At 43.4% G+C, this 134,588-nt stretch overlaps 2 protein-coding genes and 1 long non-coding RNA gene across 4 annotated transcripts; 1 reads left to right on the top strand and 2 right to left on the bottom strand.

Annotated features, from left to right (window-relative positions):
- Positions 1-31,519: 31,519 nt before the first annotated feature.
- hdhd3 (haloacid dehalogenase-like hydrolase domain containing 3) lies at positions 31,520-37,422 on the bottom strand. Of its 2 annotated transcripts, none has more exons than XM_043719856.2 (2): positions 37,382-37,422; positions 31,520-32,698 (listed from the first exon to the last, which is right to left on the bottom strand). In XM_043719856.2, the coding sequence occupies exon 2, from the start codon at positions 32,658-32,660 to the stop codon at positions 31,944-31,946; it is 717 nt and encodes a 238-aa protein (XP_043575791.1). In that variant the 5' UTR covers positions 32,661-32,698; positions 37,382-37,422; the 3' UTR covers positions 31,520-31,943. The 2 variants fall into 2 exon arrangements, with proteins under 2 accessions (XP_043575791.1, XP_087854678.1); XM_087998552.1 differs by lacking the exon at positions 37,382-37,422 and adding an exon at positions 32,859-34,134.
- A 16,069-nt stretch (positions 37,423-53,491) lies between these two features.
- On the bottom strand, positions 53,492-91,668 carry LOC122564726 (B box and SPRY domain-containing protein). Its single transcript, XM_043719857.2, has 6 exons — positions 91,235-91,668; positions 63,746-63,844; positions 60,040-60,270; positions 59,928-59,953; positions 57,113-57,237; positions 53,492-54,629 (listed from the first exon to the last, which is right to left on the bottom strand). The coding sequence occupies exons 1-6, from the start codon at positions 91,535-91,537 to the stop codon at positions 54,103-54,105; spliced, it is 1,311 nt and encodes a 436-aa protein (XP_043575792.2). The 5' UTR covers positions 91,538-91,668; the 3' UTR covers positions 53,492-54,102.
- LOC148146142 (uncharacterized) lies at positions 91,474-121,856 on the top strand. The gene is made up of 3 exons (XR_015760742.1): positions 91,474-91,568; positions 102,605-102,756; positions 121,697-121,856. It is a non-coding gene; the product is annotated as an uncharacterized LOC148146142 (long non-coding RNA).
- Positions 121,857-134,588: the final 12,732 nt, after the last annotated feature.

Below are 134,588 nucleotides of genomic sequence, written 5' to 3'. Positions count from 1 at the left end.
CACTCATATTTTAATAGATTATGAGGCGATGTGAGCTTTTCTGTGTGTTTGGATTAATTAACAGAGGGGTTCACCACTGTGTCGTAACAGTTTAGGGGCTTGGGTCCATTATTTGGACAGGTTTAGACAGATCCAATCTGAGATTTGGACAGATTTAAACAGATTTGGGGTACAAAAGATCCCAGCAGATTTAAAAACTTGCTGGTTAGTGTCCTAGATCATCAAATAAGACGTAGGTGAGACAATTTGTTTAATTTTGGTTATTTGTGATAGATTAAATTAAAATTGCTAAAGGTTCTGGGGTTTGAAGATGATTCTCAAATTTGCTAAGAAAGTTTAGAAGGACAGAAAAAGACCATGTTTTACAATTAGCAAAGAGGTTTAGAATTGAGTTTAACCAAGAACAAAAGTAAAACTAAAATTGTTGCGGAGTTAGTCACGAACTTAGGTTTGTCAGAGAAATAGACAAGTGCAGTAGAGTTTAAACTTAAATTACAATTGAGGAAAATGGAGTTAGAAGATAAACAAAACGAGAGGGAGGAAAACGAAAGAGAGAGAAGATTCTTAGTTGAGCAAAGAGAGAGAGAAGAAAGGGAGAGAGAAAAGAAAGAGAAAAAGATTTGAACTTCAGAAGTTGTGACTTAGCCAGGGAAGTCAAGTTAACGGGATGGAGATGGAGAGAGAAGGTAGTGAAGTTCACAAGTATGTTAAAACACCTGCATTTTGATGAGAAAGATGTCAAAGGCTTCTTTATTTCATTTGAAAAATTGGCAAGGCAGATGGAGTCGTCAGAGAACTTGTGGGTAATGCTAACCCAGACTAATCTGGTAGGACGAGCTAATGAAGTATTTGCAGCGCTGTCAGATGAGTGGTCAAGAGATTATTAAGAGTCAAACAGACTGTTTTGAGTGCTTATGAAGTGGTACCAGAAGTGGATAGACAGTGGTTCAGAAACATTGAGGAGGAACCAGGTCAGACTTATGTTGAGTTCAAAAGAATTAAATATAGTCATTTTGATAGATGGGTGCAGGTCTTTAAAAATAGATAAGACCTATGAGGCTCTAAGAGAAATTATTCTGCTGGAGGATTTAAAGCTCACTTCCAGAGATGATCAGAATACACATGGATGTACAGAAAGTTCAAGAAGTGAGAAGAGCAGCAGAGATGACAGATGCATTTTGTGGGCGGCACGGTGGCACAGTGGGCGGCACGGTGGCACAGTGGTTAGCACTGCTGCCTCGCAGCGCCAGAGACCCGGGTTCAATTCCCGACTCAGGCGACTGACTGTGTGGAGTTTGCACGTTCTCCCCGTGTCTGCGTGGGTTTCCTCCGGGTGCTCCGGTTTCCTCCCACAGTCCAAAGATGTGCAGGTTAGGTGAATTGGCCATACTAAATTGCCCGTAGTGTTAGGTAAGGGGTAAATGTAGGGGTATGGGTGGGTTTCGCTTCGGCGGATCGGTGTGGACTTGTTGGGCCGAAGGGCCTGTTTCCACACTGTAAGATAATCTAATCTAATCTAGACATTGGTGCATCAGGCAAAGTTGAGCTTCCAACAAGAATTTCAACCTGTGAAGGATAGAAATTGGGAGAAGGGGAGATCCTACACTACAAAATGAAGAATAGAGAACACTGGTAATTGTTTATCACAATTTAAAAAAGAAGTCCTAGAGAGTGAAAAGGAGGTGAAAGGCCTCAGGTGTTTCCTCTGTGGTAAAGTGGGACACGTAAAGTCACAGTGCTGGTTGTTAAAGAAAGACACTGTGGGAAAAGATGTGGGAAAAGAAGCTAAGCCAGTGGCATTAGTGAAAATAATGAAGGAAACCCCAAGAAAAGTCAAGCTGCAGGAGAATGCACAGCCTAGGCAAGGGCTGGGTATGGAGTTAATGCGTGATCTTTATAAAGAATTTGCATCTGTGGGTAAAGTTTACTCGGAAAGAACTGAGGGAGAAGGGAAAGAAGTTATAATTTTGAGAGATACAGGATCTAACTAGTCTCTAATAGTAAGAGTTGAACATATTTTCACTCTTTCTAACCTGTTACCTGAGAGAGTGGTAACTTTGGGATAGATGGACAGAAATTTAACACTCCCCTATATAAGATCAGGTCGGAGTACCAATTCAAGACTGGGGAAGTAACAGTGGGAGTGATTGACAGAATGTGAGTTCAAAGAATACAGTTTCTTCTTGGGAAATATTTAACAGGATCCAAGGTGGGGGTGACACTCTTTGTTGTGGACAAGCCCAAGGAAGACCAGGGAACTAAGGAGTTAAAAGAAAAATACCCTGGAATTACCCTGTTTAGTAACAAAATCCCACTATCATAAGTCACAGAACGAAGCAAAAACTGAGGAGAAAGATGGAGGAGTTGAGGTTCAATTAACAGACACTCTGTTTGACGTAATGGTGCAGGAAAGACCTGAACAGGCAGAGGGTCAGGCAGAAGTGTAATCCTGAAAGGCATTAGCAGATTTACAACAGAAAGATGAGACAATAAAATATCTATATGTTGATGCATACTCAGAAAAAGAGGCAGAGAATATTCCTGAGGGTTATTATCTTAAAGATAGAATCCTAAGATGAAAATGGAGACCACGGCAGGTTAGTGCAGAGGAGAAATGGGCAGAGGTGCACCAGATTGTGTTGCTGGTAGCATACAGACTGTAATGTTACGGGTAGCACATGAATTACCAATAGGAGGTCACCTAGGTGTGAGGAAGACTCAGACTAAGGTACAAAAACATTTCTGTTGGCCTGGAATGCACAAGGATTTGGTTAAATTTTGCTGTATATCATAACATGCCAAATGGTAGGTAAGCCCCAGGCAGTAATAAAACCAGCACCAATTCCTGCAAAGAATCTTTCATGCGGGTTATGATTGATTGTGTAGGTTCCCCTCCTGAGAACTAAAAGTGGGATCCAGTACTTGCTAACCATACTGGATGTGTCTACCAGATTTCTGGAGGCAATTCCATTACGAAGTATTAAGGCAAACAGGGTGGTAGAGGAGTTATAGCTTTCTTCACGCGGTATGGGCTACCCAGAAAGATTCAATCAGACCAAGGGTCTAATTTTACAGCTAGGCTGTTTAAGGAAGTTATGGATAGCTTAGGAATACAGCACTTTAAATCAAGTGTGTATCATCCTGAATCCTAGGGAACTTTAAAAAGGTGGCATCAGACCCTGAAGACAATGTTAAGACGGTACTGTCAGGATTACCAGAATGACTGGAATGAAGGTATACCATTTGTATTGTTAGCCATTAGAGATGCCCCAAATGAATCTACTTAGTTTTGAGTTAACATTTGGTCATGAAGTGAGAGACCTGTTGAAATTAATTTCAGAAACATTGACAGGACCAAAGCCTGAGATCTCACACTTGGATTGTGTATCTGAGGTGAGAGAGAGATTAAATTGGGTAAGTGAGTTAGCTAAATAGCACCTGAAGAGGGCACATCATAGACTGAAGCAGATGGCAGATAAAAACTCTGAAATTCAGACGTTTTCCTATGGGGATGACATATTAGTATTGTTACCAGTGATTGGAGATCCCTTCAAAGCCAGGTTTAGTGGTCCCTATCAAATTGAGAAAACGTTGAGTCAGGTAAGCTATCCGGTAAAGATGCCGGATAGAAAATAAATCAGGCATGTCATGTGAATATGTTGAAACCTTATTATAATAGAGTGAAGGAACTGGAGAAACAGGTGTTAGTTTCTGCTCTGCGGAGTGAGGAATCAAATCCAGGTGTTGTGGAGTTTGACGTGCCTCAAATTACATTAAACAATGAGGAGGTCTTTGAGGAGTGGGATGGGTTAGTAAACTGTACGTCTCAAAAGCAAAGAATGCAGTTGAAAGGTTTGTTGCAGTAGTATGAGGACATATGCAGAAATAAGATGGGGAGGGCTAATGCGATTGTGCGTGAGGTAGAAGTAAGAAATGCTGTTCCAATAAAACAACACCCCTACAGGTTCAATCCTTTAAATGCCACACAGGTCCAGAAGGAAGTGGATGTGATGCTCAACAAAGATATCATCGAACTGAGTCAGAATGAGTGGAGTTTTCCGATTATGTTAGTTCCCAAACCTGATGAGACTCAACAGTTTTGTGTGGACTATCAGAAGGTCAATACCATAACAAAATCAGACTCATACCCAGTCCCAAGATTGGAGGACTCTAGAGAGAAAGTTGGACTTACTGCATGGTTATTGGCAGGTATCTTTATCAGAGAAAGTGAAAGAAATTTCTGCATTTGTAACTCCAAATAGGCTATATCAATTCAGAGTGATGCCCTTTGGAACGAAGAATGTACCGGCCACATTCCAAAGACTCATGAACAGAGTTGTGGCTGGGTTAACAAACTCTGCAGTCTATCTGGATGATGTAGTGATCTTTAGTGAGTCATGGAAAGATCAGATGGTAGTTGGCAAAGCTCTTTGAATGATTAAGAGAGGCAAAACTGGGAATAAACTTAAGAAAGAGAGTTCACGAAGATGGAGGTGGCGTTCTTGGGATATAAAATTGGTCATGGAAGGTTGACCCCAAGGAATACAAGACGAAGGTCATCGAGGAATTTCCATGACCAACCTCTAAGGAAGAGGTGCTTCCATTCTTGGGACTAAGCAGTTTCGACCAGAAGTTTGTTCCAAATTTCAGCAGCATAGTGGTATCATTAATAGATTTGCTGAAGAAGAACACAAAATTTTATGGACAGACAATGTCAGGAGGCATTTAACAATTTTAAAGTAGTATTAGCCACCACATCAGTTTTAGTTACTCCAAACATTTTGAAACCCTTCAAAGTTGCAATCGATGCTGGCGACATAGGAGTTGGAGCTTTACTGCTACAGGAAGATGATGATAGAATTGAACAGCGAGTTGGTTACTTTTAAAAGAAACTCAACACCCACCAGAGAAAATACTCTACCAGCAAAAAGGAATTATTGAGTTTGGTACTGGCCTTACAGCATTTTAATGTTTATGTGATGAACAATGTGTCGGAGACAGTTGTGTACACGGATCACAATCCTCTTACGTTCTTGGAACGATTTAAAGACAATATGAGACTATTTCATTGGAGTCATATGTTACCGATTTTTAATTTACAAATTGTGTATGTTGCAGGTCATAAGAATGTGATAGCAGATGCGTTATCGTTGATTTAGTGGACAAAGTATAGATAAGGTTGAACAAATGCCGATGTTATGTATGTATTTCATTGTAATGGGGTTAAGAATTAGGGGAACAAAATGAAGCCATCTTTTCATTGTGATGGTTCATTTTTTTTTCTTAAGGGGATAGGTGTTGTATAGTTGAAGACATATACTGTACCTTTAAGAAAGGGTGAAGGCTGTTTTGGCAGAGAGAGTTTGCAGGCACTTGTCATGTGACTGCCTTCGCAACAGGTAAAATTTAACCAATCAGTTTAAATTATGTCCCGGATACTAAAACCCAATCAAATTTGAATTTTACTGTTTTGACAACGTTGAACCAAATGAGACAATCCCATGTTTGTGGTTTTAAAAAAGCAGAAATTTTTGAAGTTAAACAGTAAATTGCCATCTAGAGCGAGAGACTGCCATTCAAAACATTCTTTATCAAAGGTACCTTTTCATAAGAAACATCTTTGCAGCAAAAGACTAAAGACCCAGAGAGATCTACATCCAGAAGAAGATAAATGCTGATGACGAAAGCCACTATTTGGTTTTGAAAACTAAGTTGATGTAACTTTAATATGGGCTTTTTATTGGATCTGTGTACTGTTACAGAGTTGGAGGTAGAATACAGACCTTTAAGAGCAAGGAAGTTTAGAATTGTAAATAGTTGCTGTTTAATGTTCATATTTAGAGTTTAAAAAATTGATATTTTTCTTTAAATAATGGAATTTGGGGAGTTCTCGGTTACTCATACTTTAATTGATTATGAGGCGAGGTGAGCTTTTCTAAGTGGAGAAAGTGAGGACTGCAGATGCTGGAGATCAGAGCTGAAAATGTGTTGCTGGAAAAGCGCAGCAGGTCAGGCAGCATCCAAGGAACAGGGGAATTCACGTTTCTCCTGTTCCTTGGATGCTGCCTGACCTGCTGCATTTTTCCAGCAGAGCTTTTCTAAGTGTTTGGTTTAATTAACAGAGGGGTTCACCGCCGTGTCATAACAGTTAACCTATTTATATAACTTTACAGTTTCTTCATGTCTTCTTCACAACTTACATTCCTCTGCCACCATAGTTTCCTAGTCACCATAATTTCAGTACTTACAATTTATGTAAAAAAATTTGATGCAAGAAGTTGAGGTACCATCATTGATTAAAGTGGCTCATCACCTGTTACGTCTTGCGAGCCAAAAACAGATTCATTTATGCCTACTCTTTTCTGTTCGCCAGTCAAACGTCTATCCATGCCAATATGTTGCCTAGTATATTCTGCAGGAACATTTGTGACTTCTTATGAAATACCTGATCGAAATTTAATTACAGCACATCCACTGGTTCCCCTTTATCCACAGCACATGTTAGTTCCTCACATAATCCATAAATTAGTTAAACATAGCCTAATTTCACAAAACCATATGAACTTCTCCTAATTACCTTGGACTTAAAGTGTTCAACGAATTACATCTGCCCTATGACATATGTTAAGCTAGCTGGCCTGTACTTTGCTGTTTTATGTCTTTTTGATTAAAGGAGTTACATTCCCTACTTTTCAAATCAAGGGAATTTTGGAAAACTAAAACAATGCATAAACTATCTCACAACTTACTTAATACTGCAAGATGAAGTTACTGAGGACCCTGGGAATTGTCAGCCTACAACTCCAATTTTTTGGGTACTCCCTAGTGTTTGTAATTTTAAAAAAAATTTCCTTTCTTACTTCCATATCCTGAATTACGGCTAATTCTGGGATATTACTTGCATTTTCCACAGTGAAGATTGAAGCAAAATTTTATTCATCTTCCATCTCTTTATCTTTTATGATTAATTCTCCAATCACTTTCTATAGGTTGAATGTTTGTTTATTTTTAACCACTGCTGTGATGTGGTCACCATTGATTGCTAATTTCTCTGGCGAAAGTAGTGGTGAGCTTCCTTTTGGAACTGTTACAGTCATATAGGTTTACCACATAGAAATGGGTCCTTCGTCCTAACTTGTCCATGCCACCTAATTTTCATTGTTTATCTAGTCCTTTTTACCTGTGTTTGGTCCATATCCCTCCATACCTATTCCATTCACATACCTGTCCAAATTAGTGAGTTTTGAGAAGATTTGTAGCTCATGTTGAGGATCTGGATGTAGGCTTGTTCGCTGAGCTGGAAGATTCATTTTCAGACGTTCCATCACCATACTAGGTAACATCTTCAGTGAGCCTCTGAATGAAGTATTGGTGGTACAGCCAACTTTCTAATTATGTGGTTGTTTCCTTAGGTCGATGATGTCATTTCCTGTGGAGATATTATTTCCTATGGTGATGTCAGTTCCTGTTTTTTTTCCTCAGGGGTAGTAAATGGGATCCAAGTCAATGTGTTTGTTGATAGAGTTTCGGTTGGAATGCCATGCTTCTAGGAATTCCCGCGCATGTCTCTGTTTGGCTTTTCCTAGGATGGATGTGTTGTCCCAGTTGAAGTGGTGTCCTTCCTCATCTTTATGTAGGGATACTAGAGAGAGCGGGTCATGTCTTTTTGTGGCTAGTTGATGTTCGTATGTCTTGTGGCTTGTTTTCTGCCTGTTTCCAGTGTCCAAATACAGCAGCTAATGAACTTGAAAGACTCTATATAAGCAAGCAAAACTAGTGTCATTTACAAAATACCTTGCAATAACTGTAACAAAAACTACATTGGACAAACAGGCAGAAAGCTAGCCACCAGGATACATGAACATCACTAGTATCCTTAGATACGAATGAGGAAGGACACCATTTTGACGGGGACAACACATCTATCCTAGGACAAGCCAGACAGAGATTTGCGCGAGAATTCCTAAAAGCATGGCATTTGAATTGGAACTCTATAAACAAACACATTGACTTGGATCCCATTTACCACCCCATGAGAAAAAGAACAGGAAGTAACATCACCATAGGAAATGATATCACCACAAATAAATGATTTGGATGTGAGCTTAAGAGGTATGATTAGTAAGTTTGCAGATGACACCAAAATTGGAGGTGTGGTAGACACAGAAGAAGGTTACCTTGGATTACAATGGGATCTTGATCAGATGGGCCATGGGCTGAGAAGTGGCAAATGGAGTTTAATTTAGATAAATGTGAGGTACTGCATTTTGGGAAAGCAAATCTTAGCAGATCTTATACACTTAATGGTAAGGTCCTGGGGAGTGTTGCTGAACAAAGATACCTTGGAGTGCAGGTTCATAGCTCCTTGAAAGTGGTGTCACAGGTAGATAGGATAGTGAAGAAGGTGTTTGGTATGCTTTCCTTTATTGGTCAGAGTATTGAGTACAGGAGTTGGGAGGTCACTTTGCGGCTGTACAGGACATTGGTTAGGCAACTGTTGGAATATTGCATGCACTTCTGGTCTCCTTCCTATCGGAAAGATGTTGTGAAACTTGAAAGGGTTCAGAAAAGATTTTCAAGAATGTTGCCAGGGTTGGAGGATTTGAGCTATAGGGAGAGGTTGAATAGGCTGGGGCTGTTTCCCCTGGAGCATCGGAGGCTGAGGGGTGACCTCATAGAGGTTTATAAAATCATGAGGGGCATGGATAGGATAAATAGACAAAACTATTTTCCCTGGGGTGGGGGAGTCCAAAACTAGAGGGCATAGTTTAGGGTGAGAAGGGAAAAGGTATAAAAGAGACCTAAGGGGCAACGTTTTCACACAAGAGGGTGGTACGGGTATGGAATGAGCTGCCAGAGGAAGTGGTGGAGGCTGGTACAATTGCAACATTTAAAAGGCATCTGGATGGGTATATGAATAGGAAGGGTTTGGAGAGATATGGGCCAGGTGCTGGCAGGTGGGACTATATTGGGTTGGGATACCTGGTCGACATGGAAGAGTTGAACCGAAGGGTCAGTTTCTATGCTGTATATTTCTATGACTCTAAACGTCACAGACATGACTGCTGGATGACATACATTGGAACCTAAATATTGAAAAGTACACGATATTTAGGAAGGACAGAAACCTCAGGGGGTGGCTCTGTTAGTTAATGATGGGATTAGCATCCAATGGTGACCCCCGTTCAGGAAACCATGATGTGGAAGCTGTTGGGTAGAGATGATAAAGACATGAAGTTACACCAATACTGTATACATACTCCAGATATGGTCTCACCAGTGTCCTGTATAAATGAAGCATGATAGTCAATTTTGATTTTGTTAATAGAACAATGCAGCACAGTGCAGGCTCTTTGGCCCACAATGTTGTGCTGAGCATTTATCTTAATCTAAGATTAACCTAACCTACTCACCCCTCAATTTACTGCCATCCATGTGCTTGTCCAGCAGTTGCTTAAATGTCCCTAATATCTGACTCTACTACCAATGCTGGCAATGCATTCCACACACCCACCACTCTCTGTGTAAAGAACCTACCTCTGACATCTCCCCTATACCTTCCTCCAGTCACCTTAAAATCATGACCCTTCTGCCTAGCGAAATGTCTCTGGCTATCTACTCTCTCTATGACTCTCATTACCTTGTACACCTCTATCAAGTCACCTCTCTTCCTTCTCCTCTCCAGTGTGAAAGCCCAAGCTCACTCAAACTCTCTTCATAAGACAAGCCCGCCAATCCATGCAATATCCTGGTAAATCTCATCTGCACCTTCTAAAGCATCTACATCCTTCCTATAATGAGGCGACCAGAACTGGACACAATATTCCAAGTGTAGTCTAACCAGGGTTTTATACAGCTGCAGCAAAACCTCACAGCTCTTAAACTCAATCCCCCAGTCAATGAAAGCCAAAACTCCATTAGCCTTCTTAAAAACCCTATCAACTTTCGTGGCAACTTTGAGGGATCTTTGTATGTGGACCCCAAGATCCCACTGTCCCTCCACACTGCCAAGAATCCTGTCTTTAATCCTGTATTCAGCATTCAAATTCGACTTTCCAAAATGAATCACTTCACATTTGGCCAGGTTGAACTCCGTCTGCTACTTCTCAGCCCAGTTCTGCATTCTATCAATGTCATGTTGTAGCCTGCAACAGCCCTCGACACTATCTACACCACCGACCTTTGTGTCATCACTAATCCACCTTCCACTTCATCCAAATCATTTATAAAAACTACAAAGAGCAGAGGCCCAAGAGCAGATTCCTTAGAGACACCACTGGTCACAGACCTCCAGAGAATATTTTCCATCCAGTACCACTCGCTGTAGTCTTTTGGCCAGCCAAATTTCCCTGTATCCCATTCCTCCTAACTTTCTGAATGAGCGCACCATAGGGGAAACCTTATCAAATGCCTTACTGAAATCCATATATACCACATCCACTGCTCAGCCTTCGTCAACTTGACTCATCATGTCCTCAAAGAACTGAAGGAGGCTTGTGAGGCATGACCTGCCCCTCACAAAGCCATGCTAACTACTTTTAATCAAACAGTCATAAGTCCTATCTCAGAATCCTTTCCAGTACCTCGGTTACCACAGATGTAACACTGACTGGTCTGTAATTCCCAGGGATTTCGCTATTCCCTTTCTTGGACAGAGGAACAACATTCACCTCCTTCCACTCAGCTGGTACTACTCCTGTGGAGAGTGAGGATGCAAAGATCATAGCCAGAGACGCAGCAATCTCATTCCTCATTCCCTTAGTAACCTTGGGTATATCTGGTCTGGCCCTGGAGACTTATCTATCTTGATGCTTCCCAGAATTTCCAGCACATCCACTTCCTTAATATCGATCTGTTCAAGCCTATTAGCCTGGTCCATGGTGTTCTCACTGTCAACAAGGTACGTCTCTCTAATGAATACTGAAGCAAAGAACTCATTTAGGGCCTCCCCCACCTCTTCAGACACCAGGCCTCCCCCACCTCTTCAGCCCTACCCTCTCTCTGATCATTCTCTTATTTCTCACATATGTGTAGAATGCCTTTGGATTTTCCCTAATCCTTCCCACCAAGGCTTTTTCGTGCCCCCTCCCAGCTCTCTTCAGTCAATGTTTGAGTTCTTTCCTACCCACCCTGTAATCCTCTAAAGCTATAACTGATCCTTGCTTCTTCAGCCTTAAGTAAGCTTCCATCTTCCTTTTGATGAGAACCTCCTCTGCTCTTGTCATCCAAGGCTCCTTCACCTTACCATTCCTTTGCCTGTCTCAGTGGTACAAAGTTATCCAACACTCATAAGTGCTCCTTAAACAGCCTCCACATTTCTGATGTGTCTTTCCCGTAGAACAATTGTTCCCAATTTATACTTCACAGCTCCTGTCTCATGACAGTATTATTTCCCCTCCCCAATTGAAAACCTTCCCATACTGTCTGTTCCTATGGCTATGGTTAAGGTGAGGCAGTTGTGGTCACTGTCACTGAAATGCTCTCTCACCAAGAGATCTGACACCTGGCCTGGCTCGTTGCCTTGCACCAAATCTAGTATGGCCTCTCCCCTAGTCAGCCTATCTACATATTGAGTCAGGAATCCTTCCTGGACACACCTGACAAAATCTGCTCCATCCAGACCATCTGCACTGAGGAGGTTCCAATCAATATTGGGGAAGTTGAAGTCACCCATAACAACTCTGTTACATCTGCACCTTTCCAAGATCTACTGTCCAATCTGTTCTTCCATCTCTCTGCTGCTATTGGAGGGGGGGGGGGGGGGGGGGTCTATAGAAAACACCCAATAAAGTGACTGCTTATTTCCTGTTAGTGATTTCCATCCATACTAACTCAGTAGACAAACACTCGTCAACAATCCTCTTTTCTGCAAATGCGCTCTCTAATTAACAATGCTACACCCCGCCCCGCTCTTTTTAAAAGATCTAAACCCTGGAACACCCAGCAACCATTCCTGCCCCTGTGAAATCCATGTCTCCATTATGGTCACAACATCGTAGCTCCAAGTACTGATCCATGCTTTAAGTTCATGACTCTTATTCCTTGCATTGAATCAGACACACTTTAATCCAGCCCTTTGCCTTATTAACTGTGTTGATACATTCCATTTCTGTCCGTTCAACAACTACCCTCTGATCTGTAGCTCTGGTTCCCATCCCCTTGCCAAACTAGTTTAAACTTCCTGAAGTTCACTAGCAAATCTCCCACCCAGGACATTGGTGCCCCTCCAGTTTAAGTGCAACTGGTCCTTCATGTGCAGGTCCTTCTGAACTGCCATCTGTCTGCTCAATTACGTGCTTTTTGTTTAAATTTGATATCTTGAATTTATCATTTAATGCAGAGTTGGATTTTCTCTTCCCCTCCCTCCTTGGAGTGTTTCATTCTCACCAGAATGTGTCTATTCTCTGTATTTTGAAATATCCCTTTGATGCCTGCCATGGTTTTCTAATAATACATCCCAGTTCTTCTGTACATTGCTAAGTTTTTTAAAAGGTCACACCATTTGACCAACCATTGGTTCCATTGTTGACAGGTTAGAGACAAGTTAACTGCACGCCGAGTGATAATTTGCCTGAAAAGTTTTCCCCCAGTTTGCTGATCTTGCACCCCTGAACAAAACACACCAAACTCCCTCCCACAATCCACCACTGATGCTCAGTGGCAGCAATGCCTACCATCTACAAAATACACTGCACAAATTCACCAAGGCTCCTTAGACAGTAACCAAAAGAACTGCAGATGCTGGAAATCGGAAACTAAAACAGAAATTGTTGGATAACTCAGCTAGTCTGGCAGCATCTGTTCTGAAGAAGGATCACTGGAATCGAAATGTTAACTCTGCTTTCTCTCCACACTTGCTGCTAGACCTGCTGAGTTTTTCCAGCAATTTCTGTTCTTGATCCTAAGATAGCACCTTACAAATACATGATTACTTCCATCCAGAAAGACAAAAGCAGCAGATACGTGTGAACTCCCACACTTGCAAGATCCCCTCCAAGCTAGTCACTGTCCTGACTTGGAAATGTTGTTCTTACAGTATCACTGGGTCAAAATCCTGTCCCTCTCTCCCCAGCAACATTGTGGGTCTGTTTACAACAAATGAACTACAGTGGTTCAAGGAAGCAGCTCGCTACCTTCTCAGGGCAATTAGGAATGGGCAATAAACGCTTGCACAGTGCTCAACCCCCAAATTAATATAACGATGGTTGATGGAAAAAAACTAAGGTCCAGTCACCAAAAGTCTAGTATGATGCACTGTACAATGTAATAGCCAGTGGGATGAAAGCATCCTGTTTCTATAGTGCCAGTTGAATGTGTGTCGTAGATGAAAAGAAAATGACATGTAACACAAGATATAAGCATATAGATGACCTAAAGATCATGAAACTGGGATTCATTATTCCACCAGTATCTGGTCTTTACAAAAATGAAGGAAAATTATTGTTAAACTAGGAAAACAGTGTTTAGCCTACAGTTCAGATCCGATTGAGGAAAACCCTTCATTGTTATTCCTAAAGACACCCTTTTCTCCAGAGATGATACATTCAACTGCTTGAGCTCCTCTACGTATCCCCCTCTCCTGCTACTGAAAGCTCCATTACAGAATGAAGCTGTCATTTCAGAAACGTACTTAAAGGTTTTTTAAGTCACCTTATCGTTAATTGTATTTATGAAAATACAATAAAACAAGTACAATTTGCCATAATCTAGCATCATTTTAATTACATAAGTTATAAAAATAAATAATTCGCACAAGATTAGGACAAATTATATTTTTTGTTCCCTCCGTGGCTTCTTGATTTCATAAGTGGCTACAGGATCAGCCTTGCTCCATAGCCACCAAAGCTGTTTCTGAGACCAACACAAAGCAGGAAGCATGCTGAAGCAGCTCCTGTTGCCGCGGACCGGACTCAGAACACTGCCTCTGCCAAAGCCATCTCATCACCGCCACCAGAACCAAGAGGACTTGGGCTCCATCTCAACGTCTGAGGATAGAGAGACGTCCAAATTAACTCCTGAGGACTGAGACATTATTCAGACTCTGCCAATACGCCAGAGGAAAAGTACTGACACCAATTCATCAACTGGGGCTCAAGCCATGACAGCCATTACCATGAGGAATGGACTGGAACAGCTCCCTGAAACCTCTCTCCAGAAACGCGACCACAGAGGGAAGAAAAGGTGCATTTGGTTGAAAAGTAAATGAAGAAAATAAAACATAAGGATGCGGACGGCCACAAGAGGGAGTGGACGGGCCTGGTGTTAGGTTCTTTTCCCAAGGTTTCACACACGAGATGCAATTCGCACACACCAAACTTCTGCAAATAGTTAAATTTATTAAAGCCTGTACAAGTTAGGTGACCCCTTTGACCCTCTTCGCAGGCATGCAAAATCGAGTCAAAAGAGGCCCTGAACAAAGAAAACACATCCACTTTACACAGGTAAGTTGGTAATGTTTACAGGTACCCTGGCCATTCCCCCTACATAACCACATGTTACCCCAGGTACAATGGTAGGATGAGGTTCATCCTCAGAGATAATGTAAATGCCAGAATCCTGGGGAATTGTTTTGAAAATGATTTCCTGACTCCGTGATTCCCCAAGACAATGTAGGTGTGATATGTTTTAGCTTCAGGGGATGGCTATAAAAGTATTTCTGAATGGAAGGGACTGAATGAGAGTTTAATTTGATAATAGCAGGAGAGTAGTAGTAAATGGCTGGCCAAATGAAGTGTGAGTCATCCACATTCCTGTATGAATGTCATCCCCACATTCTTCCAGAATGTTCAGCTTCTGGAGAAAGACAGTACAGTTTAAACCTTTAATATTACATTAATGTCCGGAGTGATAGTACAATTTAATCTTTTAACACCACACTGAGAGTCCAAATACTTCCTACTCTACTTCCTCCACTATCTTGTAAACTCCTATCAGGGAGAAAGGATTTATAAAGTTGTGTTAACGGGGCTAAATGCAAAGAGTGTATATGAGAACAGTTGAATAGATGAAGGATTAAAAATCTTGCGTTATGGTGTGTACTTCACATCCATAAATCTTGCTTTTTGTTCACATTCTTTGTCAGTTACTTTTGTATCAACTAAAATCTCCTATTAATAGACATTATGACACGTTTAGGGGTGCACAGTGGCTCAGTAGTTAGAACTGCAGCCTCACAGCGCCAGGGACCCGGGTTTGATTCCCGCCTCAGGTGACTGTCTGTGTGGAGTTTGTACATTCTTCCCGTGTCTGCGTGGGTTTCCTCCGGTGCTCCAGTTTCCTCCCACAATCAAAATATGTGCAGGTTAGGTGAATTGGCCGTGCTAAATTGTCCATAGTGTTCAGGGTAAATGTAGGGGAATGGGTCTGGCTGGGTTACTCTTCGGAGGGTCAGTGTGGACTTGTTGGGCCGAAGGACCTATTTCCACACTGTAGGTAATCTAAAAAAGTCTAATTTGGTTGTGAGTTCAGTTTTCAGTGGAGATAAGTCCTGGAGTTCTTGTACAGCCTCTGTTGCCTCTCCATCTCCACCAAATAAATAATCTTCTTGAGCACCATTTTGGCACACAAACCAATTTTTTTTTAAAGTTCAATATTTGGTAGTAGTGAGTTTGATTGGTGCAAAGTAGGACATGGTATTTTGGATGGCCTCAGAATTACAAAGCTGCAAGTGGGAGGAATACATTGGAATTTCAAGTCAAGAGGTAACAAAGGAACAAATGAAGTTTTAGCATCAGATGACCTGAGACTCAAGGACAAAATTGGCTGATATTGAGGTAGAAATAGGTGGCCACTGTGATGGAGTTAATGTGGTCCTAGATGTAGCTTTTCCCATTCCTATTTTTGGTTCCATGTTTTCATGATATTGGCTATAAAATAACTGTTGGCTAGAACACTGGAAGAACACAACTGTTCTCAGATAGCATCTTGTGACTTTTTTTAACTCATCTGAGGGAAAATGGAATCTCTGTTTAATGCCTCATGTGGAAGATTGGTGAAACATTCTTTTCCTATGAGAGTCACTTTTTGCAATGATGTTTAATGAATTTCCAGGACATACAATGCAGTACATTGTGTTAGTATCTGGTAGACTATATTTTCTGAGCAGTTGCAAACTCGCATAGATTGCCACTCCATACTTCTTTTTAATGAAAGAAAGGAGTTCCACCTTTGTGAGAGGAGACTTCACTGTCAGAAATGCACAACTCTACTTCGATTCTCAAATGTATTCCATAGTACAAAACTGTCAGAGGAAGGGAAACCTTTTCACAACAGTGAGCTGCCGTATTTGGAAATTCAAAATGTTCAGACAGCCATTTTGAAAGATGCTGTTGAAGGCTAAGTACACATGATAAGTGTGATGTTAAGGTGCCAGGTAAATCTGGTGCCGGCTAGGTAGAGGGTAAGGTCAGGTATTTAGTATGCCAAGTGGGAAGAGGGTAGGGTGCTAGGTGATTGGGTGGCAAGGGGTCCAAGTAGGTGATGCTATCTTTAGGTTAGGTAGAGGTGGGTGGATGTAGGGATCGGTGTCGGGTCCATTGGTGGTGATAGGGTTGAGTTCAGGATCAGGTTGAATCTGGTGATGGGCATCTGTCTGGATTTGAGGTGTGAGGGGAAGATTCCAGGTGAAAGGGCCATTGATGTTGAGTCCAAGGGGTTTTGTTGGGTCCCATGTCAGGTGTATTGGGTCTGGTGGAAGTGGTCTGGGGTAGGTGTAGGGGGGTGGGTGTGTTAAGTATGAAATTTGTTACTTAGGAGTTAATAGATGTATTTAATGCTCTATAATACGTGAACAACTGTCTCGTCAGCATAAAATCTGAACCCTGTTAGTTGAAGATAACAAGGTAAAGGGTTGCTGGGATTGATTATTTACTTATACTGAAATACATTCAGAAGGGTCGCTGGACTGAAAATGTAAACTGCTTTCTCTTCGCTTGGCTGCCAGTTCTGAATTTCTCCAGCAATCTGTTTTTTTTTCAGATTTTCAGCATCTGCAGTACTTAGTTTTATTTTAGATTTTAACTTACTGCTGCATCTCTTCCAGATACACCCACCTTGCACAGGTTCTGCTCCTCTCATTGATGGGATTTCCACACTAATCTTTCTTTTTGTTTACCATCATTATTTCTGTTGTCACTCCTAGTGTTTGACAATATATTTGCCAAAAATTGCTTCCATAGCCACATCTCGTGCCTCAGTGACTGCCTCCAGCTCAGACTTATTCCACGTGGGTTCCAACTAAAGTTTCATTCTTTGTATTTCAAATCCACCCAGGATTACAGATATTTCACTGTTGTGTAATGATCCTCAGATAGCTGTTCTTCCCACATCCTGAGATCCACACTCAGTGCTAGATGTTGCCATATGCACACTCCTGACCCCTGCCTCCAGCAGCACTGCCTTACGCTATCTCAGAGCTGCCCTGCTCCCACAGTTCCACTTTATTCTCCAGCTTGTTTGACACCCTCACAAGAAACCTTTCCTCTTCCTTTCAGGCATTAAGGAACAGAAGCTTCAACAACTCAGAAGTACCCCCATGCCCCTCTGGAACCATCCTCCTTCCCCCTCTGTCTCCATCCCTTTTCCTAACCCCTCTTTAAAAAGAAAAGCAGATCATGGGGTGGCACAGTGCTTAACACTGCTCACAGCGCCAGAGACCCAGGTTTGATTCCATCCTTGCGTGACTGTCTATATGGAGTTTGCACCTTTCCCTGTGTCTCTGTGGGATGCTATGATTCACTGTTACAGTCAAGGCTAGACAGTAATTCAAACAAACTATAATATTGGGCCCTCTTGTGGTAGTGTTCTTACCCCTGACCAGGTGGCCTAGGTTCAAGTCCCACCTGTTCTAGAGCTCTGTAATTACACCTCTGAATTGGTTGATTAAAAAATTATTAATCTATTTTTCTAAAAATTCAATCAAGCAGACCCAGAGGGTTCTTGTGGCACGATGGTAGTATCCATACCATTGAACAAGGAGGCCCGTGTTCAAGTCCCCCCCTGTTCCAGTGGTGTGCAATAACATCTCTGAATAGGTTGATTCAAAAAATAGATTTAGGAAAAAGCAGATCCAGGGATGGGTCTGCATTACTGTCTGACCCAAGCTGGGACTAGCCAATGTATGCCATGAGTAGTGGCTCTATTCTGGGGTTCAACAATAAATGATTTCCTTTACACTCAGGATTTGTGAGTTATTACAGGGGTAATACACATTCAGTCCCTTGCAATGCCCACCAGCCAGAAAAACTTTAGTGTTGCAGGACGCACAACATTCTTCTTCTCAAAAGACACACAGGCCTGTGTTTCACTCTGTGATGCTGAACATTCTGTACTCAGCTAAGGTCTTAATTTTATCCTCTGCAGCCACTTCAATTAATTTTGGGCATGATGTGATGATGAACTCTTCTTTAACTCCATGCCCATTTTTTTGGATAAGAATCCTTTCCCCATCCCACAGACCCTTTCACCACCTTCAACACTGTCTCCATCTGGACTTCTTCCTCTGGCCTCTTACTTGCACTTGATCTATCCACTGTCAACATAACACAGTAGCCTGAATTTCTTGGATCCCCTCACTTATTCAAATCTCTCTCTCTCTGTGGACTGACTGCACTCCATGCTCTTGAATTCAAAAAAGAACTGTGAAGACCATTAACTTTGCTTTCTCTCCACTGATGCTGCTGGTTTCTCCAGCAATGTCTGTTTTTTTTTAAATATGCATATGCATATGTAGGCTCCCAGTCCACCTATATTTTCTGTGGTGTTATGGAGTCTGTGGACTGTGCACACATTGGCTGCACTTCAGCCTCATGCTCTTGATTTTGGGCAGCAGTTGTGGAGGGTGAAAGACAAGTTGGAGGATCCCCTTGTGGTTTGTTCCTAGTCAAGGTGGCTATCAGTAGGCCCAGACATCAAGCAATGGAGGGGATCATAATTCTCAAATGTCTGCCCTTCTATTGTAGTTATGTCCATATGCCAGCGCTCCCTTTGAGTGGAAGCCCATGGTGTCCCCGCCACACTCAAAAGATTATCATGGCCGGTGAGCACCACAGTGGTCTTAATGTGTTATTACCCTTTCCCATATGCATTTGGTTACATCTGGCCAAGTTTACTTTCCTAAGAAAAAGTACTGAGCTGTGTTTACAAAGAAGAGCTATTAGATATTGTTTAGAGTGGTGCAGCAAGCAATAAATGGTTGTCACCAAAACAGTGTTGGTGAATACTACATAAATCAGCTTAGAAGTCCTTTATTACATTGGACACTACCTACAGACTGCTTTCTGCTGCAGTGTTTTGTATGTATTCACATGACTGTCTATCTCTATTGGATGGACATAGTGGGGATCAAGATTTATGGACATGAAGTACACACCATACACAAGATTTTTAGTCCCTCATCATTCTATAAAGTATGTTTTTCATTCTTCGAATCAAATGCTAACATTGGGAACTTCTGTGTCATCATGAAAGTTTGCTTTTGCTTCCTCACATTTCTTCACTACAGTTTTGCAGAGAGCTGAAATGCAGAAATGGTTAAGGCTGCAAAGTTTCACCTGACTAATTTAGACACAGATTTGGTTGCTGAATATTTGGCACTGATTTATTCTTCCATATGCTGTTGAAGAAGGACCAGGGACATGCAGCAGGCAAGACTTTAAATTTGCAGATGTGGATGCAAAAGCTGCAGATCAGGCATCCAGGTTTTCAAATGCCACTCTGGTCCAGTGGCTAGAAGGAAGCTGAAGCTGAGTTCCCAAGGCAAGACAATGAGCTCAACAAGTCTCTGCTCAGATCTGAAGTTACATTGCTCCAATACACGCTTATCCTGCATTCTTCTCTCTTCTAAAATCACAACCCACACCTCTCTCTCCCTTACTTACACAGCCGCACCTCCTACTTTTAATACTATTAATGCAATGTCCACGTACTCACACTTCATAACTTGTACACAACATTAGCACAATTTTCCTATGATAGGCACATCTTCTAAACAAGGCTAACTTTCTGTTTAAGAATATAGGAACAGGAACAGGCCATTTAGCTTCTTCCACCATTCAATGGAATCATGGCTGATCTGGGACTAACTGCATGTAATCACTTTTATCAATATCACTTAAAGATTTTTATTTCCAGATTTTTGCCCACTCATTCAACCGTTCTTTTTAAAATCAGCCTGCAACCTCGTTTCCTCTTCATAACACATTTCTGTTATTATATGCAAATTTAGCTAGCAAGCCTTTGTTTCCCTCATCTAAATCATTAATATAAATTATAAAGTGCTGAGACCCTAGTACAGAACCCTATGAGACTCATCATAACCTGCCAATTAGAAGAAGCCCCTTTTATGAATATTCTGTTTTCTGCCTGCCAGCTAATCTTCTATCAGTGCGATAATGTTATCTCCTACACTACGTCCTTCTGCTTGGAGCAGTAATCCTTTATGGATTCTTGTCAAATGCCTTCTGAAAATCCAAGTACAGAATGTGAATGAGCTCCCCCTAACCCATAGCACTTGTTATTTCTTTGATTGCTTTGCTTGTCCTGCAGTTATCAACATACATTGTTCACTTTGTCAAACCTTTTGTTGTTTCTATGAAACAAACAACTGCGGTTGCTGGAGATATGAGGCGAAGGCAGAGGTTGATGGCGGGACTCAGTGGGTCTGGTGGCGCCTGTGGGGTGGGCGGAGTTGATGTTTCAAGTCTGGTGACTCTTCATCGAAATAGTTCTGATGGTTCACCAGACTAGCGTGTTGGTTCTGCTTTCTTCTCATGGATGTTGCCAGATTTGGAGTTTCTTGGTTTTCGACAAAAAAACCCTGCAGAACCCAAAATAGACAGGCAGGGGGCTGGAAGAACACAGCAAGCAAGGCAGCAACAAGAGGTGGAGAAGTCGACATTTCGGGTGTAACCCTTCTTCAGGACCAGTGATAGTCTGCAGATGGAATCTCCGGTAACAGTCTTCAGACAGATGCCCCAACTCTTCCACTGTTACATCGATGACTGCATCAGTGCAGCGTCCTGCACCCAGGCTGAACTGGAGCAGTTCATCGAATTCGCCCACAACTTCCACCCCGCCCTCAAATTCATTCGGTCCATCTTGGACACCTCCCTCCCCTTTCTTGACCTCACCATTACCATCTCCGGCAACAGTCTCCAGACGGAAGTTTACTACAAACCCACAGACTCCCATAACTACCTGGATTACACCTCGTCCCACCCAGTATCCTGCAAGAACTCCATCCCACTCTCCCCAATTCCTCCGCCACTGCCACATCTGCTTGGACAAGGAGACATTCCACTCGCAAGCATCCCAAGTGTCCACCTATTTCAAACAATGTGCTTTTCCTCCCTCTGTCCTACAGACAGTCCTCCACCACACCACCTCCATTCCCCAATTACACTGCTCTAAACCCAGCCACCTCCCAAACACAATAAAGACAGAGTCCCCCTTGTCCTCACCTACCACCCCAAGTCTCCACATCCAACGCATCATCCTTAAACACTTCCTCCAACTAGACCCCACCACCAAGAACACCTTTTCCTCCCCACCCCTCTCTGCCTTCCGCAAGGACCATTTCCTTCAACAGTCCTTGATTTGCGCCACTCTGCCCATTGACCCCGCCCCCCCAAACATACCAGTACCTTCCCCTGCATCCACAGAGTATAGAGTGGTAAGGGCGCCCAAGGATGTTTTACCACAGCCCACTCCTTGTATTCGTCCAAACAATCTGTCCCTTACCCAGTGGAACTGGTACCTTGAAGAGAATGAACCACCTGGACCCAGCTTGTAAGGTAAGGAAGTTTTTGGACAATTGCTCTAGGTGGCTGCAGGATGACATTGGCTACTCTGTATTGTTCCTGTAGTGAAAGGTCAGGACCAGGGACCCTGGGCAGGGAAGTGATCATCACTACCTGACGGATTCGGTTTAGGGAGCTGCCTCTTTCAGATATGGTTGGTGGAAATTAATATATATTGAGGAAGGAGGGCACGCTCAGTAAATTTCTCACCCCGCAGTATTGATATGGCCGGTGGAAACTGTCTATAGCAGAGCAATAACTCATAAGGTAAAATGGGACAGTCCCTCTATGTTGGAATGGGGACAATCTGTGAGAAAATACCTGATCAGAAAAATGGTTAGAGGAGTTGGAGGCCCCTCTGAGAGATTGGTCATTTTGATAAATTCTTTCTGTGAATTGGGCAACTTCGTAAATTGTTATATACAAATTAAAGGATATCCAGTTTGAATTTTAGAGTGATTGTAATGGTATGTGTGGTGAAAGCTTTCATTTCAATGGAGAACTGATTCCAAAAGTACGACTTAGCACTTTTAATTGTGATTGCATAGAACAATTGACTAGGGTGCCAGTGTTTGGTCTTGCCTGTGAGGGTTTGTGTTGTTGTTTGGTCTTTGTTTCTTGTTTGTTTGCTTACAGACAATGGGCTGAACTCTGAAATGCAAGAGAAAGGCTGTCCCTGGGGAGAAGTAAATCTTGTCTCACTGAGAAGGGCAGCCAACATCGGTCTGCCATCTCACAGGGGACACAGTAGCACCCTGCTGAAAGAGTGAGGTACGCCAAGCTTACCAAGAGAGTGAATATCCACCTGAAGGGGACTACCCCGCTGCCGAGCCTGGAGATTTTGTCCTGATAAAAAAACTGGGACCAAAAGAAGCTGGAACCAAGATGGAAAGGATCATTTCAGGTGCTGCTGATCACCCCCACAGCTGTGAAAGTGCAAGGACAACTCCAGTGGAACCACAGAACTGACTGCAAAAGAATCAGTGCGGAAACAGATAACGATTAGAGACAAAGATGTATTCCATACTTGTGGTTTTGGTGAGATGTGACTTTGGGAGTAGATGGATTTCAAACTAACACCCGTAGGCATAATACATTTTTGCATTTGGCCTACCAGACGGCCCGGGTGATGGGGAGAGACATTTTTGTTGCTGGGTATGTGCCCACATGCCAACCCACTCGGTGGAGGGTATTCCTTAGTGGCCCATATCTTTTTGCTGGCACGAGGTGGTCGAATGGCTACTGCGCCTGAGCCTTTCCGGTGATCCTGCTAACACTGATGATGCACGGAATGGCAGTCGACAGGGTATAACATGACCCTATTCAGGGATTGGTACCAGCTGAACTACAACAGATCACATAACCTCCCTTCCTTATTGTTCTTAACAACATCATCAATGACACCATTTGTTTCAGATGCGAAGGGAAATCCTCTAAAGGCACTTCTGTGGGGTCGAGTAAATGCTCCTTTGATATCCCTGGGTTCAGCCTATTCACAATTTAACGGAATATGGCTACTTTGTGTTTGATTGGTCTGCCGTCCCAAATAAGACATCGGGCTCCCTTTGGAATAACCCTGCTTCCAGGTTGTGGAGGGGGTGCAGTTTCTAACTTAACATCCTACAATGGGACATATTTTATTTGCAGGCTAAAAGCCTACCCAAGGCTTCCCTCAGATTGGAGGGGTTCGTGTTACATGGCATATGTTGTACCCTGTGTCCAGGTTTTGGATAATTTACTTTCAGCCCCAAGTCCCAGAAGATCCCTCACTGGGTTCCTCATCTGAGTTGGAATGTTTTCTTCCACAGGGATCTATTTACAGGCCCAAGAACTTAGTAAGCTCAGGACAGTATGGGAAAAGGTTGTCAATGATACTGCCAATGCCCTAAAATGAAATTAACGCTGAACTACTCGCAGTTAGGACTGTGGCCCTCCAGAATCACTTGGCCTTGGATTTTCTACTGGCCTAGGAAGGGGGTGGTACTTGTGCTAACATAGAGGTGGAGTGCTGCACCTACATCCCTGACGAGTCCACTAATATCGATCTTTCCAAATACATCACACAGGAAAGCCAGACCCTCCACACTATTGATTATGGGCTTAGCAGTAGCATGGAATGGTTGCCATTTGGGGGCCTCCTTGGAAAAATGGGGGACATGTTGCTACATTCCAGGGTTACTATACTAAATGTAATCACCAGCATTCTTGTACTCCAGTGCTTAAGGCCACTGTTCTCCTTGGAGAGTTATCTCTGAGGCACTAAGGTGACCTAGTTGATCATCGAATGATCAATAGGAGGGAATGATGAACTTTGAGAACCCCAAGAGTAAAGAGTAAAGAATTCTATTTTACCGGCTTATTGTAGTGTTTTGAAGTATTGGGAAATCAGGTGTTAAGGATCCCCTGTTAGAGTGACTCACTGTATGTTCAATTGTGTACCTGCCCTCTGACAGGCTGAGACCCGAAATCACAGTGGGTAGCTCTGAACTGCCAAAGTAGTCTGGAACCATATGTGTGTATTTTACTCCCAGCACCAAACAAAAATATTTGTTTACCTGGATAAGACTATCATCCCTGGTTATGGATCTTATTAACTGTCTCCTGTTCCTATTAACATGCTTTCTTACCTATTAACAAGAATATGTGAAGACCACCAATGAGAACAATACTGGGTGGCATGGTGGCACAGTGGTTAGCACTGCTGCCTCACAGCGCCAGAGACCTGGGTTCAATTCCCGACTCAGGCGACTGACTGTGTGGAGTTTGCACGTTCTCCCCGTGTCTGTGTGGGTTTCCTCCGGGTGCTCCGGTTTTCTCCCACAGTCCAAAGATGTGCAGGTCAGGTGAATTGGCCATGCTAAATTGCCCGTAGTGTTAGGTAAAGGGGTAAATGTAGGGGAATGGGTGGGTTGCGCTTCGGCGGGTCGGTGTGGACTTGTTGGGCCGAAGGGCCTGTCTCCACACTAAGTAATCTAATCTAAATCTAAATACTGAAATCCTATTATCTACCTCCTTACCTATTAACATAAGATTGCAAATAATACAATAACAAGCTCCTGTCAATAATTTGATATTTGTCACAGGAAGGTAGATTGTAAGATTGAGAAATACCTGTTTTAGCAACATAATTGCAAACAGACATGTAATGTCAAGAACATTATATTAGTCATGCTCAAATAAGATATAAAATATACTGCTTGCATGTAATGTTCAGAGATTCATTGAGGGGTGCCACCAGAAGAAAGCTATGTCACCTAGAATCTCTCTGTCCATAAATAAAGGTTTGTATCTCTTTAAACTGAATTTTGTGTCATCCGGAATTAAAAGCCAACATATTGACTTGGTCTTATGAGACAGTGAGGACTGCACAGTCGAAATGTGTGGCGCTGGAGAAGCACAGCAGGTCAGGCAGTATCCGAGGAGCAGGAGAGTCGACGTTTTGGGCATAAGGCCTTTATTCCTAATGAAGGCCTGATGCCTGAAGTGTTGATTCTCCTGCTCCTCGGATACTGCCTGACCTGCTGTGCTTTTCAAACACTACATTTTTTGACTTGTTCCTATGTTGGACCAGATTTTGAAAGTAAAGTGGCCTTGATTAAACTTGCAATACTTCTAGTATTTTATAGTCTACTTAACTAAACTTTCAGGAGCCAGAATAAGAGAAATACACTATTTGAGCTGTTAGTTTCCCAAGTTCCTACTACCCTAAATAATTGAGAACTTGCTGAATCTATGAAGAGTCTGCTCCAGTGTCAATAGAAGTTCCCCGCACACCGTATCTTTTCATATCTTAGGTTCTCACTCTACAGTTGCAGCTTCTAAAATCTAATTAGGTGCTCGGACTCAAATGTGGTTTCCGTTGTGCTGAAAAGATATCTTTGGTTAAGCAGCTCAGTGCTCATGGTAGTTAATTTAGAATAAATAGTCTGCTCCTCTCTTACTGTCTCTCATATTTGTACTCTGCTATAAGCACAATAGATGAGAAGTATCCTGTGGGGAGTAATGGAATTCAAATCTAACTCTTCTTACTACACTAATTTAAATCCATATTCCTCTTTTCAAACAAAAAAGTCACCTTTGTTTTAAGATCCCTCCTTGGCTTCCTTCCTTACCTGTAACCTTCCACAGACGTGCAGTCCTCTGACTTCTATACTCTTCCAACTTTTGCCTTTTGCTCATCCCTTCACCATTCCATTGGGGCTGGCTGTCCCTTTAGGTGCCTCGGACCCAAGTTCTAGATCACCCCTCTCTCTCCCCCAGATCTTAACATCTCTACCTGCCAGAAGAAGTGGTAGAGGCATGAACAATTACAACAATTAAAAAAAAATTTGGGCAAGGTCCGTGAATAGGAAAGGTTTAGAGGGAAATGAACCAAACACGGGCAAATGGACTAGTTAAGTTTGGGATACCTGTTCAGCATGGAGAGTAAGACCAAAGCGGCTGTTTCTGTGTTGTATGGCTCTAAGTCATTGGTGTCCCACCACCATTCAAACTAGAGTATTAATTGCCTTTGTTTGTTAACTTTGTTGCTAAATAAATTTTCTTGATTCCGGTGTATTAAATATCACCACATCTGAAACTTGTTTTCTGATCTCAAAACTTCTTCCAATTGATGTAGCTGTAAGAACCAGACTAGAACAGGTAATAATTGGTGTTGGTAGTTAAGGATTTTGGTTTGTTTGGATCAGCCACCACTCTACACAAGGAAAGGAAAATCTTTGCATGCTGTGAGTCATTAGAACTTGCCAGTAGGTTAAAGGAGTTTGAAAAACATCAGAGAGGAGTAATGTTCCGTCAACATATCAAGAGAAGTTGGATAAAGCAATAGACTGAGAGTTTCAGATATAATTAACAGCTATTCAGATTGAGGGACAACACTCAAAGGAAAATAGCACCGGCCTAATCAGCCTCTCCCCATAGCTCAAACCTGGTAACATCCTTGTAAATCTTTCCTGAACCTCTTCAAGTTTCACAACCTCCTTGCTATAGCAGGGAGACCACAACTGCACACAGCATTCCAAAAGTGGCCTAACCAATGTCCAGTACAGCCACAACATGGTCTCCTAACTCCTGTACTCAATGCACTGACCAATAAATGCAAGCATTAAACACCTTCATCACTACCCTGTCTTCCTGGAACTATATTTGCAAGGAGCTATGAACGTGCACGTCAAGGTCTCTTTGTTCAGCAATACTCTCCAGGATGTTACAATTAAGTGTATAAGTGCTGCCCTGATTTGCCTTTCCAAAATGCAGCATCTCACATTTATCTAAATTAAAGTCCATCTGCTACTCATCGGCTCATCTGATCAAGATCCCATTGTACTCTGAAGTAACCTTCTTCGCTGAATACTACACCTCCAATTTTGGTGTCATCTCCAACCTAATTAACCATATCTTCTATGTTTACATTCAAATAATTTTTATAAATGACAAAAAGTAGAGGACCCAGCACCGATCCTTGTGGCACACCATTGGTCACAGCGATCAAATCTGACAGGCAATCCTCCACCACCATCGTCTGTTTCCTACGTTCAAGCCAGTTCTGTATCCAAATAGCTAGTTCTTCCTGTATTGCATATGATCTAACTTTGCTAACCAGTCTATCATGTGGAACCTTGTTGAACACCTTATTGAACACCTTATTGAAGTCTATATAGATCATGTTCACCGTTCTGCTTTCATTAATCCACTTTGTTATTTCTTCAAAGAACTAAATCAAATTACTGAGATTTCCCACTAACAAAGCCATGTTGACTATCCCTAATCAGTCCTTGCCTTTCCAAATACATCTAAATCCTGTCTGTCAGGATTCCCTCTAACAACTTGCCCACCACTGATGTCAGGCTCACTGGTCTATAGTTCCCTGGCTTTTCCTTAGCACCATTCTTACATGGTGGCAATACATTGGCTAATCTTCAGTCTTCCGGTACAACATGTGGCTATCAATGATACATTACCTTAGAAAGGGACCCGGCAATCACTTCCGTAGCTTCCCATAGAGTTCTAATGTACTCCAGATTAGGTCTCAGGGATTTATCCACCTTTATGCATTTTAAGATGTCCAGTTAACCTGGGCATTTCTCAAGATGTTATTATTTATTTCCCAAGTTCTTTAGCTTCCTTCTCCATAGTAAACACAGATGCAAAATACTCTCCTGCGGTTCCACACATGGTAGCCTTGCTGATCTGTAAGGGTCCTATTGTCTTCCTAGTTACTCTTTTGTCCTTAATGTATTTATAGAATCCCTTTGGATTCTTTTCAAACTACCAGCCTTGCCCTTCACCCCAACAGGAAAATACTCTTGTGTCTCACTCAGCTTGAAGACGTCCCATATTTTAGCTGACACTTTACCTGCAAGTATCCGCTCCCAACCAACTTTTGAAAGTACTATCAAAATTGGCCTTCCTCTAATTTAGGACTTCAACTTTTAGATCCAGTCTATCCTTTTCCATCACTATTTTAAAACTAATAGAATTATTATCAATGGCCCCAAAGTGCTCCCCCACTGACATCGCAGCCACCTGTCCTGCCTTATTTCCCAAGAGTAGGTCAAGTTTTGCTCCTTCTCTAGTAGGTACATCCACATATTGATTCAGAAAATTTTCTGGAACAGGTCATTCTGCTTTAACATGCGTTTCCTCAGTGCGGATTCGCTGTAATGCGATTGACAAATTAGGACGCTATTTGTAAAGCACGAACTTTTAAAGCATGTATTGGCTGTAACACGATTACATCGTCAACACTTTAAACGCTGTTCCTAAAGCACGATTTTTCTATACACGGGGTTGCATAAGAATGTACCATTGTGTTATAGAAGAACTGATTGTACACACTTAACAAATTCCTCTCCATCCAAGTCCTTAACACTGTAGCAATCCCAGTCTACGTTTGGAAAGTTAAAATCCCCTGCAATTACCACCCAGTTATTCTGACAGGTAACTGAGATTACTCTAATTATTCTTTTATTCCTGATATACCTGTAGAAAGCTTTATGGTTTTCCTTGATCCTGTCTGCCAACGACTTCTCATGTCCCCTCCTGGCTCTTCTTAGTTCTCTATGTAGGTTTTTCCTGGCTAACTTATAACTCTCAAGTGTCCTAACTGAGCCTTCATGTCTCATCCTAACATAAGCTTTCTTCTTCCTCTTGACGAGATTCAATCCCTTTAGTAAACCATGGCTCCCCGCTCGACTACTTCCTCCCAGCCTGACAGGTACATACTTATTAAGAACCCGCAGTAGCTGTCCCTTGAATAAGCTCCACATTTCAATCGTGCCCATCCCCTGCGGTTTCCTTCTCCATCCTATGCAGCCTAATCGCATCATAATTCTCTTTCCCCCAGCAATAACCCTTGCCCTGCATTATATTCCTATCTCTTTCCATCGCCAAACATAACCAAATTGTTAAAAATCACACAATACCAGGTTATAGTCCAACAGGTTTAATTGGAAGCACACTAGCTTTCGGAGCGCTGCTCCTTCATCAGGTGAGCGTTGCTCCAAAAGCTAGTGTGCTTCCAATTAAACCTGTTGGACTATAATCTGGTGTTGTGTGATTTTTAACTTTGTACACCCCAGTCCAACACCGGCATCTCCAAATCATAACCAAATTGTGGTTACTATAACCAAAGTGCTCACCTACCTCCAAATGTAACACCTGGCCTGGTTCATTATCCAGTACCAAATCCAACGTGGGCTCGCCCCTTTTTGGCTTGTCTACATACTGGTCTGTAGTTACTGGGTTTCTCACTTCCCCGTTTTTGCAACTACCCTTTCCTGGGAGGAGCATGGAAGCCATTTACAGCTCTCACCAGCTCTGTTACATCCTGCATCTTTCAATCCAGGAAGGAGCATTATCTCACTGGAATCCTGGAGAATCAGGACTGGTTGCAGTTATTCACGAAGCTACTAGGGACATCACAAACACTTCAATAATTGTAATTATTACTGGGACTTTACAAATGCTCTTTTTTTAAAGATATAGAGTCTTTAGGAACTGATTTTCAGCAAGTTAATTTTTGCTCTGTTTTTGCTGTTATATTTTTCACTTGCAATACACAGAGCAGATGTCATATAGAACAGAAGATTTTATTTCACTTACTCTTTGACTGACTGGCAAAGCTAGCACATCCTGTTCAGCCCTAATCATCCTTGGTTGGCATTGTGGTTCAGTGGTTAGCACTGCTGCCTCACAGCACCAGGGACACGGGTTTGTTTCCAGCCTCAGGTGACTCTCGATGTGGAGTTTGCACATTCTCCTCGTGTCTGCATGGGTTTCCTCCGGGTGCTCCCTTTTCCGCCCACAGTCCAAAGGTATGCAGTTTAGGTGAATTGGCCATGCTAAATTGACCATAGTGTTCAAGGTTAGGGGCATTAGTCAGGAGTAAATGTAGAGTAATGGGTTTGGGTGGGATTGTCTTCGGAGGGTCGGTGTGGACTTATTGGGCCAAATGGCCCACTTACACACTGCAGGGATTCTATGATCTTGAATTGAGTGGCATGCCCGTCCATTTTAGAGTGCAGTTCAGTCATGTAGTTCGTCATGTTTCTGTGGGTCACGATTCACACGTAGTCCAGACCAGGCAAAGAAGAATTTTCTTCCCTAAAGGACATCACTGAACCAGATAGGTTTTACAATAATCAATAATAATTTCATCGTTGTTGATCCAGCTTTCAAGATTTTCCAGATTTTATTCATCCAAGGCATTATCTGCTTGACTAATCCAATTATATTACCAGTATGACGCCTTCAATTCTTGAAATAACAATGATTAATTTAATCAATCTCATCCTCCATGTAGGAAATAATCAGTTAAATGAAGGCGAATGTTTCAAACTACAACCCTGACCATTGTCTCAATGTGCTAACATAAAGCATATTAAAAGGTTCATTTCTAATTCCTCATTGTGATCAGTGCCATCTTTGCTGCATGCATCTCATAGTCCTAGATGGCCTGGCTGGGTCACTTGGCAGATTCCTTCATAGAAATAGTGTGGGATTGCTGTCCAGAATGAGAAGTAATAGCAGGTTTCCTGACACAAAGGGTTTTTACAACAAACTAAACTTCATGGTCATTCTTACTGATACCAACATTTTTTGATTCCAAATGTATATTCTTAATGTGCAATGGTGGGGTTTGAAATCTCATTCTCTGGATCAGCCCATTCAGATAACTGCTATGCAGGTGTATTCTTAAAGAGCAGGGCACTTTGCCAGTATCCTGGCCAACAGACCTTCCTCAGCAAATACTACCAAATGCAGTTAAACTACGATTAATCTTGTAAGATTTTTAATGTGTAAAGAAGTCTCCATACTCCTGGCTACTCCATCATGTACACGTAACTCAGAATTTCCAATAGATGTCAGAAGAAGCTTTATCAATAAATTCTATCTTCCTCATTCTCCAATTTCTTTCCACATAAGCACATGTCATTTCATTGGAGACAGTTATCTTCCACTTTGTGTCACTTCATCCTACTGAGGTGTACAGTACAATCTGAGCAAAACACTAAACAAAAAAAAAACACAAAAGAACTGCTGAAAATCTGAAACACAAACAAAAGTTGCTGGAAAAACTCAGTTCTGGAGTAGAGTCGCTGAACCCAAAACATTAACTCTGCTTTCTCTGCACAGATGCTGCCAGACATGCTGAGTTTTTCCAGCAATTTCAGATTCTGAACAAAACACCATTCTACAAGATGAAACACAGGACAAACTCAAAATGTGAAGAAAAGCTTTATTTTAGAATCCTGAAAAAATATTCCCACAAGTCACCACAGTGAAACGTTAATCATTCAGCTCCTCTTTGCAAGTAACTTGATCTATATTATAAGATGCGTCCAGAAAATGCCAGACTTTACAATGGAGTGTATAATTGTCATTACACTTCAGAATTTCTTTGTGCGGCTCTTCACAGAGATGACACCTAGTGGGGATGCTGACAGAGTCCCCCTACATATCACAGTAATTTGTACAAATTCATCAACCCACAACTGCTAGCTCCCCAAGAGACAGTGCAAAACCTCACCAAACAACATGATAGCATATTGGAATTCTTACTGTCTCGCAGTGAAAACACATTCCCTTTCCTGTGGTACATTTAACAATGACCTAACGAGTTTGGAGACACATATAGCAAGGCAGTTATTTCAGGAGGCCGATTAGCTGCTGCAGAGAGTGGAGAATATGAGCTTTGGGGACTAGCCCCTTTGCCCCAGCAGGTTGCTCCTTCTCTCTGCAAAGCAAGTAACTCTCCATTCCCACAGCCCTGGCTGCTAGATAATCCTTCTGTAAATCATCACCTATGTGTGTGGCCTGTTTGGGCTGTATCTGAGCAAGGCTCAGGGCCTTAATAAAGATACGAGGGTCTGGCTTGCCTATTCCAACGTCCTCTGATGTTAGCACAAACTGGAAATGCTGCCGCAGGTTGCAGTTGGTTAAAATCTGCTCCAGGCGGCGGTCAAAGTTGGAAATGACTGCCATGTGAATGCCCAGCCTGTCACAGTGAATCAAGGTGTCCTTCACATCATTAAACACCTCCCAGTTCTTAGCACTGCTGAACCCACGATACAGGTTCTCTGCCAGTGGAGTCAGCACCCGTTCATCTCTCACCCCACAGAGCCGAAAGGTCTGTTTGACTGTTTCCACCCACCACTTCTGGGAGCTTACACCTTGGCTTACACCATAGCTTGGGAGCAGCTTGTTCTGTGTTCGGAGGGCTGCCAGGAACGATCTGTCGAGTGCCTCAGCCTCCACCCGGATCCCATGCAGCTTGGCCTCTGAGGAATATTGCTCGCCGACTGTGTGACGTACTCGGAGCAGAGTGTCCTTTACATCCCAGGTCAGCAATCGAGGTCTCATCCTCAGTCACTGCTTATTTTAATCAATATAGATCATGGCTGCATACTGAGCAAAGAAAGAAGAACTCACAATATACACTATCTCACAGTGCTTTACAATCAGTAAAGTTCTTTTGAAATGTAATCATTGTTGTAATGTAGAAAATAAGAGCCAATTTGTACACCACAAATTCCTGCAACTAACAAACATGAGAATTACCAGAGGCTCAGGTTTTGAAATCAGTGTGTAAAAAATGATTTGGACAAATGCCCACAATTTTCTTGAGTTATGAGTAGCAATTTGTCATCAGGTATTCAAAACAGCACAGCATTCTCCACAGTGGATCTGCTGTATGAGTAGACCAAAAATAAAAACTTGACTTTTCAATCCAATCATCAGATTGAAGAATCCGCTGAGACATGCAGAGTCTAAACCAGGAAGTATAAAAGAAAATATAATTAATTGTAAAATTCTGTAAAGAAAGCAAAATAAAGAAGCCTAGAGAAGGGATTAAGAGGGTGAAAGTTAAGAGACAGAAGAAAAATGTTCCAATAAAAGTTTAAAATATGCTTATAAAATTAAGTTGTGATTCCAGAGAAACTGTTTGGTAGTAACTTTTTTTACACTTTTTATGAAAAAACATTTGAATGCACCAACTGTAACATTTTTGCATATTCAGTGGATTTCACACACTTAAGTATCAATGGTGAGTCTCTGGGTGTGGTTTGGGTATGATAACATTATGAGGGAACATGGCAACTCAAGACAGAAACTTTCTGATTCCCTGCACACAGTGTCTCTGGAAGTTACTAACTGGTTTATTCTTTAACAATTAAATGTGATCACTGACAGTCTCGCTGTTATTAACTATTGCAAAAATCTGGACCATTTTTCAGTGTTGTTTGAAGAGTAATAAACATTGGCTACCTCACCAGAGAGCTCTCTTGTTATTCCTTGAAATAAAAACAAAAACAGAAATTGCTGATAAACACAGCAGACCTGATAGCATCATTGGAGAGAAAGTAGAGTTACTGTTTGGGTCCAGTGACCCTTCTTCAGAACCCTTGAAATAGAACCTTAGGATCATTTATGTCTGTTTGAGAAATCTTTCTTTTAATGAATCGGCTGAAACATGGCAGTGTTGCAATCCCGCAGTACTGCACTGAAAGTGTCAGCCTAGATAGTACGATCAATCATCTAGCTTGGAGTTGAAATTCATAATCATCTGATTTAGAAGGTATAAGTGTCAAGTGTTAATGGTGAAACAGGGAATGAGGTTGACTGACACATTTAGTACGGCTTTAGAACACAGAAATGGGTAACTAATTAGAAATTCTAATAGACTGCACACAACCTCTCAACCGGTGACAATTACCCTACAAGGGGTGAGAGGCTGCACACTGCTGCACTGCAGTCAGCAGACTTTCCAAGGGTTGAGCAGAGGCAGATATTTTCTAAACGACCTGTTCAGAGACGAAATGACACACCCCTGGAGCAAGTGGGACTTGAACCTGGGGCCTCCTGGCTCAAAAGGTAGGGACACTACCACTCCACCACAGGAGCAGTGTGAGGCGGCAGCATCTTAGCGGAGAAAGTGAGTCTGCAGATGCTGGAGATCAAAGTTGAAACTTTATTGCTGAAACAGCACAGCAGGTCAGGCAGCATCCAGGGAACAGGAGATTCGACGTTTCGGGCACAGGCCCTTCTTCAGGAATGAGCAGAGAGTGTTCAGCAGGAGAAGATAAAAGGTAGGGAGGAGGGACTTGGAGGAGGGGAGTTGGAAATGTGATAGGTGGAAAGAGGTCAAGGTGAGGGTGATAGGTCGGAGTAGGGTGGAGGCGGAGAGGTCAAGAAGAAGACTGCAGGTCAGGAAGGCGGTGCCGGGCTGGAAGGATCCGGCTGAGACAAGGTGGGGGGAGGGGGGATGAAGAAACTGGTGAAGTCCAAGTTCATCCCCTGCGGTTGGAGGGTTCCCAGTCGGAAGATAAGACGCTCCTCCTCCGACCGTCGGGTTGTTGTGGTTTGGCGGTGGATGAGTCCAATGACCTGCATATCCTCGGTGGAGTGGGAGGGGGAGTTGAAATGCTGTGCCACAGGTTGGTTGGGTTGGTTCGTCCGGGTGGCCCAGAGGTGCTCCCTGAATCGCTCCGCAAGTAGGCGGCCTGTCTCCCCAATATAGAGGAGGCCACACCGGCTGCAGCGGATGCAGTAGATGATGTGGGTGGAGGTGCAGGTGAATCTGTGGCGGATATGGAAGTTTCCCTTGGGGCCTTGGAGAGAAGTGAGGGGGGAGGTGTGGGCGCAAGTGTTGCACCTCCTGCGGTTGCAAGGGAAGGTGCCGGGAGTGGTGGTTGGGTCGGTGGGGGGTGTGGATCTGACAAGGGAGTCGCGGAGGGAGTGGTCTCTACGGAAAGCTGATAGGGGAGGGGAGGGAAATATATCCTTGGTGCTGGGGTCTGTTTGGAGGTGGCGGAAGTGACGGCGGATGATGCGCTGTACATGGAGATTGGTGGGGTGGTAGGTGAGGACCAGTGGGGTTCTGTCCTGGTGGCGGTTGGAGGGGCGGGGCTCAAGGGCGGAGGAGCGGGAAGTGGAGGAGATGCGGTGGAGGGCACCGTCGACCACGTCGGGGGGGAAATTGCGGTCCATCGTCTCAGCCTGCTCCTGCCCAACCGAACTCATCTCGGCATACCTCGACACGGTCCTGTCCCCATTAGTCCAAGAACTCCCCACCTACGTTCGTGACACCACCCACGCCCTCCACCTCCTCCAGGATTTCCGCTTCCCCGGTCCCCAACGCCTCATCTTCACCATGGACATCCAGTCCCTGTACACCTCCATCCCCCATCACGAAGGACTCAAAGCACTCCGCTTCTTCCTTTCCCGCCGTACCACCCAGTACCCTTCCACCGACACCCTCCTTCGACTGACCGAACTGGTCCTCACCCTGAACAACTTTTCTTTCCAATCCTCCCACTTTCTCCAAACAAAAGGAGTAGCCATGGGCACCCGCATGGGCCCCAGCTATGCCTGCCTCTTTGTAGGGTATGTGGAACAATCCATCTTCCGCAACTACACTGGCCCCACCCCCCATCTTTTTCTTCGCTACATTGATGACTGTATCGGCGCTACCTCGTGCTCCCACGAGGAGGTTGAACAGTTCATCCACTACACCAACACCTTCCACCCCGACCTCAAATTCACCTGGACAGTCTCGGACTCCTCCCTCCCCTTCCTAGACCTTTCTGTTTCTATCTCAGGCGACCGAATCAACACGGACATCTACTACAAACCTACCGACTCCCACAGCTACCTGGACTACACCTCCTCCCATCCTGCCCCCTGTAAAAACGCCATCCCATTCTCCCAATTCCTTCGTCTCCGCCGCATCTGCTCCCAGGAGGACCAGTTCAAAATACGTACAACACAGATGGCCTCCTTCTTCAAGGACCGCAATTTCCCCCCCGACGTGGTCGACGGTGCCCTCCACCGCATCTCCTCCACTTCCCGCTCCTCCGCCCTTGAGCCCCGCCCCTCCAACCGCCACCAGGACAGAACCCCACTGGTCCTCACCTACCACCCCACCAATCTCCATGTACAGCGCATCATCCGCCGTCACTTCCGCCACCTCCAAACAGACCCCAGCACCAAGGATATATTTCCCTCCCCTCCCCTATCAGCTTTCCGTAGAGACCACTCCCTCCGCGACTCCCTTGTCAGATCCACACCCCCCACCGACCCAACCACCACTCCCGGCACCTTCCCTTGCAACCGCAGGAGGTGCAACACTTGCGCCCACACCTCCCCCCTCACTTCTCTCCAAGGCCCCAAGGGAAACTTCCATATCCGCCACAGATTCACCTGCACCTCCACCCACATCATCTACTGCATCCGCTGCAGCCGGTGTGGCCTCCTCTATATTGGGGAGACAGGCCGCCTACTTGCGGAGCGATTCAGGGAGCACCTCTGGGCCACCCGGACGAACCAACCCAACCAACCTGTGGCACAGCATTTCAACTCCCCCTCCCACTCCACCGAGGATATGCAGGTCATTGGACTCATCCACCGCCAAACCACAACAACCCGACGGTCGGAGGAGGAGCGTCTTATCTTCCGACTGGGAACCCTCCAACCGCAGGGGATGAACTTGGACTTCACCAGTTTCTTCATCCCCCCTCCCCCCACCTTGTCTCAGCCGGATCCTTCCAGCCCGGCACCGCCTTCCTGACCTGCAGTCTTCTTCTTGACCTCTCCGCCTCCACCCTACTCCGACCTATCACCCTCACCTTGACCTCTTTCCACCTATCACATTTCCAACTCCCCTCCTCCAAGTCCCTCCTCCCTACCTTTTATCTTCTCCTGCTGAACACTCTCTGCTCATTCCTGAAGAAGGGCCTGTGCCCGAAACGTCGAATCTCCTGTTCCCTGGATGCTGCCTGACCTGCTGTGCTGTTTCAGCAATAAAGTTTCAACGGCAGCATCTTAGCCCCTCACCACAAAATCCACACACAGTTACCCATTTACCCTGACAGCAGGCAGGAGATGTTAACTCCCACATTGTGCTTCACGACAGTGAGAGCTGTCCTGTCAGTGCGTTTCCCTGGAGACCGGTGTCCAGGGGATGAGGCTTCAATTCCAACCCCAGCAGCTGAGCAACTTCACCCAGGGAGGGAGGGAGGGAGGATCAAAAATATCACTATTATTAATCAGCAGCCTGTTTACCGTTCACACACAGCAATTACCTGCTCCCCTTCCGCTCCAGCACCGACAGCCTTCACCACCGGAAACGGGCTCACCCGGAATCCTGAGGCAGCACAACTTCCGCTTTGTTCTCTCCCCCACTAAGGTCCGACCCGGAGACAGTCCCCCGGAAACCTATTGTCGCTGCCCACTGTTCCGCCGAGCGTCCCCTTCAGTGCACAGGTGGAGGCCTCTGCTGGGGAGTCACATTCTGAGAAAGTAGAGTTTATAAAAGTGGGGAGTCGAATTTCGCTGATGTTTCTGCTTGATAAAAGTTTGAGGAATTCCAATCCGTGATAACTTGTAAACCAGCTTTACTTCATTATTTGTCTCAATGAAAAATGTTGGAAGTACAAATGAGAGACTGAAAGAAAAAAAACAATAAGTTTTTAAAGTCCCTGTGACTTTTTTTCTCCAAAGGTGCACAAAGCAGTGTCCTCGAGATTGACATTTGATTTCCTGGAGACTCCGGGCTTTGCAATTATACCTGGAGCTTTTTGTTTCAGATTCCCAGCATCCAGAGTATTTTGTTTTACAGTACTTACCTAGATCCTGGCCTGCAAATCACCCAAGGAGCACATTCCAGCCAAATAGAGCTGCCAACACTACAGGATAGCCCTGGCGACTTTAGAAATTCATCTCCTAGATTTTACTGTGTATACACAAATTTATCAGGATAGAATTTTGCCCCCCCCCCCCCCCCCCCGCAACACCAATGGTGATTTAGTTCCAAATCTGGACTTTGTATAATTTGGAGGAAACTATTCAGATGGTGATGTTCTCGCATGACTGTTGCCCTTTTGTTTTATGCAGGAGAGGCAATGGGTTAGGGAAGATGCTGTTGAAGTAGTCCTGTCGTGTTGTTGCCATCTGTCCTTAAGCTGGTACATAATGCTGCTCCTCTGTCCCAATGGTGATGGTAGTGAATGTTACCTGCCAATTCCCCAGCTTTCAGATGTTGCTATATGAGGGCAGGAACTGCTTCTGCATCTGAGGAGTTGCAAATTATACTGAATGTCCTCACAACTGAACTTATGATGGCTGGAAGTTAATTGTTATGAAGGTAAAGGCATGTGCTGTACTTTTAAGAGAGTTTGAATGCTGTTCTGAACTGAAAGCTTACAAGCACCTGTGTATATGACGAGATAGCAGTCTCATGCACTAATGTATATTCATCTACCCTGATAAATGTATGTACATACGCACATAGACTGAAACTGTAAAGAAGATGGTTTACCACCATAGTCTAAATGGCAATGCCAATACAAGAGAAAACCAACATTTATTTTGCCATAGCCTATTAAGTTCACATCCCCCAAGGAAATTAAAACAAAATGTTTTCCAATTCCCAATACTTTAGTTACTAATTCAGGAAAGTGTTCAAATACAATTTTCTTCCAGGATTACTTATTTTATTAATTCGTGGAATGTTAGTGGTGCTGGCTGGACCAGCATTTATTGCCCATCCCTCAATGCTCAAGGGCAGGTGGTGTAAAGCTGCCTTCTTGAACTGCTGCAGCCCATTTGGTTTACACACAATAAAATCTAGGAGATGAATTTCTAAGTACTGGAAAATTGAAAATATGTAACATTTTGCTGTGAAATAGATACCTGAGTTGGTTGCTGTTTTGACAACAATTTGAATCAATTTAAATTATGGCCGATAATACTAAAACCCAATCAAGTTTGAACTTATTGTTTTGCTGACACCGAACCAATGAGGCGATCGATGTTGGGGTTATAAAAAAGGGAAGCGTTTTGAAAACAGGAGACAGAACAACTGCCATCAATACAGATCCAAGAAATGAGAAAACACTCTCTATCAAAGGTACCTTTTTCCTATGAAACATATTCGCAGTTAAAAAGAAAGATGACGACCCAGGGGGATCTTCAGCCAGAAGAAGAAAGACACAGAAGATGACAACAAATTAAGTTGATGTAAATTTAATAAGTGTCTTACTGGAACAGCATATTGTTATAGAGTTGGAGGCAGGTAATAAGCAGTTAAGAGAAAGCAGACATATTGTTTTGAATTGTTGTTGTTTAATGTTCACTTGTGGAGTTAAAGAATAAATTGATGTTATTTTCTTTAAGTAGTGGAATTTAGGGAGTTCTCTGTCACTCATTTTTTAACAGATTACAAGGTGAGGTGAGCTTTTCTGGCTGTTTGGTTTAATTAACAGAAGGGTTCACCACTGTGTTGTAGCAGTTTGGGGGCATGGGTCCATGATTTGAACAGATTTAATCAGATCCAGTCTGAGATTTGGACAGATTGAACAGATTTGGGGTACAAAAGATGGTACAGATTTAAACACTTGCCGATTGGTGTTCTAGATCTTTAAATAAAACGTAGGTGGGACCATTTGTTTAACTTTGGTTACTTATGGTTGGTTAGATTAAAATGAGAGAAATGGGCTCTTAAGATTGCTCAAGAGGTTCTGGGGTTTGAAGATGCTCCCTAAATTTGTCAAGAAAGTTTAGAAAGACAGACGAAGGGAGTCTTTTAGAATTAGCAAGTAGGTTAGAATTGGGTTTAACCAGAGACAAAAGGAAAGCTGAAATTGTAATGGAGTTGATCAATCACATAAGTGTATCAGAGAATCAGACAAGTGCAATAGAGTTAGAAAAACTTAAATTGCAATTGAGGCAAATGGAGTTAGAAGATAAAGAAAGGGAAAGAAGCACCACAAGAGAAGAAAGAGAGAGAGGAAAAAGAGAGAGAAAATTCTTAGCTGAGCAAAGAGACAGAGAAGAGAAAGGGAGAGAGAATGTGAACTTCAGAAGTTGTGAATTAGTCAGGAAAATCAACAGAATGGAAATGAAGAGAGAAGGTAGTGATATATACAAATATGTTAAAATGTTTCCATACTTTGATGAGAAAGATGTCGAAACCTTCTTTATTTCATTTGAAAAATTGGCTAGGAAGATGAAGTCATCAGAGAACTTGTAGATAATGCTAGTTCAGGCTAAGCTGGTAAGATGAGCTAGTGAGGTATTTGCAGCGCTATCAGATGAAGGGTCAAGAGATTATGCAGATGTCAAACAGGCTGTTTTGAGTGCTTATGAATTGGTACCAGAAGTGTATAGACGTGGTTCAGAAACATAAAGAAGGAACTAGTCAGACTTATATGTTGAATTCGAAAGAATTAAACATAGTCATTTTGACAGATGAGTGCAGGCCTTAAAAATGGATTGGACCTATTAGTTGCTAAGAGAGATTATTCTGCTGAAGGAGTTTAAAAACTCACTTCCAGAGATGATCAGAATACATGTGGATGAACAGAAAGTTCAAGAAGTGAGAAGAGCAGCAGGGATGGCAGACGAATATACTTTGGTGCATCAGGCAAAGTTTAGCTTCCGACAAGAATTCCGTCCTGTGAAGGATAGATTTTGGGAGAAGGGGAGATCCTACACTACAATATAAAGAGTAGGGAACACTAGTAATAGTTGACCATAGGTGAAAAAGGAAGCTCTAGAGGGTGGACAGGAGGTGAAAGGCCTCAGATGTTTCCACTGTAATGGAGACACAGAAAATTACAGTGCCAATGGTTTTTTAAGGGCACTGGGAAAATGTGTTTTCACTGCCAGAAGGTGGAACACGTAAAGTCACAGTGCTGGTTGTTGAAGAAAAGATGTTGTAAAAGAGGCTAAGCCAGTGGCACTAGTGAAAGTAGTAAAGAAAAGTTGAGGAGCTGCAGGAGAATGCACAGCCTAGGGGCTGAGTATGGAGTTAATGAGTGATCTTTATAAAGACTTTGCCTCTGTGGGTAAACTTTACTCAGGAATTACAGGGGGAGAAGGGAAAGAAGTTATAATTTTGACAGCTATGGGATCTAATACGTCTCTAATAATAAGAGATGAATGTATTTGCACTCTTTCTGACATGTTAACCAAGAGAGTGGTAATTGTGGAATAGATGGACAGAAATTTAGCGTTCCCCTATATAAGATCATGTTGCAGTACCAATTCAAGACTGGGGAAGTAACAGTGGGAGTAATTGACAGAATGTGAGTTCCAAGAATACAATTTGTTCTTGGGAACGATTTAGCAGGACCCAAGGTGGGGTTGACACCCCATGTTGTGGACAAGCCCAAGGATGACCAAGGAACTGAGGAGTTAAAAGAAAAATACCCTGGAATTTTTCCAGATTGTGCAGTAACAGGATACCACTATCATAAGTCACAGCACAAAGCAAAAATTGAGGAGAAAGACGAAGGGGTTGACGTTAGTGGACACCCTGTTTGATGTAATGGTGCAGGAAAAACCTGAACAAGCTGAAGTGTTTAGTCCTGAAAGGTCCTAATGGACTTACAACAGAAAGATTAGACTATATATATATCGATGCATACTCAGAAAAGGAATTAGAATGTATTCCTGAGGGTTATTATCTTAAAGATAGAATGCTAAGTCAAAAATGGAGACCACAACAGGTTAGTGCAGGAGAGAAATGGGCAGAAGTGCACCAGATTGTGTTGCTGGTAGCATATAGACTGTAATGTTATGGGTAGCACATGAATTACCAATAGGAGGTCACCTCGGTGTGAGAAAGACTCAGGCTAAGGTACAAAAATATTTCTATTGGCCTGGAATGCACAAGAATTTGGTTAAATTTTTCTGTACATGTCATACGTGCCAAATGGTAGGTAAGCCACAGGCAGTAATAAAACCAGCACCTTTGTTGCCGATTCCCGCATTCAAAGAACCTTTCACGTGGGTTATGATTGATCATGTCAGTCCTCTCCATGAAACTAAAAGTGGGAACCAGTACTTGCTAACCATACTGGATGTGTCTACCAGATTTCTGGAGGCAATTCCATTACGAAGTATTAATGCAAACAGGGTGGTAGAGGAGTTAGTAGCTTTCTTCACGCGGTATGGGCTACCCAGAAAGATTCAATCAGACCAAGAGTCTAATTTTACGGCTAGCTGTTTAAGCAAGTCATGGATAGCTTAGGCATACAGTGCTTTAAACAAAGTGCGTACTATCCTGAATCCCGGGGAGCTTTAAAAAGGTGGCATCAGACGGTGAAGACCATGTTGAGAGCATACTGTCAGGATTACCCGAATGATTGGAATGAAGGTAACCTATTCGTATTGTTTGCCATTAGAGATGTGAATCTACTCAGTTTACTCCCTTTTAGTTAATATTTGGACAGGAAATGAGATGGCCTTTGAAATTAATTAAAGAAAAATTGACAGGACTGAAGTCAAAGATTAGGTATTTGAGGTGAGGGAGAGATTAAATCGGGGAGGTGAGTTAGCTAAACAGCACCTGAAGACAGCACAGCATAGAATGAAGCATATGGCAGATAAAAACTCTGAAGTTCGGCCGTTTTCCCGTGGGGATGACGTATTATTACTGTTACCAATGGTAGGAAATCCCTTCCATGCCAGGTTTAGTAGTCCCTATCAAAGTGAGAAAAAAATTAAGTCAGGTAAACTATCCGATAAAGATGCCCGATAGAAAAAAACTGTATTGGGTGTGTCATGTGAACATATTCAAACCGTATTATAATAGAGGCAGGGAACTGGAGAAACTGAGTGAGGAATCAAAACCAGATGTCATGGAATTTGATGTGCCTCAAAATACGTTAAATAATGAGGCAGTCCTTGGGATAGGTTAGTGAATTATCTGTCTCAGGAGCAAAGAACCCCGTTGAAAAGTTTGTTGCAGCAGTATGAGGACATATGCAGGAATAAGATGGGGAGGACTGATATTATTGTACATGAGGTAGACGTAGGGAATGCTGTTCTGTTAAAACAACACTCCTACAGGCTTAATCCTCTCAAAACCACACAGGTCCAGAAGGAAGTGGATGTGGTGCTCAACAAAGATATCATCAAACTGAGTCAGTGAGTGGTGTTTGTCGATCATGTGTTAGTTCCCAAACCTGACAGGACTCAACGATTTTGTGTGGACTATCGGAAGGTCAACAACATAACAAAATCAGACTCATACCCAATACCAAGATTGTAGGACTGTATAGAGAAAGGAGGACGAGCCAGGTACATCACAAAGTTGGACTTACTGCATGGTTCTTGGCAGGTACCTTTATCAGAGAAAGTGAAAGAAGTTTCTGCATTTGTAACTCCAAATGGGCTATATCAATTCAAAGCGATGCCCTTTGGAGTGTAGAATGCACCGGCCACATTCCAAAGACTCATGAACAGAGTTGTGGCTGGGTTAACAAACCGTGCAATCTATCTAGATGATGTAGTGATCTTTAGCAAGTCATGGAATGATCAATAGGTGCAGTTGGCAGAACTCTTTGAATGATTATGAGAAGCAAAGCTGGTAATAAACTTGAAGAAAACAGAATTTGCAAAGGCAGAGGTGCCATTTTTGGGACATAACCTTGGTCATGGAAGGTTAACCCCAAGGAACGCAAAGATGAAGGCCATTGAGGAATTTCCACGACCAGTATCAAAGAAAGAGGTGCTTCCATTTTTGGGATTAAGCGGATTTTACCGGAAGTATGTTCCAAATGTCAGCAGCATAGTGACATCGCTAACAGATTTACTGAAGAAGAACACAAAGTTTTGGTGGACAGAACAATGCCAGGAGGCATTTGAGAATTTAAAATCAGTATTAAATATGGTGCCAGTTTTAGCTACACCAAATTGTTTGAAACCCTTCAAAGTTGTAATCAATGCTAGTTGGAACTGCTACAGGAAGATGATGATGGAATTGAACAGCCAATTGGCTACTTTTCAAACAAACTCAACAACCACCAGAGAAAATACTCTTTCTTTGAAAAAGAATTACTGTGTTTGGTACTGGCCTTACAACATTTTAACATTTATGTGATGAACAATGTGTCAGAGACAGTTGTGTACACGGATCACAATCCTCTTACATTCTTGGATGATTTAAAGACAGAAATATGAGACTGTTTCATTGCAGTCTTATGTTACAGACTTTTAATTTACAAATGACATGTTGCGGGTCGTAAAAATGTGATAGCTGATGCATTATCGCAGATTTAAAGGATAAAATATAGATTAGATTGGACAGATTCTAATGTTTTATATATATGTGTGCAGAAATGAATATGAACTTAGATTAATGATCTACATATTTCATTGTAATGGGATTAAGAATTAGGAAAAAAAAGCCGTCCTTTCATTATGATGGTTCATTTTTTTCTTAAGAGGGAGGTGTTATGATGTTGAAGGCGTGTACTGTACCTTTAAGAGAGAGTGAATGCTGTTCTGAACTGAGGGCTTACAAGCACCTGTGTATATGACTAGATGGCAAGCCCAAAGTGTACTGGAAAATTGAAAATATGTAACATTTGACTGTGAAATAGATACCGGAGTTGGTTGTTGTTTTGACAACAATTTGAATTTAACCGATCAGTTTAAATTATGCCCCATGATACTAAAACCCAATTGAGTTTGAATTTATTGTTTTGCCAACACCTAACCAATGAGACAATCCGATGTTAGGGATATAAAAAAGGCAAGCATTTTCAAAATTGGAGACAGAGTAACTGCCATCAACACATATCTAAGAAATTAGAAAATATTCTCTATCAAAGGTATCTTTTTCCTACAAAACATATTCTCAGTAAAAAGAAAGACACGACTCAGGGAGATCTTCAGCCTGAAAAAGAAAGACACCAAAGACAGCAGTCGCTGTGTGGTTTTGAAATTAAGTTGATGTAATTTTAATAAGTGGAGCAGCATATTATAGGATTGGAGGCAGGTAATCAGCAGTTAAGAGAAAGGGGGACATAGAGTTGTGAATAGTTGTTGTTTAATGTTCACTGTAGATTTAAAGAATAATTTGATATTTTCTTTAAATGGTGGTATTTGGGGAGCTCTCTGTCACTCATTTTTTTAACAGATTACGAGGTGAGGTGAACTTTTCTGGGTGTTTGGTTTAATTAACAGAAGGGTTCACCGCCATATCGTAACACAATAATAAAACAGATATGGAAAGGAAGTGACTGATGTAATGAAGAAATTCAAATCTTAATTGAAATGAAAGGACTTAATGAAAATAAACCACACTTTGAGGACATCTGAATAAGTGTCAAGAAAGTGGTGAGAAAACACTATAAAGACCACAGGAACAGAAGGAGGCCATTCAGCCCATTGAGTTTGCTCCTCCATTCAATGAGATCATGGCTGAATCTGCTTAAGTCTACTTTTTTGCATTTTTCCATAATTCTTCATTCCCTCACTGATTAAAAATCTTCCTATCTCCACCTTGAGTATACTTAGTACCCAGCCTCGACAGCTCACTGCAGTAAAGAATTTCACATATTCACCACCCTCCTTGAGAAGAAATTCCTCCTCAACTCTTTTAGATGGGTGAGCTGTTACACTAAGATTACACCCTGAGTCCTAGACTCTCCCATAAGGGGGTACACTCTCAGCATCTACCCTGTCAAGTGCCTTAAAAATCCTAACTGTTTCAATAACATTGTCTTCATTTTCAATGAGTACCGACACAAGCTGCTCAGCCCCTCCTAATAAGAAAATCCCTGGTATCAACCTAGTGAACCTTTTCTGGACTACCTCCAATGTCAGTTTATCTTTCCTTAGATAAAAGGCCCAAAGCTGCCCCAGTATTTCCAGGTGTGGCTTTGTATAGTTTTACCAAGACCACCCTATTTTTATATTCCATTCCCTTTGAAATAAAGAACAACATCCATTTGACTTCCCGATTACCGGCTGATCTTATATGCTAGAGTTTTGTGATTTAGACTTGAGGATCCCCAAATCCCACCATGCCACTGCGTTCTGCAGTCTTTCCCCAATTAAATAATATTCAGCTCCTGTCTTCTTCCTGCCAAAGTGAATTGTGTATAAAAGCATTGAGAACATTGGAGGCCTGACGACTACAAAATAGCCAGACCTTAGTAAGATGAAAAAAAATGTAAACCTCAAACATACATAGAGTTTTAAACAGAGTGAAAATATTTAGAAAATTGTTTTCGTTAACACAGTGAACAATGAAAACATTTTTCTCTCTCTCTGCCACAGAGACCAATTGTAAGTATTAATAAAACAAAACATATAAAGACATTGGCCAGCTATCTGGGGACACAAAAGGATTGCATTTATTACCAATTCCCTTTGAAGACGGAGACAGTCAATAAAATATTATACTGGCATGAGTATATTTTTCATTAAATCTTATTTGTTTGAATATCCAAAGGGGTTTTCAAGATGGATTTAAACATTATATAACAACCTGAAGTAGAATATGCAAAACCATGCAAATTTGTAAGGAGATCTCAGTTATCTGTAAGAAAATAGGGTGGTAATGGTAGGGGATTTTAAGTTTCCAAACACAGACTGGAACTGCCATCGTGTTAAGGGCTTGGATGGAAAGGAATTTGTTAAGACATGAGATAGCTTTGGCAAATAGGGTTGAGGAGAATCCAAAGGGTTTTTACAAATACATTAAGGACAAAAGGGTAACTAGAGAGACAATAGGGCCCTTTAAAGATCCACAAGGTCACCGGTGCATGGAATCGCAGGAGATGGGGGAGATATTAAACAAGTATTTTACATCAGTGTTTACTGTGGAGAATGATATAGAAGCTAGAGAACTTGGGAAGATAAATAGCAACATCTTGAAAAATGTCCATAATACAGAGGAGGAGCTGCTGGACAACTTAAAATGTATAAAGGTGGAGAAATCCCCAGGATATGATCACATGTATCTAAGACTTTTGTGGGAAGCTAGAGAGATGATTGCTGGGCCCCTTTGTAAGATATTTGAATCATCGATAGCCAAAGGTAAGGCACCAGAAGACTGGAGGTTGGCTACCATTGTGCCACTATTTACGAAAGGTGGTAAGGAAAAGCTAGGAACTATAGACCAGTGACCATGATATCAGTGGTGGACAAGTTATTGGAGAGAATCCTGAGGGACAGGATTTACATGTACTTGGAAAAGCAAGGACTGGATAGTCAACATGACTGGATAGTCAACATGTGGGAAATCATGTCTCACTAACTTGAGTGTTTTGAAGAAGTAACGAAGAGGATTAATGAAGGCAGGATGTGATGTATATGAAGTTACTTCAGTAAGGTATTTGACATGGTTCCTCATGGTAGACTGGTTAACAAGGTTAGATCTCATGGAATATATGAAGAACTAGCTACTCGGATACAGAACTGGCTCGAAGGTAGAAGACAGAGGGTGGTGCTGGAAGGTTGCTTTTCAGACTGGAGGCCTGTGACCAATGCAGTGCCACAAGGATCGGTACTTGGTCCACTACTTTTTGTTTTTTATATAAATGATTTGATGTGAACATAGGAGGTATGGTTAGTAAGTTTGCAGGTGAACCAAAATTGGTATTGTAGTGGACAATGAAGAAGGTTACGTCAGAGTACAATGGAATCTCGATCAGATGGGCCAATGGGCTAAGGAGTGGCATATGGAGTTTAATTTAGATGAATGTGAGGTGCTCACTTTGGACAGACAAATCAGGGCCGGACTTATAATACTTAATGGTAAGTTTCTGGGAAGTGTTGCTGAACAAAGAGACCTTGGAGTGCAGGTTCATAGCTCCTTGAAAGTGGAGTTGAAGAGTGAAGAAGGCGTTTGGCACGCTTGCCTTTATTGGTCAGTGTACTGAGTACAGGAGTTGGGATATCATGTTGCGGCTTTACAGGACATTGGTTAGGCCACTTTTGGAATACTGTGTGAAATTCTGGTCTCCTTGTAAGGAAGAATGTTATGAAACTTGAAAAAATTTCAGAAAAGGTTTAAGGATGTAGCCAAGATTGGAAGGTTTGAGCTATAGGGAGAGGCAGCTGGGACTGTTTTTTCTGTAGTGTTGGAGGCTGAGGGGCAACCTTACATAAGTTTACAAAATCATGAGGGGCATGGATGATATGAATAACCAAGGTCTTTTCCCCAGAGTAGCGGAGTCCAAATCGAGAGGTTTAAGGTGTGAGGAGAAAGATTTGAAAGGGACCTAAAGGACAATTTTTTCACGCAGAGGGTGGTGCGTGTATGGAATGAACTGCCAAAGGAAGTGCTGGAGGCAGGTACAATTGCAATATTTAAAAGGCTTCTGATGGCTTTGTGAATAGAGGGGTATGTGCCAAATGCTGGCAAATGGGACTAGATTATGGGGCGGCATGGTGGTTAGTACTGCTGCCTCACAGTGCCAGGAACCCAGGTTCGACTCCAGCCTCGGGCGACTGTCTGTGTGGAGTTTGCACATTCTCCCAGTGTCTGCGTGGATTTCCTCCAGGTGCTCCGGTTTCCTCCCACAATCCAAAGATGTGCAGGTCAGGTGAATTGGCCATGCTGAATTGCCCATAGTGGTCGGTGCATTAGTTAGAGGGAAATGGGTCCAGATGGATTACTCTTCAGAGGATCAGTATGGACTTGTTGGGCCCAAGGGCCTGTTTCAACACTGTAGGGAATCTAATCTAATCATTAACTTAAGACACCTGGTCGGCATGGATGGGTTGGACCGATGGGTCGTTTCCATGCTGTACAACTCTAGGACTATCGTTGATTGACTATATAGGTACCATTCAGATGATGAAAATACAACTATAGTGTCAGTATGATCCAGTGTAGCTTAGAGCAGTCAATATCTGTATAAGTGATGTGATTGTCTTTGAGTGTCATATTTTCTCAAATACATAATATAATCCAGTTCCAGTCCCACACTGACAATAACACAACATAGAACATAGAATAATACAGCACAGAACAGGCCCTTCGGCCCACGATGTTGTGCACAAGCCTAAATTCAGACAACAATTCATAAATTAGGATTCAAAGTTCTGATATTAGAAAAATTAAGCTGTTTCTGCCTTGATGTATGTGTAGGTATATTAATGCCAGAGATAACTTTGCTGAGTTGGAAATGTGGGGAAGAGGAAATTTTCTTCAAAGAAGCAGCAAAGTGTGCCTTGTCTGAACAGTATAAATAGCAAAGGTAGTAAAGAGTAAAGTATTAGGACAGGAGTAGACCATTAGAACTAGTGGGCGGCACGGTGGCATAGTGGTTAGCACTGCTGCCTCACAGCGCCTGAGACCCGGGTTCAATTCCCGCCTCAGGCGACTGACTGTGTGGAGTTTGCACGTTCTCCCCGTGTCTGCGTGGGTTTCCTCCGGGTGCTCCGGTTTCCTCCCACAGTCCAAAGATGTGCAGGGTCAGGTGAATTGGCCATGCTAAATTGCCCGTAGTGTTAGGTAAGGGGTAAATGTAGGGGTATGGGTGGGTTATGCTTCGGCGGGGCGGTGTGGACTTGTTGGGCCGAAGGGCCTGTTTCCACACTGTAATCTAATCTAATCTAATCTAATCTAAAACTTTTGAGCCTCCTCCACCAATCAATATGATCATGACTGAGTTGGTAATGATGTCAGCTCTACTTTCCTGGCTGCCTCCCTATAACCTTTTGTCTCTCTTGTCTATCAAAAATCTAAGTAAGCCTTAAATAAATTCACACCTTCAAAAATAAATCTATTCTTTATCCTTATGCAAAGTAACAGACAGCCAGGAGCTCTCCTTCTAATGTGTCCAAGGTAATTGGTTAGAATCATGAATGAATTTAAATATTGCAGAAAGTTGCAACACCTCAGTGTACTGTATTTCAATATGTTACTCAGAGTCTGGACTTTCCCCACTTCCAATTCTCTAAACAGTGACTTATAGGACAATACAGAACTGATTGGCAACCAGTGTGGAAGCAGAGTTGCCGGGGGAAAGTCACGGGGACATCTGGGGATTCTGTTTGGCAGATTCATTTCAGGAAGGTGGGGCTATGCTCAGCGTGAATGTCAAATTTACTGAAGGAACAGGACATAAGCTGCTGACTAACTTCAAACCTGTCTCCTCCTCACCCATTCTCTTTTACATTTGCCTCAGTCACAGAGAAAGATCAATGAGAGTGTATGGGAAAGACATAAATTATTCAATAAATTAACATATGATTCAGAAGTACAAACATAAATACAATTTTAAAAATACTTTTGTTTAATTATATCACTACTGATTAAGAAATACATTTATAATTAAATAACTGAGATCAAGCAATTGTACTGTACCAGAAATTCAGAGTTTTAAAAGTTTTTATGAATTAATGACATTGCCCTTTTAATTGCTGGCACTGTCCTATAGTGTCAGTATGATCCAGTGTAGAATTTGAGATTGTGGGAATCAGCTCTGTCATTGGGGCATGTTTAAAGTGAGTGACTGATGCCAATGCTTGCTAAATGGTGGCACGCAATATTAGAACATAGAACATTACAGCGCAGTACAGGCTCTTCATCCCTCGATGTTGCACTGAGCTGTGGAACCAATCTGAAGCCTATCTAACATACACCATTCCATTTTCATCCATTTGTTTATCCAATGACCATTTAAATGCCCTTAAAGTTGGTGAGTCTATTACTGTTGCAGGCAGGGCATTCCACACCTCTACTACTCTCTGAGTAAAGAAACTACCTCTGACATCTGTCCTATATCTATCACCCCTCAATTTAAAGCTATGTCTCTGTGTGCTAGCCATCACCATCTGAGGAAAAAGGCTCACACTATCCACCCTGATTATCTTATATGTCTCAATTAAGTCACCTCTCAACCTCCTTCTCTCTAATGAAAACAGTCTCAAGTCCTTCAGCCTTTTCTCATAAGACCTTCCCTCCATACCAGGCAACATCCTAGTAAATCTCCTCTGGACCCCTTCAAAAGCTTCCAGATCCTTCCTATAATGCAGTGACCAGAACTGTATGCAATACTCCAACTGCGGTCGCACCAGAGTTTTGTACAGCTGCAACATGACCTTGTGGCTCCAAAATTCAATCCCTTGCCCAACAAAAGATAACACACCTTATACCTTAACAACCCTATCAGCCCAGGTGGCAACTTTCAGGGATCTATATATATGGACACCGAAATCTCTCTGCTCATCTACACTATCAAGAATCTTACCATTAGCCCAGCATTCTTCCAAAGTGAATCATCTCACACTTTTCCATTGTTGTCTGTGTATGCTTCAGATGGAAGAGTGCAACACGGTGACACACCTTTCTCTTCTTGTCAGTGGAATTTAGAGTTCAGTGACTCTCCTGCCACCCTCATCTTCCTCTCTCCAACCTATCGGTCCCCTAACAGTTTGATATTGTCCACCCAACATACCTTCCACCTGAATCTCATTTAATGCACCATCCAATTAGTCAGTGCTATCGAACGGTTTAACAATTCTGTTTGCAAGAATTCTTGGATGTTTTTATCACATGATTCCAACGACCCTATTCAGCCTTTCACCTTTGCCCTTACCTTCAATAAATTAATAAGCAAAAGTTTTCAAATGAGAAAATGAACAGAAAACATAGTTTCGCTGCCCCGGATAATTTTCTTTTAGGTTACTCGGAAGAGTGTCCAGAAGATTAACCTTAAATTTAGAGAGACTCTAGGTCAATGCTGGAAGGTGGATGGCTCAAACCTTTCTCTATCCCTGACAAATCCTCTAAAAGGTAGCGTTAGAGTGGCATTCCAAGAACCATGTGAGAAAAAGAGAGAGAAACAGAGGGGAGGCTTATTTAGTATTCTCAGGTCTCACATTCTAACCCCCACTAATCAGGCAACATGGTTCCAGTCGCAAGTATTAAAAGCAGGAGGACCTGGACCTGGTCATTCAATTCTCCAGTCCTTATTGCCCAGTATCATTCAGACTAATCTGGACCTGGATCTAGTAGACTCTGGGAATCTTGACATTCTCTAGGGAACACTGAGTTGGCAGACACGAAAAACAAAGTTTGAATTTCACACAGTTTCCACAATTTTACAAACTGTCAGCATTAAACCCCTTTGTGATTGCTCCATAAACTAGCTTATATCCTGATGAAACTAAGTTACCAGGGTGACAGTAACAACAACGAAAACTTGTACCAACTTGATTGTAATAAAACATTCCCGAGAGTAATAAATCACAGTATGGCACAGAACTACACAACCAGGCATGAGGTCAGATCAGCAAAGGTTTAGCCAGAGGTTGCTGGAGCTTCTTAAAGGCAGAAGGATGTTGGGATGGAATTCCAGACTTTGAAACCCCAGTGACTGAAGGCACAGCCACCAATGGGGGAGCGATTACAATCAAAGATACTGAAGAGACCAGAATTACAAACAGGGTATGATCGGGGTCAGTACTCTTGGGTTAAGGAGAAATCAGAGCTGAAAAATGTGTTGCTGGAAAAGCACAGCAGGTCAGGCAGCATCCAAGGATCAGGAGAATCGACGTTTCAGGCATAAGCCCTTCTTCTTATGCCCGAAACGTCGATTCCCCTGTTCCTTGGATTCTGCCTGACCTGCTGCGCTTTTCCAGTAACACATTTTTCAGCTCTGATCTCCAGCATCTGCAGTCCTCACTTTCTCCATAAGGAGAAATCACCCTGGTTCCTGACCATTGTCTCTATCCAGTAAGTCCCTCCTCTGACAGTGAAATAACCACTATACTATAATATAGTGGAATGCACTGGATATGTTACTGGACCAAGAAGCCAGAGAATGAGAGTTCAGATTCCACATAGTAGTTTGAGAATTTGATTTAATTTTATTTAAATCTGGGAATGAAAAACTGATATGAGTAATGATGACTATGAGTTTTTGAATTTTAATTAAAACACAACTATTTCACAAATGTGCTTTCAGGAAGGAAAACTGCCATCCTTACCTAGTCTGGTCTACATGTAACTCCAGCCAATGAACTATTATAATCTACAGCAGCAAAAATAAAACAATCCTGGGCAGAAAACTAGAAAGGAAAAACCTGATGATAAAATGTTTTCCATGTTTAAATCCAAGTTCGGCCAGACGTTGCTGGGACTGGAGGGTTTGAGCTATAGGGAGAGGCTGAACTTGGAGTGGAGATTGAGGGGTGACCTTATGGAGATTTATAAAATAATGAAGGGGATAGATACAGTGAATAGCCAAGGTCTTTTTCCAAGGGTGGGGGAGTCCAAAACTAGAGGGCATAGGTTTAAGGTGAGAGGGGAAAGATTATAAAGGACCTAAGGGCTATGTTTTTCATGCAGAGGGTGGTACATGTATGGAATGAGCTACCGGAGGAAGTGGTGGAGGCTGGTACAATTACAGCATTTAAAAGGCATCTGGATGGGTGTATGAATAGGAAGGGTTGGAGGGATGTGGGCTAAATGCTGGCAAATGGGACTAGATTAATTTAGGATATCTAGCTGGCATGGACGAGTTGAAGCAAAGGGTCTGGTATGACTCTATGCCTGTAATCTGCTTTTCATTTAGATTGGGGTCTCTTCCTAGAATTATTTTCCTCTTTATTCTTTAATATTGGTGTCAGTGTCAAGGCCAACAGTTGTTGCCCATCCCTAACTGTCCTTGAACTGAGTGGCTTGTTAAGTTATTTCAGAGGGCTGTGAAGAGCTAACCATGTTGCCGTGAGTATGGAATATCGAGGTGAGAATGGCAGCTCTTCCTTCCCTAAGTGATATTAATGGATCACATAGGTTTTTACAACTATTGACAGTGGTTCTCCAATTCCCTTCAGACCTTTTTTACAATTCCATAGTTATTAAATTAATTCCAATTTCACCACATGCCACAGTTGGCTTTGAACCCATGACCTAAAGCATTACTTTCTAGATTACAAGTTGAGTGACATCGCCATTGCATCACCATCTCCCCAATAAAGAATGAAAAAATTGAAGGAAAATGTTAGGGTGCAGACCTGGAGACTTTCAGTGTTCCCATTAAATCTTCTATTGGACTATTGTAATACAGTTGTCTGCTACTGCAAACGCTGCGTGGACGGGAAAGGAGAGTTTTGTTCGGTAGCTGTGAATTATAGCACAGGCATCAGCATCGTAGAAGAGAATTTCACCTCCATCATAGTCCACCAGTACACCGATCAACTTTGGGCGCCGCAGTAGATCCAGGGTCTTCAGCTGGCCGTCATGAGCGACCGTGTACTCTTCGTCGTAGCGGGAGAACACCCAGGAGGACGAGTTATATCCGAGACGGGACTCATGACCGGTTCCCTTGCGGGGAAGGCAGCTGTAAGCCAGGCCCACTTTGTAGGCGCAGCTATTCTCCACGTCTACTCTCCAGGTGCAAATGCCCCTCTGGAAAGACTCCAGGCCCAGGGCATTTGGCCAATGCTCAAAGCGCTCAGGACAGTCCGGGTACAAATGGACCTTTTTCCTGACGAAACTCAGTCTCTTTTTGCTCTCGGACAGTGTCAGCGATGAATGCAGTGTTTTCTCATCAATGTGCAAGTTTTCAGCAACTGAAACACAAGATTCTTGTGTTACTGAGGATCCTTACCCATTAAAATCTTTACATATCCAGCTCACCAGAGTTGGACCTGGAATGATCTTTACCCTTTCCTTTTGAAAACAAAATAATGTTTAAAGTCCTGGGTTCCAGAGGCTGGAACACCAAGTCTTGGTTAGCTCTCCCATGTGCAGTACTACGGAAATGCTGCACTGGCACAGATGTTGTTTTTTGTCACACAGCCGAAGTATATAGTTCGGAGAATTTGGAGGAAGTGTGGAAATTTACTGCAGAGGGGAAGAAGTACTTTTTGCTTGCTTTTTTGGTTCATAGTTTGTAAGGTTCTTTTAAAACAGGATAAATTGAGGGCCGGGGTTAGGAGCCCAGCAAAATACAGTGATATCACAGGGAAATGGTAAGTTCATTGGTTAGTAATAACTACTAATTTGACTATTATAGGTTACTTTCAGATTGAAGGTAAGTAGGGGAAATAGTTACAGGTTACAAAGATCAGTAGAAGATTTTTAGAAATCAAAGTAAGAACCATGTAATTAAAATAGAGATGCTGGGTCAGATGATGTGTTGTAACTGCACGATGTGGGAACTGGTGGACCCCATTGTGGTTCATGCTGACCACATCTGTAGTAAGTGTTGGTTACTTGAGGAACTCCAGCTAGAGTTGATGAGCTGGAGAATGAGCTACAAACACTGACACATCAGGGAGGGGCAAGGAAGCTGTGTTTCAGGAGGCAGTCACACCCCTTAGATTATCTCCCTCAAATGTGGTCAGTGGTCAGTGACAGGAGGCTGTGACCATGAGTGAGGTGGATAGAGGGATCCGGGAGGTAGTGCTGAAGGAGCCTGAACCCTTGAGCTTGTCCAACAGGTTTGAGATTCTTGCCCCTGCGGATGATAGTGGGGGGCTGTAGAGAGAGGTTATCCACTTTGGTAAGAAAAATGGAGGTGTAGACTATTTTCTAAATGGAAGGGCTTTGGAAATTTGAAACACAAAGGAACATAGGAGTCCTAATTCAGAATTCTGTTAAGGTTCATTTGGCAGTTAGGAAAGAAAATGTAATGTTAGCATTCATTTCAAGAGGCTAGAATACAAGAGCAGAGATGTACTACTGAGGCTACGTAAGTCTCAGTGTTTGGAATACTGTGAGCAGTTTTGGCCCCATACCCAAGTGCTGGCATTGGAGCAGATCCAGAGGAGGTTTACAAGAATGATCACAGGAATGAATATCTTGTCATATGAGGAGCAGTTGAAGAATCCGAGTCTGTACTTGATGAAGTTAAGAAGGATGAGCTGAGATCTGATTGAAACTTATAGAATACTGACAGGCCTGGATAGACGGTTACACTAATAGGAGAGACTAGGACCCGAGGGCACAGCCTCAGGTTGAAGAGATGACCCTTTAGAACTGAGATGAAGAGGAATTTCTTTAGCCAGAGGGTGGTTAATCTGGGAAATTCATTGCTGCAAAGGGCTGTGCAGGCCAAATTATTGAGTCTATTGAAGACAGAGGTAGGTTCTTGATTAGTAAGGGGATCAAGGGTTACAGGGAGAAGGCAGGACAATGGTGTTGAGAAACATATTAGCCATGACGAATGATGCAGCGACTCGGGCCAGATGGTCTAAATCTTATCCTGTATCTTGGGTCTTAGAGGAGTGTATTAAAGAAGGAAAAAGAGATAGAGAGGTGAGGATAGTTAAGAAGAGAATTTCAAAGGCCACTGAAGGCATGGTCACCAATGGAGGAGAAATGAAAATAATTAATTCTCAAGCAGGTTGAATTAGATGAAGCCAGTATCTCAGTGAGTTGTGGGGCTGGTGAATGTAACAGAGGTAGGGATGGGCAAATCTGTGGGGGGTACCTGAAAGGCTGTATTTGTTGACACTAGTGCATGCACACTGTACCCTCCCAAATTTCTGCATGTGCATTGAAGGGGCAGGCGGTGGGGGGGGGGCCGGGCATGATCTAGACTCTGGAAGGGAGAAGGAAGCATGTGTATTGGAGAGGGGTAGAAGAGCAGATGGAGAAAAGTGGAGGATGGGGCAGAGTGAGTGCAGAGGGAGAGAGGGGAAGAAGGGAGGTGGGCAGAAAGAAGATGGAGGGTAGGGGGAGGAAGTGGGGTAGGGGAAGGAAGTGGGGTAGAGGGAGAAAGGGGACCTCATGAATCTCACATTCTCACTGCCAAACCTCCCCCATCTTCACTTGCTGCCGCTGAGCTCTTCTTCGCAATCCCTTCTCTGTGGATGTCTAATGTAGCCTTTTACATGATGACAGTATGAGTATAGAAGTGTGTGCATGAGCAGTTGCCCACAGTCGCAGGTGGGTCAGCAGACACTGCTATTTGAAAACACAGTTTGAATGGAGCCGATGCAGATCAGCCAGCCCAGAATGGTTGGGGACCAGGACTTGGTACAAATAAAACAATGGTTGCAAAGTCTTGGCTTGATTCAGAAAGGACTGCCGGTTAGTTATTACTGACCTGGAATGCAGATCATGGCTGCAGATGCCCACAGGTTACTGAGGAGATGACTGTGAACGCAGGCAAGGTTGAAGTTCAGCTTATTAGAGTCCTCGGGCTCAAGAATTCCCTCTGCTTCCTCCGCCCTAGAACAGAAATTACATTCAGTATAGAGTAGCTGGAACATTGCTTACAGTTCTACACAATGTACTTTTGGAAGGTTTTCAAGATTTTGGAGTGACTACAGAGGAAATGACAGGGATGAAGGACTTCAGTGACGTTGACATAACCGAGAAGTTGGGATTGTCCTAAATAGAGAGTTTAGAGGAGACTAGAGATATTTAAAAAGACTAAATAAAATATGGAGAAAAAGTATCCATTGGCAGGAGGGTTGGTAAGCAGAGGACACAGATTTAAGATAACTTAACTGCAAAAACCAACAATCACATGGGTCTGCTTTCCCTCGTAGTAAGAATGGGTGTTTGGGGTCTGTTTATCAAATGTGAAAATGTGACGGAGTAACCAGGCTTCATCAGTAACGTGAAGCCATTGCCTGTGATCTTGGACCTGCGATAATCTATGCCTACAACACACCCTTTTACTGTCAGACTGCAAGCTGCTGAAATACAGACAGATTTTCTTTTAGCAAATGCAGATGTAGATTTAGAAATTCAGCTCCAGGACACTCCTGAGAACAACATACAACAAGGTGGTACATTTTAACAGGCTGTTTGATCATCTGTGATAAAACCCAGAATATGTTGTATTCGAAACAACAACCAACAGAGTTTAACCTGGGACTTTCATGTGTAATGGTATGTCGGGAATAGAAGAATGACGAGGGTAATGATGAGAGCCAGTCAAGGGCAGTAGTGGGGAAGTTGTGTGTGGAGTCTGAAGAGATCGGAGGGGCGCTAAATGAATATTCTTCGTCAGTATTCACAGGAAAAAAACAATGTTTTGAAGGAGAATACTGAGATACAGGCTATTAGACTAGACTGGATTAAGGTTCATACGGAGGAGGTGTTAGCAATTCTGGAAAGTGTGAAAATAGATAAGTCTCCTGGGCCGGATGGGATTTATCCTAGGATTCTCTGGGAATCCAGGGAGGAGATTGCAGAGACTATGGCTTTGATCTTTATGTCGTCATTGTCTACAGGAATAGTGCCAGAAGACTGGAGGATAGCAAATGTCCCCTTGTTAAAGAAACAACCCGAATAATTATAGACCAGTGAGCCTTACTTCTGTTGTGGACAAAGTTTTGGAAAGGATTATAAGAGATAGAATTTATAATCATCTAGAAAGGAATAATTTTATCAGGGATAGTCAACACAGTTTTGTGAAGCGTAGGTCATGTCTCACAAACCTTATTGAGTTCTTTGAGAAGGTGACTAAACAGGTGGATAAGAGTAAAGCAGTTATGTGATGCATTTGGGTTTCAGTAAGGCATTTGATAAGGTTCCCAATGGTAGGCTATTGCAGAAAATACGAGGCATGAGACAGAAGGTGAATTAGCGGTTTGGATCAGAAATTGGCTAGCTGAAATAAGACAGAGGGTAGTGGTTGATGGGAAACATTCATCCTGGAGTTCAGTTACTAGTGGTATACCGCAAAGATCTGTTTTGGGACCACTGCTGTTTGTCATTTTCATAAATGATCCAGATGAGGGCTTAGAAGGATGGTTAGTAAATTTGTGGATGACACTAAGGTCAGTGGAGTTGTGGACAGTACGGAAAGATGTTGCAGGTTACAGAGGGACATAGATAAGCTGCAGAGCTGGGCTGAGAGGAGGCAAATGGAGATTAATGTGGAAAAGTGTGAGGTGATTCACTTTGGAAGGAGTAACAGGAATACAGAGTACTGGGCTAATGGTAAGATTCTCGGTAGTGTAGATGAGCAGAGAAATCTCGGTGTCCATGTGTATAGATCACTGAAAGTTGCCACCAAGGTTGATAGGGTTGTTAAGAAGGCATATGGTATGTTAGCTTTTATTGGTAGAGTGATTCAGTTTTGCACCCAGGAGGTTAGGTTGCAGTTGTACAAAACTCTGGTGCAGCCACACTTGGAGAATAGCATACAGTTCTGGTCAGTGCATTATAGGAAGGATGTGGAAGCTTTGGAAAGGGTCCAGAGGAGATTTACTGGCATGTTGCCTGGTGTGGAGGGAAAGTCTTATGAGGAAAGGCTGATGGACTTGAGGCTGTTTTCGTTAATGAGAAGAAGGTTAAGAGGTGGCTTAATTGAGGCATACAAGATGATCAGAGGATTAGAGAAGGTGGAAAGTGAGAGCCTTTTTCCTCAGATGGTGATGGCTAGCACGAGGGGACATAGCTTTAAATTGAAGGGTGATAGATATCGGACAGATGTCAGAGGTAGGTCCTTTACTTAGGGGCGTAAAACGCACTGTCTGCAACAGCAGTGGACTCGCCAACATTAAGGGCATTTAAATGGTCATTGGATAAATATATGGATGATAATGGAATAGCGTAGGTTAGATGGGCTTTAGATTGGTTTCACAGGTCAGCGCAACATTGAGGACCAAATGGCTTGTTCTGTGCTGTAATGTTCCAAACTGAGAATGGCCTCCTGTTAAAAATAAATATAGTCATCAGAACATAAGAAACAGATGCAGTCAACTGTATGCGGTCTGTCAAACTGGGAAAGATTTAAACCTAGGTCCACAAGCTTATTAAAATCACTTGCAAATTTAAACAAGGCCCTGTACTAACACTCAGTTGTTGCTGACATTCCAAGCTGCAAAAATAAAACTTTAATGGATTATTCCAAGTTTCGTGTCAATAGTCAATATCTACGCTGTATGATTGACTGCACGTACCTTTCAAATATTTCCTTCTGGTGTTTCTGCAGGAAAAGAGAACGAATTTAGTTACTCAGTAAACCACAATGACTCATAAATGAGACAGGATTGTAGTGGAGGTGCTGCTCACCACCAGGACGGTATCGTCCATTTTTGTCACTATGTCTACCAGGTAGTTTTTAATGTCAGCTAGCTTTTGCTGGGATTCCATCCAATAGGTATTCTGGGTCAAAATACTTTGCTGGACTCGCTCTTCCTCATCATGGATCACCTCTAACAGTCTCTGCTCCTCATTGTCGCACATCTCACGGATAAAGTTGAGACGTTGAATGACCTGTTCCCTGGCACTGCTGGCATCAGCCTGTGGGCATGAACATGGAGAGAAACCGTCTGAGAATGAGCTGTACTAAGTGGGATTCGTCAGCATTACAATACCTTCCATTGCTGAGATCACCCCAATCAACAAAAGTTGCATTATTACAAGTTAGAGTTCTGTGTCATTTAATGCAGCAATGAATCCTGTTAAGGCACTTCATGGGAGGTTATCAAAAAACATTTTACAATGAACTGCTTTAGGGAGTTGTGACAAAAGATTGAACACAAACATGGGCTTTAAAGAATGTCTTAAAGGAAGAGGATTAGAAAGGGAATTCCAGAGCTTGAGGCCTGGGCAGCCTAAAGCTCTCGGGAAGAAATAATCAGATTCAGGTCTGCACATGATCTTGCTGTTTTTATTTTCAGACGCCCTTTAGTGATGCATTGCACATGCATTACACTCCATTCCCCTCCTACTGGATAAATGAGAGAGTCATTTCCTTTTCCTCAAATGTTCAGACTTCTGGAACAAGCTGCTCTGTAAATAATGTAAACAATAAACTCAGATGCAATTCAAACATTCAATTTCACCAGTCTTCTTCCAGTCCTTTCTTCTTGTTTAAAATTAGTAACTAATGTGGACTTTGAGCTCAGTCATGTACAATGAGGTGAAAAGTTTGATCCAGTCCCTTCCTCGTGACTAGTACAACAACTGCTGGCAAAGAATAGTGTGCAAGGCTGACCTTGTCTGGCTGATACTCAGAACTCATTCTCTTTTGCTGTGCGAGTTGTTCAACAGGTATTCTAGTGACCTATGATCAGTATTATTTCAAACTCACTTTCATACAAGTACAGACGAAAGTGCAAGGTATCAGACATGATTGAGAATGCTTCTCTTTGTCTGTGAATGGCATTCTCTCTGGCCAAAGTTGAGTACACATATATACAATCTAACTTTGCACAATACAGCTTATGATAGTTTGTTCAAAACAGTGGAACCTCTTGCTTTATTCTCTTAGTACGTTTGTGGGATCTCACTATTTGTTCTCTTTCAAATAAAACTTATTTACCCTTAGCCAGACAGTGTAGTTCCTACCACATCACAACCACTTTTGTCCACGTGTGAATACCACGAAGATTCAGAGAGCATGTCAAAGTGTAAGAGGTTGGGTTCAGTATCTATTATTTTGATCATTTGTGCAGTGCTAATGCTTGATCAAGGATCTCTGATTGTGTTCTGATAGAGTGCATGTTACACACTCTGTGTTTGTTTTTTTGTCCTGCAGAACTAGTTGTCATTGTGTTTTCTGTTTAATCTGTCCTCCATCACTACAAAATGGTACAATGGAGGCAGAGTGATAATGTCACTGGAATAGTAAGCCAGAGGACATGGGTTCAAATCTCACCATGGCAACTGGTCAGGTTTACTTCCAAATAATTATTGTGGAATTGGAAGCCAATCTGAGTAACGATGACCACATAATCAATGTTATTGTCAGAAAGAAAATGGAAGTATCTCTCTCTCTCTTAGGCAGAGGCCTGGGTTCAAGAACGCCTGTCCATGCATGTCCATAACATCACTGAACAGGTTGATGAATAATGCCCACTCAGATGTCTTCGAGGAGCTCTGCTGGTGCAATGGTAGTGTCCCTATCTGTGAGCCAGGAGGCCTGGGTTCAATTTCCACCTGCTCAGAACATCTCTGAACAGGTTGGTTAGAAAGTATCTAAAAACCCATCTGATTAACTAATATCCCTTAGGGAAGGAAATCTGCCATCCTTACTCGATCTGGCCCACTGGCCCAGCAAAGGCATTTGGGAATGGGTATCAAATATTGGCCTTGTCAGTATATATCTATATCCTGTTAAAGAATAAAAGAAATTAAACTGGGGTTGGGAGCTTCACAGTGAAAAAAAAACTGTAACCTCTACAACATACCTCTACATGCCCTGTAGGTCTCAACTGTCTTGTTGATGTCTCTCTCCAAAAAGAGAAAAGGTAGGAAATGTGCATTCTGCTGGGGGCTCACCAAATAAAATTAGACCCAGTGATGCAAATAATTCCTTGAGATCTCAGGCATGGTTCATGTACCTTGTGCTCCATATAAAATCATCACAGGAAGCATTTTGTCCCAAAAGCTCAACTACTTAAAGCTCAAATTGCTGAACGTTTGTCACTAACCTTATTGCATACATGCTCACTGCTATAATAATGTTCTTGATAATAAACATTTTCCAACTAATTGCATTTGCACCTTCAGCGAAATACATGGACTCAAATAAACAACAAAGACGATATATTACAGTATGTCCTTATGTGAAGGTTCTAGTTGTACTGAGTTGAACTGCACATAGTATTGCTACAATGGCACTATCATCACTGAATCTCCCACATAACATTTTGAGGGTTATCATTAACCAGAAATTGAATGGGTCAGCGATATAAGTACTGGGGTCACATGAGCAGAGTTCAGAGACTGGAGGTTCTGTGGCATGTAATTACCCAAATCCTGTTCACCAATAGGGTGAGTGCAGTTCCAACAACATCATTCAGCACAAACATTCCAGCCACCACTTTAAACATTCACTCTGAGAGAGATGGGCACCATGGGGTATACACAGCTTTATTTCCACCACCCCCCTCCCCCAACTTCATTTTGATTTTGTTCCTTCCCTCACTCCTTACCTCCCCCTCAATTTTGATGATTTGCATTGCCCTTAATGGAATTAGCATATAAATATCAAATTTACTACAGGCTGGTTTTACTTGTGGTGGTTAGTAATTCAAAAGAAAAACAATTTAAAAATAGACATGGTGACTTTGATGATGGCAAGGTCGTTTAGTTGTGCGTAATGGCACTTTAGATACATAAGGAAGAAAGCATTCACTCTGGCAGGGCTTTTACGTCACTGTGGTAGTGTCCCTACCTCTGAGCCAAGAGATCCAGTTTAAAGTTCCACCTATCTCAAAGTTGTGTCATAACATCTCGGATCAGGTTGATTAAAAAATATCTAAACCTCCATCACTGGCGCACACTAGCGTCAATGTGTATCACATACAAAATGAGCGAAAACAACTCACCAGGATTCCTTTAACAGCACCTTCCATCTACCATCTGGAAGCTCCTGTAAGCTGCCCTCCAAGCTACATACATTCTGACCTCAAACTATATATCACTGTTCCAGCACATAAGTCACTGGGTCAAAATCCTAAAACTCCCTAACAAGAATGTGGGTGTCCCTACACACATGCACTGCAGCAGTTTAACATGACTTCTCCTCCAGGACAACTAGGGATGGCCAATAAATGTTAGTTCAGCCAGTGAGATTCACATGACACAAAATAAAAATACGTTCTCCACCTGCTGCTTTCCCACTGCTTTGCACTTTGTTCCTCTTCAAGTATATGTCCTGTGAAAATCAACCCATGAACATAATGCTACCAGGAAGTAAATCTCCCCAGAAAAAGGGAGCACATTCTGCAGCTAGAAACTGGAATGGGAGTTAAATGGAGGCACTTGCCTTAACGCTGCGGCGTTTGTTGTTCAGAGTCCCATCCGTGAATCTTTCCACTGAAGCTAATCTCAGCTGTAATTTCTCACAATCATCAACCAGTTTATTCTGGGGAGAGAAAAGAGACCCAGTTACCTGTCACACCAATTATACAGCAAGGGCAATCAAACCACGTGCATCAGTAACACAAGGAATAAGTGTGTTTATTGTATGTACAATAAAGAGATTTGTAACTTGAGAGATCACAAAATGTGCAGTCTTTGTTTAACAGTGTGAGGGGATACGTCTCTGTTTGACCCAAGTTTAAACAGCCAAGTTTAGTCATTTTTTGTAATAATTTTCACTGTTTAAGAAAACTATATTAAAATAGTTTAAACTGTGGCTCAGTGGGAGCATTATCACTTTGGAATCAGAAGGTTGTGAATTCAAGTCCATTTCCAAAGATGCACTGGTACGTGCTACGCTGTCAAAGGTGCTGTCACCTACATGTGAAGTGTTAACCTGTGGCCCTGTCTACCCTCTCAGGTGGACATAAAAAATTCCACAGCATTATCTATTATAAATAGCATGCGCCTTATGTGTGTGTGTGTGTGTGGATGTGTGGTTTCTTTTTCGTGGAGCCCTATTGGAACTTTCTTATGTGGAGTGTGGGACCTCCTCATGACCTCCTGAGTTGATTAAGCTAATTAAAATTCAAGTACCAATATCCTCCAAATGCAGGAACTGCAAAAGATAACGACTTAGTTACAGGGCCTTATTGGGACTTTCCAGAGTGGAGTGCAATACATCAAACTGATCGCCATGCGTTCCTACATTGACTAGGCTGGTGAGAATTTATCTAGAATTAAAATGATCAAAGATGCTAATAACCCTCATTTAATGTAAAAGTCAACACTATGCCTTTGCTCCAATGAAGTGTAAACGTTCTCTGAACTGTCTTCACCACAGAAAGCATTCTATCTGGATGCATCTCCCCTACTCTCCCTTGGACTCCCCTGGATTGTAAGAAATTACAGAAAGTTGTGAACACAGTCTAGTGTACCATGCAAGCTAACCTTCTATTCACTGGTTTCATCTATATTTGCTGCTTCGGGAAGGCAGCCAACATCATCAAAGATCCTGCCCAACAATCTCTTCCAACCTCTTCCATCAGGCAGAAGATACAAAAGCTTAAACACACGTAGCAATAGATTCAAGAACACTTCTTCCCTGCTGTCAATAGACTTCTGAATAGACCCGTCAAATTTCAAATCTAATGTTGAAGTTGCTTTTTGTGCATCTTCTTTGTAGTGTACCATTGAATGTCTCTCTCTATTCTATCACCGTATGATCTTTGTATGGTATGATCTACCTGTACTGCATGCAAAACAAAACTTTTCACTCTACATAAGTACATGAGACAATAATAATTCAAATCAAATCAATGTATTTACATCCTTCCTTAAATAAGGTGACCAAAACTGTACACAGTTGTAGTCTCATCAGTGCTCTGTAAAACTGTAGCATAAACTCACAACTTCTGGATTCAAATCCACTTCCAATAGATGAGCTTTCCTGCATATGAGCCTTCTGTGATTCATTCACCAGGGCACCAAGATCCCTCTGTATCTTAGAGCTCTGCAATCTCTCACCATTTGGATAATGGACTTTGTTATTCTTCTTGCCAAAATGAACTATTTCATATTTTCCCACATCATATTCCATTTGCTACATCCTTACCCACTCACTTAACCTATCTTTTTTTATATATAATGTCTTTATGTGTTATTCACAACTTAGTTTTTACCTGGTAGCAGGTTTTACATTCTCAACACTCTCTGGGTAAAGAACTTTCTCTTGAATTCCCCACTGGATTTACTAGCCATGAACACTGTCTTATGTTCATGGCTACTAGTTTTGATCTTCCCTAAGTTGATCCTGTTGAACCCCTCTGCTAAAATTAAAGGATTCAATCAGATCACCTCTCAGCCTCCTCTTTTCTCCTTCTGGCCTATTTTGTGTTTATGCAGTAGAAATAGTGGCAGGGTCTTGGTCATAAGGTGCCAACCTGAAGTAGTATTGGATACGGCATAGCTCCCCGGGGTGCTTGATACATGCCCAATTTCCACCAATTCAGCCTAGTCTGTGGGCAGGCAAACATTGAGCATTGAAAATCCAGCAGACAAAAGTGAGGACTGCAGATGCTGGAGATCAGAGTCAAGATTAGAGTGGGGCTGGAAAAACACAGCAGGTCAGGCAACATCCGAGGGGCAGGAAAATCGACGTTTCGGGCAAAAGCCCTTCATCAGAAATGAGGCTGGGAGCCTCAGGGGTGGAGACATAAAAATGGGAGGGGAGTTGGGCTGGGGGGAAAGTAGCTGAGAGTGCAATAGGTGGATGGAGGTGGGGGTGAAGGTGATTGGTCGGAGAGGAGGATGGAGCGGATAGGTGGGAAGGAACATGGACAGATGGGACAGGTCATGAGGAAGGTTGGAACTGGGGTAAGGTGGGGAGAGGAGAAATGAGGAAATTGGTGATGTCCGCATTGATGCCCTGGGATTGGAGGATCCCAAGGCAGAAGATGAGGCATTCTTCCTCCAGGGGTTGTGTGGTGAGGGAGTGGCGATGGAGGAGACCCAAGACCTGCATGTCCTTGGCAGAGTAGGAAGGGGAGTTGAAATGTTCAGCCACAAGGCGGTGGAGTTGATTGGTGCAGATGTCCCAGAGATGTTTCCTAAAGCACTCTGTGAGTAGGCTTCTGGTCTCCCCAACGTAGAAGAGACCGCATCGGGAGCATTGGATACAGTAAATGACATGTGTGGAAGTGCAGGTGAAACCTTGATGGATGTGGAAGGCTCCTTTGGGGCCTTGGACAGAGGTGACGGGGAGGTGTGGGTCCAGGTTTTGCAATTCTTGCAGTGGCAGGGGAAGATGCCAGGAGGGAAGGTGGGTTCTTAGGGGGCATGGACCTGACCGGGTAGTCGCGGAGGGAACAGTCTTTACGTAAAGCGGAAAGGGGTGGGGAGGGAAATATTTCTCTGGTGGGGTCTGTTCTTAGATGGTGGAAATGGTGGAGGATGATGTGATGTATACGAAGGTTGGTGTGGTGGAAGGTGAGGATGGGGGGTTCTGTCCTTGTTGTGGTTGGAGGGGTGGAGTTTGAGGGCAGAGGTGCGGGACATGGATGAGATATGCTGGAGGGCATTATCAACCACGTGGGAGGGGAAATTGCAGTCTTTAAAGAAGGAGGCCATCTGGTGTGTTCTGTGGTGGAACTGGTCCTCCTGGGAGCAGATACGGCAGAGGCAGAGGAATTGGGAATAAGGGATAGCGTTTTTACAGGAGGTAGGGTGGGAGTAGGTATAATCCAGGTAGCTGTTGGAGTCAGTGGGTTTGTAAAAAGTGTCAGTGTTGAGTCAGTCATTGTTGATGGAGATTGAGAGGTCCAGGAAGGGAAGAGAGGTATCAGAGCTGGTCCAGGTGAATTTGAGGTCGGGATGGAATATGTTGGTGAAGTTGATGAACTGCTCAACCTCCTTGTGGGAGCCCAAGGTGGCGCCGATGCAGTCATTGATGGAGCAGAGGAAAAGGTAGGGAGTGGTGCTGGTGTAACTACGGAAGATAGACTTTTCCACATAGCCGACAAAGAGACAGGCATAGCTGGGGGCCCATGGCTACCCCTTTCGTCTGGAGGAAGTGAGAGGATTTGAAGGAAACATTGTTGAGAGCGAGGACCAGTTCAGCCAAACAAATAAGAGTGTCAGTGGAAGGGTACTGGTGGGGATGTCGGGGACGTTTGACCAAAACGTCCATTTTCCTGCTCCTCGGATGCTGCCTGACCTGGTGCTTTTCCAGCACCACTCTAATCTTGTGAATCCAGCATCCAGGGAGCACAACCCTGCAGTGAGTCCAGGTGAAATCACTGGATCTTGCAGGAAAGCCATGGAAAGCAGCAGAATTAGCTCCTTAGCTGAGAGAAGTGCTGACTTAGTGGTTAGCACTGCTGCCTCACAGCACCAGGTACCCAGGTTCGATTCCAGCCTCGGGTGACTGTGTATGTGGAGTTTGCGAATTCTCCGTGTCTGTGCGGGTTTCCTCCAGTGCTGCGGTTTCCTCCCACAGTCCAAAGATGTGCAGGTTAGGTGAATTGGCCATGCTAAATTACCCCATAGTGTTCAGGGATGTGGAGGTTAGATGCATTCATCAGGAGAAATGTAGAATAATAGGGTAGGGAATAGATCTGGGTGGGATACTCTTCAGAAGGTTAGTGTGGTCTTGTTGGGCCAAATGGCCTGTTTCCACGCTGTAGGGATTCTATGAACACTCTGGTTATCAGTTGAACGTATCCTGCCCAATCATTATGTATATTCATAGTTTTCAAACCACTAAACATGAGAGGCAAGGGATGTATAATTTTAAATAATAACAGTAAAAGCAGCAAAAACTCAGCTGATGAATTGAGCAGTAATGAAACGGACCTGAAAGTTGTTCCTTTCACAGATACTCCATGACCAGCTGCACTTTACCAGCTTTAAAATCTTACTTCACATTTCCAGCTTCTCCAATATTTTGTTTTTGTATTCAGGTATAATTTTAACCTTAATCCCTGACAGATGATCACAAATGACCATCAGTTTTACACATCATCCTGTTTGTTTCTCTCACAAAGTGGACATGCTAGTGAGGTAAGAGGTAAAACAGGGAGCCTCCTTGGTCACACAGCTGTTGATAAATGGTCAAATTTATCCCCCATGTCATGGATCCCATTCACAGAGAAATTGAGGAACCTTTTAGTTAGTGTTTCAAGCAACCCGAAAGCTGGAAGGTGGGGGACGACATGGTTAACTCTTGAAATCACTCTGAAACCTGTACATTCAGCTGCACAATGCATATTTGGGTACAGAATAAAGTCGCAACATTTTTTTTGTGTGTGAGAGAGGCAGAGAAATGATACAAGATGAAATGAAACAAAGAAAAAGCATGTAGTTCAAATTTGTCCAAGGCTCGTCCTTCTCCTGATCTCTGTCACAATCCCCAGTCCAACAACACACTGAGATTGCTACATTCTTCCAATTCTGGCCTCTTGCACATTCCCAACATTAATCAATCCATTATTAGAAACCATTCTTTTAGCCACCCAGCTCCTAAATTCTGGAAAATTCTCCCCAATCCTGGATTCTTTTTTAAGATATGCCCGAAAACCTGGTTTTTTGACCAAACATATCATTGCCTTTCCTCGTGTCTTATATGGTCCAGTGCCAAATTTTGCTTGGCATTGTTGCACTGAAGTACCATGGCTTGTTCAAGGTGTTACATTATAGAATCATGGAATCCCTGCAGTGCAGGGAGAGGCCTTTTGGCCTATCAAGTCTGCACCAATTTTCCAAAGAGCATCCCACCCGGATATAGCATTTCCCATGGCTAATCCACCTAATATGCATACTCCTAGTCACTATGGACAATTTAGCATGGTCAATTCATCTAGCCTGCACACCCTTGGACTGTAGAAGGAAACTGGAGCACCCAGAGGAAGCCCATGCAGACACAGGGAGAATGTGCAAACTCCACACAGTCACCTGAGGCTGGAATCAAACCCAGGTCCCTGGCACTGTGAGGGAGCAGTGCTAACCACTGAGACACCGTACTGCTTAAATATACACATTGTTGTGACAGAGACTGTATTATTTAGTGCTGCAACTAACACCATACCTGATTATAATCAGGCCGTTAATACACATTCTGTGGTCGATTATATTCATATCACATGCCTGTCTTGAAATGTTCTTTCAAAACAATACAAGCAACGGCAACACTTCTATGTCATTCTGTAATCTCAGATGATAGTGGGAACCCCAGAATTAGTCTCAATGCCTTGTGCACCGAGTAAAGCCAGACTACACCAACTGTTTTCTGACCAACCAGCAGAAACTGCCGATGTTTACTGATGGCCAGCAGCCATGGGGAGAGAACAAAAATGTTTCTAGCTTCAAAGAAAAAAAGCTCTTCTGATAACATGGGGTAGACTCTGGGCAGGGTTACAAAGAGAAACAATAGATAAATGGCAGTAAGTTGAAGACACTGGACACGCAAGGCAAGTGGAAGTGAGAGGAACAGCAAGAGTTAACAATTGATTAAAATTATTTTCACTGTCAAATCTAGTGAGGCACCTGCACCAAAAGAAACTTACTGCATGGCATTTTATGTAATGTCAGAGCTAAACAATCATGAAATGTACTTTTAAAAAATAGTTAATAAAGAATATTATTTAGGAAAAAAATATAAAAGAAACAGAAAAGATATTCCAAAGAGAGGGAGATATTGAATAACAAGCAGCACGAAAGGAGTTAGTTCAATGGTTTGTATGCATTCTTCCTATATGTTTTATATTCCTGAGCACGTGTGGTTTGGATGTAAATATCTTTACAGTTTAAGTGTGGGGTGGGGTAGACAGTGTGACCTTGTGCAACTGTGTCAAATAAAGATAGTGAATCATTTTATATCTCTCCCCATTTTTACTCACATTGAAGTTGGTGTTGCATTGTAAAAGAGGCCAGCTGCTCATTATCACCTGTGCCATGCCAAGGCAACGGAGTCAAGATTTACTCCAATAGGTTTGCAAACATAACAGTGATTACACTTCAAAACAATTCACTGTTTAAGAAGCACTTTGCCAGGTGCAATAACCCAATACATAAACAAATGCCTGACCTTGCTTCCATTGTTTTGCGCACTTTGAGCCAAGGTGCGTGGTAAGAAAATGATTCTATGGTGAGGATATATTGTACAGAGAGAGCCTGAGTACACACTGCTAGACACAGTGCTGTGGACAACATGGTCTCATTTACACTGGATGTGAGTGGGAGGCAGAATGGTGAAGATTCTACTCAAGCTATGATTAACTAGCTCAATCTGCAGTCTCCTTTTCTCAGATTTTACCTCAGCATGTATCAAAACCGAATGAATGTACTAGCACACAATGAACTATCAAAGCTCAAGTCATTGTAATGTTTCTCATCTGCTCATGATTTGAAATAAGTGGACTTCACTAAAGAGAGCTGGCTTATTGACTCCTGGCCTCAGAAATTCGCTATCACACAAAGTAATATGATCCAAGGATCCAGTCTTAAATTAAAACTTTTAACTCCTGGGGAAAGAAGTGGTTACATTATCTTCTAAACTTAACCTTCACAAGCTATGAATAGCACTTTGCAGACTTTACAGAGTTCTTCTTGATGACGGAATGATGAGGGTTCAGGTGTTCATTGCGCCCGCCTCAGTTGCTGCTGTAGGAGCACACATTCTCCAAGTCTATTCAGGTTCACCAAGTTTTTCAGTATGGTCTCAGTGTGTACCTCAGTGGTTCAGCATGAGACTCAGCCTCCACTATTGCTTGCATTGTGAGATCAAAGCCTAGCTTTGTGTGATACACACTGTGTGCTGGTACATTCATTCGGTTTTGATACATGCTGGACTGGGGTATCCTCTGGCCTGGGTGACCCATTCCACTTTTGGCAGAACCCTTAAGTCAAAACGATTTGCCATCGTAACTTGTTTGAGGAATGAACTGATGAAAAGGTAACAGGGGATTGTGGACCACATTAAATGGCAGGACCAGTGTGATTTAAGGATGAGAAAGAAACCTAGGAAGAACAGAGGAGGATACCAGGTGAATTAGAATTCAGTTAGGTACTGAAAGAGGAATGGGGAGGATGAGAGCATGGTAAATGAGATAGAAATGAAAACAAAGAAAAACAAATTTTACATTTTTAAAAGTTCTCAGAACAAAGATCTCTTTCTCTTGTGCTTGCATGGCTTTTTTACAGATACTCCAAAAATATTGTCAAATGCTGCAGGTTAATTATTATGTATCATAACAGACTTACACTCCATTGAAAGCAAGGGGCAATCAGCTCTGTCCGTTCATTGACTGAATGGTGACTGAACCACACTAAAGGGGTCAGCGTGGATTCAGGTCTCTGATGTGGGACTAGAACCTCATGATCTTCTGTATGAGGAACAATATGTCATGATGCCAAGCAAACACCTTGATAGACCACACCAATACGGAAAACTAAACTCATTAAAGGATAAATTAGTCTTACACTGCATACAGTATAACCTGAGAATGAGAGAATGAACTCCATGGCTTCATTGTGCAGACAGATTATACAACCCAGGATTGTTATCCTTAGATGTAGAAAGTTAAAGGGTGATATATTTGAATTTTTCAAGAAACAAAGGGGAACATAAAAGTTAGATAGAGAGAAATTGTTTCCTATGGTTAGGGAGTCTAGGATTAAGCAAATTAGTCAAAAATTAGAACTAGACTTTTCAAGAGAGAAATTAGGAGTTACATTGACACCAAAAAGCCTATTCCTGCTCCTAATTCACATGTACACAGATATTTCAAATTCTCTTCCACAAATAGTGACTGCACCAGATCAATTATGGATCTTAAAGCTCAATCTGATCTATTTTGTTATCCAAAGGCTAATAGGGTGAAGACTGAGTTCATGAAGTTAGGTCACTGATCAGCTACAATCTCACTGAGCTTCATCCAGAGGCTCACTGATGATGTTACTTAGTATGGTGACGAAATGTCTGAAAACGAACCTTCCAGCTCAATGAGCAAACCTACACTCTATGACTATGACTCTATACATCCACAATCTCACTGAGTAGCAGAGCAGGCTCAAGTGATGAAATAGCACCTCTTTCTGTTCCTATGTCCCAATGAACCATGGCACCACTTCTGCGATTGAAGAATTCCAGCTCACTCAATGTGTTAAAAGACTCAGTTCATCGGGATTTGTTGGCTCATAGCTTTAGGCATACATCAGCTCACCATTCAAACAGCGAGGTTACATAGGAACCTTTAAGAATTTCAGTTAGGACATGCATTGCTGTAGTTCTGGGTTAACCTAGTACTGCGTGATCAGTGAATGAAAGGAAATTTCAGGAAAGGAAACCCACCATTACCCAGGCTAGTCTTTATATGACTCCACTCTTAGAGCTTGTGGATGGTTAATTGTTAACACTATGTAATGGGATTGAGCAACACGTTCATAATTTAAAAACATCTTGACAGAAGGTCCAATATCTTCTTGGGAACATTAGAAACAGGAGCATGCCATTTAACCCCTCAAGCCTGATCCACTATTTAATTTGATCATGATTTGGAGCTGCTGGTGTTGGACTGGCGTGGACAAAGTTAAAAATCACACAAACCAGGTTATAGTCCAGCAGGTTTATTTAGAAGCACTATAACCTGGTGTTGGGTGATTTTTAACTTGATCAAGGCAGATGTGCACTGAGAATATCATAAATAGGAGCAAGTCTGGGTCATTTAGCCTTTGAGCCTGTTCCTCTATTCAATGTGATCATAGTTGATCTTCTACCTGAACTCCACTTACCTACCTGCATTCTTTGATTCATTGAAAGTGTTGACTCCAGTCTTTTGCAGTAGAGTATACAAGTAAAGCAGTCTTGCTAGGACTGGACATTGGCATTGGTGAAACCACACCCCAAGTACTCAATACAGTCTTGATCTATTTAAGGGGGGAAATTCACTAGCATCACAGATAGTTCAGAGAAGATTTATTAAGTTAACTCGGGGAATGAAGGGATTGTCTTCTGAAGAAAAGTTGAGCAGGTTAGGCCTGTACTCATTAGCATTGAGGTTATCCTATTAAAACATGTAAGATTCTGACAGGGGCTTGATAAGGTGGATGCTGAGAGGATGTTGCCTAACGTAGGGAAATCTCAGACGCTCAGATCGAAAGAGGTCACCATTTATGACAGAGATGAGGAGGCATTTCTTCTCTCAGAGGATTAGCCATTTTGAAATTCTGTAACCCAGACAGCACAGGAGGCTAGGCCATTCAGTACATTCCAGACCGGGATAATGACTGCATTTGATCTACAAAGGAGTCAAGGGTTATGGGGGTCGAGTGTGTGTCAATAGCAGGGATGCTGGCAGGAATGTAGAATTGACTGCATTGTTCTATCAGCCAAGATCTTATTGAGTGGTGAAGCAGATGTGAAGGACAAAATGGCCCACTCCTGCTCCTATTTCTGATGTTCTAATGTCAATCTAAAATCTACCAATCCTAGTGAAACATCCACTACCCTTCAAGATAGATAATTCCAAAGTTTCACAGTCCTATAAGAAGAACCTTCTCCTCAATTCAGTCACAAATCCTGTGGATGTGACACTATGGTTTTGATTCTGCAGTCTCCCACAATTGGGCAAACCTCTCATCCCAGGGATCAATCTACTGTATCATCTGGGACCAAGAGGTTCTAGTTCTTAGCTCCCTGAAAGTGGTCACACAAGTAGATAGGTGGGAAAGAAGGCATATGGCTTGCTTGCCTTTATTGACTGGGGCATTAAGAACAAGAGTCAGGAAGTGATGTTGCAGCTTTATATGACTTTGGTTAGACCACACCTAAAAGTATTGCATTTAATTCTCATAGCCACATTACAGCAAGGATGTGGAGGCTTTGGAGGTGCAGAAGAGGTTTACCAGGATGCGCTTTAAGGAGAGGCTATACAAACTACGTTCATTTTCTCTGAAATGGCAAAGGCTGAGGGGAGGCCTGGTGGAAATCTGTAAAATTATGAGAGGCATAGATAGAGTTGATGGTAGGAATCTGTTTCCCAACATTGAAATGTCTAATACCAGGTAAGAGGGAGAACATTTAAAGGAGTTGTGAGGGGCAATATTTTTACACAAAGGGTACTGGGTTCCTAGAAGGTGCTGCTCGGGGTAGTGGTGGAGGCAAATATGATGGGGGCATTTGAGGGGCTTTTGGATAAGCACAAGGAGGGACATGGACCATGGCCAGGCAGAAGGGATTATTTAACTTGGCGTCATGTTCAGCACAACATTGTGGGCGGAAGGGTCCATTCCTGTGCTGCGACTGTTCTATGTTTATGGCAAGTATATCCTTCCTTAGATATAGAGACCAAAACTGCGCACAGTACACCAGGCAGAGTCTCAACAAAACCCTATACAATAGCAAACTTCTGGGGCTCCCATTGACTAAACATTTAATTGGACCAACCATGTAAATACTGTGGTAAGCAAACCACAGGCCAGAAATTCAGCAGTAAGTAACTCACCTGATTCCCCAAAGCCTGTCCACCATCTGTTCCCCACTTACCTGGATAAGTGCAACTCCAACAACACTCAGGAAACTTGACACCATAAAGGACAAAGGAACCTACTTGATTGACACCCCATCCATCACCTTCAACATTCACTCCTTTCAACACCAACACTCAATAGCAGCAGCGTGTACTATTTACAAATGTACTGCAGTAATTCACCAAGGTTCCTTAGATAGCATCATCCAAACTCACGACCACTTCCATCTAGAAGGACAAGAGCAGCAGATAGATGGGAACACCACCACATGCAAGTTCCCCTCCAAGCTGCTCACCATGCTGACTTACAAACGCATCACCATTCCTTCAGTGTCACTAGGTCAAAACTGGAAATCCCTCCCTAAAGGCACTGTGGGTCTACCTACAGCACATGGGCTTCAGAAGTTCAAGAAGGCAGCTCTCAAAAGCAATTACGGATGGGCAATAAATGCTGGCCAGGTAAAAACAATGACTGCAGATGCTGGAAACCAGATTCTGGATTAGTGGTGCTGGAAGAGCACAGCAATTCAGGCAGCATCCGAGGACAGGCAAAATCGACGTTTCGGGCAAAAGCCCTTCATCAGGAATAAAGGCAGAGAGCCTGAAGCATGGAGAGATAAGCTAGAGGAGGGTGGGGTTGGGGAGAGAGTAGCATAGAGTACAATAGGTCAGTGGGGAAGGAGATGAAGGTGATAGGTCAGGGAAGAGAGGGTGGAGTGGATAGGTGGAAAAGGAGCTGGGCAGGTCGGACAAGTCCGGACAAGTCGAGTTGCTCCCGCTCCCTCCGCCGCTCCCTCACCATCAGACGTCTGGAGGAAGAACGCCTCGGAACACTTCAACCCCAGAGCATCAATGTGGATTTCAACAGTTTCCTCATTTCCCCTTCCCCCACCTCATCCTAGTTTCTAACCTCCAGCAACTCGACTTGTCCGGACTTGTCCGACCTGCCCAGCTCCTTTTCCACCTATCCACTCCACCCTCTCTTCCCTGACCTATCACCTTCATCTCCTTCCCCACTGACCTGTTGTACTCTATTCTACTCTCTCCCCACCCCCACCCTCCTCTAGCTTATCTCTCCATGCTTCAGGCTCTCTGCCTTTATTCCTGATGAAGGGCTTTTGCCCGAAACGTCGATTTTGCCTGTCCTCGGATGCTGCCTGAATTGCTGTGCTCTTCCAGCACCACTAATCCAGAATAAATGCTGGCCAACCTAGCAATGCCCATATCCCATGAATTTCTTTTTAAAAATCCTTCTTCTTTTACTCCAATCCCCTTGCAATAAGGCCAGGAAAACATTTACCTTTTTAATTGCTTGCTGTACCTGCATGCCATAGTTTTTGTGTTTCTTACACAAACACACCAAAGTCCTTCTGAATATCGACATTTAAAAGTGTCATATCTTTTAAAAAATATTTTATTTTTCTTGTTCTTGGACTCTAAAGTGAATCCACTTATCACGCTGTTGCCGACTCACTTAACCTAGCTATATCTCTAGATATCTCTGGGTCCTCCACACTGCTTACATTTCTACTTAGCATGATACCAGCAGCAAATTGAGATACATTACTTACTGTCGCTGTCTAAATCATTAACATAAATTGTAAATAATTGAAGTTATGGACTGCAGCAGTTCAGGAAGACAGCTCACCATAAGGACAGCTAGGGGATGGACAATAAATGCTGTCTCAGGCAGCAATACTCATCTCATGAATGAATGAAAATCACTTCAACACCGATCCTTGTTGCACTTCACCAATCACAGACCACCAACTTAGAAAATGCCATTACCTTACTCTCTGCTTCCTGTCATTGATCCTCTACATTGCTGACATATTACCCCAACTCCACGAGATCAACCGTTTGCTGATTAACCATTTCTGTGACATCACATGTGTTTTAGAAATCCTAGATTCTACACCTATTGTTTGCCCTTTATCTACCTAAAAGTTACCTCAAAAAACTCATAAGGCATTTGTCAAACCATATTGACTTTTTAGGATCATGTTTTTTTCTTTTAATTGCATAGTAAAAACTTAGAATGCGTACATTATGAAAGCAGGCCATTCAGCCCTTCGACCCTCCAAAGATCATCCCACCCAGATCCACCCTACTCATGCAACCCTGCATTTCCTATAGCTAACCCTCTTAGCGTGCACACCCCTTGACATGGGCAATTTTAGCATGGCCAATCTCCCATACCTGCACATCTTTGGACTGTGGGAAGAAACTGGAGCACCCAGAGGAAACCCACACAGACACAGGGAGAATGTGCAAACTCCACACAGTCACCCAATGGTGGAATCAAACCCAGGTCCCTGGTGTGGTTAGGCAGCAGTGCTAACCACAAACTTCCTTAATAATAGATTCCAGTGGCTTTCTGATCACTGATGTCTGATTAACTGGTCTGACTGTAGTTTCCTGTTTTCTTCTTCTTCCCTTTCTTAAGTAGCAGTACTCACTTGTTAATTTCCAAACCACAGAGATCATTCTAGAATATTTCAAATTTTGAAATAATAATTGCACAGATTTGAGTAGCATTTATAACTACTCAGATGACGTATCTGTGCTGTCATGCAAGAAGGCATGGAAAATATTCAGGCTTGAGTTAATAAGTGGCAAGTAATGTTCACAGCACATACGTTCCAAGCAATAAGTATCTCCAACAAAAGAAATCTAACCACTTTATCATTCAATAGCATTCATTTCTGAATACTGTATGATCAGTAGCCTAGGGTTACCACTGATAGAAATTTAACAGGACCAGACATAAACTGTGTGTACAACAACAGGTCAGAAAATTCTGCAGTGAGTAATTCAACTCCCAACTCCTTAAAGACTCTCCACTGTCTACAAGGTGCATGTCCATCGCATGACGGAATACTTTCCTCACCTGGATGAATGGCAGTTCAAGAATAATACCCAAGACACTTGCACCATCCAGGACAAAGCAACCATCTTGATTTGTACCCCATCCACCTTTTTAAACATTCACTCCCTCCACCAACCACATGCAGCGGCAGCAATCTGTACCATATTCAAGATGTACTGCAGAAACTCTCCAAATTTCCTCTGACAATACATTAAAAACTTGCAACCTCTACCACTTAGAAAAGAGAAGCAGGCACCTGGGAGTCTGTACCTTACTGTCCAAGTCACACACCATCCTGACTCAGATATATACCTCTGCTCCTTCACACTCCCTGGGTCAAGCATCCAGCAAGATTCTAGAAACAGCAATGAAACCATTAATCCGTCTATTTGCTTTAGCGTTTAGTTTTAGCTAGCTCATTTTGTTTAGACAAGACAAGATAAACCCTATTTCTCACCGGTGGTTGGTGGATAACCCATTAAAGGCACAAAACAAACCACTCAAATATAAACAATTCTGAGTAGTTCAGGAGAAGGTCCATCACTTCTACATAACTGCAAATTCTTGTTTTTTTTTCTGCTTTTCTTTAGTGGAGGACCATATAATAAAGGAGTACTGTATATTAAACTCCAAACTGAAGTTTAATAATGAAGGTACAACCATTAATAGTTCTGAGAATGGCTTGATTTGAATAAATGCATTGTATAGAAAAGAGGCAGTGACTGCATCTCTTATATTGTGTAACACCAACATCATACAGAGACCTGAGGCCAGGCTGAGGAAAGACCAGAGGAGAGAAAGAAGCACAGCATCAGCAAGCAGGGACCCTGAGGGCTGTGGAATATACTCCCAATCAATCAGATTGGATAGGAATTGTGTGTGACAGGACAGATCCCTTACTGGATTGAAACCTACAGGCAAGTATCCTCACCTGCCTGTGGAGGTAGAGAAACTGATCCTGTTAATAGGATATAAACGGTTTCTGAGTTATTTATAAAGTCATATAGCATGGCACAGGTCCTTCAGTTTAAGTTCATGCCGACCATAATTCCAAACTAAACTTGTCCCAGCTGCCTGCGCTTGGCCAACATCCCTTCAAATATTTCTTACTCATGTACTTATCCAAATGTCTTTTAAATGTGTAACTGTACTCGCATCCACCACTTCTGGAAGTTCATTCCATATTCGAACCACTATCTGTGTAAAAAATTGCCCTTCTTGTCTTTTTAAAATCTTTCTCCTCTCACTTTAGAAATATGTCCTTGAGTCTTGAAATCCCCTACCCTAGCAAAAAGACACCTGCTATTCACCTCATCTGTACACTTCATGATTTTATAAACTTCTTATAAAGCCACCCCTTAACCTCCTGTGTTCCAGTTAAAAGAATTCCCAGCCTATCCAGCATCTCCTTAAAACTCAACCCTCCATTCCTGGCAACATCCTGGTAAATTTTTCTGAATCCTTATCAGTTTGATAATATCCTTCCTATAACAGGGTGATCAGAACTGGACACAGCACTCCAGATGACTTCTAACTATCATCCTGTACATCCTCAACGTGATATCCCAACTCCTATATTCAAAAAGGTCTGAGCAATGAAGGCAAGTGTGCTAAATGCCTTCTTAACCACCCTGTCCACATGTTATGCAAACTACAAAGAATTATGTACTGAACCCTGAGGTCTCTCCATTCTACAATACGACCTAAGTCCCAATTTAATTGTATAAGTCCAGCCTTTGTTTGTTTTACCAAAATGAAATACCTCACATTTATCCAAATTAAACTCCATCTGCCACTCCTCAGTCATTTGAAGCAATTGATCAAGATCTCTTTGTCATCATAGATAAACTTCTTCACTGACCACTTTACCACCAATTTTGGTGTCATCCGCAAACTTACGTACTAACTATATTCTCATCTAAATCCTTCATGTACATGAGCTTGTCTGCACACTGCCACAAGAAATCAATCCTTGCCTACATGAAGTTCGAAATTGCACAACACCAGGTTATAGTCCAACAGGTTTATTTGGAAGCATTAGATTTCAGAGCACTGCTCCTTTATCAGATGGTTGTGGATGAAGGAGCAGCGCTCCGAAAGCTAGTGCTACCAAATAAACCTGTTGGAATATAACCTGGTGTTGTGTGATTTTTAACTTTGTCCACCCGAGTCCAATACCGGCACCTCCACATCATAGCGACATGAAGTTCCACCAAGCTCTATATTATTGGGATATCAATCAATTGTGTTGATCAGTGATGTGATCTCTTCGAAGATTCAACCTTCGAAGTAAGAACACAGCTACATGATGGCTCAGTGACTTTCTGTGGTGAGCACCAGAGACATAGAGTCATAGAGATGTACAGGTCAGAAGCAGACCCTTCGGTCCAACCCGTCCATGCCGATCAGATATCCCAACCCAATTTAGTCCCGCCTGCCAGCACCTGGCCCATATCCCTCCAAACCCTTCTTATTCATATACCCATCCAGATGCCTTTTAAATGTTGCAGTTATACCAGCCTCCACTACTTCCTCTGGCAGCTCATTCCATACACATACCATCCTCTGCATGAAAAACTTGCCCCTTAGGTCTCTTTTATATCTTGCCCCTCTCATCCTAAACCATTTCCCTCTAGTTCTGGACCCCCCCACCCCAGGGAAGAGACTGTCTATTTATTCTATCCAGTCCCCTCATAATTTTATAAACCTCTAAAAGGTCACCCCTCAGCCTCCGACGCTCCAGGGAAAACAGCCCAGCTTATTCAACATCTCCCTATAGCTCAAATTTTCCAAACCTGGCAACATCCTTGTAAATCTTTTCTAAACCCTTTCAAGTTTCACAACATCCTTCCGATAGGAAGGAGACCAGAACTACATGCAATATTCCAACAGTGGCCAAACCAATGTCCTGACTTCCCAACTCCTGTACTCAATACTTTGACCAATAAAGGAAAGCATACCAAATGCCTTCTTCACTATCCTATCTACCTGTGACTCCACTTTCAAGGAGCTATGAACCTGCACTCCAAGGTCTCTTTGTTCAGCGACGCTCCCTAGGACCTTACCATTAAGTGTATACGTCCTGCTAAGGTTTGCTTTCCCAAAATGCAGCACCTCACATTTATCTGAATTAAACTCCTTCTGCCACTTCTCAGCCCATTGGCCCATCTGATCACAATCCCATTGTAATCTGAGGTAACCCTCTTCGCTGTCCACTACACCTCCAATTTTGGTGTCATCTGCAAACTTATTAACTACACCTCTTATGCTCACATCCAAATCATTTATATAAATTATGAAAAATAGAGGACCCAGCACCAATCCTTGTGGCACTCCACTGGGTCACAGGCCTCCAGTCTGAAAAACAACTCTCCACCACCTTCTGTTTTCTACCTTTGTGCCAGTTCTGTATCCAAATGGCTAGTTCTCCCTGTATTCCATGAGATCTAATCTTGCTAACCAGTGTCTCATTGGAAACCTTGTCAAACGCCTTACTGAAATCCATGTAGATCACGTCCACTGCTCTGTCCTCATCAGTCCTCTTTGTTACTTCTTCAAAAAATCTCAATCAAGTTCATGAGACATGATTTCACACACAAAGCCATGTTGACTATCCTTAATCAGTTCTTGCCTTTCCAAATATGTAAATCCTGTCCCTTAGGATTCTCTCCAACAACTCACCAACCACTGATGTCAGGCTCACTGGTGTATAGTTCTCTGGCTTGCCATTACCACCCTTCTTAAACAGTGGCACCACGTTAGCCAATTTCCAGTCTTACGGTCTCTTACCTGTGACTATCAAGGATACAAATATCTCAGCAAGAGGCCCAGTAATCACTTCCTGAGCTTCCCACAGAATTCAAGGGTACGCCTGATCAGGTTCTAGGGATTTAGAAACTTTTATGTGTTTCAAGATATCCAGCACATCCTCCTATGTAATATGGACATTTTTCAAGATGTTACCATCTATTTCCCTACATTGTATATCGTCCATGTTCTTTTCCATCGTAAACACTGATGCAAAATATACACAAAGGCCGCCCTGCTGATCTTTGAGGGGCTCTTTTCTCTTTCTAGTTACACTTTTGTCCTTAATGTATTTGTAAAAAGCCTTAAGTCTATTTGCCAAAGCTATCTCATGTCCCCTTTTTGCCCTCCTGAGTTCCCTCTTAAGTATACTCCTACTGCCTTTATACTCTTCTCAGGTTTCATTCGATCTATCTTATCTATACCTGACATATGCTTCCTTCTTTTTCTTAACCAAATCCTCGATTTCTTTAGTCATCCAGCATTCCCTACACCTACCAGCCTTTCATTTCACCCGAACAGGAATACACTAACCCTGGACTCTCATCCATGCTTCACTCTATTCTCTTTCAAGGCTGCAACAGAGTACTTTCCTCCTCCTTAAACTGCAATTGGGTGCAGTTCCCCTGTAAAAAGAAAGTAGAAGCTGGGCAGGGCTCTAACTGCTTGATGAATCCGCGTCAGATGCCATATCACTTGCCCTTCACTCCTCCCTAGAACATTTTGACTCCAAGAACAGCGACATAAGAATCCTACTCATTGACTACAGTTCAGCCTTCAACACTATTTCCCCTCGAGACTGATTACTAAACTTAGTGATCTTGGACTAAGCCCTTCTCTCTGCAACTGGATCCTCAGTTTCCTGACCCACAGGCCACAATCACTGAAGAATGGGGACAATATTTCATCCTCACTAACACTCAACACTGGAGCCCCCCAGGGGTGTGTACTCAGCCCCCTAACTGTACTCACTGTATACCCATGACTGCGTCGCCAAATACCAGACTAATGCCATTTACAAGTTCGCTGATGACACCACCATAGTTGGTCGAATCTCAGATGGCGACGAAACAGACTACAGACAGGAAAAACGGTGCACTGAGAACAACCTAGCTCTCAATGCGGGCAAAACCAAGGAACTCATTATTGACTTTCAGCGGGATGTTACTCATGCCCCCTACCCCCAATACATTAACAACACAGAGGTGGAACGAGTGGAGAGTGTCAAGCTCCTGGGAGTGGTCATGCACAACAAGTTTTCTTGGACTCTCCATGTGGACACACTGGTTACAAAGGCCCAACAACGTCTCTTCTTCCTCAGGCAGCTGAGGACATTTGACATGACGGTGAATACCCTTGCCAACTTTTATAGGGACGCCATCGAGAGCACTCTGTCTGGATGTATCACTACCTGGTGTGGCAACTGTACCATTCAAGATCGGAGACGACTACAGAGAGTGGTGAACTTGGCCCGGACAATCACAAAGGCTAACTTCCCACCCAAAGAATCCATCTACCAGGCCCACTGTCTAGGAAAGGCCACTAGCATTCTTAAAGATCCATCCCACTCTGGCAATGTTTTGTACAATCTCTACCACTGGGGAGAAGGTACAGACACCTGAACACATGCAGCAGCTGGTTTCGTAACAGTTTCTACCCTACTGTTGTTAGAATACTGAATGGACTCTCAAACTATTAACATTCATCCTTTACCTGTGTTTTTGTTTTTGCCACTGTTTACCTATTATTTACTATTTATGCTACTTAATTATGTAATCAGCCTGTATTGCTAGCAAGACAAAGCTTTTCTCTGTGCCTTGGTACACGTGACAATAAATTCAATTCAATTCAATTTAATTATTGAATGGCTATTGGATCAGCTGCAATCTCTCCACAGTTCAATAGTCCACAACCACTGTTTCGGCTCACATGGAGCAAGACGCCAGAAATGTGGGAAATTAGATCCCAGCAAAGACCCAAATCCAGCCAAATAAGAAATCCACTGTATTCCAGCAAAAAGGGGAGGAAAGCAGAATCAAAATAGGAGGCAGGGAGAAGGGGAATGTGGAAATCTCGACTGGATTTCCCATCAGTGTCCAGAAAAACTTAAGAAGCTGCAAAAAGCAATTACAAAATGATATCACAACAAAGATATTATAACAAATTTGTAAGGAGACCTCGGTTATCTGTAAGAATAACAGGGTGGTAATGGTAAGGGATTTTAACTTTCCAAACACAGACTGGGACTGCCATAATGTTAAGGACTTGGATGGAGAGGAACATTTTACGTGTGTGCAAGAAATTTTTCTGACTCAGTATGTGGATCTACCTCCTAGAGATGGTGCAAAACTTGACCTACTCTTGGGAAATAAGGCAGGGCAAATGACTGAGGTGTCAACGGAGGAGCACTTTGGGGCCAGTAACCATAACTCTATTAGTTTTAAAATAGTGATGTAAAAAGATAAATTGGATCTAAAAATTAAAGTTCTAAACTGGAGAAAGGCCAATTTTGATGGTATTAGGCAAGAACGTTCAAACATTGATTGGGGAGTCGCATGTTCATAGGTAAAGGGATGGCTGGAAAATGGAAAGTCTTCAAAAATGAGATAACAGCTACCCAGAGACAGTAGGTTCCTGTTCAGGTGAAAAGAAATGCAGATAAGTGTAGGAAATGCTGGATGACTAGAGAAACTGATGTTTTCGTCAAGAATAAGAACGAAGCATGTGTCAAGTAAAGACAGCAGAAATCGAATGATCCCTTAGAAAAGTAATAAAAACAGTAGGAGTATACTTAAGAGGAAAATCAGGAGATGATAAAAAGGGGACATGATATAGCTTTGGCAAATAGGATTAAGGAGAATCCAAAGGGATTTTACAAATACGTTCAGAACAAAAGGATAACTAAGGAGAGTATAGGCCCTTTAAAGATCAGCAAGGCCACCTATGTGTGGAGCTGCAGGAGATGGAGGAAATACTAAACGAGTATTTTGCATCAGTGTTTACTTTGGGGAAGGATATGGAAAATAGAGAATATGGGGAAATAAATAGCAACATCTTGAAAAATGTCCATATTACAGAGGAGGAAGTGCTGGATGTCTTAAAACGCATAAAGATGAATAAATCTCCTGGGACCTGATCAGGTGTACCCTAGAACGCTGTGGGAAGCTAGGGAAGTGATTGCTGAGCCCCTTACTAAGATATTTGTATCATCAATAGCCAGTGTCAAGGTTCCGGAAGACTGGAGGTTGGCTAACGTGGTGTCACTACTTAAGAAAGGTGGTAAAGAAAAACCAGGGAATTATAGCCTGGTGAGCCTGACATCGGTGGTGGGCAAGTTGTTGGAGGGCACCCTGAGGGACAGGAACTACATGCATTTAGAAAGGCAAAGATTGATTAAGGATAGTCAGCATGGCTTTATGCGTGGGAAATCATGAATCACGAACTTGATTGAGTTTTTTTGAAGAAGTAATGACGAGGATTGATGAGGGCAGAGTGATGGACATGATTTATATGGACTTCAGTAAGACGTTCAACAAGACTACTCATGATAGACTGGTTAGCAACGTTAGGTCATAGCTAGCTATTTGGATGCAGAACTGGCTCAAAGCTAGAGGACGTAGGATGGTGGTGGAAGGTTGCCTTTCAGACTGAGGCCTGTGACCAGTGGTGTGCCACATGGATCAATGCTGAGTCCACTGCTTTTCATCATTTATGTAAATGACTTGGATGTGAATTCAGCAGGTATGGTTAGTAAGTTTGCAGGTGACACCAAAATTGGTGTAGTGGACAGCGAAGAAGCTTACCTCTGAGTAAAATGGGATCTTGATCAGATCGGCCATGAGCTGAAAAGTGGCAGATGGAGTTTAATTTAGATAAATGTGAGGTGCTGTAGTTTGGAAAGTCAACTCAGAGCAAGACTTATACACTTAATGGTAAGGTTCTGGGGAGTGTTGCTGAACAAAGAGACCTTGGAGTGCAAGTTCATAGTTCCTTGAAATTGGAATCACAAGTAAATAGGATAGTGAAGGCGGCGTTTGGTATCCGTGCCTTTATTGATCAGTGTATTGAGTATAGGAATTGGGAGGTCATGTTGCACTTGTACAGGACATTGGTTAGACCATTTTTGGAATACTGCATGAAATTCTGGTCTCCCTGTGATAGGAAGATTTTTGTGAAATTTGGAAGGGTTCATAAAAGATTTACAAGGATGTTGCCAGGATTGAGCTACAGGGAGAGGCTGAATATTTTCCCTGGAGCATCGGAGGCTGTGGGGTATCCTTGTAGAAGTTTATAAAATTATGAGGGGCATGGACAGGGTAAATAGACCAAGGTCTTTTCCCTGGAGTGGGGGAGTCCAAATATAGACGGCATAGGTTTAGAGTGAGAGGGGAAAGATTTAAAAGAGACCTAAGGGGCAACTTTTTCACGCAGTGTATGGAATGAGCTGCCAGAGGAAGTGGTGGAGGCTGGTACAATTACAGGACTTAAAAGGCATCTGGATGGGTATATGAATAGGAAGGGTTTAGAGGGATATGGGCCAAGTGCTGGCAAATGGGGAACCAGATTAATTTCAGATATCTGATCAGCGTGGATATGTTGGACCAACAGGTGTATTTCTATGACTCTACAACTATAATGAAACTTTCTCAGAAAAAAAAGAAAAGGAATTACATGGTGAGCCTGGCGTCAGTGGTGAGTAAGTTGTTGGTGGGATTCTAAGAGACAGGATTTACATGCATTTGGAGAGGCAAGGGAAGATTAGGGATAGTCAGAATGGCCTTGTGTTTGGGAAACTGTGTCTCACAAACTTGATTGAGTATTTTGAGAACGTGACCAAGAAGATAGCTGAGGGCAGAGCAGTAGATGGTGTCTACTTGAATTTTGGCAAGGCCTTTGACAAGGTTCTGCATCGTAGAGTGGTTAGTAAAGTTAGATCACATGAGATCTATGGAGAACTTGCTAATTGGATTCAAAATTGGCTTGATGGTTGGATTCAGACGATGGTGGTGAAGGGTTGTTTTTTGAACTGGAGGCCTGTGACCAGCAGTGTTCCACAGGGTTCAGTGTTGGATCCACAGTTGTTTGTCATTCATATAAACGATTTGGATGAGAATATAAGTAGCATGGTATAATGGACAGTGAAAATTATCTGAGATTACAATGAGAACTTAATCAGCTGGGGCCAACAGGCTGAGGAGCGGCAGATGGAGTTTCATTTAGATAATGCAAGGTGTTTTGGTAAGACGAACAAGGACAGGACTTACACAGTTAATGGTAGAGCCCTGGGGAGTGCTATCGATGCAGAGAGACCTAAGAGTTCAGTTATACAGTTTCTTGAAAATGGCGTGGTGAAGAAGGCATTCGGCACACTTATTCAAAACATTGAGTATAAAAGCTGGGATGTCATGTTGGGGCTGTACAGGATGTTGATGAGGCCTCTTTTGGAACAGTTCCGGTCAGCCTGCTACAGGAACGACAGCATTATGTTGGAAAGGGTGCAGAAAAGATTTGCAAAGATGCTACCAGAACTGAGGGTTTGAGTCATAAGGAGAGGCCGGTCAGGCTGGAGCATAGGAGGTTGAGGGGTCATCCTATAGAGGTTTATAAAATCATGAGGGGCATAGACAGGGTGAATAGCAAAGATCTTTTCCCTAGGGTGAGGAAGCTCAAACCTAGGGCACATATTTTTAAGGTGGAATAAGAAAGAATTAAAAGGAACCTGAGAGGCAACTTTTTTACACCAAGGGTGGTTCACACGTGGAATGAACTGCCAGAGGAAGTGGTAGATGTGGGTTCAGTTACAATGTTTAATAGATATTGGGATAGGTACATGAAGAGAAAAGGTTTAGAGGCATCTAGGCCAAATTCAGGGAAGAGGGACTAGTTTAGTTTGGGAAACTTGCTTGGCATGATGAGTTGGACTGAATGATCTGTTTCCATGCTGTCTGACTAGATTTATGTAGTGTTCTTCACAATCACTGGACATGTCAAAACATTTTTACAGCCAATCAAGAGCTTTTTAAAGTGTGATCACTGTTGTAATGTAGGAAATGCAGTAGACAATTTGTGCACAGCAAGCTCCCATAAACAGCAATACGATAATCCGTCTTTGTGATGCTGTTGTCTGAGGAATACGTATTGTCCAAAACACTGGGAACTAGTCCCCTCCATTTTTCTGAAACAGTACCATGGGGATGTTTACATTGACCAAAACAGGCAGATGGGGATCTTGGTTTAACACCATATCTGACAGATGGCATCTCTGACAGTGCAATGCTCCTTCATTACCGAAGCAGCAGCCTGGGTTTTTTTTGGCCTGTGACTCAGAGGGTTAAGGGATGATCTGACAGCAAACTTTAAGATTATGAAGTTTTAATTTGGTAGAAAAGGTTTCTTCTTGGGAGTGGGACTAGGAATTACAAATATTAGCCAATTACTGTTAAATTCTATGGAATACGAATAATAGTAAGGACCGCTGGGCTGAATCAGAGTTGTTAGTCGGGAGTCTTTTTGCTGACAGGTCTGTCCCTTCCTGTGCAGGAGGCAGTCTCATCTATCGGTTCAGGGATTGGAACATGATCTCAGCATGAGGGAGAGGGAGGACAGTCTACAGAATGATCCATGTCCCCACACCCAGAGTCAGTCACCACAGCCACCAAGGCCATAACACCCTTGGCTGAACACCGTACTGATGATTCAGTACATTCTCCAGATCACACCACTGCAGTCTCCTGCTACTGCAGATCCCAAGGGGGGGCTCAGCCCATACCACATCTGGGTACAGCCTTCCTTTACATCCAATCTCCCAAATGATGCTCTGGGTACCATTATCCCGATACCCCCTCAGCTCTCTGTTACCCTGATACCCCTCCACTCCGTTACCCTGATATCCCTCAGCTCTCCATTACCCCGATAACCCTCAACTCTCTGTTACTCTGATACCCCTCAGCTCTGTTACCCTGATATCTCTCAGCTCTCCGTTACCCTGATACCCCTCAGCTCTGTTACCCTGATATCCCTCAGCTCTCTGTTACCCCAATATCCCTCAGCTCTCTGTTACCCCAATATCCCTCAGCTCTCTGTTACCCCAATACCCCTCAGCTCTCCATTACCCTGATACCCTTCAGCTCTCCATTACCCTGATACCCCTCAGCTCTCTGTTACTGATACCCCTCAGCTCTCTGTTACTTCGATACCCCTCCGCTCTGTTACCCTGATACCCCTCAGCTCTGTTACCCTGATACCCCTCAGCTCTCTGTTATCCTGATACCCCTCAGCTCTCTGTTACCCTGATACCCCTCAGCTCTCTGTTACCCCGATACCCCTCCGCTCTGTTACCCTGATACCCCTCAGCTCTGTTACCCTGATACCCCTCAGCTCTCCATTACCCTGATACCCCTCAGCTCTCTGTTACCCTGATACCCCTCAGCTCTCTGTTACTGATATCCCTCAGCTCTCTGTTACCCTGATACCCCTCAGCTCTGTTACTCTGATACCCCTCAGCTCTCTGTTACCCTGATACCCCTCAGCTCTGTTACTCTGATACCCCTCAGCTCTCTGTTACCCTGATACCCCTCAGCTCTCCGTTACCCTGATACCCCTCAGCTCTCTGTTACCCCAATATCCCTCAGCTCTCTGTTACCCCAATACCCCTCAGCTCTCTGTTACCCCAATACCCCTCAGCTCTCCATTACCCTGATACCCTTCAGCTCTCCATTACCCTGATACCCCTCAGCTCTCTCTTACCGATACCCCTCAGCTCTCTGTTACTTCGATACCCCTCCGCTCTGTTACCTTGAAACCCCTCAGCTCTGTTAGCCTGATACCCCTCAGCTCTCTGTTATCCTGATACCCCTCAGCTCTCTGTTACCCTGATACCCCTCAGCTCTGTTACCCTGATACCCCTCAGCTCTGTTACCCTGATACCCCTCAGCTCTCCATTACCCTGATACCCCTCAGCTCTCTGTTACCCTGATACCCCTCAGCTCTCTGTTACCCTGATACCCCTCAGCTCTCTGTTACTGATATCCCTCAGCTCTCTGTTACCCTGATACCCCTCAGCTCTGTTACTCTGATACCCCTCAGCTCTCTGTTACCCTGATACCCCTCAGCTCTGTTACTCTGATACCCCTCAGCTCTGTTACCCTGATACCCCTCAGCTCTCCATTACCCTGATACCCCTCAGCTCTCTGTTACTCTGATACCCCTCAGCTCTCTGTTACACCGATACCCCTCAGTTCTGTTACCCTGATACCCCTCAGCTCTGTTACTCTGATACCCCTCAGCTCTCTGTTACCCCGATACCCCTCAGCTCTGTTACTCTGATACCCCTCAGCTTTGTTACCCTGATACCCCTCAGCTCTCTGTTACCCTGATACCCCTCAGCTCTCTGTTACTCTGATACCCCTCAGCTCTCCGTGAACCCAATACCCCTCAGCTCTCTGTTACCCCAATACCCCTCAGCTCTCTGTTACCCTGATACCCCTCAGCTCTCCGTTACCCTGATACCCCTCAGCTCTCCGTTACCCCAATACCCCTCAGCTCTCTGTTACCCTGATACCCCTCAGCTCTCCGTTACCCTGCTACCCCTCAGCTCTCCGTTACCCCAATACTCCTCAGCTCTCTGTTACCGTGATACCCCTCAGCTCTCTGTTACCCCCAACACCCCTCAGCTCTCCGTTACCCTGATACCCCTCAGCTCTCCGTTACCCTGCTACCCCTCAGCTCTCCGTTACCCTGCTACCCCTCAGCTCTCCGTTACCCCAATACCCCTCAGCTCTCCGTTACCCCAATACCCCTCAGCTCTCCGTTACCCCAATACCCCTCAGCTCTCTGTTACCCCAATACCCCTCAGCTCTGTTACCCCAATACCCCTCAGCTCTCTGTTACCCTGATACCCCCTCAGCTCTGTTACCCCAATACCCCTCAGCTCTGTTACCGTGATACCCCTCAGCTCTCTGTTACCGTGATACCCCTCAGCCCTCCGTTACCCCAATACTCCTCAGCTCTCTGTTACCCTGATACCCCTCCGCTCTCTGTTACCCTCATACCCCTCCGCTCTCTGTTACCCTCATACCCCTCAGCTCTCTGTTACCCTGATACCCCTCAGCTCTCTGTTACCCTGATACCCCTCAGCTCTCTGTTACCCCAATACCCCTCAGCTCTCTGTTACCCCAATACCCCTCAGCTCTCCGTTACCCCAATACCCCTCAGCTCTCTGTTACCCCGATACCCCTCCGCTCTCTGTTACCCTCATACCCCTCAGCTCTCTGTTACCCTGATACCCCTCAGCTCTCTGTTACCCTGATACCCCTCAGCTCTCCGTTACCCCAATACCCCTCAGCTCTCCGTTACCCCAATACTCCTCAGCTCTCTGTTACCCTGATACTCCTCAGCTCTCTGTTACCCTGATACCCCTCAGCTCTCTGTTACCCTGATACCCCTCAGCTCTCTGTTACCCCAATACCCCTCAGCTCTCCGTTACCCCAATACCCCTCAGCTCTCCGTTACCCCAACACCCCTCAGCTCTCTGTTACCCCAACACCCCTCAGCTCTCTGTTACCCCAATACCCCTCAGCTCTCTGTTACCCCAACACCCCTCAGCTCTCTGTTACCCTGATACCCGGATATGAATGCCCTCATTGACCCTGATGCCTGGTCCTTCCCCCTGGTGCCCTCCCCATCTCTCACTCACCCTCATGCGGCCCGCCGCCTCCCCGATGCTGGCTCCCAGGTGCTTGCTGCAGGGTCCCGGGATGGCACAGGGAGCACACACCGCCCTGCCCTCAGTCAGGCAGTACCAGCCGGGCTGACCGCGGTGCACCGGGCACTCCCCGCAGTCAGGGGCCGGGGCAGCGAGGAGCTGGCTGCCAGGCCGCCGGCAGGTGCAGGGTGGGCGGCTCGCTTCCCCTTCCTGCCCCCGGCAGCAGCTCGGGCAGGCAGCGGAGACCGGGGCTGGCTGTGTGGGCTCAGAGTCCCTGCTCTCCATCTGGGACATGGTCGGAGAGGAGCCGAGCGGCCGGTTCCAGGTGAATGCGGAAATACAGATCCATTCAAAGGTCAGCAGGGGAGTAGGAAGAGAGCTGAAAGTAGTAGTGCAGGAAATACAGGAGAGGGAGAGGCAACTGCAATCACCAAACCGAACCTTCAGAATACATTTATCAAAAAGCATTTTACAAAAAAAGTGCAAGAAATAACGCTTTCAAACTCCAGGACGCAAGAAATTAATGGGAAATGTGTACCACATTGACTCTGGTAGAGGGCACTCAGTCCTCCACACGAACATTTCGCAGTCAATCGAAACGCTGCATTGAAGTAATGAAGTAACTGCATTTCTATAGCGCCTTTCAGCAAAGGCCCAAAGTACCTCACAATGTAAAGTGTTGCATGTTGTTTGTAGACAGTCAGGTACAGCTCAAATACAGACTCTGCATCTTCGTGTCACTACAACAGCTACAATGGTAACTTAACCATCACATTTAATGCTTGATACCTGAAGCATCTCTCTCAAAAGCCTGGCCTCGCACGCAGACAGCAGAAGCTGAGACATAGACAGGGTTTGCAAGTTTGAGACATACTTAGCTGGGGTTTGTATGTGGCGAAAATGAGGACTGCAGATGCTGGAGATCAGAGACAAGATTAGAGTGGTGCTGGAAAAAGCACAGCAGGTCAGGCAGCATCCGAGGAGCAGGAAAATCAACGTTTCGGAACGTCGATTTTCCAGCTCCTCGGATGCTGCCTGACCTGCTGTGCTTTTTCCAGCACCACTCTAACCTTGTCTGGGGTTTGTATGTGGTCAGGGGCAGGGGCATACACAGTGTTACAAATAAGAGGTGCATTTAATTATTTTTATTACTCTCTTCATTTGTAAGCATAGCCATGTGTGTATTTTTTTTTATTTCTTTCTTTTTTGAAATAGATTTTGGTGTGTTCTCTCCAAAACACTTTGTGACGTGCAAATTTTAAATGACGTACAACAAATTCTCCTCAGGGTTAAAAGTTTAGTTTATCCATGGATTCAAACCCACTAGTTGATTGTCACAACACATACACATTCAAGCAAACAAGGAAGAAAGAGGAAAGTAAAATAAAAATGGTTGCAATTTGGAATAATTTAAAAACGCAAAGTTATGAGCATTAATTCACTTTTTTTTACTTAAGTCCTGAAGTCCATGAGCAGTGAAGGTCCTTTTCCATTGGCTGATCTTACAGAATCACTGTATTGAACTATATTGCACTTTTGATGTGTAATTTGAACTATGCTACATACTTTTATAAATATTGTTAATAACGTATATTTTTAAAGAAAAAGAAATTGCTGATTTTGGCAACTCACATCCACAAATTAACAACATGTGTGGCTGCACACTCGGAACTCTATCAGCACGTCACTTCTAAATGCTTGCAAGTCATGAAGAGAGATAAGTTTACACAGCACAGAAACAGATCCTAAAATGTTTTTAAAAGCTATACTTCCTTGTGTACATTTTGAAATGAACTTTGCTGGTTTAAAATATAGCCACTGCAAATTAGGTGATACCAGTTAACCAAACTTCCTGGAAAATTCCAGTCAGTGGTAACCAGGACAGAGTTTATATTATTCTTCTGGAATGTCATAGCCTTGCATTGTGTGCACCACAAAAAGACCAGGAATTTAGATGCCTCTTGTTAGTTCTGACCAAAAAGGGTGGGGGTGCTATTGAAACACATTATGCCTGAAGTGAGCTAAAGGCAATATTTATCTCATACAAGCCAGTAGTGGTCACGACAAGGCACACATAAACTACACTATTAGCTAAAGTAACTTTCTAAGCATCCTGTCACATGCACAAAAATTCCCAGTCCCATGACCAATTTAACATTACTGTCTAGACTCAAGGAAAAGCTAGTCTTCTGTTAACATCATTGCCTTGACAGAACACCAGGCTTAGCTAGGCCGACCTTTTGTCCCAAACTCTCTGAAACCTGGTTTCTGGAAGAAATCCTACATTCACCTGAAAAGGGAACCCAGAACACAGACACGGCTCTAAGCCACTATCAGAAGTGATTCTGGAAGATAAGCCGAGAAAAAGGAACCTTCACTGGCCAAGGGTTTCGAGACTTAAGTAAAAAAAATGTGCATTAATGCTCATAATGTTGAGCTTCTAAATTATTTCCTAATTGTAGTCTTTCTTTCCTTTCCATCTTTTCTCTTTCTTCCTTGTATACTTGAGTGTGTACGTACTGACACAATCAATGCCTGGGTTGAATACATGAATAAACCAGATTTTTGTTGATTTAAATACTGTATGTGGTACTCTGAGATGCTTCACTACACCTTATCAAATTATGGGTCATATTTACAATACACCAGTGGTTGCCGAAACCCCAATTGTGAGCAACTATTCGCTAATCCAAAACTGTACATAATTTCAAACAAGCTATGTCATTGTATACTGCACATGTGCAAAGAGGCGCAATTTTGAAATAGAATTCTATATAGGGCAAGGAAATGGACAGATGGAGAATAAGAGGATGCGATGGACTGTTAGAGTGAGGAAGGAACAGATGCTAAGGAATGAGGAAGGAATAGAAGAGACAGAAGGGATGGGAGGCATCCTCCTCCCCCTTCCTTTCCACCCACCTTCTCCATCCCTCTCCATTCGGCCCCTCAAGACTGCTCCACCATTCAACAAGATCAGCGGCACGGTGGCACAGTGGTTAGCACTGCTGCCTCACAGCGCCAGAGACCTGGGTTCAATTCCCGACTCAGGCGACTGACTGTGTGGAGTTTGCACGTTCTCTCCGTGTCTGCGTGGGTTTCCTCCGGGTGCTCCAGTTTCCTCCCACAGTCCAAAGATGTGCAGGTCAGGTGAATTGGCCATGCTAAATTGCCTGTAGTGTTAGGTAAAGGGGTAAATGTAGGGGAATGGGTGGGTTGCGCTTCGGTGGGTCGGTGTGGACTTGTTGGGCCGAAGGGCCTGTTTCCACACTGTATGTAATCTAATCTAATATAAAGATCTGGCCCAAGTGTCAACTCCTCTTTCATGCCTGATTCTCATAGCCCTGAACTCGCCAGTGCTTCAAAGTTCCCTGTACCTTCTCTTTAAATACTTTCAGTGATCTAGCCTCCACAACTGTCTAGGATAGAGAATTCCAGGCATTCAATAAACTCTTAGAGTCATAAAGATATACAGTATGGAAACAGACCCTTCACTCCAATTCATCCATGCCAACCAGATATCCTAATCTAACCTAGTCCCATTTGCCAGCACTTGGCCCATATCCCTCTAAACCCTTCCTATTCATATACCCATACAGATGCCTTTTAAATTCTGCAATTGTACCAGCCTCCTCTGGCAGCTCATTTCATACATGCACCACCCTCTGTGTGAAAAGGTTGCCCCTGAGGTCTCTTTTATATCTTTCCCGTCTCACCCTAAACCTATGCCCTCTAGTTTTGGACTCACCACTCTGAGGGAAAGACTTTGGCTATTTATCCTATCCACGCCCCTCATGATTCTTTAAACCTCCATAAGGTCACCTCTCTGCCTCCGACGCTCCAGGTAAAACAGCCCCAGCCTGTTCAGCCTCTCCCTATAGCTCAAATCCTCCAACCCTGGCAACATCCTTGTAAATCTTTTCTCAACCGTTTGAAGTTTCATAACATCCTTCCGATAGGAAGGAGAGCAAGAATTGCATGCAATATTCCAAAAGTGGCCTAACCCACATCATGTAAACCCGCAACATGACCTCTCAACTTGTATACTTAATACTCTGATCAGTAAAGGAAAGCATACCAAATGTCTTCTTCACTATCCTATCTATCAGCGACTCTACTTTCAAGGAACTATGAACTTGCACTCCAAGGTCTCTTTGTTCAGCAACACTCCCTAGGACCTTACTATTAAGTATATAAGTCCTGCCCTGATTTGCTTTTCCAAAATGCAGCACCTCGCATTTATCTAAATTCAACTCCATTTGCCACTCCTCAGTCCATTGGCCCATCTGATCAAGATCCCATTGTTACTCTGAGGTAACCTTCTTCACTGTCCACTACACCTCCAATTTTGCTGTCATCTGCAAACTTACTAACCATTCCTCCAATATTCACATCCAAATCATTTATGTAAATGACAAAAAGTAGAGGATCCAGCACCGATCCTTGTGGCACTCCACTGGTCACAGGCCTCCAGTCTGAAAAACAACTCTCCACTACCACCCTCTGTCTTCTACCTTTCAGCCAGTTCTGTATTCAAATGGCTAGTTCTCCCTATATTCCATGAGATCTAACCTTGCTAATCAGTCTCCACGGGGAGCCTTGTCAAACGCCTTACTTTAAGTCCAGAGATCATATCCACCACTCTGCCCTTATCAATCCTCCTTGTTACTTCTTCAAAAAACTCAATCAAGTTCGTGAGACATGATTTCCCACACACAAAGCCATGCTGACTATCCCCATCAATCTTTGCCTTTCCAAATACATGTAAATCCTGTCCCACAGGATTCGCTCCAACAACTTGCCCACCACCGATGTCAGGCTCACCGATCTATAGTTCCCTGGCTTTTCTTTACCAACTTTCTTAAATAGTGGCACCACGTTAGCCAACCTCCAGTCTTCATGCCCCTGTGAGTATCCATGATATAACTATCTCAGCAAGGGATCCAGCAATCACTTCCCTAGCTTCCCACAGAGTTCAAGGGTACACCTGATGGGGTCCTGGGGATTTATCCACTTTTATGCATTTCAAGACATCCAGCACCACCTCCTGTGTAATATGGACATTTTTCAAATGTCACCATCTATTTCCCCACATTCTATATCTTCTGTGTCCTTCTCCACAGTAAACAAATGCAAAATATTCATTTAGTATCTCTCCCATCTCCTGCGGCTCCACACATAGGCTATCTTGCTGATCATTGAGTGGCTGAAAAACGTGTTGCTGGCAAAGCGCAGCAGGTCAGGCAGCATCAAAGGAGCAGCAGAATTCATGTTTCGGGCATAAGCCCTTCTTCAGGATTGAGGAGGGTATGCCAAGCAGGCTAAGATAAAAGGTAGGGAGGAGGGACTTGGGGGAGGGGGGGGTTGGGAATGCAATAGGTGGAAGGAGGTTAAGGTGAGGGTGATAGGCCAGAGAAAGGATGGGGGCGGAGAGGTCAGGAAGAAGATTGCAGGTCAAGAAGGCGGTGCTGAGTCCGAGGGTTAGGACTGAGAAAAGGTGGGGGGAGGGGAAATAAGGAAGGTGGAGAAATCTGCATTCATCCCTTGTGGTTGGAGGGTTCCTAAGCAGAAGAAGAGGCGCTCTTCCTCCAGGCATCGTGTTGCCATGGTCTGGCGATGGAGGAGGCCAAGGACCTACATGTCCTTGGCAGAGTGGGAGGGGGAGTTAAATTGTTCAGCCACAAGGCGGTTGGATTGATTGGTGTGGATGTTCCAGAGGTGTTCTCTGAAATGTTCCGCAAGTAGGCGGCCTGTCTCCCCAATGTATAGGAGGCCACATCGGGTGCAGCGGATGCAGTAAATGATGTGTGTGGAGGTGCAGGTGAATTTGTGATGGATATGGAAGGATCCCTTGGGGCCTTGGAGGGAAGTAAGGGGGGAGATGTGGGCGCAAGTTTTGCATTTCTTGCGGTTGCAGGGGAAGGTGCCGGGAGTGGAGGTTGGGTTGGTGGGGGGTGTGGACCTGACGAGGGAGTCGCAGAGGGAGTGGTCTTTCTGTATCGCTGATAGGGGAGGGGAGGGAAATATATCCTTGGTGGTGGGGTCTGTTTGAAGGTGGCGGAAATAACGAAGGATGATACGATGTATCTAGAGGTTGGTGGGGTGATAGGTGAGGACCAGTGGGGTTCTGTCCTGGTGGCGATTGGATCATTCTCCTGATCATTGAGGGGCCCTATTCTTTCCCTACTTACCCTTTTGTCCTTAATGCATTTGTAAAAACCCTTTGGATTCTCCTTAACCCTATTTGTCAAAGCTATCTCATGCCCCCTTTTTGCCCTCCTGATTTCCCTCTTAAGTATATTCCTATTGCCTTTGCACTCTTCTAAGGATTCACTCAATCTCTCTTGTCTGTACCTGACATATGCTTCCTTCTTTTTCTTAACCAAAACCTCAATTTCTCTAGTTATCCAGCATTCCTTACACCTACCTACCTTGCCTTTCACTCTAACAGGAATATACTATCTCTGGGCTCTCGTTATCTCAGTTCTGAAGGCTTTCCATTTTCTAGCCGTCCCTTTACTTGCAAACATCTGCCCCCAATCAGCTTTTGAAAGTTTTTGCCTAATACCATAAAAATTAGCCTTCCTCCAATTTAGAAATTCAATTCTTCACATCTTTGTTTCAAATGAGCGTCCCCTTATTCTATAACTATATCCCTTATTTGGGGCGGCACGGTGGCACAGCAGTTAGCGCCAGAGACCCGGGTTCAATTCCCGCCGCAGGCGACTGTCTGTGTGGAGTTTGCATGTTCTCCCCGTGTCTGCGTGGGTTTCCTCCGCGTGCTCCGGTTTCCTCCCACAGTCCAAAGATGTGCAGGTCAGGTGAATTGGCCATGCTAAATTGCCCGTAGTGTTAGGTAAGGGGTAAATGTAGGGGTATGGGTGGGTTGCGCTTCGGCGGGTCAGTGTGGACTTGTTGGGCCGAAGGGCCTGTTTCCACACTGTAAGTAATCTAATCTAATCTAATCTAATTATTTCAAGATTCCTTTACTAGTGGAAACATCTTAACATCTACCCTGCCAAGCCCTCTCAAATTCTCGTATGCAATCAGGTTCTGACTCACAATAGAGAGGGAATTGTCCTCCGTTTCTTGATACGTTTTCACAAGAAACAAGAGTGTGCACTTTGAGTCTCGTACTTCCTGCTAATTTCTATTTCAGGGATGTTGTAATTGGTTTCGGATCAGTATGAATAACAGCATAGGAGTGGTTCTGCTGCCTGAAATCTAACCCACAATTGATGCTTGCTGAGATAAAGCTAGGTTAAAGGTAACGACTGGGACAGAAATCTTTGAAAGAATCCTTTGTTCCATCCATTCTTTTCCAGATCATCGCTGTTATCTTTCTTTGCCCTGAAAACTTTAAAAACCTACCTTCTAACTACATGTGAGAAAAACAGGAGTTATCATGGATATTATTAAATTGGAGAGGGTCAGAAAAGGGTTTGAGTTCTAAGAAGAGGCTGGGTGGGTTGTGACATTTTTCCCTGAAGCACAGGGGGTTGAGGGGTAACCTTATAGAAGTTTATAAAATCATGAGGGGCAAAGGTAAGGTGGACAGCAAAGGTCTTTTCCCTGGGGCAGGAGAATTCAAAACTAGGGGGCATAGTATTAAGGTGAGCATAGAAAGACTTAAAAGAGATCTGAGGGGCAACTTTTTCACACAGAAGATGGTTTTTATATTGGAATAAACTGCCAGAGGAAGTGGTAGATACAGTCACAGTTATAACATTTAAAAGACATTTGGACAGGTACAAGAATAGGAAATGTTGACAGGGATATGGGCCAATGCAATTAAATGGAACTAGTTAAGTTTCCAAAACCTCGTCAGCATGGACAAGTTAGAATGAAATATCTGTTTCTCTGCTAAATGACTTTTTCTGTATTTGATTTTGCTTATTATCAATAATTAATTTAAGCTTTGGAACTGTAAACGGAATAACCGTATCCCAGAAAATTCAGAAAGCCTGTATTTCAATTCATTAAATAACAGAAGGTAATAATTTATCACATTAGTGCTGGCATTGTCCTTTTAACCAGAGCTCTTTCTCCAATCCCCTTTCCCTGACCATTCCCTAAATTATTAAATGTTTCTATTCAAATCAAAGTTGTTACTTTCACAAACATGGGCAAATCTGTCCAAGCAGAAGACCATGATAGTAACTTTTCATGAAACAATTGACACCGAAAGCCCACTGTCTATTTGAAAAGAGACATCTTGTGTTTTTATGGCGTCTTTCATCACCACAGGATATCTCAAAGTACTTTGCAGCTGATACTTTTGAAGTCTTGTTTTCTTTTAAGCTCCGACCACCACCCCCACCCCCAACTCTGACCTGTCTGTTCACAGTCAGAAGTCACACGACAACAAGTTATGGTCCAACAGGTTTATTTAGAAGCACAAGCTTTCGAAGCTCTGCTCCTCCATCAGGTGAAGGGCCCTGGTGTCATGTGACTATCTGAATTTGTTCACCCCAGTCCAACACCAGCATCTCCACTTCCTGTTCTGTTCACAACCTACAACACTGTTCTAATGAAGCTGAATGGAAGCTCAAGGGACAGGGAGAGCCTCATCTTTCCATTTGGAATCAGCATCACGTTCAATAATTTTAGCTCATAGGCACAGCTCATGCTTTTCAAACAGCAACTGCAGGCAGTGATTCTAATATCCCAGTTATACCTGTCTCTATTTGTCCTATTACCATTTCCTTTTGAATTGTAGCACCATTGGCTTTTGTCATTTAATAGCTCCTAATTAGGGGCTGCACAGTGGCTCAGTGGTGAGCATTACTGCCTCACAGCGCCAGGGACCCGGGTTCGATTCCACCATCGGGTGACTGTGTAGAGTTTCCATATTCTCACATGTCTGTGTGGGTTTCCAGGCAGGTGCTCTAGATTCCTCCCACAGTCTGATGTGCAAATTAGGTGTATTAGCCATTCTAAATTACCCATACTGTCCAGAGGTGAATTAGTTATGGGTCTGGGAAGGTTGCTGTTCAGAGGGTCAGTGTAGAATCAATGGGCCAAATGGCCTCTCCCTGCACTGGAGGGATTCTATTGTATAATCCCTCTGACAGACCTCCCTTTTGTGCTTTCCTCTATTCCCTCCCTAACTGAAACCTGATAAATATTTAACATTTGAATGCTGATGAAAGAACCCAGTTCTGAAACATATACTCTATTTGTCTTTTCACAGATACTGCCAGACCAGCTGAGTAGTCCCAGCATTTTCTGTTGTTATTTTAAGTTTTCAACAGGGTTTTACACCAAATAAGTTGTTTTTAATGATAATGATCAGCTTTGATGTAAGGTGTGAAGGGGCTGATGTTGGACAGGGGTGGGCAAAGTTAAAAATCACACAACACCAGGTTATAAATCACAAAACCTGGTGTGATTTTTAACTTTGATGTAAGGTCATCAACCTGAGACACTGACTCTTCTCTCTCTCTCTCTCTGATGCTGCTAGAGCTGCTGCGCATTTCCAACATTTTTGTCTTTACTTCTGCTTCTAACAATTTTGGCCAGGGGAGAAATCGACTCCTCCTCTTCAAAACTGAAATATAATATCTTTTATGTTCACCTAAGGGGATCTCCATTAATACTATATCTGAAAGATGGCACTTATAACACTGCAGCAATCTCACAGCCTTACACAGGAGTGGCAGCCTCAATAATACACACAACTCACTGGAGTGGAACCTGAACTCCAAATTTAAAAGAAACTTGCTTTTCCCACCTTCAAGATATGCTAGAAACCAACTCAACCAAAAAGGTGCATTTGAAGGGTTGTCCCTGTTGCAGTGAAAGGGGTTTGTAAAACATATCTCTTGGCAGTGCACGATACAGGGAGTGAGAATGAAGCTGGCTGGTAGCAAACGGACAGTAAGTGAGAGCTAAGCTGTAAACATGTTTGAGTCATAGAGGCACACAGCACAGAAACAGACCCTTTGGTCCAACTTGTCCATGCCAACCATACTTCCTAAACTAAACTAGTCCCATATTACTTGACACTCCTGCACATAAAAAAAAATGCAGTGCCAGAAATGGCAACAAAACAAATAATCACACTGGGTCATGTCCTTGTGCACATTGTGGTGTGACAGTCCTTGGAAGAATATCCAGTATTTTGCAGTGAATGCATGTAACATTAAACTGGAGAAATGATGTTCTACTCTGCCACACCAAATCTCAGCAGACCCCTCAAAGCACATCAATAGTTAGATGCAGTGTAAAACTTCTGTAACATTATCCCAGTGAACATTTCAATGTGAGGTACAGTCATAGAGATAAACAGCACAGAAACAGACCCAACTCATCCATGCTGACCAGATATCCAAACTTAATCCTGTCCCATTTGCCAGCACTAGGCCCATATCCCTCTAAACCCTTCCTATTCATATACTCATCCAGATGCCTCTTAATTGCTGTAATTGTACCAGCCTCTACCACTTCCTCTGGCAGCTCATTCCATAAGACACCACCCTCTGTGTGAAAAAGTTTTCCCTTAGACCCTTTTATATCTTTCCCCTCTCACCCTGAACCTATCTGTTCTAACTCTGGACTCCCCCACTCCAGGGAAAAGACCTTTTCTGTTAATCCTATCAATAATTTTATAAACCTCGATAAGGTCAGCCCTCAGTCTCCGATGCTCCAGGGAAAACAGCCCCAGCCTATTCAGCCTCTCCCTTTCGCTCAAACCTTCCAATCCTGGCAACATCCTTGTAAATTTTTTCTGAACCCTTTCAAGTTTCACAACATCCTTCCGATAGAAAGGAGACCAGAATTGCACACAGTATTCCAAAAGTGGCTTAACCAATATCCTGTAAGGCCGCAACATGACCTCCCAACTCCTGTACTCAATAGTCTAACCAGGAAAGGAAAGCATACCAGATGTGTTCTTCACTATCCTATTTGGGATGTTCGACTTCTTAACAATGAAAGCACAATGGGATTATCCAGTGTGAGTGGGTTCACATGAAGTATTCCTAGACAGCCATTACCAATGACATGAACTTTCTGTTCAGGGAGCCCTGAGTGTCCTTGAGTGACCTTCAATACAATACAATCTTCTACTTCTTTTGTTTTGCACCATATTTCTTTCTCTCGGACCTAAGAAGGAGCAATGGAGACTGTCCTCATCTAATCAGACTGTCCTGATCATCTCATCAGTTCTGATCACCATAGTCCATACATCTGGGGCTTCCTGGTTCAGGGCTACACCGCCCCTCTTTGAACTGACGCCCAATCAGACCCTTATCCAAGAGTGACAGAATTTGGCAGGAGCTGCTGCTCAAAAAAGTTAGGGTTTTGTATCTCTCATGTTCCTTCAATCACATACTGTTTCTCACCTGCACCTACTGCTGACAGGGAGAAAGTGAGCACTGCAGATGCTGGAGATCAGAGTCGAAGAGTGTGGTGCTGGAAAAGCACAGCAGGTCAGGCAGCATCCGAGGAGCAGGAGAACTGACGTCTTGAGCACAGGCTCCCCATCAGGAAGATGAAAAGCATATGCTTGAGAGGTACAGAAGGACAATTTGAATGATGTAATAATCGCTTCAGCCAATCCACAATAGCTTTGTACAGAAATTGGTAAAGCCTTGTTTACTTTCTGCTAACTTTCTGATTTGCTTTACTTGACACACTACCAGGGTTTCCAATTTGTTCTCTTCTCCCATACTGTCAACTGAAAAAGTTATCTCCTATTTTTAGTGATAAAACGAGTAACAAAAAAAGTAATTCTACCGTTTCCTTGTTCTGTGACACTACTGTTGTTAGTAAACAGCTTAACAATGATCTGCTCCCCTCCCTTGCTCCTGATATGCTGAACTTTGTTGCTGCTTTTCATATTTTCTTTGAGATTTCCCTCATGTTCTCTGTTTGTGCCCCTTATACATCTTGGTGTTAACTTCCTTAGATCAGCACTTTCTGACATGGTAGCTTATTTATTCATTGAGCGGGAAATAATACTTAATTCTAAATACTGATTGCGAACTTTTAAGTCACTAACTCATGGAGTCCAAGATCCCAAGTGCTTAGTGAGTCAAAAACAGGTCACAACTGATTCTTTGTTAAAAAAACGAGAAATTGGAGACAGGAAGGGTTTGTGAAAATGGAATTGATCTGGATCAATGCTTCAGCCTACTGACTTGTTAGAGATGACTGACACATTGTTGGGGGGAGACTGAACGTAAACTCAGGGAACAGTTCACTGAGCATCACAGCCGGGCCTGCAGGGGCCAACCTGATCTCCCAGCCACCACCCATTTCAATTTCCTGAACCACTGTCTTTCCCAAATGACTATCCTTGGCCTCCTCCATTGTCACAGTGAAACAAACCATAAATTAGAGGAACGGTTAGCACTGCTGCCTCACAGCACCAGGGTCCCAGGTTCGATTCTGGCCTTGGACGACTGGCTGTGTGGAGTTTGCACATTCTCTCCGTGTCTGCATGGGTTTCCTCCGGGTGCTCCGGTTCCTCCCACAGTCCAAAGATATGCAGTCCAAGTGAATTGGCCATGCCAAATTGCCCATAGTTTTAGGTGCATTAGTCAGAGGGAAATGGGTCTGGGTGGGTTACTCTTTGGAGGGTCGGTGTAGACTTGTTGGGCTGAAGGGCCTGTTTCCACACTGTAGGGAATCTAATTTAATCTAATCTAAAAAAACACTCCATCTTCTGCCTGGGCAGCCTACAGCCCGGAGGACTCAGCATTGAGTTCTCCAATTTCAAATAACCTCCCTCCCCATCCACCGACTGCCTTTCCACCTCCCTTCCACCCCTCCCTGCCACCAACCAGATTCATTCCTCCCCTTGACCACCCAGGTTGTCCCCTCTACCTGTGTTCACCTATCCCCACTTCATCACCCTGCCCCTGCCACCCCCTTTATTTGCAGCTCCCCCTACACCGACCTCAGTCCTGAAGAAGGGTTACACCCGAAACATTGACTTCTCCACCTCCTGATGCTGCCTGGCTTGCTGTGTTCTTCCAGCCTCCTGCCTGTCTACATTAAAAAATAAGACATCCTTCTGACATGTGCATCACTAAGTAGAGTTTTTTTTTGTATTTGTTAGAAGACACTGGGCAGAATCTTGTGCCTCCCCCTGTGCTGAGTTTGGTGACAGGAGCATTTAATCAGTGGGAAAGATGCAGGGCAGGAGTCTTTGTTGTGGTATCCTTTTAGGATTTTCTTGTAGGTTCCATTTTGCTTCAGTAATTCCTTGACGATTTGATGTAGTTTCATAGTAACACCACCTTCTGTACTTGTGTTGTCATATTGATTCAGACTCACATAGAAGCAGAATTAGAAAAAAAAAATCAAATCTCCTCACTAATTGGCTATGCTCCGTTAAATCTAAAGCTTCAATGTATAGGGAAGGTTTAATGTCTCAGACACCACAGTATTTAAATGGGCACAATACAACAGGCATAAGTTAGCAACAAACTTTATTTCTTAAAAAATTATCTGATACACATCTGTACATAAGTCATCAGACAAACACACTTCGTGCAGACATAGAACCACAGAAAATAGAAACAAGAGGCCACTCAGCCCTTTAGGCTTGTTTTGCCATTCAATATGATCATGGCTGATCATCCAACTCAGTCCCTCGTTTCTGCTTTCTCCCCATACCCTTTGATCCCTTTAGCCCTAAGAACTAAAGTTTTGGCTTCAACCACACTGTGCAGCAGGGAGTATCACAGTCTCACCTCACTCTTGGAATGAAGAAATTTCTCATTTCAGTCCTAAATGCACCCTGTATCTTTAAGCTGTGACCCCTGGTTCTGGATTTACAGGTCATTGGGAACATCCTTCCTACATTTATCCAGCCGAGTTCTGTTAGAATTTTATATGTTTCTATTCATTCTGCTAAACTCCAATGAACATAGTGCTAACTTAATCAGATGGGCCAATGGGATGAGGAGTGGCAGATAGAGTTTACTTTAGAAAAATGTGAGGTGTTGCATTTTGGAAAAGCCAATCAGAGTAGGACTTATACATTTAATGGTAGGGTCCAGGAGAGTATTGCCGCACAAAGAGACCTTGAAGTGCCGTTTCATAGTTCCTTGAAAGTGGAGTCACTTTTGAAAACAATCATGAAGAAGGCATTTGGTATGCTTTCCTTTATTAGTCAGTGCATTGAGTGTAGGAGTTGGAAGGTCATGTTGCAGCTGTACCAGACATTGGTTAGGCCACTTTTGGAATACTGCATTCAATTGTAGTTTCACTGCTATAAGAAAGATGTTGTGAAACTTATAAAGGGTTCAGAAAAGATTTACCAGGATGTATCCAGGATTGGAGGATTTGAGGTATAGCGAGAGGCTGAATAGGCTGGGGCTATTTTCCCTGGAGGCTGAGGAGTAACCTTATAGAGGTTTATAAAATCATGAGAGGTATGGATAGGGCAAATATCCAAGGTTTCTGCCCCAAGGTAGGAGAGTCCAAAACTAGGTTTAAGGTGAGAGGGGAAAGATTTAATGGAGACCTCAGGGGCAACTTTTTGCCACAGAGGGTAGTGCGTGTATGGAATGAGCTGCCAGCGGAGGTGGTGGAGGCTGGTACAATTACAACATTTAAAAAGCAGCTGGATAGGTATGTGCATATGAAGGGTTTAGAGGGATATGGGCCAAATGCTGGCAAATGGGACTAGATTAATTGAGAATATCAGGTCAACATGGATGTTTGGACCGAAGTGTCTATTTCCATGCTGTACATCTCTACGACTCTATGACTTCGTGGCTGCAACTTGTGGAAAACCCTTTGTGCTACATGTTTGACATGTTATTAACATTGTAAATATTAGTTTAATTGTAAAGGCAAGGAGTACCATAGTGGCAGGAACTGATTTGTTTTGCACGTTACATGACTGTTCAAGGTTGACACTACATATGTAGTTTTATTTTTAAAAAAGTTTATTTTTCAAGAACAAAAATTGAGAATAAAAGAATCCTGAGACTGAGAGTGGGAAGAGGAAAGCTCAGCTGTAGCCATTCAGCTGTAAAGTGGATTCAGTCAGAACCATGGAGATGCATGTGACAGATAATCCCAGGGGTCTAAGGAGTTCAGAGTTCAGCATTCCAGAAGTTAATGCTTCTGTCCAAGGGGTTTCCAAGAAGATTGGCATATGATGTCACTCCCGAGTTTGGTAAGCTACTTACCAAACTGATTATTCAAAACTATTAACTTACAAAAACACAAGAGTTGGCCATTCAACATGTCAGCTACATAAAGAATTAAAGTAATCTCAACAATTGCAGTAATGCAGATCCCGTTCACCATGTCGGTTAACTCATAAATACAGTGAATTGCCTGCTCAGTCTTTGCTACATGATTTTTTAAGTAACTCTGTCCTGAACTGCATTTTTTGATTAAGGCAAGTATCGCAGCAATAGTCAGAGATGAAATAATTTAAGGATCATCCAATGAGGCTTTGTGGGTGGAGCTAAGAAATAAGAAGGGGTTGGTGATGTTATTGGGGTTGTACTATAGGACCCCAAATAGTTAATGGAAATTAGAAGAACAAATATGCAGGAAGATTGGGAAGATTTGCAGGAGCAATAGGGTTGTCATAGCAGGGGATTTTAATTTTCCTAACATAGACTGGCACTGCCAGAGCATTAACAGCATAGCTGGGATGGAGTTTGTTCCTGAAAGTGCATTCAGAAAAGTTTCCTCAAGCAGTATACAGAGGGTCCTATTCAGGCAGGGGCAAAACTCAACCTGGAAGAGTGGAAGGGCTATAGTTGTAGAGGATTCAATTATAAGGGGTGTAAATAGGTGGTTCTGTGGTCGAAAATGAGACTCCCGAATGGTATGTTGCCTCCCAGGTCCACGAGTCAGGGATGTCTCAAACTGACTGCAGAACATTTTGAAGGGGGAGAGTGAACAGCCAGTTGTCATGGTGCATAGAGACACCGATGATATAGGTAAAAAATGGGATGAGGTCCTATAAACAGAATTTTGGGTGTTCGGTGATCAAACACTGCAAAAACCCATGTAAAACTCGATAAAACTCCGAAAGCTAGTGCTTCCAAATAAACCTGTTGGTCTATAACCTGGTGTTGTGTGATTTTTAACCAAGTTAAAAAGTAGGACCTCAGAAGTAGTAACCTCAGGACTGCTACCAGTGCCACGTGCTAGTCAGGATAGAAATGAAAGAATAAGCAGGATGAATGCGTGGCTCAAGAGATGGTGCAGGAGGAAGGGGTTCACATTGGGACCGGTTCTGGGGGAAGTGGGCCTATTACAAATTGGATGGTCTATACCTGGGCTGGACTGGAACCAATGACCTAGGGGGTGCTTTTGCTAATGCTGTTGGGGAGAGTTTAAACTAATATGGCTGGTGGGGGGGGGGGGGGTGGGGGGGGGGTGGGGGGAGAGAACCAAATGAGTGGTTAGTGGACAGTATAGGAGGTAGTAACTAAAGCCTGTAAGGAACTAGCTAGTGAAGTCAGCGTGACTAAGGGGAAGAGTAGGCAGGGAGCAGATGATGAATGCAAAGGGACTGTTGGTCTGAGGTGCACTTGTTTTAATGCGAGAAGTGTAGTAAGCAAGCCAGATGAACTTGGGGCTTGGATTAGTACCTGGGAGTATGATGTTATCGCAATTATTGAGACTTGGTTGAGGGAAGGGCATGATTGGCAACTAAATATCCCAGGATATGGATGCTTCATGTGGGATAGAGAGAGAGGTAAAGAGGGTAGAGGAGTTGCATTACTAGTCAGAGAGGATATCACAGCTGCACTGAAGGAGGGCACTATGGAGGACTTGAGCAGTGAGGCAACATGGGCAGAGCTCAGAAATAGGAAGGGTGCAGTAACAAAGTTTGGCCTCCCAATGCGAGTGTGAGATAGAGGTACAAATATGTAAATATATTTTGGAAAGATGTAGGAGCAACAGGATGGTGGTGATGGGAGATTTTAATTTTCCCAACATTGACTGACTGGGATTCACTGAGTGTTAGAGGTCTAGTGGAGCAGAATTTGTGAGGAGCATAGAGCAGTATGTGAATAGTCCAACTCGGGAAGGGGTCGTACTGGACCTAGTGTTGGGGAACGAGGCCGGCAGTTGAAGTTTCAGTCGGGGATTACTATGGGAATAGTGATCAGAATTCCATAAGTTTTAGAATACTCATGGACAAAGACGAGAGTGGTCCTAAAGGAAGAATGCTAAATTGGGGGAAAGCCAACTATTGCAAAATTTGACAGGAGCTAGTGAATGTGGATTGGGAGCAGCTGTTTGAAGGTAAATCCACATTTGATATGTGGAATGCTTTTAAAGAGAGGTTGATTAGGGTGCAGGACAGACATGCTCCTGTGAAAATGAGGGATAGAAATAGCAGGACTAGGGAACCATAGATGACAGATGAAATTATGAGACTAGCTAAGAGTAAAAACAAAGCATACATAAGGTCGAGGTGACTGAAAACAGAAAAAGCTTTGGAAGAATATTGTGAAAGGAGGACCAATCTGAAATGAGGAATTAAGGGGGTCATGAAATATCTTTAGCAAATAGGTTAAGGAAAATGCCAAAGCCTTTTTTACTCCAAGCTGTGTTTTTGTGATCTCTAACCTATTGGGTAAATTTCTCTGACACTTTTATTCGTATGAAAGGAGCAAGATGGTAATGAGAGAAAGAGTTGGCCCACTCAAGGACAAAGGAGGAAAGTTATGTGTGGAGTCAGAGAAAATGGGTGAGATTCTTAACGAGTACTTTGCCGTCGGTATTCACCAAGGAGAGGCACATGACAGATAGAGTCATAGAGATGTACAGCATGGAAACAGACCCTGCGGTCCAACCTGTCCATGCCGACCAGATATCCCAACCCAATGTAGTCCCACCTGCCAGCACCCGGCCCATATCCCTCCAAACCCTTCCTATTCATATACTCATCCAAATGCCTCTTAAATGTCGCAATTGTACCAGCCTCTGGCAGCTCATTCCATACATGTACCACCCTCTGCGTGAAAAAGTTGCCCCGTAGGTCTCTTTTATATCTTTCCCCTCTCACCCTAAACCTATGCCCTCTAGTTCTGGACTCCCTGAACCCAGGGAAAAGACTTTGCCTATTTATCCTATCCATGCCCCTTTTAATTTTGTAAACCTCTATAAGGTCACCCCTCAGCCTCCGATGCTCCAGGGAAAACAGCCCCAGCCTGTTCAGCCTCTCCCTGTAGCTCAGATCCTCCAACCCTGGCAACATCCTTGTAAATCTTTTCTGAACCCTTTCAAGTTTCACAACATCTTTCCGATAGGAAGGAGACCAGAATTGCACGCAATATTCTAACAGTGGCCTAGCCAATGTCCTGTACAGCTGCAACATGACCTCCCAACTCCAATACGCTGACCAATAAAGGAAAGCATACCAAATGCCTTCTTCGCTATCCTATCTACCTGCGACTCCACTTTCAAGGAGCTATGAATCTGCACTCCAAGGTCTCTTTGTTCAGCAACACTCCCTAGGACCTTACCATTAAGTATATAAGTCCTGCTAAGATTTGCTTTCCCAAAATGCAGCACCTCGCATTTATCTGAATTAAACTCCATCTGCCACTTCTCAGCCCATTGGCCCATCTGGTCCAGATTCTGTTGTAATCTGAGGTAACCCTCTTCGCTGTCCATTACACCTCCAATTTTGGTGTCATCTGCAAACTCACTAACTGTACCTCTTATACTCGCATCCAAATCATTTATGTAAATGACAAAAAGTAGAGGGCCCAGCACCGATCCTTGTAGCACCCCACTGGTCACAGGCCTCCAGTCTGAAAAACAACCCTCCACCACCACCCTCTGTCTTCTACCTTTGAGCCAGTTCTGTATCCAAATGGCTAGTTCTCCCTGTATTCCATGAGATCTAACCTTGCTAATCAGTCTCCCATGGGGAACCTTGTCGAACGCCTTACTGAAGTCCATATAGATCACATCTACTGCTCTGCCATCATCAATCTTCTTTGTTACTTCTTCAAAAAACTCAATCAAGTTTGTGAGACATGATTTCCCATGCACAAAGCCATGTTGACTATCCCAAATCAGTCCTTGCCTTTCCAAATACATGTACATCCTGTCCCTCAGGATTCCCTCCAACAACTTGCCCACCACTGAGGTCAGGCTCACCGGTCTATAGTTCCCTGGCTTGTCTTTACTGCCCTTCTTAAACAATGGCACCACGTTAGCCAACCTCCAGTCTTCAGGCACCTCACCTGTGACTATTGATGATACAAATATCTCAGCAAGAGGCCCAGCAATCACTTCTCTAGCTTCCCACAGAGTTCTCGGGTACACCTGATCAGGTCCTGTGGATTTATCCACTTTTAACCGTTTCAAGACATCCAGCACTTACTCCTCTGTAATCTGGACATTTTGCAAGATGTCACCATCTATTTCCCTACAGTCTATATCTTCCATATCCTATTCCACAGTAAATACTGATGCAAAATATTCATTTAGCATCTCTCCCATTTTCTGTGTCTCCACACAAAGGCCGCCTTGCTGATCTTTGAGGGGCCCTATTCTCTCCCTAGTTACCCTTTTGTCCTTAATTCTATTTGCCAAAGCTATCTCATGTCCCCGGTTTGCTCTCCTGATTTCCCTCTTAAGTATACTGCTACTTTCTTTATACTCTTCTAAGGATTCACTTGATCTATCCTGTCTATACCTGACATATGCTTTCTACTTTTTCTTAACCAAACTCTCAATTTCTTTCGTCATCCAGCATTCCCTATACCTATCAGCCTTCCCTTTCACCCTGACAGGAATATACTTTCTCTGGATTCTTGTTATCTCACTTCTGAAGGCTTCCCATTTTCCAGCTGTCCCTTTACCTGCGAACATCTGCCTCCAATCAGCTTTCAAAAGTTCTTGCCTAATACCGTCAAAATTGGCCTTTCTCCAGTTTAGAACTTCAACTTTTAGACCTGGTCTATCCTTTTCCATCACTATTTTAAAATGAATAGAATTATGGTCGCTGGCCCCAAAGTGCTCCCCCACTGACACCTCAGTCACCTGCCCTGCCTTATTTCCCAAGAGTAGGTCAAGTTTTGCACCTTCTCTAGTAGGTACATTCACATACTGAATCAGAAAATTGTCTTGTACACACTTAAGAAATTCCTCTCCATCTAAACCTTTAACACTATGGCAGTCCCAGTCGATGTCTGGAAAGTTAAAATCCCCTACCATAACTACCCTATTATTCTTACAGATAGCTGAGATCTCCTTACAAGTTTGTTTCTCAATTTTCTCTGACTATTCGGGAGTCTATAATACAATCCCAATAAGGTGATCATCCCTTTCTTATTTCTCAGTTCCACCCAAATAACTTCCCTGGATGTATTTCCGGGAATATCCTCCCTCAGCACAGCTGTAATGCTATCCCTTATCAAAAATACCACGCTCCCCCTCCTCTCTTGCCTCCCTTTCTATCCTTCCTGTAGCATTTGTATCCTGGAACATTAGGCTGCCAGTCCTGCCCATCCCTGAGCCATGTTTCTGTAATTGCTATGATATTCCAGTCCAATGTTTCTAACCATGCCCTGAGTTCATCTGCCTTCCCTGTTAGGCCCCTTGCATTGAAATAAATGCAGTTTAATTTATTAGTCCTACCTTGGCCCTGACTGTTTGACTCGCTTCTGTTCTCAGCTGTACCCGTCTCAGATCGATCTCTTTCCTCACTATCTCTTCGGGTCCTACCCCCACCTTACGAGTTTAAATTCTCCCAAGCAGTTCTAGCAAATTTCCCTGCCAGTATATTAGTCCCCTTACAATTTAGGTGCAATCCGTCCTTCTTGTGGGCGGCACGGTGACACAGTGGTTAGCGCTGCTGCCTCGCAGCGCCAGAGACCCCGGTTCAATACCCGCCTCAGGTGACTCTCTGTGTGGAGTTTGCACATTCTCCCCGCGTCTGCGTGGGTTTCCACCGGGTGCTCTGGTTTCCTCCCACAATCCAAAAATGTGCAGGTCAGGTGAATTGGCCACGCTAAATTGCCCTTTGTGTTAGGTGAAGGGGTAAATGTAGGAGAATGGGTCTGGGTGGGTTACGCTTCGGCGGGTCGGTGTGGACTTGTTGGGCCGAAGGGCCTGTTTCCACACTGTAGGAAATCTAATCTAATCTAATCTTGTACAGGTCACTTCTACCCCAAAAGAGAATCCAATGATCCAAAAATGTGAATCCTTCTCCCACACACCAGCTCCTCAGTCATGCATTCATCTGCTCTACCCTCCTATTCCTGCCCTCACTAGCTCGTAGCACTGGGAGTAATCCAGATATTACTACCCTTGAGGACCTCCTTTTTAAATTTCTGCCTAACTCTCTGTAATCTCCCTTCAGAGTCTCAACCTTTTCCCTTCCAATGTCATTGGTTCTAATGTGGACAATGACCTCCTGCTGGCCCCTCTCCCCCGTGAGAACATTCTGCACCCTCTCAGAGACATCCTTGATCCTGGCACCAGGGTAACAACACACCATTCTGCTTTTTCTCTTCTGGCCACAGAAACATCTGTCTGTACCTCTGACTACAGAATCCCCTAACACAATTGATCTCTTGGAAGCCAACGTACCCCTCGTTGCATTAGAGCCAGTCTCAATACCAGAAACTTGGCTGTTCATGCTACGTTCACCTGAGAATCCATCACCCCCTACATTTTCCAAAACAGCATACCTGTTTGAAATGGGTATATCCACAAAAGACTTCTGCCCTAGGTGCCGACCTCTCTTACCCTTCCTGGAGTTAACCCATCTATGTGACTGTATCTGAGACTTCCCCCCTTCCTATAAATGCCATCTATCACATACTGTTGCTGTTGCCAATTCCTCATCGCTTCTATCTGTCTCTCCAACTGATCCACTCGATCTGATAAGATTCGCATCCAACAGCATTTATGGCAGATATAATCCGCAGTAACCCTTAAACTCTCTTTAAACTCCCACATCTGACAAGAAGTACATATCTCTGCAAAGGTAATTTTTGCTCCTTCACAATCTACAGACACAGAAAATAACACCGTCTTATACCTCAACAAACACTGCCCCAGGTTAAATTAATAGCTATGGCTTATATTTTAAGTTTAATCAAGAGACTTATCTCCAAAAACATATAATCACGAAAGAATCCACTACACTCACTATTGCAGCCTTTCTCTTGGACAGACTTAAAACAATTAACTTATCTGATTCTGTGCTGTGAACTTCACCCAACAGTTCCTCCAAGATTAGTTGTGAATTTCACTGTTTGTTAATTTTCCCAGATACACTCCGATGTCCAACGATACACGAATTCAAACACTAAAGGTGGTGACTGTGCAGGTTCTTTCTCTCTCTCTCTCTCTCTCTCCTGCACTGTCCTCACCATGTGCTTCCTTTGTCTGCTCTTCTCCCTTTTAAACTGCTGTTGTTTTGACTTTTTTTCCCAAAGTTCCAAAACAATGCAACAGCATATAAAACAGTAATTGCTGCTCCTGGAATTCAAGGAAATCACCTCCAACACCTAAAATACCTCAAAAAAAGGAGCAGCTCTTACAGCCAGAAATTTTTCCCATCCTCCATCTTGGATTACCCAGAATGAGGTTAGGGATAGAGGTTTGATTACTCTAGGTCAAGTCAGCATAAGGAGGGAGGAAGTGTTAGGTATTCTAAAAGGCATTAAGATGGATGGGATCTATCCCAGGTTACTGAGGGAAGCAAGAGAGGAAGTAGCTGGGGCCATAATAGATATCTGTACAGCATCCTTGAACACTGATGAGGTCTCGGAGGACTGGAGAATTGCTAATGTTGCCCCCTTGTTTAAGAAGGGTAGCAGGGATAATCCAGTAATTACAGACCTGTGAGTCTGATGTCAGTGGTAGGGAAGCTGCTGGAGAAGATACTGAGGGATAGGATCTATTTACATTTGGAAGAAAATGGGCTTATTAGTGATAGGCAACATGGTTTTGTATACGGAAGGTCATGTCTTACCAACTTAATAGAATTCTTTTAGGAAGTGACAAAGTTGATTGATGAGGGAAGGGCTGTAGATGTTATATACATGGACTTTAGTAAGGCATTTAATAAGATTCGCCATGGTAGGCTGATGGAGAAAGTGAAGTCGCATAGGGCCAGGCTGTACTAGCTAGATGGATAGAGAACTGGCTGGGCAGCAGGAGAGAGAGAGTTGTAGTGGAAGGGAATTTCTTAAAATGGAGACCTGTGACCAGTGGTGTTCCAAAGGGATCCATGCTGGGACCACTGTTGTTTGTGATATACATAAATGATTTGGAGGGAGGTATAGGTGGTCTGATTAGCAAGTTTGCAGATGACACTACGATTGGCGGAGTAGCAGGCAGCGAAGGGGGACTGTCAGCGAATGCAGCAGAATATAGATAGAGTGGAGAGCTGGGAAGAGAAATGGCAGATGGAGTTCAATGTGGGCAAATGCGAAGTGATGCATTTTGGAAGATCCAATTCAAGAGCGAACTATATGGTAAATGGAAAAGGCCTGGGGAAAACTGATGTACAGAGAGATCTGGGTGTTCATTGTACCCTGAAGGTGGCAATGCAGATCAATAGAGTGGTCAAGAAGGCATCCGACATGCTTTCCATCATCAGACGGGGTATTGAGTACAGGAGTTGGCAGGTCATGTTACAGTTGTACAGGACTTTGGTTCAGCCAAATTTGGAAAACTGCGTACAGTTCTGATCGCCACATTACCAAAAGGATGTGGATGCTTTGGAGAGGGTGCAGAGGAGGTTCACCAGGATGTTGCCTGGTATGGAGGGTGCTAGCTTTGAAGAGAGGTTGAGTAGGTTAGGATTATTTTTATTAGAAAGACGGAGGTTGAGGGGGGACCTGATTGAGGTCTACAAAATCATGAGCGGTAGAGACAGGGTGGATAGCAAGAAGCTTTTTCCCAGAGTGTGGGATGCAAGTATTAGGGGTCATGAGTTCAAGGTGAGAGGAGAAAAGTTTAAAGGAGAGTTCTTTATGAGAGGCTGGTAGGTGCCTGGAACACGTTGCCAGCAGAGGTAGTAGAGGCAGGCACGATAGCATCATTTAAGATGTATCTAGGCAGATACATGGATGAGCAGGGAGCAGAGGGATACAGATCCTTAGAAAATAGGAAACAGGTTTAGATAGAGGATCTGGATCAACGCAGGAGGGCTGAAGGGTCTGTTCCTGTGCTGTAACTTTCTTTCTTCTTTGTTCTTTGTACTCTTGGGAAATAGGGCAGGACAGGTGACCCAGGTGACAGTGGGGGAGCACTTTGGATGCAATTATGATAGTTCTATTAATTTTAAGATAGTTATGGAGAGGGACAAAACTGGTCCACAAATTTAAGTTCTAAATTGGAGCAAGGCAAATTTTGATGAAATTAGCCAGGAGCTTGCAGGGCTTGATTGGAGTTGTTTGTTTGCAGGCAAAGGGACCTCTGGCAAGTGGGAGGTCTTTAAAAGTAACATAGCTAGAGATCAAGGTCTACATGTTCCTGTGAGGGTGAAAGGCAAGGTTGGCAGGAACAGGGAACCCTGAATGACAAAAGATCCTCATTTCATCAAGGGGAAGTTATGCTTGAATTCTCTGTGGAAGTAACAAGTAGGCTAGATCAAGGAGAGCCAGTGGGTGTTATCTACCTGGACTTCAAGAAGGTCATTGCCAAGGTGCTGCACAGGAGGCCGTGGATTAAGATAAGGGCCCATGGTGTTAGAGGTAAGGCACTATCATAGATAGAAGCCTGGCTGTCTGGCAGAAAGCAGAGAATGGGGATAAAAGGGTCTTTCTCAGGATGGCAGCTGGTGACAAGTGGTGTTCCGCAAGGCTCAGTGTTGGGACCACAACTTTTCACTTTATACATTAATGATCTCAATGAAGGAACTGAGGGCATTCTGGCTAAGGTTGCAGACCGCACAAAGACTGGTAGAGGGACAGGTAGCATTGAGGAGGCGGGAGACTGCAGAAGGATTTAACAGGTTAGAGGAGTAGGCAAAAAATCACAGATGGAGTACAACATGGAAAAGTGTGAGGTCATGCACTTTGGTAGGAACAACAGAAGCATGGACTATTTTCTAAATGGGGAGAAAATTCAGAAGTCTGAAGTGCAAAGAGACTTGGGAGTTCTAGTTCAGATTTCTCTCAAGATGAACTTGCAGGTTGAGTTAGTAGCTAGGAAGGCAAATGCAATGTTGGCATTTATTTTCAGAGGACTTGAATATAAAAGCAGGGATGTATTTCTAAGGCTCTAGTCAGACCACACTTGGAGTATTGTGTGCGGTTTTGGGCCCCATATCTCAGGATGGATGTACAGGCCTTGGAGCATGTTCAGAGGAGGTTCACGAGAATGATCCCAGGAATGAAAAGCTTAACATATGAGGAACATTTGAGGATTCTGGGTCTGCACTCGATAAGAGTTTAGCAGGATGAGGGTGGATCTAATTGAAACATACTGAGTACTGAATGGCCTGGACAGAATGGAAGTTGTTTCCGTTGGTAGGAGAAACTAGGACTAGAGGGCACAGCCTTAGGTAAAGGGAAGACCTTTTACAATGGAGATAAGGAGAAACTTCTTCAGCCAGAGAGTAGTGAATCTTATGGAATTCATTGCCACAGAATGCTGTGGAGGCCAGGTCATTGAGTATATTTAAGATTGAGACAGATAGGTTCATGAATATCAAAGGGAAGAAGGGTTATGAGAAGAAAGCTGGAGAATGGGGTTGAGAAACTTATCATCCATGATTGAATGAGCCCTTCATCCATGAGTCCTTCATCAGGAGTCAGGCTTGTGGACCGGGGCGGCTGAGAATAAATGGGATGGGGAGTGGGGCTGGGAGGGAAGAGGTAGCTGGAAATGTAATAGTTAGGTGAAGTTGGAGATGAAAGTGATAAGTCAGTGAGGAGGATGGAGCAGATAGACTGGAAGGAAGATGGACAGGTAGCACCGTTCAAGAGGGCAGTGCCAAGTTGGAAGGTTGGGACTGGGACAAGGCAGATAGAGGGGAAATGAGGAAACTAGTGAAATCCACATTGATCCCATGTGGTTGAAGAGTCCCAAGGCGGAAGACGAGGCGTTCTTCCACCAGGAGTCGGAATGTTAGGATTTGGCAATAGAGGCGGCCCAAGACCTGCACGTCCATGGCGGAGTGGGAGGGGGAGTTAAAGTGTTCAGCCATAGGGCAGTGGGGTTGGTGGGTGCGGGTGTCCCAGAGATGTCCTCTGAAACGATCCGCAAGTTGGCGTCCTAACTACCCGACATAGAGGAGACCACATCGGGTGCAACGGATACAGTAGACAGCATGTGTGGAAGTACAGGTAAATTTCTGTCAGATGTGGAAGGATCCTTTGGGGCCTTGGACAGAGGTGAGGGGGTAGGTGTGGGCGCAGGTTTTTCAATTCTTGCGGTAGCAGGGGAAGGTGCTAGGAGGGAAGAGTGGGTTGGTGGGAGCCGTGGACCTGACAAGGGAGTTCTCTCAGAAACACAGACAGAGGTGGGGATGGAAATATATCTCTGGTGGTGGGGTCTGTTTATAGGTGGAGGATGATGCGATGTATCCAGAGGTTGTATCCAGTGGAAGGGGAGGACCCGGGGATTCTGTCCTTGTTGCGATTGGAGGGATGGGGTTCAAGGACATAGGTGCGGGAAGTGGAGGAGGAGATGCACTAGAGGGCATCGTTGACCATGCGGGAGGGGAAGTTGAGGAGGCCATCTGGGATGTTCTACGGTGGAATTGGTCCTCCTGGGATCACTTGTGGCGGAGGCAGATGAATTGGGAATAAGGGATAGTGTTTTTATCGGAGACAGGGTGAGAGGAGGTGTAGTCCAAGTAGTTGTGGAATCAGTGGGTTTGTAGTGGATGTCCATGTTGAGTTGGTCATCGGAAATGGAAATGGAGAGGTCCAGGAAGGGGAGGGAGGTGTCTGAGATATAGCAGGTGAACTTGAGGTCAGGGTGGAAGGTTTTTGTGAAGTTGATGAATTGTTCCCTCCTCATGGGAGCAGAGGTTGCACCGATTCTGTCATCAATGTAGCGGAGGAAAAGGTGGGGGATAGGCCAGTGTAGCTGCGGGAGATGGACAGTTCCAGGTACCCAACGAACAGGCAGGTATAGCTGGGGCCCAAGCAGATACGCATGGCTACCCCTTTGGTCTAGAGGAAGTTGGAGGATTGGAAGGAGAAATTGTTGAGGGTAAGGACCAGTTCAGCCAGTCAAATGAGAGTGTCAGTGTTGGGTTGGCGTGAGAGGAAGAAATGGAGGGCTTGGAGGCCTTCGTCATGGCAGATAGATGTGTTCAGGCACTGGATGACCATGTTGAAGATGAGACGTTGGGGGCCAGGGAAACAAAAGTAATTTAAGAGATTGAGGGCATGGGTGGTGTCGCAAATGTAAGTGGGGAGTTCCTGGACTAAGGGGGACAGGGCGGTGTCAAGGTGTGCAGAGATACGTTCAGTGGGTCAGGAGCAGGCTGAGACAACGGGTTGACCGGGGTAGTCAGGTTTGTGAATCTTTGGTAGGTGGTAGAATCGGGCGGTGCAGGATTCCCAGACGATGAGGTTGGAAGCTGTGGATGGGAGATCCCCAGAGGTGAAGAAGTTGTGGATGGCGTGGGAGATGATGGTTTGGTGATTGGAGATGAGGCTGTGGTCGAGAGGGCAGTAGAAGGAGGTGTCCATGAGTTGGCGTCTGGCTTCAGCCATACAGAGGTTGATGCACCAAACTACCACAGTGCCCCCTTTGCTAGCTGGTTTGATGGTGAGGCTGCGGTTGGAGCGGAGGGAGTGGAGGGATGCGCATTGTGAGGGTGAGAGAATGGAGTGGGTGAGGGGGGTGGACAGGTTGAGGTGGTCTATGTCACGGCAGCAGTTGAAAATGAAGATATTGAGGGTGGGTAACAGACTAGCATGGGGTATCCAGGTGGGGTGTGTTAGAGGCAGGAGAAGGGGTCCTCAGAGGATGGGTGGGAGTCTTGATGGAAACAGTAAGCCCAAAGGTGGAGGCAGCGGAAGAAGTGTTCAATGTCACAACGCATGTCAAACTCATGCATCCGGGAGCATGATGCGATGAAGGTGAGGCCTTTACTAAGGATGGATCGTTCATCCTCCGTGAGGGGGAGGTCTGGGGGGATGGTGAAAACACAGCTGGGCTGGGAGCTCACTTCCCCCCCCTCCAAAGGATCCTTCTACAGAAATTTATCTGTATTTCCACACACGTCATCTACTGTATCCGCAGCAACCAATGTGGTCTTCTCTACATCGGGGAGTCAGGTCACCAACTTGCGGATCATTTCAGAAAACATCTCTAGAACAGCTGTGGGGCTGGACCTCAAGTGGGGGCGAAGACTGTCACTGGAGTGGGTGTGGTTATAGGATCATGACTGACATCACCAATGGAAGTGACACTGGCCACAGGGGTCGGGGGGTTCTCGGATGTGGGACCTTCGGTGGTATCCGTGGGGGCGGAAGTATGCAACACATGACGTAAGTGATGTTGTCAGCTGAATTCCAGTGAGTGACATCATTGGGAGCGGAAGTGGCGTGACACATGACGTTGGCAACGTCGTTGTCAGTGTTTCGGTGAGTGACGTCACTGGGAGCAGAAGTGGTTATGGCAGCGGCCATCTTAGACACCTCCCTTCCTAGACCTCTCTATCTCCATTTCTGTCGACCAACTCAACACGGACATTCACTATAAATCCACAAACTCCCACAACTACCTGGACTACACCTCCTCCCACCCTGCCTCCTGTAAAAACACTATCCCCTACTCCAATTCCTCCACCACATCTGCTCCCAGGAAGACCAATTTCACCTTAAAACATCCCAGATGGTCTCCATCTTCAAAGACTGCAATTTTCCCTCCAACGTGATCAGTGATGCCCTACAGCACATCTCCTCCACTCTCACACCTCTGCCCTTGAACCACACCCTCCAATCGCAACAAAGACAGAATTCCACGGTCCTCAGCTTCCACCCTACTAACCTCAGGATACATTGCATCATCCTCATCATTTCCGCCACCTACAAACAGAACCTACCACCAGAGAAATTTTTCAGAGAGATCATTCCCTCTACAACTCCCTTGTCAGGTCCATGGCCCCCAACAATCCACCCTCATATCCTGGGCACCTTCCCTTGCCAATGCAAAAAGTGCAAAACCTGTGCCCACACTACCCCCCCTCCAAAGGATCCTTCTACAGAAATTTATCTGTATTTCCACACACGTCATCTACTGTATCCGCAGCATCCGATGTGGTCTTCTCTACATTGGGGAGTCAGGTCACCAACTTGCGGATCATTTCAGAAAACATCTCTAGAACAGCTGTACTACCAACCCCACCGCCCTGTGGCTGAATACTTTAACTCCTCCTCCCACTCCACCATAGACATGCAGGTCCTGGGCCTCCTATTTCCCTTCCCCCACCTCATCCTAGTTTCTAACCTCCAGTAACTCGACCTGTCCGGACTTGTCCGACCTGCCCAGCTCCTTTTCCACCTATCCACTCCACCCTCTCTTCCCTGACCTATCACCTTCATCTCCTTCCCCACCTACCTATTGTACTCTATGCTACTCTCTCCCCACCCCCACCCTCCTCTAGCTTATCTCTCCATGCTTCAGGCTCTCTGCCTTTATTCCTGATGAAGGGCTTTTGCCCGAAACGTCGATTTTGCCTGTCCTCGGATGCTGCCTGAATTGCTGTGCTCTTCCAGCACCACTGATCTATAATCTCCTACCCTAACTACCCGCTGCCTGGAGGAAGAATGCGTCATCTTCCACCTTGGGACCCTCCAATCACATGGGATCAATTTGGATTTCACCAGTTTCCCCATTTCCTGTCTCTCCCACCCAGTGGTCAAGCACTTTCTTGCATATCCTGTAGCAGATGTGTCACATGTAAGGCTCAGTGGCGGGGAGGGGAGTGGAAACTGGTGAAATCCAAATTGATCCCATGTGGTTGGAGGATTCTAGATGCCATTGTTATAAGTATTGCTTAGCGATAATTGATGTATTTAGTAGATGGATGAAAGCTTATCCCTGTACTGACTGCACAGCAAAATCTACCTGTAAAAATCTACTAAGGGAAATCATACCCAGGTTTGAAATGCCAGTAATGGTCTCTTCCGATAACGGCTCACGCTTCTGTGTGGAGCTAAACAAAGAACAATGTAAGAGTCTGAATATGAATCAAAAATTCCATTGTGCCAACCAATCCCCAATGGGAATTGTAGAAAGAGCCAATGGTACTTTAAAAGGTCAGCTAAGCAAGATGGTAGAGGAAAAGACCTTAATTGGCTGCAAGTACACCCAATTGCCCTTTTTAATATGAGAACCATGACCCAGAAAAAGACAAGATTCTCGACGGCTGAAACAGTATATGGAAAGCCCCTGAGGACTCTCTGGTCTGCACCATTGGTGGCCCAACAACCTGTTGATGTGCATGTCATGGCAGAAGAAATGCACAGATACCTGATTAAGCTAACCAAAGCATTGCAATCTTGTCATCAACAGGTCAAAGAAGCCTATCGGATACCAGGGAAGGAAGATGAAAGATCTCCAATGTTTAACGACATCAACCCTGGTGACTACATACTATTGAAAGACTTTAATTGGCACCTTCTGGCAGAGCACTTTAGGGAACATCTCCAGGACATCTGCACCAACTAACCCCACCAACTTCAACTTCAACTCTCCCTCCCAGTCCACCAAGGACATGCAGATCCTGGGCCTACTCCACCGCCATTCCCTCACCACCCGACGCCTGAAGAAAGCCTCGTTTTCTGCCTTGTGACCCTCCAACCCGTTGGCATCAATGTGGACTTCACCAGTTTCCTCATTTTCCCTCCCCCCACCTTACCCCAGTTCCAACCTTCCAACTCAGCACCACCCTCATGACCTGTCCTACCTGTCCACCTTCCTTTCCAACTCAATTGCCCACACATTGAAACTAATGAACAAAGAAACACAGGAGACCTGGATGATGACACTTCAGAATCGATTAGTGATAGACTTCCTCCTTGCTAAAGAAGGAGGCACTTGTTCTGTCATTGGCCCACAATGTTGCACCTACATAAACAACTTCTCTAAAGACATTGTATATGACACAGATGTCATCAACAAAACGGGTCAAGACGCAGGGAAAGTACTTGCCCCACCATCGTCCTACTCGTGGATGGAGTCCTCCCTGCTGGCTATGCTCACTGTGCAGATGGTTCATGTGGGACACACTGATAATCCTTGATCTCATCCCAGGAATATATATTCTTGTCCGCATATGCATGAAATGAACTGTGCCATGCTCTTTGCTTAAGCCAAAGAAGAATCTTGTTAATTGACCTTTGTTCACTCCTGTACCTTCATGTCCTAACTTTTATGCCAAAATCAGGTATCTTTCTGACTCTGCTCCTCCAGATGATGACTTGCCAGATGGAGGCACTCGACTTGTTGAAAATACAAATGGACTGATTGGACTCATTGTACTTGTATACGCTGTATTATTATCATGAAATGATAAAAGGGGGGAATGAGAAAGCTTGTAGCCTTACATGTGACACATCTGCTATAGGATATACACGAAAGCGCTTGACCACGGCGGGGGGGCCCATTTTGTTCAGAAGAATTAAGGACATCTGTTCTTAGTGTCAATGGATCAGTGTAAATAAGGTGATAACATTTGTTCACTTGTGGAATGTGTGGCAGTACTTCCTTTTGACCCCGAGGGCTGGAAGCTGCACATATTTTACAGTTGGAGGTTGGATAACTGAATTTCTGGTTTATATTGAAGACTCTTAACAAAACTCATACTCAATAGGAAAGGAACTTGTAAGTTAATAAGCTTAATGGAAGATGTACGTAATAGAACAATACTATACATTTTCATTTATATCACACTGAGCAGATTTGAATTGATGAAGCTCAGCTCCCTAATCTTGACTGTTCTGGACTGTGAATGCCTCATTACCCTTACAAGCTAGGAAAACACAAAGGCTGAAACTGAGATAGTAAGAAAGTTGGAAGATGTTGACATGTGAGAGAGAGAAAGAAAACATTCTTCTGTAAATTACATTCAGTGACCCAAGGGTTCAAGGAACACTAGCTGAGAGAGAGGGAAGAAGAGACAGGACGGAAGCTGTGGAAAAGTTAACTCTTTGAGGTCTGATTTGAGTGTACACTTGCTTGTCATGGATTGAATGTTTGCGTGTTGTTCCCTGGAGCTCGAGATCCAGGAATATTATGAATACTTTGGGAATTAAGATTATTTTTAAAAAAGCCATTTTATAAAACAATGCTACTAGGCATGTTAGCTGAGTGAGGTTCTCTCATGATCTTTTCCACATAGTTTAGACTAGTCTCTCATTATGATGTACTGTTAAAAGGGAAGGCTATCTAGCCAAAGCAATTGTCCATTTGACCTGGCTTGATCAGGGTTTCCCACTTTGATGTGCATTAGTCAAGCATACTCAGACCTGTCAGTTAGTTTCTCTTCCACTACAAACTTTTGCCATTTTACTGCTGCTTATCTGATAAGGACATATGGTGTTTTTGTAATCTCAGTACCAATTTCTGTATAACAACAACTTGTTTGCAGCAACAAGGAGAGTAGCCTGAGAGAGCTCTTGGGGGGTAAGAGCTGGCTTGTAGGTATCTATGTTATAGTGTAACATTGATGCCAATGGTAAATAAAGGTAATAATTTAAACTAAACTGTATATAAAGAGTTTCATATTCCAGACTATGATCTCTGGGACAAACCAAGAGAGGCTTACAGGTCGAGTCCATTAGGGATTCCCTGAGCCATCTCGCATAGGTACTTTAAAACCACCTTATCCCGGACCCAACCTTCCAACTTGGTGCTACTTGTCCATCTTCCTTCCCACCTATCTGCTCCACCCTCCTCTCCGACCTATTACTTTCAGCCCCACCATCATCTACCTATCGCATACCCAGCTACCTTCCCCCCAGCCCCACCCCACTCCCATTTCTCTCTCAGTCCTCTTGGCCCACAGGCCTCATTCCTGATGAAGGGCTTATGCCTGAAATGTTGATTCTCCCACTCCTCAGATGCTGCCTGACCTGTTTGCTTTTCCAGCACCACACTCTTCAACTCTGATCTCCAGCATCTGCAGTCCTCACTTTCTCCTAGCTGAATGGAAGAGCAGACTGGATGGGCTGAATGGAGTCAAGATTGGAGTAGTACTGGAAAAGCCCAGCAGGTCAGGCAGCATCCGAGGAGCAGGAAAATGGATGTTTCCTAACCTTGACTCTAATCTCCAGCATCTGCAATCCTCACTTTTGCCTTGATGGGCTGAATGGCCTAATTTCTGCTCCTTTGTCTTACAGACTTGTACAGTGGGTCGAAGGGCCTCTTTCTGCGATGTAAAATTTCTACAACTCTCTAGGGAATTAGGCATGGCTTCAAAAACCAAATACTGGGAGGAGAGGGTTTGAATTTGGGAGAGTAGAGGGACAAAGCAAGAAGAAATTAAAACAATTTGTGACATGAGGGGATAGGGAGTATGTATAACTAAATCAACCGCTAAGACTAGAGGTTACAAAAATAATCAAAGGATAAAGCAAAATGCTCTGCATTTGAATACAGGCAGCAATCAGAACAAAGCAGATGAAATGAATAAATACTATCAAATAGCTAAGACAAAGACATGGCTGCAGGATGACATAGATTGGGGCCTGAATATTGAAGGGTATGTAACAGTTAGGAATGACAGGAAGCTAGAAAAAGAGAGAGGGTGTCTCTGTTAATTAATATTGGTTTAGCATGACAGAAAGGGATGACGTAAGCTCAGGAATGGAGGAGTAGTTTAGGCAGAGATGAGAAATGATAAAGGCAAGAAGTCACTCATAGGAGTGGTATGCAAGTTCCATAACCATAAAGAATATAAAGGAAGAAATAATGGGAGCCTGTCAGAAGAGTATGGTGATAATTATGGGGAATTTTAATTTACATACAGCCTGAAAAAAATGGATGTGCAAAGGTAGATTAAACAAAAAGCTCATAGAATGTTTTCAGGATAATTTCTTAGGAAAGTATGTTCTGGAGCCAATCAGACAGCAGGCTTTAGAAAACCTGGTATTGTATTTTGCACTAAGATGCAATTAATTAAAAAATTTGTAACAAAGCTGCCACCAGGTACAATGCTTGAAGGAGAGAGGAGTGGGACCAAGACTATTATTTTAATATAATCAGTTACTGTATTTGGATTTCCAGAAGCATTTGATAAGATAACTTATCAAAGATTTTTGGGAAAATAAAACCTTATGTTGTAGGGGATGGCATATTGGTATGGATTGCACTGAAGACAATTCAAAGGAAATGCACTTCACTGATTCCTGACATGAAAGTGTCGACCTAAGAACATAGAACATAGAACATAGAATAGTACAGGCCCTTCAGCCCTCGATGTTGTGACAAATTTTATCCTAAGATCAAACTAATCTACGTAACCTTCATTTTACTATCAACTATGTGCCCAGTCTGACTCTACTACCACTGCTGGCAGTGTATTCCAGAGGCTCACCACTCTGAGTAAAGAACCTGCCTCTGACATCTCCCCTAAACTTACCTCCAATCACCTTACAATTATGCCCCTTCGTGATAGACATTTCCACCCTGGGAAAACATCTTTAGTTATCCACTCTTGCACATCTTGTACTTGTCTATCAAGTCACCTCACATCCTTCTTCACTTCAATGAGAAAAGCCTTAGCTCCCTCAACCTTTCTACATCAGACATGCCCGCCAGTCCAGGCAGTAGCCTGGTAAATCTCCTTTGCACCCTCGCTCAAGCTTCCACATCCTTCCTATAATGAGGCAACCAGAACTGAACATAATCTTTCCAAATGTGGTCTAACCAGGGCTTTATAGAGCTGCAGCATAATCTTGTAGCTCTTAAACTCAATCCCCCTGCTAACAAAAGCCAACACGCCATACGCCTTCTTAACCCTGTCAACCTGGATAGCAACTTTGAGGGATCTATGGACATGGACCCTAAGATCCCTCTCTTCCTCCACAGTGCCAAGAATCTTGCCTTTAACCCTATAATCTGCATTCAAATTTGACCTTCCAAAATGAATCACTTCATTTTGTACCCTCTACCTGTCTTCACCTATCCCCACTTCACCACCCTGCTCCCACCACCTCCTTTATCTGCAGCTCCCCCTACACCCATCCCCAGTCTTGAAGAAGGATTATACTTGAAACGTCTACTTCCTCACCTCCTAATGCTGCCTGGCTTGCTGTGTTCTTCCAGATTCCTACCTGTCTGCTTTGAATTCCAGCATCTGCAGTTCTTTTGCCTCTAACCAGCCCTGCATCCTGTCAATGCCCCGTCGCAACCTACAACAGCTCTCCACATATCTACAACCCCACCAACCTTTCTAACCAATCTTACTAACCCATCCTTGCACTTCCTCATCCAAGTCACCTATAAAAAAATCACAAACAGCAGAGATCCCAAAACAGATGCCTGCAGAACACCACTGGTCACCCAGGTCCAGGCTCAATACTTGCCATCAACTGCCACTCTTTGTCTTCTATGGGCCAGCCAATTCTGTATCCAGACAGCCAAATTTCCTTGATCCCAGGCTGAACGTGTACTCGTCAAGAGTTTAGAAAAATAAGAACTGACTTGACTGAATCATGCAGGAAAGGCCTTATCGGTGTCTCTGCAAAAAAGGTGTTTCTCTAGAATCTAGAACTAGGAGTCACTGTTTCAAAATTAAAGGGCTCTCATTTAAAACAGGGTTGAGCCATTTTTTTCCTCAGAATGGGTCTTGAGTGTTTGGGGAGAATGTGAGGGCTGCAGATGCTGGAGATCAGAGCTGAAAATGTGTAGCTGAAAAAGCGCAGCAGGTTAGGCAGCATCCAAGGAACAGGAGAATTGACGTTTCGGGCATAAGCCCTTCTTCAGGAATGCTGAAGAAGGGCTTATGCCCGAAACGTCGATTCACCTGTTCCCTGGATGCTGCCTGACCTGCTCCGCTTTTCCAGCAACACATTTTCAGCCTTGAGTGTTTGGAACTGTCTTCTTCAAAAAAGTGGTAAAAGCAGAGTGCTTGAATATTTTTAAAGCTGAATTAGATAAGAAAGGATTTGGGGGAAAGGAATGTCGAGGAATCAGATCATTTTAATAAGATAGTTTTTTGAACAGTAAAGGAATTAAGGGTTATGGTGAAAGGGCAGGTAAGTGGGGCTGAATGGAGCAAAAAGATCAGCCATGATCTTATTGAAGGGCAGAGCAGGCTAAAGGGGCCAGATGACTTACTCCTGTTCCTAGTTCTTATGTATTATGTAATATTTCTCCTCTGTGTTTACTGTGGAGAAAGATATGAAGATTTGGAAACTGGTGGAAGTTAGTGGTGATGTCTTGGAGACAGTCAATATCACAGTAGAAGAGGTAATGGATGTATTAGAATGTATGAAGGTGAATAAATCTCCTGGTCCTGATTCGATATATCCAAGAACACTGCAAGAAGTTAGAGAAGAAATTGCAGGGGCCGTGGTTGATATTTTTGCATCATTGTTAGCCACAGATAAGGTCCTGGAAGACCTTACCTGTAGCCTAGATAGGTGGTACCGGGAGGGCAACAAATGTTGTGCCCTTATTCAAGAAGGGCTGCAAAGAAAAACCTGGGAACTGTAGACCAGTAAGTCTAACATCTGTGGTAGATAAGTTACTTTAGAAGATTCTTTGAGATAAGACATGCATACATTTGGAAAGGCAGAGTTTGGTTACGAAAAGTCAGCACGGCTTTGTGCATGGGAGATCATGCGTCACACATTTGTTAGAGTTCTTTGATGAAGTGACCAGGAAGGTTGATGAGCACAGGGTGGTAGACATAGTCTATATGGGTTTCAATAAGGCCTTTGATAAGGTAGGTTGCTCTGGAAGGTTAGATCGCATGGAATCCAGGGGGAGCTGGCAAATTGGATACACAATTAACTTCAATGGTAAATGGCAGAGGGTAATAGTGGAAGGGTGCTTGTTGGACTGGAGACCTGTGAATAGTGGAGTGCCTCAGGGGTTGATGCTGGGCCCATTGCTGTTTGTTATCTATATCAATGGTTTGGATGAGAACGTATAAGGCATGATTAGTAAGTTTGTAGATGACACTAAAATGGGCGGTATTGTGGACAGTGAGGAAGGTTATCATAAATTGCAGCAGGACATTGATCAGCTGGGGAAGTGGGCCAAGAAATGGCAAATGGAGTTTAATATAGATAAGTGTGAGGTCCTGATTTTGGAAAGTCAAATCAAAATAGGAGTTTCATGGTGAATGGTAAGGCCTTAAGGAGTGAGGTAAAACAGAAGGATCTTGAAGTTCAGCTGCACGGTTCTCTTATTCAAGAAGGGCTGCAAAGAAAAACCTGGGAACTATAGACCAGTAAACCTAACGTAAATTACTTGAGGAGATTCTGAGAAATAAGATGTACATACATTTGGAAAGTCAGGGTTTGATTAGGAATAGTCAGCATGGCTTTGTGCATGGGAGATCATGCCTCACAAATTTGTTAGAGTCTTTTAATGAAGTGACCAGGAAGGTTGATGAGCACAGGGTGGTAGATGTAGTCTATACTGATTTCAGTAAGGCCTTTGATAAGGCTCCACATGGTAGGTTGCTCTGGAAGGTTAGATCGCATGGAATCCTGGGGAGCTGGCAAATTGGATTCACAGTTGGTTTAATGGTAGAAAGCAGAGGGTAATAGTGGAAGGATGCTTGTCAGACTGGAGGTGTGTGACTAGTGGAGTGCCACAGTGCTCTGTGCTGGGCCTATTGCTGTTTTTTATCTATATCAATGATTTGGATGAAAATGTATAAGGCATGATTGGTAAATTTGCAGATGATATTAAAATAGGTGGTACCGTGGACAGTGAGGAAGGTTATCAGAAATTGCAGTAGGACCTTGATCAGCTGGGGAAGTGGGCCGGGAAATGGCAAATGAAGTTTAATATAGATAAAGGTGAGGCCTTGCATTTTGGAAAGTCAAGTCAAGGTAGGAGTTTCATGGTGAATAGTAGGGCCTTAAGGAGTGTAGTGGAACAGAGGGACCTTGGAGTTCAGGTGCACAGTTCCCTGAAAGTGGAGTCACAGGTAGACAGGGCAGTGAAGAAGACTTTTACAACACTGGCATACATCAGTCAGGGCATTGAGTATAGAAGTTGGGAAATTATGTTGCAGTTGTACAGGACATTGGTGAGGCTGCACTTGGAGTATTGTGTTCAGTTTTGGTCACCTTGTTATAGGTCTTCCTGCTGCCAGCCAACCATCTTCAAGGCACAAGTCAGGAACGTGATGGAACAATCCCCACTTGCCCAGAAGATCGCAGCCCAAAGAACACTGAAGAAGTTTAACGGGATCCAGAACAAAGCAGCCCGCTTGTCCAGCAACCCATCCACCACTTTCAACAGACATTTCTTCATTTCTGATCCCATGTGGCAGCAGTGTGCACTATCCACAAGATGCAACGCAGTGTCCCACCAAGTCTCACTTTGCATACTCTCAAACTACACCATTCCAAAGGACAAGGGCAGTAGATGCAAGGGAACACCATTTCCTGTAACTTCCGCTCAAAGCCACAGTCCATCCTCAGTTGGAATCGCATCAGTATCCATTTATAGTCACTCGATCAAAGTCCTGAAAGGTCCGCACCCACCCCCATTGCCCCACCCCCCACCCCAAAGCAGCAGTGTGAATGTCTCTACATCCCAAAAACGTCAAGAGAAAGCAGCTTCCACATATTAAAAAAAAGTAGATATGTTGATTAATATTCAAAATCAAATAAAAGTTATGGGTGATTTGGTTTTGGGAAAGCAGTTAAGTTGTGTGTGGGAGCACTTCTGGTTATAAAATAAATTAAAGCAGACCCTAGTGTCCACTGGAAGGGATACAGTGCTTTATGTCCCCCTCCAGCTCCATTTTGATTTATTCCCTTCCTGGTCTTCCTACCACTTCCTCACTTTAATGGTTTGCATTGCCTGTACTGTGCTTCATTTGTAAATTTCGAAATGGCAACATGGGTGATTTACTGGTGACTGTTCATGGTTAAAAAATGTCATGGTCATTTAGTGGTGGGAAGGTTGTTTAGTTGTGGGCGATAACATTTCTGGATTTAAAAAAGCAAAAAAAGCAGACCTGTTATGAAAAAAGAATTTAAAAAGCAGACCTGGAGGGTGGTAAATAGTTAAAAACAAAAAAAAAGACATCATGGTGATTTGATGATGGGAGAAAAACCATTCAGTTGTGTGAAAAACAATAAGACCCACAGGGAGGTGATGACCTAGTGGTACTATCGCTTGAGACCAAGGTAACATTCCGAGGGCTCAAGTTCAAGCCCTGCAACAGGCAAATAACACAGGCCTAGCCAACAACACCCACACCTTGGCTGGGGCTAACCAATGTACACCACAAGTGGTGGCTCTATTTTGGTGTTCAATAATCAACAATGTTCCTTTTCAGTCAGGCTTCCTCAGTTGTTACAGAGCCAATATAGTTCGGCTAATATAGTTAGACTTGTGAAACAAAACCTCTAATACTGGGGTTGAACTAAAATAAAAATCAAGGAGAGATCCCAATACTTTACAGGCTCTTGTGATGCAGTGGTAGCATTCCTACCACTCAGCCAAGAGGCCCAGGTTTAAGTCCCATCTGCTCCAGTGTTGTGTGATAATATTTCTGAACAGGTTGATGAAAAGGTATCCAAAGAAACAGTATGTGTGGAGTACAAAATAGCAGCTTGTGCACCAGTTGAGTTCAGTACCATGATTTGCCTGTTGTCTATGCTCCTCTTGAAAATATTATAAAGCAGACCCACACAAAAAGAAAGCAGCCCAGAAGGTCTTTGTGTCACAGTGGTAGTGTCCTTATATAGAGCTGCATGTGTCTGGGTTCAAGTCTCACTTGCTCTACAGGTATATAGTAACATCTCTGAACAGGCTACTTTAAAAACAAAATAAAACACGCTCAGAAGGGGCACCAATGCACTTTGGTAGCATCCCTTCCTTGCTGCCAGCAGGCATAAGTTCAAGTCCCACCTACTCCAGAGGTGTGTAATAACATCTCTGAATAGGTTGATTAGAAAATATCTTAAAGCAGGCCCAGATAGAAAAAAAAGCAGACCAGATGTCTTTAGAGAGAATTGGGCACCACAGGGCGTGAAGTACTGTATTTCCCACTCCAAATGCATTTTGATTTAGTCCCTTCCTGCTTTCTCAACCTCCCCTTCACCTTTTAATGGTTCGCATTGCTATAGCGGGCTTTGCATGTTAATGTCCAGCTGGTGACAGGGATGATTACTGTTCATAAATGGAGAAAAAAAAAGCCACTGTAAATTGTTGATAGAAAGAAAAAATTAAGTTTTGCAGAAGAGAATGCCTGGATATAAAATAATAAAGCTGATCCACTGATTTACTGGTGGTGGTTCATATATGGGTTAAAAAAAAAAGGTCATAGTGAGGGGGCACCGAGGAAGAAAAAAAATTCAGATGTGTGTAACCGCATTTATGGATAACAGAGCCAGGGATGGATCTGCAGTACTGTCTGTCCTTGGCTGCGACTAGCCTACGTACGCCACAAGCGGTGGCTGTATTTTGGTGTTCAATAATTACCAATGTTCCTTTTCAGTCAGGCTTCCTAAGTTCTGACAGAGTCAATATAGTTAGGGTAATATAGGTAGACTTGTGAAACAAACTCTGTTTTACTGGGGCGTGTACTACACACCTTCAAATTATAGAAAGGAATTTGAAGACGGACTCTGTGGTCCAAATAAAGGAACGTGTACAAAAACAAGACAATTATTCTGGGATATTTTAATTAACCACTTATCAATTGGGAAAAAAATAAGAAAAAAATTGAGAAAATGGAATGGAATTCTGCAAAACACTCCTTGATCAAACAGTAACATTCGACACAATGTGTGAAATAATTTATTTTCATGGAAAAGCAGGAGTAATTATCCCCTGACTGGGATTCCTATAGATCAATTATATGATTAAGGATACAAATTTACTGAATACCAAAGACTTAGTTGACAAGGTCATTTTGAAAAGATAAATTATTGAAATGAATGGCAAAGGTGGCCGTTATTCAGCCCTTATGCTTGTAATATCCAGTCAGGTGCCACTTTCTAGTTCAGATGATTTTTTTTGCCTGTTTTGGACATTTTTAAGATTTGATATCTCTTACATGAAATTGAGCGTGCAACAGAATGGCCAAATCTCCAAGATTGCCCTGGGAACAAAAGATTAACATTCTGAGCATTGCTGTAAGCAACACACAGGGCAAAAAAAGACTTGTGGTATTGTGGTTTTTGCCACTGATGGATGCCTAAAGCTATTTTACAACGTACTGTGGCCACTGTTGTAAATGTAGGAAACAAAACACCTCACTTGCATACAACTCACTAAACATCAGTTAGATAATAGTCAGGCCATCTATTTCTGTAATGTGGGGGAAGGCATGAATACTGGTCAAGATAGCTTCTTTCAAATAGTAACACGCTATCTTTTACATCCACCCAGGCAGACTGATGGAACCGTGATTGCATCTCTGACAGTGTAGCATTCCTTCAGTATTGTAATGGAATGTCATCCTACATTTTTGTGCCCATGCCCTCAGGTGACCTAGGGATGTTGTGATTCAAAGGGGTGTGTGTTACTATCTGAGTCATGGCTGACACACTTAAAAAGTATGGCAATGGATAAAATTAGTGGGCCTTCTAATTTTCTTTGAAATCACTTGTCAATTAGCAAGTTTGCAGAAGATTTGTAGCTTAGGTTGAGGGTCTGGATGTAAGTTTGCTCACTGAGCTGGAAGGTTCGTTTTCAGATGTTTCGTCACTATACTAGGTAACATCATCAGTGAGTCTCTGGTGAAGCACTGGTGTTATAGCCCGCTTTCTATTTATATGTTTAGGTTTCCTTGGGTTGGTGTGTCATTTCCTGTGGTTATGTCATTTCCCATGTCGGTGATGTAATTTCCTGTTCCCTTTCTCAGAAGGTGATAGATGGGGTCCAAATCAATGTCTTTGTTGATAGAGTTCCGGTTGGAATGCCATGCTTATAGGAATGCTTGTGCATGTCTCTATTTGGCTTGTCCTAGGAATGATGTGTTGTCCCAGACAAAGTAGTGTCCTTCCTTATCTGTATGTAAGGATACTAGTGACAGTGGTCATGTCTCTTTGTGGCTCGTTGATGTTCATGTATCCTGGTGGCTAGTTTTCATTCCATTCATTCCACCCAAGAATTCCTGAACATCATCAAAGACACTAAGATAGCAGAGGATGAAATAGTGGTCTCCTTTGACATAACAGCCCTGCTCACATCCAACAACATCAACCTGGCCAAGGAAACACTGACTACACTATTAGAAGAACCAACGGCACACACACCAAACACCACCAACTTCATCAGCAAGGACAACATCATCAAGCTCATGGACCTATGCCTTACCACCCATTTAATTTCAATAACAAAACATACAGACAAACCAATGGAACACCCATGGGATCTCTGATATCAGGGTTCTGAGCAGAGGCAGTAATGCAAAGACTCGAACAAACAGCTCTGCCAACCATCCAACCCAAACTTTGGGTGCGCTACATGGGTGACACCTTTGTCATCACTAAACGAAACAAACGAAACCCAAGGCCACTAGTAATATACTTACAGGCATAAGGTTCACAAAAGAGGAGGAGAATGGCAACAAACTCCCATTCCTAGATGTCACATTAGAGCGAACCATCAATGGGGAACTTCAAACGAGCATCTACAGGAAAACAACACATACTGACCAAATACTGAACTACAGATGCAATCATCCCAACACCCACAAATGAACCTGCATTAGAACATTATTTCAATGAGCCACCACACACTGCAGGACTGAGGGACTATGAAGATCAGAAGAAAACCACCCATACAGCATATTCAAAAAAAACAGGTACCCAATGAAAACAGTTCATCAATCTCTCAGCAACAAACTCAAACAAACAGATAAAACACACTCAGAAAATCTAACCACTCTCCCCTACATCAGACATCTCGGAAATGATTGCCAGATTACTTGGACGTCTTGGCATCATGGTAGCCCACTCTTTTGGAAATTAAATTGACTCAACTCAACTGTTAGGAAGAGCAAAGAAAGGAACTTTATGTGCTTGCTGTTTCATCTTTAGTTTCCGCTTATCCTTCTCTTGGGTAAGCAATTTTTCAGCATGTATCGCATGTTGTTCCATCAAATTCAGCTTTCCAATGTCCCAGGTAATACATGTGTCTTTTACCTTTTTCGCTATTTCGTCCTTCATTCCATTGATGAAGCTGTTCCTCAGGTGCCTCATACGCCGTGATTTCTGCCGCTGGTATGTCATTGGGTGGTCTCAGTCCATTCTGG

The sequence above is a fragment of the Chiloscyllium plagiosum genome, unplaced genomic scaffold (genome assembly GCF_037043375.1).
Source record: "Chiloscyllium plagiosum isolate Xiang-an unplaced genomic scaffold, Cpla_swu_hap1 HiC_scaffold_21, whole genome shotgun sequence".
Classification (NCBI taxonomy): domain Eukaryota; kingdom Metazoa; phylum Chordata; class Chondrichthyes; order Orectolobiformes; family Hemiscylliidae; genus Chiloscyllium; species Chiloscyllium plagiosum.
Note: the sequence above shows the minus strand (reverse complement) of the source record. Positions and strands in the feature narration are given on the sequence as shown.

Excerpts from the sequence above, each read along its gene's own strand:
- hdhd3 (XM_043719856.2), bottom strand. The coding sequence starts at position 32,660 with ATGAGACCTCGATTGCTGACCTGGGATGTAAAGGACACTCTGCTCCGA.
- LOC122564726 (XM_043719857.2), bottom strand. The coding sequence starts at position 91,537 with ATGTCCCAGATGGAGAGCAGGGACTCTGAGCCCACACAGCCAGCCCCG. Across the intron at positions 63,845-91,234 it reads AGGCGGCGGGCCGCATGAGG|AATAAACTGGTTGATGATTG; the intron begins GTGAGTGAGAGA and ends TTCTCTCCCCAG. Across the intron at positions 59,954-60,039 it reads TGGACGATACCGTCCTGGTG|AAACACCAGAAGGAAATATT; the intron begins GTGAGCAGCACC and ends CTTTTCCTGCAG.